At 33.7% G+C, this 123,223-nt stretch overlaps 17 protein-coding genes, 1 long non-coding RNA gene, 2 other non-coding genes and 1 pseudogene across 28 annotated transcripts; 13 read left to right on the top strand and 8 right to left on the bottom strand.

Moving 5' to 3' along the window:
* Positions 1–2,450: 2,450 nt before the first annotated feature.
* LOC105633640 (DCL-like protein) lies at positions 2,451–5,565 on the bottom strand. The gene is made up of 3 exons (XM_012216265.4): positions 5,048–5,565; positions 4,170–4,284; positions 2,451–2,779 (listed from the first exon to the last, which is right to left on the bottom strand). The coding sequence occupies exons 1-3, from the start codon at positions 5,389–5,391 to the stop codon at positions 2,606–2,608; spliced, it is 633 nt and encodes a 210-aa protein (XP_012071655.1). The 5' UTR covers positions 5,392–5,565; the 3' UTR covers positions 2,451–2,605.
* An 838-nt stretch (positions 5,566–6,403) lies between these two features.
* LOC105633641 (Protein kinase family protein) lies at positions 6,404–13,112 on the top strand. The gene is made up of 12 exons (XM_012216266.4): positions 6,404–7,263; positions 7,570–7,744; positions 8,010–8,093; positions 8,758–8,999; positions 9,322–9,550; positions 9,781–9,945; positions 10,038–10,169; positions 10,472–10,585; positions 10,690–10,737; positions 11,796–11,874; positions 12,138–12,194; positions 12,642–13,112. The coding sequence occupies exons 1-12, from the start codon at positions 7,076–7,078 to the stop codon at positions 12,698–12,700; spliced, it is 1,572 nt and encodes a 523-aa protein (XP_012071656.1). The 5' UTR covers positions 6,404–7,075; the 3' UTR covers positions 12,701–13,112.
* A 135-nt stretch (positions 13,113–13,247) lies between these two features.
* On the top strand, positions 13,248–17,308 carry COR27 (cold regulated protein 27). Its single transcript, XM_012216267.4, has 4 exons — positions 13,248–14,235; positions 15,714–15,911; positions 16,046–16,322; positions 16,638–17,308. Exons 1-4 carry the CDS (start codon positions 14,152–14,154, stop codon positions 16,784–16,786), a joined length of 708 nt encoding a protein of 235 aa, XP_012071657.1. The 5' UTR covers positions 13,248–14,151; the 3' UTR covers positions 16,787–17,308.
* Positions 17,309–17,891: 583 nt separating this feature from the next.
* Positions 17,892–22,373, top strand: LOC105633643 (Polyketide cyclase / dehydrase and lipid transport protein). Its single transcript, XM_012216269.4, has 4 exons — positions 17,892–18,556; positions 18,662–18,857; positions 19,391–19,522; positions 21,800–22,373. The coding sequence occupies exons 1-4, from the start codon at positions 18,249–18,251 to the stop codon at positions 21,920–21,922; spliced, it is 759 nt and encodes a 252-aa protein (XP_012071659.1). The 5' UTR covers positions 17,892–18,248; the 3' UTR covers positions 21,923–22,373.
* Positions 22,374–33,719: 11,346 nt separating this feature from the next.
* LOC105633644 (abscisic acid 8'-hydroxylase CYP707A1) lies at positions 33,720–36,730 on the top strand. The gene is made up of 9 exons (XM_012216270.4): positions 33,720–34,016; positions 34,174–34,495; positions 34,620–34,769; positions 34,846–35,094; positions 35,230–35,319; positions 35,603–35,681; positions 35,946–36,052; positions 36,150–36,268; positions 36,444–36,730. The coding sequence occupies exons 1-9, from the start codon at positions 33,820–33,822 to the stop codon at positions 36,547–36,549; spliced, it is 1,419 nt and encodes a 472-aa protein (XP_012071660.1). The 5' UTR covers positions 33,720–33,819; the 3' UTR covers positions 36,550–36,730.
* Positions 36,731–37,731: 1,001 nt separating this feature from the next.
* Positions 37,732–39,151, bottom strand: LOC105633645 (Thioredoxin superfamily protein). 2 transcript variants are annotated; one of them, XM_012216271.3, is made up of 4 exons: positions 39,014–39,151; positions 38,173–38,783; positions 38,028–38,081; positions 37,732–37,951 (listed from the first exon to the last, which is right to left on the bottom strand). In XM_012216271.3, the coding sequence occupies exons 2-4, from the start codon at positions 38,638–38,640 to the stop codon at positions 37,844–37,846; spliced, it is 630 nt and encodes a 209-aa protein (XP_012071661.1). In that variant the 5' UTR covers positions 38,641–38,783; positions 39,014–39,151; the 3' UTR covers positions 37,732–37,843. The 2 variants fall into 2 exon arrangements, with proteins under 2 accessions (XP_012071661.1, XP_037491926.1); XM_037635998.2 differs by having other exon boundaries at positions 38,173–38,405; positions 39,014–39,140.
* Positions 39,152–43,467: 4,316 nt separating this feature from the next.
* SCP2 (sterol carrier protein 2) lies at positions 43,468–45,263 on the top strand. Its single transcript, XM_012216273.4, has 4 exons — positions 43,468–43,893; positions 43,990–44,050; positions 44,772–44,874; positions 44,975–45,263. Exons 1-4 carry the CDS (start codon positions 43,771–43,773, stop codon positions 45,054–45,056), a joined length of 369 nt encoding a protein of 122 aa, XP_012071663.1. The 5' UTR covers positions 43,468–43,770; the 3' UTR covers positions 45,057–45,263.
* Positions 45,264–47,088: 1,825 nt separating this feature from the next.
* On the top strand, positions 47,089–49,271 carry LOC105633892 (alpha-amylase). Its single transcript, XM_037635812.2, has 4 exons — positions 47,089–47,467; positions 47,560–47,692; positions 47,876–48,681; positions 48,834–49,271. Exons 1-4 carry the CDS (start codon positions 47,333–47,335, stop codon positions 49,086–49,088), a joined length of 1,329 nt encoding a protein of 442 aa, XP_037491740.2. The 5' UTR covers positions 47,089–47,332; the 3' UTR covers positions 49,089–49,271.
* Positions 49,272–49,402: 131 nt separating this feature from the next.
* Positions 49,403–51,947, top strand: LOC149493442 (Tetratricopeptide repeat (TPR)-like superfamily protein). The gene is made up of 2 exons (XM_089725969.1): positions 49,403–51,784; positions 51,861–51,947. The coding sequence occupies exon 1, from the start codon at positions 49,543–49,545 to the stop codon at positions 51,727–51,729; it is 2,187 nt and encodes a 728-aa protein (XP_089582095.1). The 5' UTR covers positions 49,403–49,542; the 3' UTR covers positions 51,730–51,784; positions 51,861–51,947.
* Positions 51,760–53,514, top strand: LOC149493441 (Vacuolar import/degradation, Vid27-related protein). The gene is given in 7 exon segments (XM_089725916.1): positions 51,760–51,784; positions 51,898–51,925; positions 52,046–52,347; positions 52,350–52,400; positions 52,403–52,516; positions 52,519–52,681; positions 52,683–53,514. Coding segments are annotated over 7 exon segments (756 nt in total). The 3' UTR covers positions 52,756–53,514.
* A 46-nt stretch (positions 53,515–53,560) lies between these two features.
* LHCA5 (photosystem I light harvesting complex protein 5) lies at positions 53,561–55,113 on the top strand. Its single transcript, XM_012216274.4, has 6 exons — positions 53,561–53,934; positions 54,015–54,147; positions 54,248–54,360; positions 54,471–54,575; positions 54,656–54,744; positions 54,835–55,113. The coding sequence occupies exons 1-6, from the start codon at positions 53,714–53,716 to the stop codon at positions 54,966–54,968; spliced, it is 795 nt and encodes a 264-aa protein (XP_012071664.1). The 5' UTR covers positions 53,561–53,713; the 3' UTR covers positions 54,969–55,113.
* A 362-nt stretch (positions 55,114–55,475) lies between these two features.
* TRNAY-GUA (transfer RNA tyrosine (anticodon GUA)) lies at positions 55,476–55,561 on the bottom strand. Its single transcript is given in 2 exon segments — positions 55,476–55,511; positions 55,525–55,561. It is a non-coding gene; the product is annotated as a tRNA-Tyr (tRNA).
* A 239-nt stretch (positions 55,562–55,800) lies between these two features.
* On the bottom strand, positions 55,801–61,472 carry LOC105633648 (protein WEAK CHLOROPLAST MOVEMENT UNDER BLUE LIGHT 1). Of its 3 annotated transcripts, none has more exons than XM_012216275.4 (3): positions 61,314–61,472; positions 59,248–60,115; positions 55,801–58,027 (listed from the first exon to the last, which is right to left on the bottom strand). In XM_012216275.4, exons 2-3 carry the CDS (start codon positions 60,082–60,084, stop codon positions 56,156–56,158), a joined length of 2,709 nt encoding a protein of 902 aa, XP_012071665.1. In that variant the 5' UTR covers positions 60,085–60,115; positions 61,314–61,472; the 3' UTR covers positions 55,801–56,155. The 3 variants fall into 3 exon arrangements, with proteins under 3 accessions (XP_012071665.1, XP_012071666.1, XP_020534850.1); XM_012216276.4 differs by lacking the exon at positions 61,314–61,472 and adding an exon at positions 61,137–61,307; XM_020679191.3 differs by lacking the exon at positions 61,314–61,472 and adding an exon at positions 60,213–60,275.
* A 6,978-nt stretch (positions 61,473–68,450) lies between these two features.
* Positions 68,451–71,469, bottom strand: PGSIP3 (plant glycogenin-like starch initiation protein 3). Of its 2 annotated transcripts, none has more exons than XM_012216597.4 (3): positions 71,028–71,469; positions 70,281–70,914; positions 68,451–69,564 (listed from the first exon to the last, which is right to left on the bottom strand). In XM_012216597.4, exons 1-3 carry the CDS (start codon positions 71,223–71,225, stop codon positions 68,621–68,623), a joined length of 1,776 nt encoding a protein of 591 aa, XP_012071987.1. In that variant the 5' UTR covers positions 71,226–71,469; the 3' UTR covers positions 68,451–68,620. The 2 variants fall into 2 exon arrangements, with proteins under 2 accessions (XP_012071987.1, XP_020534769.1); XM_020679110.3 differs by having other exon boundaries at positions 71,023–71,178.
* TRNAR-CCU (transfer RNA arginine (anticodon CCU)) lies at positions 70,133–70,205 on the top strand. Its single transcript has one exon. It is a non-coding gene; the product is annotated as a tRNA-Arg (tRNA).
* Positions 71,470–73,331: 1,862 nt separating the features above from the next.
* TIC22-IV (Tic22-like family protein) lies at positions 73,332–76,897 on the bottom strand. Of its 2 annotated transcripts, none has more exons than XM_012216277.4 (9): positions 76,395–76,897; positions 76,215–76,277; positions 75,529–75,603; positions 75,234–75,284; positions 74,411–74,470; positions 74,224–74,295; positions 73,911–73,946; positions 73,660–73,825; positions 73,332–73,551 (listed from the first exon to the last, which is right to left on the bottom strand). In XM_012216277.4, exons 1-8 carry the CDS (start codon positions 76,767–76,769, stop codon positions 73,733–73,735), a joined length of 825 nt encoding a protein of 274 aa, XP_012071667.1. In that variant the 5' UTR covers positions 76,770–76,897; the 3' UTR covers positions 73,332–73,551; positions 73,660–73,732. The 2 variants fall into 2 exon arrangements, with proteins under 2 accessions (XP_012071667.1, XP_020534879.1); XM_020679220.3 differs by having other exon boundaries at positions 73,640–73,825; positions 76,395–76,807.
* Positions 76,898–78,847: 1,950 nt separating this feature from the next.
* LOC149493440 (uncharacterized) lies at positions 78,848–82,831 on the top strand (annotated as a pseudogene).
* A 10,766-nt stretch (positions 82,832–93,597) lies between these two features.
* LOC110009417 (uncharacterized) lies at positions 93,598–95,089 on the top strand. Its single transcript, XR_002284321.3, has 2 exons — positions 93,598–93,799; positions 94,734–95,089. It is a non-coding gene; the product is annotated as an uncharacterized LOC110009417 (long non-coding RNA).
* LOC105633651 (uncharacterized) lies at positions 93,932–98,038 on the bottom strand. 3 transcript variants are annotated; one of them, XM_089725967.1, is made up of 3 exons: positions 97,800–98,038; positions 94,672–97,670; positions 93,932–94,313 (listed from the first exon to the last, which is right to left on the bottom strand). In XM_089725967.1, exons 1-2 carry the CDS (start codon positions 97,810–97,812, stop codon positions 94,678–94,680), a joined length of 3,006 nt encoding a protein of 1,001 aa, XP_089582093.1. In that variant the 5' UTR covers positions 97,813–98,038; the 3' UTR covers positions 93,932–94,313; positions 94,672–94,677. The 3 variants fall into 3 exon arrangements, with proteins under 3 accessions (XP_089582093.1, XP_089582094.1, XP_020534858.3); XM_089725968.1 differs by having other exon boundaries at positions 93,932–94,310; XM_020679199.3 differs by having other exon boundaries at positions 93,932–94,344; positions 97,800–98,036.
* Positions 98,039–98,253: 215 nt separating this feature from the next.
* Positions 98,254–103,405, bottom strand: LOC105633895 (disease resistance protein RPM1). Of its 2 annotated transcripts, XR_016322565.1 has the most exons (3): positions 100,184–103,405; positions 99,929–100,045; positions 98,254–98,745 (listed from the first exon to the last, which is right to left on the bottom strand). XR_016322565.1 is itself a non-coding variant. In XM_089725966.1 (2 exons), the coding sequence occupies exons 1-2, from the start codon at positions 103,229–103,231 to the stop codon at positions 100,019–100,021; spliced, it is 3,075 nt and encodes a 1,024-aa protein (XP_089582092.1). In that variant the 5' UTR covers positions 103,232–103,405; the 3' UTR covers positions 99,791–100,018. The 2 variants fall into 2 exon arrangements, 1 of the variants encoding a protein (XP_089582092.1); XM_089725966.1 differs by lacking the exon at positions 98,254–98,745 and having other exon boundaries at positions 99,791–100,045.
* Positions 103,406–118,953: 15,548 nt separating this feature from the next.
* LOC110009414 (uncharacterized) lies at positions 118,954–120,724 on the top strand. Its single transcript, XM_089725707.1, has one exon. The coding sequence runs from the start codon at positions 119,026–119,028 to the stop codon at positions 120,538–120,540; it is 1,515 nt and encodes a 504-aa protein (XP_089581833.1). The 5' UTR covers positions 118,954–119,025; the 3' UTR covers positions 120,541–120,724.
* Positions 120,725–123,223: the final 2,499 nt, after the last annotated feature.

Raw genomic sequence — 123,223 nt, 5'->3', positions numbered from 1 at the left:
TTTTGAAAATATTTTACCTTTTTTAGCAAATAATAAAAATTTTCAGTTTCTAATTAATGAAATTATTCTGTATTTTCATTTTATTTTTAAATTTTTGATTGTTTTATAATTTTTTCTTTTAATTTAAACAGTAATGGAGCTAAAATAATATAATTTACGATATTAATAACATTTTTTAATTTTAATTAATTAATTGGTTAATAATATCAATGATATTCTTTCATGCTAATGAAATGTTTAGATTTTTTATGTAATTAATTAAACTAATAACCAAGAGCTATATATTTCAGTTTATTAGATCTAAAATTTATTTATTTCAGATAATAAGAAATAAATATGTTTATTTGAACTAATAAATTATTCAACAATTTGTTCTCGATATCAATCTTAATCATTTAGATAAAAAACATAATAGATTCAAATTTCAACATTTAAAATTGACTGAATACATAATTTAAATCATGAAGTTTTTTTAAAAAAAAATCTATGGCATCCTGAATTTTAAAATTGACATTTTGTGGCACCCTAAAATTTATTTTTTATAATAATCTCTCATTCAATTATGCTAGAAATACCAAATTTTAAAGGTTTTTGACTTCATATTTAAATTATTGATTTGATACGTGGTAAATATAACTTTTGATAATTTTAACATTTTTCAATTATCCAATAAATATTTAATCGATTCAATTTTATAAATTGAAGTGTTTAATAAATCAATTAAAATGTATAACATATATAATTTTATAAATTAAAATATTTAATAAGTCAAATTAAAAATTGAAGATGATATAAAGTTTTTTTTATAAAAAAATAAAAAGATAAATTTATATATATTGAGTCATTTAAAATTAAACCCAAACAAAGGATGTTAAGCCTTATAAAGAGAAAAAGTCTTGTGTAAATTTGTTACTTTATAAGAGCTGAGTCGTTTTCACGTACTAAAGTCCAAAAAAGGAAAAAGGTCACAGGCCACTGACCATTTTGTGGAATTTTAGAAATATGTGACGTGGGGCATTGCACTTGGCCTAACGTCCATCTATACGAAAAGACAACAAATAATAACTATTCATCTCCGCGTGAGAACACAATTCCACTATATATCTCCTAAGTGAAGTGAAAAAAAAAAGAAGGCCCACGAGAGGCCATGTTTAAGGTGAAAAAAAGCAACATCTGTTTTGCAATTATTGAACCAGTATTTATGGCCATAGCACTCTGAGATTGGAAGCAAAGAAAGAGCGACACATGTCCTCCTCCCAAGTTAACTGAAATAGACTATAAAGTCTTCAATATTATATTATTATTATTAATATAAAAATTGAGAAAAGGAAAAAGAGCGTGTAAGATGCGACAATGGAATGGAGCTGCAGGCCCTTTTTGTATATAATGAATGCTTTAGAGGCAGCAATGGCCATGGGCACCAATCGCTTTTGTATGCTTTTTCATGGAATATTAATCTTATAGTTATGATCGGATATTTTTGGATTGAAAGTAAACAGGATAAGTTGGGTTTCAATTTTTTAACATGAGCATGATTACAGTGAAAACAATATCTTTATTTCAAGTATTAATTTCCGCTTTTCTTAATAATTCTTTTTGAGAAAGAGAGTTTTAGATTCCAACTTGACATCCACTACTAAATAACTTCAATTTTACTACTAAAACTAAAGCAACGACTTGTTTTTTTACAATCCTCAAGTACTTATTATACTGTTAGATAAATTAAATTTAAGTTCTTTTTTATTAGTGGTGAGAGATGTAAGGAATATGAGCAAACGTGTCAAGCAGTAAATGGATAAAAGGTTAAAAACCACGGAATCCAGGGTTTAGTGTTGGCAGCACCATATCCATCAAAAAGCCCAATAGCAATAGCCAAAACATTTTGGACACTTGTTGATAAATCGAGACACGTGGACTGAAAATATGCATGCTCCAACAATAACATCCAAGTTGATTGCGATTCATCTGGTTCCCTACAAGAAAAGAAACACATTAATGCACAACATAAAAATTACAAGATCTCATCACACGTGTCTCCGCCGTGTGAATCTCCGTCTCAAATCCCACGACTCAAAACGACCAAAAGTCGCCGTATGACATTTTTTTAACGGGCTTTTATTGAATTAGTTCAAAACAGGCCCAGGAACATTTGGATCTATGTTCAGATCTCAATCGAACTATACCAAGTTCATTATGATATGCATAAACTCTGCTGCTATGTTGCACGGACGGACGGAATCGGAAAGGAGGAAACGTGAAAATGCGGAAACCATAAGGGAAAACAGATACGCAGATACTCAAAAACGTCCATGGGCTAGGAGTTTCCGTACGTCATAGCTCCACTGCTATGAGCCTAATCATAACTTTAGTTCCGAAGAGCTCTCAATTGTACAGTAAGGTTGCTAATTGCAAATCTGTTCATAGAAACCACATACAAGAATCGCCAAATATTGCATTTTGAAGATACCAATCTTTGCTTCTAATTACTGCGAATGTTATTTTGGAACATACAAATTGAAGATATTTTAGAAACTACGAACAAAACAGAAAATTCCTCGTGATACAATTATATATATGGTTAATTAATTAAGTGTGCTACCTTCCATCAAATCTGGCTACGTCGGCGGAAATGTCTGAGAATAAAGCTGTCTGCATATAGTGGATAGTTCTTCCTGATAAGACCCTTTATGCATTTCCAATAAGAGAAGTCAACCAATTCTCCATCTTTTCGAACTATAAACAAACATCGCGACCTTTCAAAATCAGGATGATTCCGAACCTAAGTGGTAGAGACAAAAGACTCACGTCAGGCATAAACTTTAGAAAGAGAAAGCTAGAATCACAATTAACAACTTATTAAAGATAAATATGAATTTCTACAGCTTGAAAAAGTACAGCAGAAGTGTCCCTAAACATCAGCAGAAATCACAGATAATGATTTGATTTGGAGCCAATGGCTTGATAGAAAAAAATTAATCACAAATTTCAGGGACAAGAACTCAGCCATGAATAAAAGAAAAGGTATGGCATTGTAAGTCATGCAGCATCCACAAGCATCAGATCCCTGTCCTTGTGTCTCTTTAGCTCCATGGCATTGATCAATAAGTGAGAACGCCCTTCAAAAATGAATATGCTATGCACACGAAAATCAAGTGTGGTACTTGGAAATAAATGAGGTACCACCCTTGAGGACATAGCATTACTCCGTTATCACAGGATGGAGATTAAATTCCACTAAAGCTCTTTGAGATCATAATCCAAACGACGTTCTCTCATAGCAGCATGTCTTTGTTTCATGTGAGGCATCGTGATAACCAAGAAAGAATCAAGGAAAGGAAGTAAAGAAAAGTAACAGATCTTCAATAAAAAAATGAGGGAAGAATGACTAGGATGGTTTCACCATGTGGTTCCTAGACCTTTATGTGTCCTAATTCGGAAGTGTGATACTTTGGAGGTAGGGAGTGTTAAATGGGAAAGAGGCATATACCTAAGAACTTTTGAGATTAATGGGGATCTAACCTTTGAACAGAGCATAATAGAGACGAAAGATTCATATAGCAGATCCCAATTGATCTAGGATTAAGGCTCCTTTGCTACGATCACCTGTGCTTATTTATTTATTTATTCTTATGTATTATTTATATAAAATTTTTATGTTTTACCTTTTCTTGCTATTATATACTTGAGTGGATATAATGACAATGTATTCCTATAGCCGACACCAACTAAATGGAGATTAAAGCTTTATTGCTGCTGTTCTTTTCAATAAAAAATAAAAATAACAAAGAGGCAGAAAATCTGTCACTAAGACAAAATTTTCGCTGGCCACCAGGCAGGCTGTGACAATCCAAGATGTTGGCTAAATGGTTAAGCAGAATTTATATGCACACTCTTCGTAACACCCAGACCCTAAATTTAAAGTCTTATCAAAGGTTCATCTCATATAATAGACCACACTCCCTTTTTATATACACAAACACACATGTCGATGCACACATGCACATTGTACTTTGGCTGTTGAGGATAAGACTGATCCAAATGTCATTAACTGAAATCAGCAGGTAAGCAGAACGTATTAAAGAAATTATAGAACCGAGGGATACCACTGACAATGTCCCCCAAAAAACATCCTATCATGCAAATTGGAGAAGATAGCAAAAGAAGCTTACTGTAATATAATCAATTCCACATCCAATCTTCTTTTCATACTCCGGATGATAAGGAAGCAACTTCTCAACAATGGTTCTCTCATGCCCTGGGCTTAATCTATCCCCATTTTCATATCTGCAATGAGAAATCCTACGTGGATAAGTTGATAACTAGCAAGTGGAAAAAAAAAAAAAAAATAAACGGCAAAACATATCCACAAACACATATATACACTAAAAATATGACTGCTAATTTCTTCATGACTGGTCTTCATGGAAGACAAGCATAAATAGCTTCAACAACCCCAGCTTTTACAATGGCAAAACAGACTGTAATGCCACAAGGACAAAAATGCCAGCATTTGGAGTTGGCAATTAAATCTAAACCATGAAAATTCAGATAGAAACTACAACCATCAAATCCAGGGAAATTGAAAATAGAGGTTGATTGAACAAAAAGCTACCAGAAGATTAGCAAAAGAAAAAAGAGAGAGAAAGAGAGATTGCAATCTCATCCATACTTGCAGAACTCAACAACCATGCTATTTCTACAGCCATTCGAAATTTACAGGAAGTATCTCCCAAAAACAATATTGCGGTGATCAGCCATTGTAGCAAAGATATCAGAATGGGATAAAACTAATATTTACAGCAACAGCACTAATTAATGAAAGTTAGTAGACATTATACTAATATGTTCACAAATAAAAAAAGACCAGAGCTACATGGCAAAGTATTGAGCATTCAATTGAATTCCAGATAAACTGGAAATTGCAGTAAAAAAAAAAAATTTAAAAAGCAACAAAAATTGGCTGCACAGGTACGAAAGACTAGAGAATCATTTCGTTGAAATATCCAGCACAAATTTTCACCAAACTATTCAATGTGAAATTACTTACTTGCCAGAGTGAAGAATCATTCTAACAAAGCCGACAAGAGGAACAGTATCCTGCAAAATCTGGTCCTCCCAATCGACCCATTCCTCATCATCCTCTTCTTTATAATCTCTCTCCTCATCACTATCCTCTTCGTCTTCAGAAATTCCACCTAACTCCTTCCCTGTAGGAACAATCGGTTTCCTCAGCCCGTCGGATCCAGTCTTTAGCGCACGTATGGGCTGACTAAGCGATGTCGTTTGATGAAATCGGAAAGATAAGATCATGGGAAAGGAGTAGATAGAAATAGGGTTCGAGCGGCTCTGCAGGCATGGTGGATATGGTTCAGGTAACGATGCCATTGTCATGCCCTATCTCTCTGCTGTTAGTTGCTAGTTTATTGGCGCTATGCTTTCGCTGCTCAACTTTTCAGTTTTCAGGTCTCATTTGGGTATGGACTGTGTAGAAGAAAAATTGAAGCAGTTAACGGTCTTGCTACTTATCATCACTCCATCGGTCACCAGTGGAGTGCTGTGCAAGTGGAGATCATGACGGATAAAAAGCTAAATAGTTTAAGGTTGGGCTTTATTATTTCTATTTTTGGGTTAAGAATCTGGCCTCAACCACTTTCATCTTGGGCCACAGCCACTCAGCCAGCCTTTTAATTACTTCCGGTTCAATAAGGTTGCTATGTTTTCCATGCTGTCGTTCCACCACGGCCGCCTGGAGTTAAGAAACGACAGAATTTATCCTGTCCCGACCTTGTGTAACTCAAAAACGACACCGTAGAATATCGTTTTTCAATTGGGTTTGCATTTTCGTCTTCCGTTATGAGTGATGCATTTTCGCCTTATGTTATTTCAGTGATTTTAATTATGTTATTTAATTTATAAGTTTGCAATATTTATCGGTAACAAACAATTGAAGATAGTAATTAATAAAATATAAATAAAATTATAAAAACGATTAATAGTTAGATAAACAATTTGATTTTTGTACTCATGTTATTTTCTACACAATTTAAATAAAAATATTCATAAATTAAGAATTAAAAACTTCAGAATAATTTATAAAATTTATTTTTATTATAAAAAAATATTCACTCAACAGTGAAAATAATAAATATATTTATTTTAATGAACAGTGTCGGTCACGTACCGTGTCGTACCACGGGTCAAGTTCAACGCAGACCCAGGCCAGGCCCAGCCAAGAGGACCAGGTTTTCATGGACCGGGATTCCAGTCGTGAACCACACGTTTGAAATTCACGTCACAAAGGACCAGGCATATTTCATGAGACCATCCGTAATCAATTAAAGCTGCTTAGTTCCCAGTGAGTTCAGACCAGCACGCACCACCATGAGACTCGCATAATTCCGTCCTTGAAATCACTGTACCCTCTCTCATCCTTCAACACGTAGTTTACACCTTGAGATCGCGAGCACTTTAGCGTCACTCCATATCCGTACCTATAAAATCCCGTGCATCACACGCACTCATAAGATGTCGGATATGATTTCGTTCTTTCTATAGATCTCCGCCGACAGAAAAGAGGGTCGCCAAAAGGCAGGCCCAGAAGCCCCTCTGTCTCGCTATCTTTCTACACGTTTTTTCTTTTAAAAGTCAGAAATGATTAAAAAATGCTTAGAGATTCCAGTTCATGCGAGCAAAAGGATGGCGTTGATCGCACTCCATTCCCAAGAAACCCCCCAAAAAGAGCAATTTTTTTCTTTTTTAAAAATAAATCCAATCAAATAACTGAACGGGAACAAACAAAAAATATCGTAGATAAGACAGCCTTTTCGAGCCATATATATATATATATATGTACATTTGCCAGTTCATTTCCTTCAGACTTCTCTTTCCTGTCTAATATCGGTCATTTTCCCATACACTGACAACCACAGCTTTCACCCAACCTCCTTAGATCTCTCCTCGATAATTTAACTCTGAAGCTTCGAAATCAATTCTTGGAATGACTCTCTGATTGAGTTTTCTGTGCTTTTTAGTTCTGTTATTTATTGTTTTGAGTTGGATCTGATTTTGTATCAAAATGGACGGTGGTGATGGTACGCTGAAACTGGGGGCTCTGAACTTGAAGTCGGATCGGAGCGGCTTTGATTCGGGCCCTGATGTTTCTGTTTCATCGCCAGTGACCAGACAGAAAGCTGCTGCGGCGAAACAGTTCATAGAGAATCACTATAAGAATCACTTGCAAGGATTACAAGATCGTAGAGATAGGTGCGGAATTTGATCCTTCGATCTTTATTTCCTTTCTATTTCAGATTTGCTTCAATTCCGATATCTTATTCTTGCGTTAAGTGAAGTCAATTGTTAGTCAATGTTTAATGCATATGGTCCTAAAATAAAACTCTATGCATATAACTTTTTATTGTGCTTTTATTTATTTCAGTTATATTTTATTAGATTTGGAAATTGGTCCGCTACTACTATAACTTTCAGTTTTCAGCATTTATAGCTTACTGGTTTGTTAATTGATTAAAGATAATCAGTAACCTAAATGAAAACATTTTAACTTTGTTTCAGACGTCGAGCACTTCAAAGGAGAGCAGAAGAGGCTCGGGTATCAAATGAAGAACAAGAGGAGATGATGAGGAATTTGGAACGCAGAGAAACTGAGTATATGAGGCTGCAACGACGTAAAATTGGAATAGATGACTTTGAACAGTTAACTGTGATCGGTAAAGGTGCATTTGGTGAGGTAAACGAGACTATCACATCAACAATTTTCACCATTCTTTTGTATTGCTTTTATAGGGATGGGTAAAGTGTAGATTCCGAAGTATCGCACTTTCAATGAATCATAAGAATTTTAGCCATTTGTGAAAAAATTCAGGGTTTTTTGCCTAATTGGAGCCTATGTACTTTTTTCCATACTACTTTTATCATGGTTAAACATGAACAGACATTATCTTTGACTGGTAAACAGTGTGGCGTTTATCTAGTAATATGTTTAACAAATGCAGGTCAGGTTATGCCGAGCCAAAAGCACTGGAGAGATATTTGCCATGAAAAAACTGAAGAAGTCTGAGATGCTTAGCCGTGGGCAGGTAAGGCCACAAAAGTAAAGTTTCACTAGGGATCAAACTAAGATCTTTTTATTTTTATTTTTTTTGGACAATTCCGTTGGGAAGTGATAGACCATTTAAGCAATTTATTTGATTCAGCAGAATGCATCTCCTGATGCTTAATGAATGATGACAATTAAAGCAATGCTAACTTTGGTATAGCTGTAGGGAAAGCAATTCTGAATCAATATATTAGAAGCAGCCAGTTGCCTACATTGTTTATGTGCCTAGTATTCTATCAACATTTCTTTAGCTATCTGTCAAGGTTCTGAATTTGGAAAATACCTCGTTCTCCACAGAAGACTAGTGTATTACCTTTGCTAATTTTAGTTGATTGATTCAATTGATAATTATGTATTTTAGCCAAAGATTTGTAGCATCATGCCAATCATCTGCACCTATCATCAGTATGTAAAACTTCTAGAGGATAACTAAAATGGAATACATCCTTCAGAATCATCATAAATAAATAAAATGATGAATTCATAGCCAAAAGATAAATTCAGTTCAGTAACAATCTGACCAAACTAATACTTGACAGAGCCCTTTCAAGTTTTCTGAATCTTGAAATCAATCTGCATGTTTTATTTTGTACATCATAATGTATAATAATTATTTTTCTTTCCTTTTCTCTCTCTATTTTAAGGTTGAGCATGTCCGATCTGAGAGGAACTTACTTGCAGAGGTTGATAGTCGATGCATTGTAAAACTTTTCTATTCTTTTCAAGATTCTGATTTCTTATACCTTATCATGGAGTATTTACCTGGTGGAGACATAATGACACTATTGATGAGAGAAGATATTCTTTCTGAAGAGGTTGCACGCTTTTATATAGCTGAGAGCATTCTAGCTATCCACTCAATTCACCAGCACAATTATGTTCATAGGTATGACAGTTATATGAATTAGTAGTTTATTTTACAAGTTTATCATTTTTCCCTGTGGCTGTGGCCATGAGCTGCAAAAGTCTTTGGACATCAATTGAGTTTATCAATAGTATATCCACATTAGAGGGGCAATTTTGTGGATGAGCTTCATGCCTTCAGTTCATGCTAGGCCTAAGTTTTTAGTTCGCATCCATTTCCTGTTCTAGGGAGTAAAATGGTTCTAATTTGTGGAAGTATAATAATTTTTCTAACCTTCTGTTTTGATGGGACGACAAGACTACAGTTCTTAGTTTCTCTTTTCTTTACTTTGAGAATCTTGCAGGGACATAAAGCCAGATAATTTGATACTGGACAAAAATGGCCATTTGAAGCTTTCAGATTTTGGCTTGTGCAAGCCCCTGGATGATAAGTATTCAACAATTTTACTGGAAAATGGAGATATTTCTACTCAAGAAACAAATGAAGTTGGAGTACATTCTGGCAGCGATAGAGTTCCGTGGCCAATGCCAAAAGAAAAATTACAACAATGGAAACGTAATCGCCGTGCATTGGTATTAGCTTTATACATTTCTTCTTAAAAAGCCTTATTTTTGGCATTTAGTGAATTAAGCAAATATATCTTATCAAAATAAAAGGAGATTAAGCCATGTATTTTTCCTAGATGCAATTTGCTAGCATATGAAGTCATGACTTTACTTTCTACAAAGATTGGGCAATTGTTATTCTTCTTGAGAAGTGATTTTTATGTTGCAACTTACTAATTTACATCAATTCTCCTTAGGCCTATTCAACTGTTGGAACTCTTGATTATATGGCACCTGAAGTGTTGCTAAAGAAGGGATATGGAATGGAGTGCGATTGGTGGTCGCTGGGTGCAATCATGTTCGAGATGCTTTTAGGCTATCCTCCATTTTGTTCTGATGATCCCAGGATCACATGCCGCAAGGTAGTATGGCTAGTAACTATATGCGGCTTTAAGTTACTTGCTTAGAATTCTTTCTATTTGCTGAAAAGTAGAGAACTTCCATCTTCTATTAGATAATCAATTGGAAAACATGCCTGAAATTCCCTGATGAACCAAAGATATCAAATGAGGCCAAAGACCTTATTTGCCACTTGCTCTGTGATGTTGAAACAAGACTGGGGACCAGAGGAGTTGATGAATTAAAGGTAATTGCTTTTCCAAGAATAATTATATTCTGCGTTGCCATTATCATAAGACTTCAGTGGTTTTATGTATTTATTATATTGTCCACTCGTAAGTAGTATCGACACTGGTTCAGTGAAAATGATGACTCTGCTAACTTGTAATGGTCCAGGTGTAAAGATGCTCACAGCATGGTTGATCTTAATATTTTAAAATTGGTTCATGCCATTGCTGGATGGTTTTTGCCACTTTTTGATATTCTAATCCATACCTTAATATCGTGTGCTTTGAGGTGGTTAGTCTTCTAAGTTCTTCAATTTTTCAGGCACATCCATGGTTCAGGGGCATTCAGTGGGATATGCTGTATGAAATGCAAGCTGCGTATAAGCCTATAGTCAATGGAGATCTAGACACTCAAAATTTTGAGAAGTTTCCGGATGTGAGTTCTTATTTTTCATTTCAAGTATTACATTTTCGTTTTTTATCTTGTTTTTCTTCTTCTATATGAAAAAGAATCCTGGCTAAGTCTTTGTTTCTTGGCAGTTGGAGGGCCCACCATCCACGATACCAAGAGTGGGACCATGGAGGAAGGTAATGCCATTGCGTGATTGAGCTTTAATGAAGGTTCTGAGAAAACTAAGTTAATCTCTATTCTACAACTAGTATAAAAGAAAAAATTAAAAGTTATGACAACTGTTGACTGCCAATTGCTTCTAGCGTTTCTTTTGATATTCCTTTACCTCTTGACAATTTGTTCTTTGGCTTCTGTTGTCTCTCTCTCTCTCTCTCTCTGTGTGTGTTCTTTGGTGTCTATAATTATTTCTAAATGTTAGAAAATTAAGATTTATTGTCAAAAAGTGGGAAAAGAACATCGAGATTTTCTTTTTATTTTTGCAAATAAAGAACATCAAGTTGGGTTACTTGTGCTAGCTTTTGCTCATTTGTATGTATAATTTGGATTCTGTAACCGCCATGTACTTCTATATACCTGTTTTTTGGAGCTACATTGGGAAAATATTTTTCTCATATGAATTTATTTTAAGTTTGTCTCAAGATATATTCTATGCAATAATTAAATTAAATTATTAAAGCTTCTGTGGAAAAACTTGTGGTAACAAGCATATTTTTCGATATGGTTTATTACCATCCCCCTACACCTATCAGTATGATGGTTTTAATGTGCATTTAGATATTCAGTCTATGGTTCATCGGGTTTATTTGTACTTTTATAATTCTAATGCTCATTTCAATAGGCTAGGCAATTGCCTTCAGAATTACCAGTTAAAATGCATTGCATATATGCCATTTTTGGGAATTCTGGCTTCTAAAATATCTATTTAGAGTTTTAAACCTCCTTTCTTCGGTGTTTTCCATTTGTTCAGTTTCAATATTTCCCTCTCCATTTGGAAGGACATTCTATTATTTCTTTTTTTTTTGTCAAAGATTTGTCATATATGATTACCATATTATTGGAGTTGGGGAACCCCTTGCTCTATATATTATCTACGTTGGTTGGTTCTCAATTTTGCAATATGAGTGCATTATTTTCTTTCTGAAATACATGTGCCTATTTTCAGCTGTGGGCCTGTAGTTTTATATGATTTTGGTGCTAATTTTTTCCAGTATGTACTGTATGTTCCATAATGCAGATGTTGACATCAAAAGATACCAATTTCATTGGATTCACTTTTAGGAAATCAGACATCCTTAACTCACTGGAAAGTTCAGGTAACTTTGAAGCTTGATTATTTTCCTTTGGTAACGATGAGCTCTTAATGTTATTTTGTGAGACTATGATTTTGATGCTTATAATATATATATGCACTTTGTATCCGTTAGGTGCGTGCCTAGCTGTACACCTTGCACTTCAGGCTCCAAAACGCTTTGTGCCTTAAACTGCATTGGGCATTTAACAACATTGATCAATGCCATATTGCATGCCTTGCATCGCTAATAGAGCTAATCTGATTGATTTTCCATTCTTATTTCAGGTGCAGATGTGAACTCAAATGTATCTTTTAAGGCGCCATCTTTAATCTCCTTGTTAGGTATGAAACACCCCTCACCTGACAACAAAATAAGTTCACTCGGTAGTTGAGTAGAGTTGTCTTACCATTGCATTTGTGGCAGTAGAATATTGATGAATGATAAATCTAGTTCTCAAAAGAGAGGAACCAGTCCTTAATTTGGTAGTTGACTTGCAGCTCTGTTTGATTTCCTAAGGAGTAAATTTTCTATTTCAGCACTATGACCTTGTCAGGGATTTGATTTCCTTTACTTGATCACATAAGCGCAGTTTTTGTGAATCTGTACAGAAGGATTCTTTGTTGTATAATAGCAATTTTTTTTGTTGTTTTTATTTACATGTTGGATCTTCAGCATGGTCACAAACATACATAGAGTTAAACATTACTAGCCAGTTTTTGATTTTAAACATGCAGAGGCTGGTATTAGTTGGATAATTTCTTATATTGTTTCTTTTTTCAAATGTGCAGGTCGGATTGACCTACAAGAGAATGTGTTATCAGAAGAGGAGCAAACTCACGAAACTTAATTTCCAAAATCACGCCTTGCCTTGATTGAAATTGTTATTCCAAGTTTCTTCACAAGATAATCCTCAGGGAGGAATTATACAATACAGGACCTAGCAAGAGCTTATTGTGCAGGCATGAATAAAGACATCAACTTTCGAGCTGATGTGATCTTGATCTTGATTCTGTTCAATTTTTTTTCTTGCACCCAAAATGATTTGATACTGTAAATCCGGTAAATAGTCCAATTCAACTCCAATATAATTTTTTTTTTCTTCAAGCGCTTATTTATTTTCCTTTATCCCTGTCAAGATCGGGCATTGTCTATACAATTTTGTATTTGTTTTAATTGTTCTTAAACATGCCCTAGTTGTATATTAAAATACATGTTTTTGTGCTTTTCGTTCTCGTATTGAAAGCTTCATAATTCGTCCATGGTTTTTGAGATCACTTGCCTTCACACTTCACAGTTGAAATTTCAGTGATTGTAAGTTTGTAACTACCCGAAGCTGCACTTGGAATACATGCGAATCTGTTCTCTAGGCTAGTGGACTTTCATATTTTATGATTTGTCTTGTCAGTGCCTCTAGGATTATATTATTGTTTCCTGGAACTATGTGAATAATGGTTTCTTCAGACAATAATATACCGTCCATTAGTTCCCATTTCCTTATCTAGGCATCACTATTCATTCCAAGTTGGATTCCTTTTTCATTATCCTAGACTTGTTGTGATTCGATGGCGTACGGTCATACTGTACTGCTTCAAGAGGTAGCACCTCGTTTTCATCAATTAGCCCCACATTATTATTATCTACCAGCTATGGTTTATAATTATGTACTTCAACTATTATATTTTCTACTTCTTTTATCAGGGAATAAAATATTGCCTCCATCATCAATTTTTAATTCTATTTTTATTTACTTTTCATGCTATCCAATGTCCATTGCAGAGTTTTCCGAATACGTTAATTTAATTCAATTAAATTTAAACAAAATTCAGTAAATCAATTCGATTGGATTGAAGTTGAGAAGATTTTCTCAAAAGGGTATTCATGACTTTTCGTTTTTTCTATTCTGTGCAAGGAATGAATAGGACCCAAAAACAGCACCGAAGTTGAAGGAGCGCGGGAAGCGGAGTTGAAAAGCTAACAGTGGCGGACAATGAAAACTAAAAAGTGCACCGCCACGTAATCTTCACTCTCAAGTCAAGAGAAGAGATATTTTCGATGCGCGAAAAAAAAATATCTGCTTCTCCTTGGTGATAGTCGGCTTGTTTACCTGACGTGGCAACTGACACGTGTAAAAGCGGTGACAACTGTAACTTTCTTTTGTCCTCAAAGGCCAAACCCACCTCCATTTCATCACATATTCTACTTCCTCTCTCTTCCGTTGCGTCCTATCTTCTCCCTCTATGTCTGTATATCTGCCTCTAAATCTGCCCTCTAATCCTTTAATTTAGTGAAGATATAGACATGGAAGGTTGCAGAAGTGAAATTCGGGCGCGTTCACAATCTTCTGAATCAACGGGCGGCGATTCAGGCGATTTTGATCCACAGGTAAGACACTTGATGTATGCTAAGTTTGAATTATAGATAACTAAACCAGACTAACTGGGGAAAATACAATTTTTTGGACGAGAATCAGATTTTTTTATCTTTTTTAATTATGAAATATGCTAATAACTGGAGAAAAATTTTTCCTGGACTTTCAGAAATATAAATTAAGCAAATTAAAATAAAATTTTCGTGCTATAATTTCTTTTTTTTTTTTTTTTTTTAAATTTATATTTTGAGATAAAACGTGCTTGAATTCATTTTGCTTGCTTTCCTTTAAAAAGATCTGTTCTTTTGCTTCACCTATTGACTTGTCGTTTGGGAGTTATCGCAACATCTGCCGTTTTGTGACGAAAAACAAGCATTTTTTGCTGATTAAAACGACACGTCCCTTTGCTCTATTAAATTACTGGCCATTCGCCTATTAAACCACATGTCGGCCCTTCTTGGTTGAACTGTCGCACAACGTTTCGTCTTTCTATCTGAAGAGACGCTTTCTGGTAAAGGACAAGCGTCAATGTCACTTTCTCAATCAACAGCCTGTAGTTTCTTTAGACATTACACTTAGCTAAACTTAATTATTTTTAATATTTTCTGCTCGTTCAATACGCTGCCGTTCTCTTCTTATCCTCTCGGACGACTTGCCGTGTGAACGACTACTTGTAAATTGGATATTCAATCAAAGAATCTGGTGAATCCTAAGACTTCTGATATTTCTGGTCCCAGGAAATATTTTCATTTTTTTTAGGTGAAATCTGCAAAATACAATTCTTGTTTGAACAATAAACATCTTATTCCGCGGCTGTTGAAAATTCTGGTTATATATAGTAAAGGGAGAATGGGAAATATATCTCTTGCGCTTGGGATTCACAGTGTAATCAGATGATTTTCATGCACTTGAAATAGTTCTTGCTAGTCAAAATAATTGAACTGTGATATGACCAGAAGTCAGCAGATTACTCTTAGATACTATCTCAGGATAAATAACTCCTTTTCACAAGCCCAAAGTTCACAAATCAACCAATTAACCATAAGCTGGGTAACTGTTATTTACTTGAATTCATGGAGTTATGTGATTGAACTGGAAGAGTTGATCTTAAGTCTGGTAGAATTGGTCTTCTCATTAGAATTGATACATTATTTTCTTGTCTTATTGATCAAATGCACAAGAAGAAGTTGATCAACTGGAAGCAGTAATTTATATATCCTACTTGTAAGAATTTTTCTCTGTGCCAAAAGAATATAGAGAAAAATGCAAAAAGATATCCTGTGGTTTCATACTTTTTGTCAAAGCCTGAAGTGAAAAATGTTAAACCACAATACTACATTATCTAGTTGAAGCTTTATACATGCATAGAAATAATTGAGAAGCTGGACCGGTTGTGGGTTGTGACTGTTGGTCCTTTATCAGATTTTACTGTTTTTTTATCAGGCCATGATATTAATGATATATTTTTTTTCTTTTTAAACTTTAATATCAGGGATTGCAGATGACAGAAACTATGTCTATAGAGTGGACAAACGAGAAGCATAGCCTTTACCTTAAATCCATGGAATCATCATTTGTAAACCAATTATATAACTCCATGGATCTTCTTGGTAGGCAATTGCAGAAGGAGATGTCAGATCCCGAATCATCACAGCAAGAACATAGTAACACTCGTGCTCCGTCTGGCCAGGTTGGAAACTGATCTCTTAGGTTTGCTTAAGCGACTTCCATTGTGTATAAACCCATGTTCTTCATGCAAAAATGTGTTTTTTATTGATGGAAACGCCTTTTTATGTTTTCTATCTTATTTCAACTTTCCTTCAGTTTAAGGTTCTTCGGGGTGGTTGCTGGCAGAAAATCAACTTTCAAAGGCCTGATTCACAAGCGAACATCACAAATGAACCCAATGGCGAACTGATAAGTCCATGGATCCAGCACTTTAGGCCTAGAAGAAAGCCTCAAGAAAGTGCTGCATCCCATAGACAAGCAACCAGCTCAAGCAGGAATGAGGTGACTTCCAGTGGAAAAGCAAATTGTTCAAAACATTCTCCTCTATGCCACTGCTATTCACGCAATCATGGCCTTCTTGACAGCAATACAGGTAATTTCAGTTAATTATATTTTGTTATATCTCTTAATAGATTCTCCTTCGGTTGTGTCAGCATTGGTTTTTCTGTCATGTATTACTTTTCAACTTCATAGTGTTGTCATCCCCTTTGTTTCATTATTGACCTTTTGAGGGGTTAGAAACATAAGTAAATCAGTGAAACTGAAGACCAAAAGTATGAGAACTGAATTTCTGGACATTGTAAGAGTATGTCTCTGGAGAATAATTCAAGTGTTAATACTATAATTACATGCATACTTAAAGCAACATCTTGATGTCAAAATATCTATACTGCTCTTGTTCTTACAGAGGTGTCCGATCAAAATTTTGTGGATGAAGTTTTTAAAAGTGAAAGAGGAAGCAGCACATGCAGCTCAAAAAGGATGAAAACTCAGACGATGGGTACTTCAATTAATGACCAGGAGCACACTAGCTCACATAAAAATGAACTGTTGTAGTCCCACATTATCCATGTCTAGTTACTTTCACAGGTTGTTCCATTTGGAAAACCATCTGTGACAGAAGATACTGCTGAGAAGTGAGAAGTGTATTTCTGCAACTAGATAAATGATCTGCACCATTGACTGGCAATTAATGGACCTGGCTGGTTTGGTTCGGACGGCTGTTCTCTAGACCTGTGAAGAGATTGAAGGAACTCTGTTAACTTTACATTCTTGTAGCAATTCCGGATGGGTAGGTGGGTGCCAGTTCGAGGGATTTTTGAATAGCGGATTTGTCCATATGGTTACAATTGGCACTAGTTTTACGCTGCTGTGAGGAATCCTCTGTCACAGTGGTCTATGAATTTTTTTTTTTTTTTTTTTTTTTTTGTTCTCTGTATCTTTGCGGTGTGTTGGTAGTAGATATTTTATATTCAGTAATGAAGGTGTGTATTTAAGCTACGATTATCATTTCAGAGTACCATTCCTTGTACATAATGGAGAACCTTGCCATTGATTCAGCTAACTTTTCTTTTTCCACTGGAAAGTTTACAGTTACAAGGCTTTGCATATTTGTTTGGATAAAATATTTTCATATTGTTTTTTTTTTATGAGAACCATGTAATCCACATACGAGAAAAGGGCATAACCTTTGTGCTTACAAGAAACAATCTCTTCATGTAAATGGGCTGTCTTGCATTTCTAGCGCATGGGGACTGACGGACACACGGCGGTAAGGATGGCCTTTTTTCACGTAGCACGTACTCCATCCGTCCCGTGTATATATTATATAGCATATATCCCATGTATATATTAAAAAGTATATAGGTTTTCTTTTTTTAATTTGTCCTCATTTTTTATTTCGAAAAATCATTTATTGTGTATTTTTTAATATAATATACATTTATATTTCCAATTATATATATATTCTTTAATATTAGCATAGGGATATTTTAGAAAAAAAACTATACAAAAAATACAATTTAATTATATTAATTAGTTTGCTTTAATTCATTTGAAAGACGAATTAAGCCTGTATATATAAGATAGAGGGAGTTACATTTAGTTTTTTTGACTACCTTTATTGTTTATAGTATTCGGCTATATTAAGCCACGTGGTTCGTTTTCCAAAAGAAAGGAAGCCCTTCGCTTCTTTGTTTCAATTTAATGTCAGTTTTCAGGAAAGGAACGTAGAGTTGAAATTTCCTGACCCAAAAACGTCTTCGACTTGGAAACAAAATGCTTCAGCCCTAATTTATAACGACCCGCACATCCTTAGGTTTCGTTCTCTGTCCAAATTCGCGCCTTATCATCCAATTCATCAATAAGGTTTGCGCTTCCCTGTCTTTGATTGTTTCTTTCTTAGGGTTTCAAATTTCAAATCCTCTCTTCAATCGTGTAATCCCCTGAAATATTCAAGTTTTGGTTCTTTTCATTTCTTTTGATTCTTCAAAATTGGGGTCAATTGGCTCTATTTACAATGCCACCATTCATGTCGTCCTCCAAGGCAGTGCGGTCCTTGATAACGAGTAAAAATGTTGCCGAATATTTGATCAGGTCAGCGAAAAATAATTCTAGATTTGATCGGATTCGATGTTATAGTAGCATTGTTGGCATCTCAGCCCCTTCGGTCGGTGAAGTAATTGATAGGAAGAAGAATTTTAGTTTCACATTGGGAAGCTTATATAATAACGCCAGTGCTGCTCAGAAAAGACAGTTCCTTGGTTGCGGTGATGGAGAGGAAGGCGGTGTTTTATCCAAAGTTTATGAAGAAAGGCGCGTTCTAGGGTAATTTTAGCTTAAAGGGATTGCTTTTGTAATTACTGCTTTTTTTTTTTTTATTGTTGAATGAAATGGTTATATCTTTTGATCTGATATGAATGTTGATTTTAGGTATTCTCCGGAGCAGTTATTTGATGTGGTTGCAGCTGTTGACTTGTATCATGGATTTGTCCCTTGGTGTCAGCGGTCTGAGATACTGAAATACTACCCAGATGGATCATTTGATGCAGAACTGGAGATTGGTTTTAAATTTCTGGTGGAGAGTTATATTTCTCATGTGGAGTTAAACAGACCTAAGTTCATAAAGGTAAATCAGTTGTCTTTTCGTGTTAAAGATTCCGTGATACATGAACTATCTTCTACATTGTAATTGTTATGGACGTAAAACTCATATCATCTGATGTGAGGACACATTTTTAACTGAAGATCTGCGACCTATTCACTCTTGACCTGTTCAATGTCTCAAATGAGCATTTGGTATAAGAAGTACTAATTTTTAATTCAATGTAATTGAGATCAAGACGAGCATGAAGTTCAGAGTTTGCCAGCCGCACAGTGTTGTAATGAATCTGCTTGAGTTGACCAGGGCCTTAAGCGCATATATCCTGAAAATGCTAGTAACTTTGTTTGGTAATAAGTTGATGCCAGCTTGATAATGCTTCTTTATATCTCATGGTCTATATCTAAATCAGTTTAAAGTGTGATTGCTTCTATGGATTTTTCTTACATTTTGTGAACCTAAATATGTTATTAACACATTGTTATTAAAGTTTTTATTTCATTAAAATTCCTTTGGTGTATGGTTATTGACAATTATTTTTCATTCTGCTTTACTTCCAGACAACTGTGTCAGATAGTACAATTTTTGATCATTTGATAAACATTTGGGAATTCAACCCGGGACCAGTTCCAGGAACTTGTGACCTTCACTTTTTTGTGGATTTTAAGTTCCAGTCTCCACTTTACAGACAGGTACATTCAGATCCTCTGTTTTTAATTGGTTTTAGGTTTTATAAAGCACCAATATACAGCAATATTCCTGAAAAACTTTGAGAATATGTGTTCTATCTCAAAATTACAAAAGAATGAAGTAATCTGTTGATAGGTTGAGATATTTTGTATTCAGGTGTGCATTATATGATATATGCACATATATGATTTAGAAAATTGCTCTGGTGTCTAATTAGTTCTAACCAAAAATGGTTCTATACACCCAGAATGCAATTTACACTTACCATATGTGTGCTGAGCATAGTTGTCAAATCGAGAATCGAAATCCCTATTTTTTGAATTGAGAATCGAATCGTATCATAAGATTCGATCGTTCAATTAAAAATTATTAATTTTATTCAAAAAATATTAAAAATCAAAAAGCAAATCATAAAATAAAATTGAATTGAATGACATATAATATGTCAATACCTGATTGTAATTGCAGAGAATATAATAGTAATTGTGTGAATTAGTTTGGACTTTAATTGTAAATATTTTGTTTCCTCGTGACGTGACATTGATTAAAGTGCACTAGAAATAGTCTACTATGTGTACATGGAAAAATTAGTCGTTTCTCCTCTAGTAATATATGTTCAATTCTCTCTGTTTAATTATTTTTATGGCTTTATTAGACAATGCATGGAGCAGTTTTCTCTTTTATTTTGCTTTTTTCCAATTGATTTCTGAAGCATGTGAATCGACCGATTCATTGCGATGCAACCGATTCATCACTGATTCAGGCTTATTTCCGATTCTACACTAAGATCCGTATCATTTTCCATTAGATTCGATACGAATCGTACTATTCTAACAACACTAGTGCTGAGCACTTTGTTTGTCTGCTCCAATAATTATTGTTGCTTTTAGCCTGGAAGTTAAATTCGGACTGCAGAAATCAATCTATCATAAAAACCAATATCATAAAAAGCTTCCAATATGAAGTGGGAGGTATCCTCACTCAATGACAACATTCAAGTTCAAAAAGAAAAATTTCTGAAGAAGTCTGTGTATGCTGCGCACATGCTAAACAAGCAAATAATTATACACCTATCCCCAAAAACTAATATCATCAACATAAAACGTGAATGATGTTGGATTATATGAAATTTTAGTTGGCATATCAGGTACTTTTTCTGAGGGTATGCCACTTACTAAGTAAAACCCTAAAGTACATAATAAGGCAGGAGGCTTTTATATCTCACTTTCCAGAATAAATAGAAATGTAGTTTTGATAAAGAAATAATGTTTTTACTCGTAGAAATTTTTTCCTCAGCTGCTTATGTTAATCTATATGGAACTTGAAAAGATGTGAATGACATTACACATGCATCTTTGTAAAATGTTGGCATATGGAAATTGTAGAACTAAGAACATTCATATCAACAGACACATCTAAAAACTTGTTGAAACCAAATTGCATGTAGTTATACAATGAAAAAGAAGAAAAATTCTAACATTGCACTAAAAAGTTGTTGAAACCAAGATTGTATTACCATTTTGTAATAATCTCAAGAGTAGATTGCTTGCACGCTTTCAAATTGTATCTGGTAGTTGTACAATGGAAAAAAAAGCCTAATATTGCCAATGTGCAAAATCACTATTGAAAATGTTTTGAGACTCATGAGAACATCATTTTCTAACAAAAATTGTGAAGCACTAGTCCTTGGAATTTCCTAAAGCACTAGCTTTCGAAGAGTCATGAAAATTGGATTTTGGAAATAGAAACTGCACAATTGACTATGTAGTTACTACAGACTCATTTTCATAATTTGGATAATATTGGATTACACAATGAATGTCCAATCAGAAAAACCCTGACTTTCCCCGCACTTATAAGGAGTTCTGTTGTACAAAAAAAAAAAAAAAAAAAAAAAAGGAAGATGGAATTGTATAACCAATTGTTACTTTCCTATAAAGATCTAATTCTTTAATAGATCAAATGTGTTAATGAACAATGATCTATTTGTGGATGAATGATGCCTTCTTTTCTGCTTTCTTTCATCCTACTAATAATTGGTTCAACGGTTTTATTATGTTAGTATAGATTAGAATTATAGGTTGCTGAAGAAAGATGTGAGAATCATGGTCAATGTCTCATGCTTCAACAGCGATCCATGTATTTAGAAATGGGATGCTTCACAATATGTTGGCACCATTCACATTCCAAATAGGTTCCTAAAAATATGTGGTGAATTTCAGTTCAAGGGATATTTAAGAAATTGAGGATCCTGATTTGGTGATGGCTATGTTTGACAGGTGGCATCCATGTTTTTCAAGGAAGTGGTCTCCCGTCTGGTTGGTTCATTCAGTGAGCGTTGCCGTTTGATATATGGACCAGGAGTTCCAGTACTTGAGAAATCATATGAGCAAAAAGCATAAAGCGTCTTATCACTCTCATTGCAGAAAGCCCTTCTGAGGGTCTTTGAAAACCATATGGGATCAGATGAACACTTTTACCATTCATTTTGCCATGTGGGTGGTTTTTGTTTTGTTCACTGCGCAGCTAATTGGTGCTCTACTGATTGTAATTCAGGGTTTTAATGCCTGCCTTTGCCAGTTACCCAGCAAGGAGGGAAAACGAAATATCACATTACCATTTTAGACGTGCTTTTCTTTTTCACTCGATTCATTGAGTTGTCTACTTGATTCGATCATCTTGAATGTATACTCTGCTTATGATTGGATTATTTATGCATGTACTCTTAGATAAAAAAGAGAGTAATGCAGCAATTGTGATAGTTTGTCAAAATGAACTGACTAAAATACAAGCAAAAGTTCCTAGATTCTTGGAGATATAGAAGAGCATATAAGTTATCATGCTTGCACGTCCCGATTTGAGTCTCCAACAATTATTTCAATAATTACATATGGACGAATATGCAAGCATATGTTTCAATAATTACATATGTTTCATGCTTGCATAATTTAAGTCTCAAACAATTATTCCAATAATTATATATATGATTTGACTTATGGAAGAATGTGCAAGCATACATTTAATGCTTGTTTGAGTAATAGCAATGAGATTCCCCGCTATGCTCAAAAAGCTAGGATTTCCAGAAGAAGATGCCATTCATGGATTTGGCCACCAGTCAATCAAATTCACTGGATTTGGCAATTCATTAGTATGAATGAATGTTATCAAACTATTAATGACCATGATATACGAGCTTCTTTTTTAATTTTTGATATATCTTCTAAATGTAAAGACTTAATTGCTGGAAATCTTTCAACAAAGATGTACAAATAAAACCAGGAGGGACAAGACAGGCCACTCGACGAACAAAGACAATTGAGAAATACCCTCGTTTTTCCTTGAGCCTAGGGACAATTATTTGTCTTTAACGCCGTCGTTTCAAGCTATTAGCGGATTTGAAAAGGATCAATAAGACTTATAACCCAAATATAGCCCAACCCAATTGAACTTTTAGGTAATATAAAGTTATCGTTGTCGTCCAATAACGTACATTTGAGTGAGTCGTTATAGATTTCTTTTTGTAGAATTTTGATTCTTTGCATTTATATTTTCAAATATTAAAAGGTACGAGTCCATGTGATTAGCTAAGTCAGAATCAACATTGAATATTCACTTTTCGGTTACGTTTGCAATCATGCAGTTTGAGATGAATTGATTAAAGCTTTCGGTGACGTAATAAATTCAATAATTGTGTGTAATTGATTCCCCTTCATTCTGGCTATACAAGTGGGGAGCAGATATTTTCTTTTCTTTTTTTTTTTTTTTTGGAAAATAATACAATTTGCTTCAAACATCGATATCGTAGTTTACAGCATTCTGAAATCAGCCACTCGTATGAAAGTAGAATATTTTGTGTTACATTTCAATTTTGTTTTAAATTCTATGTTAACCCAAGAAAAAAAAAAAAAAAAAGAGAGAAGAATTTAGGTAATGGATGACAGGCTATAAAAACATGAAAATGACAAATCTAGATCCACGAAGCATTATGCAATAGGAAAATAAAGGATTATGGCCAAATCTTTTGACGATGTTCAAAACTTTTTGGAGTTCATTTGTCCCCCAAATGTTGCCATCACCCAAGGCTTTATCATCACCTTTGCAAGCTCAAGCTCAAAAACTGCGTCTAAACCTAATATTCAAAAATGATATTGGCTTTCTTAATTACCCTTTTCTTAAAAAAATTTTATTTAGCTAGTATAAGTAGAAATGATAATACAAGTATTTCTTAAGCAGTAGGTAAAGTATTCGAGACCAAACCTGATCCGCTCTCATTCCTAAATGTGAGACTTAATGCCAAATGATATCAATTCAAATAACCGCGATTGAAATACGATAAATATCATTGTAATTGACTAAGAAGAACATAACAAGCGAGATTAAATTATTAGATGCGAGCTAATAAAAGGTGGAGGATAAAAATAGAGAGTTAATTGAATGATGATAAGGCTACTTTAACCATGCATAAGGAACTGATGATGGGAAGTTTAAATATTAGTGGAAACCGTAAGAGCTGTCATGATCTTGACCTTGTTAGCAAGATTCCATTTACCTATGGACACAATATCAATAATTCATTCACTTTAATAGATACTCCAGCTGGAAAATTGCGATGTGGCATTTTGAGATTTCATTTTACAGGATCTTGTTTGTTGCAGTGCAGATGATTAGATACTGATACTAATCCATCTTCTATTCTCAACCATAATTTTTACCTATTCATTCATATTATGATGAACAGCTAGCTAGCTATTAGAATATCTCCTTTTTTACTCTCTTTCTGCCGTATGTTACAAAATTGAAGCAATCATCAATCAGCAATCAACAAAGCCACCCTTTAGTTTTGCTTTTTATTTCTTTCTCTTATCTCTTTTTTCCTTTTCCTTCTCTTTCCTCTTTCGTTTTCATTTCTTCATTTTTATGTTCTTTTGTTAAACACTGTTTCAATTAGACAAATCTTTAACATGCTACTGATATCACGTCAGGAGTTCTAGTTTTTGTGATCTATTTTGTTTTGAATGTCAAAACTTTGTATAGTGGGAAGACAAGAACGTACAATTAATATTGCAAGTTGCAAAATCTGTTGATCAGATTTGCAGAAGATATATGCAAATGGGTTGTGAAAAGAGAGGAAGAAGATAATGAAGATAGAGTTGCCGACTTCAGATTGAACAGAAGAATACTGGATAAAGCATATTTGAGATGGGCATAAGTTTTACTCTGCACTGCTGGTTTGACTACTATCTAATTTAGGCTCAATCTTTTATTAACAATAGAAAAATATTAAAGAGTTTTAAATGCTAAAATTTTGGAGCTTTAATTCTTACTTTAAATTAAAATAAATGCGGGTATTAAAATTTTAAATGATCAGTGTTTTAAAAAAAATTCTAAAATGAGTATGAATATGAAATTTTTAGACGGATTTAACTATAAAAAATGTAAATTTTTCTCATCATCGATTTGATTGAGAGATGACAACAATTTTAGTGTTGGAAAAATTGGATCAGACATTCTCATTGTAAAGGATATTACCAAGAAAAAAAAAAAAAAAGGAATAATAAAGGTAAATATTTTTGCAATGGTCAAAAGGAATAATTGAAAATTTGATCTCTTTTGTTACTTTAATTGTGTTGTATCTTTTTGATGACTTGGCTTCAAAAAAAAAAAAAAATCAAAATCCAATAAACTGTGGTAGGGTAACCATTGGGCCTGCCCCCAGTTAAAAGTAGTGATAGTAGAAAGCTTGCGCAGACAGGACCCAACCCTACCTCCCTAATCCAACGTTTTTTCTATTTATTTATTTTTCCTGTTATGGATAATTTTTGAAATTTTGTTGTTTTTTTTGGCCATCATGCGAGACATGAAGTAGATAATATAATCTTAAAACCAAGGTACTCCTTTGGACCAAATGCTTCTTAATTAGGGATAACTTTGACATATCACAACTATTCAATAAAAAGAACTTACAGTTCAATGCCACGTATCATAATATAATTTTGAAAATGGTCAAATGCATTAATTCACCGATGTATTTATACAAAAAAAAAAAACCTTTCTATGGCACTTTCAACTTGCAAAAATTTTCTATTGAAAATTTTAACTTTTAAAATTATATCGATTAATCACATTTATTGGTAGTAACGGACCCAATCCAAATAGTTGGGGGCCAAAAAATAATTTTATTAACTAATTATAGGTGGCAGAACTAAAATATTTAGTTTTTCAAAATTTTTTTAAATCAAAATTTGATTTTTTTTTATTATTTTATGGTACCTTGTGTCCGCCCCTAAAACAAAATTTTTAAAATTTAGGTCAAATTTATGCATTGGACCTCCTAAAAACTAGGATCCTTAGTAATGCAATTGGCCAAATTAACCCTAAGGGTTTAAATAATAATTACTCTAATATTAACTAGTTTATATTTATTTAATTTATAATTTGGTGAATTATAATAAAATGTTCTTTTCACACATATGCTTACTTTAGATAAGAGCTTTTGCCCCTTAAGCAAACAAATCGAATCTCCACATAAATACATATATATATATATATATATATATATATTTTTTGGAATAAACCTCGTAATCTCTTATAATATACCAAATTTGGGAAACCTGCAATTGTATCTGAAAAGGATACTCACCAGTACCTTGTTAACGTTTCCCATATATATATATATATATATATATATATACATATGTTCAATGTATCCGTGACATTATTATGTTTTCTTTTTCTGGAGTTCTTTCAAAGAGTCATGAGAAATATTAACAGTATATGAACATGTACATGCACTGTACAGCAGACGCAAGATTAACGGTGGATGTGATAATGCTCTTTTCACCTCAAACAAATACTTATGTTCTTTATGTCTTTTTTCAACATCTATATATACAAAATCTTTATAGACTCTAACTTTGGCTGACAAATAGCTTGTTTTTATGCCTGCATTCAATTATTTCAGTTTCAAATAAGACTGCCTCTGACTCTAGGGGAAAAAAATCTCTCAAGTAGATTGTGTATTCGGTTGCCAGTTAATTATATAAAATTTTATTTCTTGGTACTAATATTTTGAATAAGCTATTTCACGAGAATCATAAATCAAGAATCCTCAAATAAGTTCGTGTAAAGCCTGCTAGCTAGTTAACATATAAATTAATTAAATTTTAATGTGATTGCAACAAATTTATGATTTTATCGTATAATTTAACTTTATGAAAAATGGTAGGAAGTTTGAATATTCCAATCAAGGTTGACGAAAAGATAAATATGCTAACCCAGACATTGGACAAGACTAAAAGGTTGAAGGTTCCCCCGAATCAACTGCACCGCCAAAAAATTGTCGCGTTGTAGAAGAAGATTGTAATAATCTCTAGCCCTAGCTAAACTGAGACCTTCCAAAATAGCCCAAAGTTGAGCATCTAAAACACAGGTCCAAACAGAATAAAACCACTCTTCCAAAGACACCGATCATCACGAGAAAGACCATGAGAGGTAAGAGATCCATCAGCATAAGTAAGTAAATATGAAAATTAAACTCTCTTACTTTTTTGTTTTATTATTATTATTATTATTATTATTACTAATATTTAGGGAAAAACTTAAAAATATGGTCGATATGCAATATCTAACCAATAGGAGTAAAACTAAAATAATATGATATACTTACCTAAACCAAATTCATAATCTCATGCATTGAATATACCAATGAAAATATGAATTTTTTAAAAGTTGTTCCTATTTCATCTTTTTGTTTTTTGTTTGTTAGTATGTAATAGAGAGATTATTCATTAACTATCCTTATCTCACTTCACGTTTACTTAACAATGACCAAATTTAGGATAGGAGATAGGGTGTGTGTATAGGGAGATTTGATGGCTTGCGTTTAAGTTTTTATGCTGTTAAGTTTTTTCTGAACAAAATTAATAAAATACATTTAATTTATTGATAAAAAAAACTATCTTATCCCGCATTATTTGGTAATAGTTAAATTGGAATAACAGTATATATATAATCGTATTTATCAACTTGTGAAATCATGCAAAAGAGTATTCTTTTTTTTATGACCTCCACCGTATGATTATTTTTCTTAGTTTTCCCTGATTATAATTAATTATTAATAAAATTCTTCAATTTTCTCATAATAAAATTATTATTTTTCCTTCTTATTGCAATTACCCTTAAAATTTAGCTTAAAACTTCTAAAATTATGACAATGGTTCCTCAAAACTTCTTATCTTATAAGTTAAATCCTTATATTTTACACTAGTATTCACTTGTAAATTTCTGTTATTTGAACTCTAACCCTTTCAATTCAACATTGTAGTTGCAGTCCTAATTTACCCATTCAAAGTTACAATTATTAATCTATACAAATATCAAACAGAAATCAATATTCTTGAGGAAATTTGCCAGAATTTAAACAAGAAAGTTTCGAAAAAAGAAAAAAGAAAAAGAAACAACTCGATTAGATATGTTGGAGAAACACAAGGCAAAAGAATGATAAAATACACTCTCAAATACACTGGTAGAGTGGAGTAAAGGCTTGCGTTGAATGGGTTCCTGACACGTACTTTCTCGACCATAGTGCATATTTCAGGTAAGAGTAACATCACAGTGCATATTTACGAAAATCAGACACATAGCACCATATCACTGCATTTTAGTCAGTGGCAATGTTAGTGGAAGTGGAATAACACAATAGCTATATACGTATAGTTTGTATGTCTCGATGACTTTTTACATTTAAAGAAAATTTTAAAACGACATACATAATGGTACGTAATTAGAGCATCCCTACCAACTCTACAACACTCAAAAATTGTTTCATTTAGGGTAACCGTATGCCTTAGAGCAAGTACGAACATGACACATGTCCTGTAGTATCTCAAAGAGATTTTCCCTGTCATGTAGACAAGGTGAAAGTCCGATTGGTGTCAATCCATCACACTCACTTCAAAAGAAAGAGTTGCATTTCAAGTCGACACGGGCTGATGGCTTCTGCTCTATTTTCAGCTCATGCATGATTATCTACGTTGAAGTCAATACCACAGTATCCATTTAAGCTGTACCGAGAAAAAGCATATGCCTTAAAGGCCAAACCAAATCTTAAGGATTGGTGAGATCTTGTAGAATCGTTACTAGTTGTGTTTAGGTTTTCGACAATGCCCAAGTATTATCTTGACAAACAACAACGTAAGATATGCGATTCTCGACGTTTTATAACAAGGGACGTTAATGTTGCTTCCTAACTCGTTCTAGTGCAATAGATAGCATTTTCGTTCTTTCCTTTTCCTAGTGGTTAGGACGATCCCCTTCTAGGTGAGTATCATGTGTTTATAGAAGAGATTAATATGCATGCATGTCTCGATCTACAATATGCTCGTTCCGTTGATTGATTTTGTCGGGCACTTCAAACGTTAGAAAGTTCGAAAAATATGTGGTAAATTATTTTTCGAAAAAGAAAGAGAGTCTAAAGAATCTCCAATCTCGGTTTTGAAGTTCTAGGATAGGAAATGCAATGTGGTAAACACAATGGTACAAATGATTGTGAAATGTTCTGACATCTCTCGTGCCATTAGTACTTTTCCATCAGGAATCTGTCTCTGACGAGTAAGAATATATAGCCTCCTTCAATCAAAAAAAAAAAAAAAAAATCATACGCATGCCCCATCACAGTGCAATGGATGATAGAACCCACCCACGATATATTGGATAACTTTTCAATTTGTTTTTTCCTGTCTCAACCACTTCTATTGGTCTTTCAATAATGATAGTCTCACACCTTTTAAAACCAATGAAAACTAGGTGTTGAACAAGCAACTTGACACGTTAGATTTAGTAGTCTAATGCTCTAAAAGTTGAAAATATTTATAATATATATTACCACCTAAATATTAATTATTCTATAACTACTAACTATATATTATATAAATAGGACTAAAATAATGTACTTCATTTATTTTCTATTAATTTTATTTAATATATAGTGCTAGAGTCGTACTCAAAATTAATTGTTACATCGCAATCAAACTTTAATAAATAGGGAGAAAAGGAACGTGGGCAGTTAGTACGGTAAATAACTAAACATATTCCATTGAGAGTTGGGATCCTTAAATTAAATCCTATGGACGGAAGGCAATGCATGTGATGTGCACATGTGCTATTGATTGATTTGGCTCTCCAACTTTATTGGATCTCTCTTTCTCCTCTACATAAGCAATGAAATGTCAATTCTATATGTGTATATATATAAATGCTTTTTCTCTGCTGCTTCTTCTAATTCCCCCTTCCCAAGTTAGAACAACGCGAGAAACTGCCTGGCTTAGTAATGTCTGAATAATAACTTTTAAGGCATGCTCATCTTAAGAGACAAATATTTATAATACTCAACTAATTTCCTTCAAAGGTATTAACAGTCATGGAATGTCTTGCTTAGATCAGATTAAATTGAATATTGCGAATTCGAATAAGTATGTTTGCTATTAATTAGAGATATGTTTTTACATTTTCTTCTTAAACCCCTTATAATATAATAATTCTAACTTGTTTCGAAACTTTTTATCTTATGTACTTCTTGGGCTTAATTTAAAATCAATGACTTATTATAAGTAAATTACTCGATTTAACGATTGGCAATTGGTTATGTCGATCTAAGTGTATATGAAACTCTATCAATTATCAAATGAGTAAATATTATTCCCTCTATCCCATATATAGATTTACTCTTCTTTTTATTCATTCCAAAATATAATCTTTTTTTTTATACCCTTAATTTTAGAAATATGTTTTAATACTCTAATATTCTGTGAAAGTGTAATAATAATAATAATAAATACACAGATACGCAGAACAACAACGGCAACCGCAAGTAAAACGAGAGGCCTACACCGTAGACACACGTGTGACAAAGAAAAGAAGTATGCTATTCGAAGTTTCTCGAAATAGAGCAGTAGGATTCCGACAAGTGTCAAAATCCAGCCAGCGTTGAGCTGACAAAAAATAATGAGTATATGGGATTGGTTGAACACAAAACGATTGGGTCCCAGGGTCGAGAGACTTCCACGTCGGCGTTTCCGTACAATCTGACAAGAACGGGACCCACAATAAAAGGGTTGGGACCAGAGGCAGAGAGGGATGCATCCTATGTGGAAGGTCGGAGATCTTAAAAATTTCCGACACTTGAGCTGTATGCCACTTCTTTAGGGTCCACCCGCCCCAGTCAGTAGCATTCTTTCTCCCATATTTTTCCAAATTTTCGTCTAACCTTTTCATTTTTCACCGATAATGACCCCATTAAGTACTAATCAACCATGGTTTATTACACCAATTAAAAGTTAATCATCTCCTCGTGTAAAGCGGGGTGTAGCTGACTAGGACACATCGAATCTTTGCAATTTATGTAGGGATGGGATAGGATAGGACAGTATATTCATTATTCGTATATCAAAGTCTTTAAACAATATATATAATTTTCTCATACATAAAAAGAAAAACACTTATTTCTATTTATTATTATTATTATTATTATAAAGATGTTAACGATGTAACCAATATTACAAACTCATGAGAGGCTTACACAAAGCCAATTTTATAGAAACAAACTAATCAAAGAGTTTGAGTTGGAAGAGATTACCGCCAACAATCGTGAATGAGTAGCATAGTTAGAAAAGATTAAAGCACCAGTTTTCAGCTGCATGCACCTTTCACTTCCAATGAATCCTTAAGGGATGAACTCAGATAAACTTAATGCTGAATCTTGCAAGTCAAGACTTTTATCAAGTTGGAGGAAACCATAACTGATGTTGCAAGCAAAAGTTTACTAGCATCCTGCATTAGAAATTATAAGAAGAAAAATAAATGACATTTTTGTATTTTTAATAAACCCAAGTTGCTTCTATGGTCAGATTTAACACCCCATAAAGAGTATAACTCACAATCCACAAATTTGTAATGGGATAGAGAAAATACCAAAACAAACACAGAGCAAGGAAGTTTTTCTTGAATTTAAATAAACAAATATGTAATACCCAAGAAAAAAAAGAAAGAACATATATATATATAAAAGAAGCTCGACGCCTAGTGAGAGATTTACTTGAATATGACCAGTCCTTTTAGTTGTTTCTGTTTAGACAATTGTGAAATGGATATTCTGCTCCTCTCCTATATAAAGATCATAAGAATTTACGAATGTATCGTTAAGACTATGGTTAGTGAATCTAACTAAAATGGATATTCTGCCCCTCCATGAGATTCCTCTTGATTTGTCGTCTTGATATATTAACTAGTCTTATAGGAAATTTTTCTTTCTTGCTTTCTTTTTAATGTCAATCGATCAAGATACCAACTAGAAATATTTACTATGCCTTTCACCGCTACACTTTGACGTTATATCTTGAAAGTCTTTAACACATTGTCATATTTTTCTTTTTAAAAATTTTTATTCAAATTGATTTTTATAATAATTTATATTCTTGTAAGATAAACAGTGTAATAAAATTGTTGAGACATGGTTGCACTACAACTGTGTTCGACAACAACTTTTTAAATAACTTTTAGTTAAACACTAATTTTTTATAATGTTCGGTAACATAATGTTTAAATTAACTTTTAGAGGTTAATGTAGCATTTTTATAGAAAGTTAACTTATATAACTTTACCTTTTAGCATTTTATGAAACGTTACTCAAACAGTTAATTGCTAAACACTACTAAAACAGCTAACAGCTATCAAAAAATTAATTTTACTAAACAAACCCTAAGTTTGGATAGAAATTACATAGAGGGAGTCGAACCTAGCACTATTAAGCTCAAAATATCAGTCTTTTATTAATTGTGCCAAAATGGAGAGGATATATTTTAATTTTCTATGGTTGTAGCCCAAAATTGAATTGTAATAAACACTTCCTCTGTGCTATATATATATAGGTCTAATTTGATTTTTGTTACAAATTAAGAAAAATTAATTAATATAATTAAACTGTATTTTTTTTGTATACCATATTAAATGATGTGTATACAATTTGAAATATTAATGTATATTAAATAAAGATATATTAAGAAATTAAATAATAAATGATGTTTTAAAAAGGAAAGAGTAATACATTTTTATACAAACGAAGAAGAAAAGTGAAGGATAGATACAATACGAAGTTATGAAGAGGAACAATTAAGAAAAATAGCACGTGTATGATTATAGTTTGACATGTGGAAGAAGCAATTCGAAGTCAAGAAGAAAATGCTAGTTATTTCTTTGCAATTTAGTATAGATTATATGGATATGGATTGGACGGTGGGCAATATATAATTGATATTAATTGCATGTCGTCCGACTACCCCTAAAGAAAATAAAATTAAATTAAAATAGTGCTCCAAATCTTTTTTTTTTTTTTTCTAAATTCCTACCTTAATGACAAACACAGAGGAAACATTTTAAAATTTGCCGAATAAATTATAAAAAATTTCTAGACATTTTCTTCCATTTTCTAGTAAATTCAAGAAAAGGTGCAAAATAGTATCCTTACATTAAAAACAAATATTGAATTTTAATAAGCTAGCCTAAAATAGTATGAGAACAAAATATGTATATTGCATGTTGAATAATCACTTTTAATTTTTAGTTAACCTTTTAAGTAATTGGGTGAAATAATAAATTATTTGTTTATTTTTTTAAATATGATAAAAAATTATCAGGTTTCATAAATTGATATATATAAAAAAATAAGTTACTATATATATATATATATACATATATATAGTTTGACAGAGGATATTTGGTTTAATTAAGTGGCGGTCGTTGGTCTCACATATAGCTAAGCTGGACTATTCGTTTGTAAAAAGAAAGAAAAGTTTTCGAATTTGGTTTTTCTGCCATTTTAGGATTCTGTCATTAATTAGAATTTAAGTAAAAAATCCCAAAATAAATGAGAAAATAGAAAATATTGCAAATCCAGGTTAGAACACAGATTATATATGGGATTTGAAGTTAATGTTTTAAATTTTAAGCTTTGGATGTGAAAATTCCGTGTAAAAATAATGTTCCTATGTTGTGGTTGGAGTTGTACGAATATCAATTGCCATATATATTCTCAAAAAAAAAAAGAAAATTACCAAATACAACATCAAACTTTTTTTTATTATAAAAATATTGTTGTTATCTACTTTGCCTTTTATCCTTGGGCACCTATAAATTGACATCACCGGCTCTCACTCTCTCTCAACAACGACAAACATCAGTAGAGCAAATCCTCTGGATTTTACTACAAATACTCTAGTTAACACATTCTCAAATAACCTACACTAAAATGGTGTGTGGGATTCTTGTTTATTTTATCATTTTTCTTCTTAGTTTATTCTCATATATAACGAAAAGAAGATGCAAACAAGAACGCCATAAAGGAATTAAGCTCCCTCCGGGTTCAATGGGTTGGCCTTACATTGGAGAAACTCTTCAACTCTACTCCCAAGACCCAAATGTATTCTTTGCAGACAAACAGAAAAGGTTTTCAGTTCTTTCGCGATTCTTTTTTTTTAGTTATCCAGATTTACCGACTCCTCCTTTTTTTTTTTTTTTTTTTTTTTTGTGTGTGTGTGTGTTTTGAATTTTCTGTGCATGAAATTGAATGTGAATAAATTTCTGTATGTGTTGATTGATACAGATATGGAGAAATATTCAAGACCCATATTCTTGGATGCCCATGTGTGATGCTGGCTAGTTCTGAAGCAGCTCGGTTTGTGTTAGTGACAGAGGCTAACTTGTTCAAACCAACGTATCCTAAAAGCAAAGAACATCTAATAGGCCCATCAGCTCTCTTTTTTCACCAAGGAGATTACCATATGCGTTTAAGAAAGCTAGTTCAAAGTTCTTTGTCTCTCGATGCACTTCGAAACTTGGTTGCTGATATTTCAGCCATAGCTAACTACACCTTAAACTCATGGGATGCTGGCCATGTCATTGATACCTTTCAAGAACTGAAAAAGGTTGGTTGAATATACTATTAACCTTCTTAAAACTTGTAGCTTTTTACATATAAAAATATTTTCTATAAACTGTAGATGGCACACGCCTTCTCATAATTACTGGGTCTTTGGCTTTTGATTTCAGTTTTCTTTTGAAGTTGGTATTCTAGTAATTTTTGGGCAATTGGAGTCCCATTACAGAGAAGAATTGAAAAAGAACTACAGGATAGTAGATAAAGGCTACAATTCTTTTCCAACAGTCCTGCCCGGAACTGCCTACAAAAAGGCACTTACGGTAAGCTATAATTTAATTTAAGATATAAATAATTAACGTCATAATTTATAGTAATTGACTGATTGTCTGATTACAGGCAAGAAAGAGGCTGAACAAGATTTTGAGTGACATTATCAGCGAAAGAAAGGAAAAAAAATTACTTGAAAAAGATCTGTTGGGTTGTTTATTGAATTCAAAAGATGATAAAGGACAAGTACTAACCGATGATCAAATCGCCGATAACATTATCGGAGTTCTTTTTGCTGCTCAAGATACGACGGCCAGTTCCCTGACTTGGGTTGTTAAGTACCTCCATGATAATCCGAAGCTTCTAGAGGTTGTCAAGGTACGATCTATATGGAAACCCAATTAAATCATCGACAAGGTCTTTGTTTCTTGTCTCTATCGTCTTTGATATACTGTTGAGAAGATGGTGATGGTACTAATTCTTACTAATTAATGGTGATTCTTTCTTTTTCAGGCTGAACAGAAGGCAATTTACGAAATGAATGGTGAAGGTAGTCAACCATTAAGTTGGAGTCAAACTAGAAGCATGCCCTTTACTCAAAAGGTCAATAATTTTTCTAGATTTTAATTATTTATCATACGTGAGATTATAAATTTTATTGGTACAAAAACATTTAGGCGGGTTATATCAATCTTGGAATGAAATTATTCTCACACTTAAAAAGGATATAAAAATACTTAAGAGAAAACAAATATAATTATGTATATACTCTCTATTTCATCAACGGCAGTGGTGGATTATGAATTTTTTGTCTGCTAAATATAAAATAGAAAAATATGGAAACACGGTAGTTGTCCTAAAATTTTTATATTTTATGGACTTTCAGGTTGTGTTAGAGAGCTTAAGAATGGCAAGTATTATATCTTTTACCTTCAGAGAAGCAGTGGCAGATGTGGAATACAAGGGTAAGAAGAATACCTCTGATTGAGGTTTTTTTTTTTTTTTTTTTTGTTTTTTTTTGAGTGTTAACTCTTAAAATATTTAGTATAAATATAAAAGAATACCATTAAGATGGTCAAATGGAAAAGTATATAACCTAAGTATTCCTATGGGAGAAACAAGGTCAAATTGAATTCTATTGGACCATGCTAATTGCCATGATTATTTAACCATTTATCATAGAAATTGACATTTAGGGAAAATGACTTGTATGTAATGAAATGTGACAGGGTGCCTGATTCCCAAAGGGTGGAAGGTGATGCCTTTGTTCAGGAACATTCATCATAATCCAGAATATTTTAGTGATCCTCATAAATTTGATCCTTCAAGATTTGAGGTAAAAAAAATCAAGTAATTCATATTTTCTTCTTTCTTCTTAGCCAATCAGATATCTATGTACTGAATTCCTATTTTTAATGTTGAATTTTGTGCAGGTTGCACCAAAACCCAATACATTTATGCCATTCGGTAGTGGGGTTCATGCTTGCCCAGGAAATGAGCTTGCCAAGCTGGAGATGCTTATCATTACCCACCATTTGGTCACCAAGTTCAGGTATTGTTGATTGACAAAAAATCATAACTATTTTGACCATTTTAATTGGTGAAATCAATATTAGATAACCTAATTTAAAGCAAATGTAAAGGAAAAAGGAAATTATTGGTTGCGATTCTTTGATTTTTTTAGTGATTGGTAATGTTCAGTAACTTTTTGCAATTCTTGATTGCAGGTGGGAACTGGTGGGATCTGAAAATGGGATTCAGTATGGCCCATTTCCTGTGCCTATTCATGGTCTTCCAGCAAGATTTTGGAAAGAATCCACTACCAAGCTTTGATGCTCTCAGGATAAATAACCTGACGTGCCAATTGCCATCACCTCCTTTTTTAACAATATAATTTGTATTTTTTTTTTTTTTTTTGGCTAAGCATTTCTTATTTTTACTCTTTTAGATTCCAGCAATGTATCCCCAATCAAAAAAAAAAAAAAAAAAAAAATCAATTATTTTGGGATAGTAAGATTTTTTTTTACACTTCAATTTTATCTTATCCCATTCAACCCTTTCTGTATTTTGCATCTTCTAAATTGATTATATGAAATATAATATATGATATTTCCAAAGGGTCCTGATGGAGCAAACCAATTAATCTAATCTAATATCTTTACTTTGACATAAAGGAGACTTGTATTTTTGCATCCTCGCCATTTTTTTTTTTTTTTGTACTTTTTTTGGATGGAGAGCGTCTCGCAAAATGAATTAAGGACATGACTTTTTTTGGTTAAAGCCAAGTGTCAATATGAGGAGAGAATATGCATACCCACCCCTTGGGACTGTCACAGGCTATGAGAAAGCCATTTGTTGGATTCTGATTGGCCCCGGGTTTTGTTTGTCTCTCATCTTTGGCTGAAGAGCGTCCTTCCAAACAACACCAATATTACTGCTGGACCCTACTGAAGATGTGGCTACTAGAGGCGGATAGCTTAAGCGCAAGGATTTCTTTTTTTTTTTTTCTTTTTTTTTTCTTTTTTTTTGGGAATTTTGGAAGGAGCTGAGCTGAGCTGAGCCCCAGTAATCCTTCTCTGCCTACACAAGGTTTTCTCCTGCTGATAGTGCCCGTTGTGTCTTGGCTCAAGCAGTCATATTCATGGTTTGCTATATGTTTTTCATTGTTTTTCTCATTTCTCATTCAAATCCTGCACTCTTAATACAGATGCTAAGAAATATTTGGCCTTGTCCACAAGAAACAAATACCATCATCCATCGACTTTATCTCGAGTATTTATGTGAATTAAGGGGTTTATTTGTACAGAAATAAGATAGGAGCTCAGAGTAATGATTTTGCAAAATGGCATCCTGTCACGGTCAAATTACCCACATTGTACTTTCCTGGAACAAACAGCATTGGTTTCATATCTGATTGTGCTTTAGAAAATTATCTACATCATCATATTACATAGATAACCCATGTATAGCAGAAGATAAAATACCATGTAATGTTAAAAAAATTGAAAATGAAGATGGAGAATTTTACTCTTCATTCAAAGACTAAATATCTTTTGTTACAGATGAATATTTCATAGCATTTAACCATAGTTACATACATCTCTGTTTTGCATTATTTTGCATTAGTTCATGTGGATGTGTATTTAAGAATTGCTGCAGTAATCCTTTCTTTGTCTCTGGTAGGAAATGCTTCCAATAAGACTCCATTTTTGTAGAAGTGGAAGAGGGGCACTGTCTGCATTAGTTCAGGTTCGTCAAAAGTCAATACAATCAAACACAATTAATAACCATATATGAATCTTCCATATTACCTTGATTCTAAGCCTCTCAGCAACCTCGGATTGCTCATCGTACTCGTCGATTACCTATAGTAAATAGCATTAAGCATTCAGTTACCCTGACTTCTTGAGAGTTCATCTATGTCCTCTTCATATGTAGGTAAAAAAGAACACTCACATTATGCTTTAAGAAAATGACTGCAGCCTCTTCATCACCAGCTCCCCTGCATAATTTTGCAAACCCCTGCTCTATATACTTGCAGCTTCCACAAGAAGTACGATAAAAATCTACCACAACTAAAGAACCAGTTTCTTTGGCTTTTTCAATAATTTTTAAGAATTCTTCATCTGTTTTAAATTCTCTAACACAATCCGCAGGACAAAGATCTTCATCTTCATCAGATAATTCACCTGGATTGCCATCAGCCACACCTTTGATTCTTCCAGGTTGAAAAGTGTCACTTTTCTTTAGAAAATCCAAGCCTACTGTTTTAGAGATCGGTATAATTTTGGTCCAAACAAGACACGATTTGGTGTTACATCGCATTCTTGGAACTACATGAGGAATTCTAGAACCACATTTTCTATCTGGGTTGCTTCCCAAACCGAAAGAGGCATTGGAATATAGAATATTCTGCTTTTGCATCACAACATATAGTAACCCTCCAAAATAGCACAATCTATATATTCTGTATAATTTGAACAACTCAGGAAATAAATATCAAAAAGAAAGACCACAGGCCATTGATGTCCCAAAAATATTCTTTCTTTATCTCATTCCATCATCAACTGGAACAATTACAAACGACGAAACCAGAAAGTGAAAATCATTACTAAGTTGGAAGATCCTAACACATTGCATGCGGAATCAATAAAAATGTGGACATTCATATTATTTTCATACAATATATTAAAACTATATTGAAAATGGAAATCGGTCCAATATGGTGTTTTGATATGAATTTAGCAGCAGGAAGAAAATAATAGAATTTCAATTAATGTGTCGATTTGAGTAGTACCTGTTAAAATTGGAGACGAGATGTTTGCGCTTTTGCCATATCTGAAGCGATCCTTCGAAACTTCGAATGAGAAGATGACACGATACTCCATATCCAGTTTGTTCTGCCCGTTCATTTTCTATCCACACGAGTCTTACTTTTTCTATTTTTCTATTATTTTGTTTTTCTTAGGTGGGTTGGGCTAAGCTAAATATTTTTAGGTTGGGCCTATTATTTTGTATTTGGGTAAGCAAATAAAAATCTAGCCATACCAACTTTCAGGTTGGGCCTAAGGCCTTTTTTATATATATTTATGTCGGTCAAAATGGACTTTCTATTTTTACCATGCTGTCGCTCGAGGACCACCTGTGTTTCGGAAACGACACCGCACAATCATAATTTTCAGCCGCTTTTGATTTTCCATCTGAAGGATGGATTAGCAAACCGGCTTATTGAATCAGCTCTTTTTGAGTTGAATCTGGAGCGGTTTACCAGTGATTTGATTCATTTGATATTCAATTTTTTTTCCCTCGTTTTTATTTTTTAAAATTATCTTTTTATACTTAAATGAAGTTTCTCGAAAATAAGACAATTGATAAATAAATTTATAAAATCTAGAAGAGCAATTATAGAAAATTCAAGAAATAAAATCAAAATGAAAAAAAAAATAGAATATATATACAAAATGAAATGGATTGTTAATTACATATTTACCAACTAGAATATCAATTTAGTAATAAAAAATCTTCCATAAATATTCAATAATCATGTTATCTCAATCTTTAATTTTTGTCCATTTGACACTAAGTACAAGTAAAATAAATAATGAAAGTAAAAATTATGAGAAGAAATTTCTAAATTATTTTAAAAAAATTTACTTAATAGATAAAATTTAGAAATTTAAATATATATAAAATATTTTTATAAGATTTAATAATTTTATAATGAAAAAGGTGAAATAATAAAGACTTATAAAAACTTAAAAAATTAAATAAACAAAATATAATATATTTAAGAGTTTAAGATGTTTTCATCCAATAACAATTACAAAAGTTTTTATTATATTATTTAAAGCAATATTATATGAATCTATAAAACAAATTTGATATTAATAAGATAGGCATTAACAAAAAAAGAATTATATTCATTTTCAGCAAGTAAATAGATATAATAGGAAGCTTGCAACAAAATGCCGTCGTAGCTTTGTATATACCTAATAAAAAATCCACCCGAGTCTGAGTTGGTTTTTGTGCTTTTATGATTTCTCCATAATAAAGAAGTTACTTTTTCGGGTTCTTCGTTTTTCCTTTTTTTTCTCCTACATGCTGTTTATCGAGTCCGGTTGGATTGAAGTCGGAATGGCAGAGGATTAGGCATATGCTTAAAATGCATATCCGATACTAAATTAGATATTCCAATTTGTCATGAATTCGATTACAATTATCGGTTTAAATACATAAATCAGTTTAACTACTCATTAATATTAAAAATTAAATAAAAATAAGTAAAAAATTATAAAATTATATTGACTTTATAAAAATTATAATATCAATATTAAAATAATTATAGCGGTAATTAATAAATAAAATTATTTTTACATATTATAATGTATACTGTTTTTAAAATTTAAGGTGAATATTTTCTATTTTGTATTATATAAATAAAAATATTAATTAAGTTTTAAAGATTATATTTAAAAAACTATTACTTTTAAACAACTATAAAATATTAATTTTTAAAAAATAATTTTATCAATAATTATTTTTATGATATTAATGAAGTCCTAATATAAATAAAAATCAATCATCAATTAATACGAAAAAGTTTCAAAACATAATTGATAGCATCCACCGTTGATTAGGATTTCTATTGACTATCAGTTTACTGAACATTTTCGATCTAATTGTTAGAAAAAATAGGCTAACCCTCTCTGCATTTGACATTAAATATTTTGGTTTCCACCCACCAACCAAGTACTTATTGCTCCTTTTATTTATAATATTTATTGATTTATTAAAGGCTTGTTTAGTTTAATTATTCATAGCAATCGTTGTTGATAACTAAAAGGTGTTGATCGATAGTAATTAGCATGTGAATATTTAAATTTGGTAAAATTTTGTTAATGGATATTGTTAAAATATAGAATAATCGTCAAAATTTATTTCATGAAAATTACAACTTTTAAATAATTATAAATAAAAGGACTATAAAAAAATATTGATTTGAAAAAAATAATTTTGTTAATAATTATTTTTATGAGATTAATGAAGTTCTAATATAATATAAATGAAAAATCAACTATCAAACTAAAAAAAAAAAAAAAAATTCAAATAATAGATATATAATCAACCACTCATTGAGATTTTTACTAAATGCTTATAATCTAATTGTTGGAAAAATAGTCGAACCCCACTCTACATTTTACATTAAATATTTTGGTATCCTACCCACCAACCAGCTACTACTCGTTACTTTTATTTATAATATTTGTCAGTTAGGTACAAGTTTTGAAATATTTTAATTTTTTTCATTAATTAATATGTGAAAAATATTTATTTTACTTCTAATAATTATGTAAATAGATAATCACAAGGTTGCATATGTCTAAATGATATATATAAATTGGATTCCACAAATATTATATAAGATCATATATATACATAGACACCAGGATTTGATAGGCCATTTTATAAAATATTCTATATATTTATAAATATAAGTCATTTTAGAGTAATTTTTTTATTTATAAATATAAATTATCTTGAGAATATTAAAGAATAATTAATGATTTTTTTCAATTTTATCCTTCTATATATTAAGCACATTTATCTATTTATATAAATATATAAAAAATGAATCTTTAAAGCTGGCATAACACAAAACTAGAGTTTTGAAATGCTGGTTTTTTCTTTCTTTTTATATTTTTAATTTATTGTTTTATTATATAACTATTAACTGTTATCATTTATCAATACAAAGTGGAGAATTTATATTTGTAACGGCCTCTGTTTTGTATTTTTGGCAATTAGTTTACCATGGTTTTTGCCTTAAATGTGAATAAGGAGAGCATGCAAAAATCATATAATATAAAGATTGGCTATAAAAATAAATAATTTCTTGATTTTATCTCTCTCTTTCCCCTTTTGAGAGAGGAACCATCGGAAACCAATAACAACACTGTAGAGAAAAATTAATAAAGACTTCTATAACAATTTATAATTGAAGTTTTCTAACACGCCACACTATTTATATTTACACGACATTTGGTGAACTTATTGGTTTACAAATGTTATCAAAGTGAACGAAAGAAATTCAGTAATAAAGCTTTTTGCTTTTTTTTTTTATATTATTAATTATATAACATTTGTAAATTTGTTGCTTTCTATTAATTTCTCTTCAACCTTATTTTTTTACAAATAATGAAAGATCTTTCAAGATTATTGGTTTAATTTTTATTTGATTAGTTTTGAGTTTTTATCTATTTTATTTACTATGTTTGTGTATGAATTGACCTTTGATATGATTAAATTTGGGTTGTCAACCTTTTTTTGTTTTTATTTAGTTTTATTCTAAAATTTAGATATTCAACCGTTAGTGAAATGATGTACTAGTTTTTTTTATCACCGTTTGTCTCATTTAATAGAATCAATGCCTTGATATATTGATTCACATATGTGCACTCAGATTTAGACTCAAAGAACAAATAATTAGCAAGTATTCCTTTTCTTTTATTATGAGGAGTGCTAGATCTATAGTTACAAATAAATATGAAATTTTTTTTTCTGAATTCAAGACAAAAAAATAATGAAATTTAGACGACTTTATTTCTCTCTCTTTTTTTTTTTAATAATTACTTAAGTGAGTATTGGAGAATAATAGAAATATATAAAAATATTATAATTTGCGAATTGCGCGAGCACATAACTAGGTAATTATTAATGGCATGGAATAAGAGTAATTTAATCAAATTAATAATTTTTTTGTTATAATTTTAAAAATTAATTATTTTCCTAATTATTATGTAAAATATTACAAGATGTATATTTATAAACAGAGCAAATGCTAAATTTAATAGTTTATTTAAATTAAAGACGGTCAATGAAGGAAAAAAATTTTCAAAAAATCTATACTTAAAATTTTTTTTATTAAGAATCAAATTATAGCAATAAAATAATCAAGCGGACATTAATACCCATCCTTACACAACCGATACTGATATGAATATAAATGTAAACTTAAATTACAGGCAATAAAATTCACTAATCAAATGAAATTTTAAAATATTTAAAAACTAAAATATCTTGAATATAAAAATCAAAATTCGCAAAAGAAAAAAAATTTATTTATAGATCAATTACTAAAAACAAACCTCCACAAATTGCAATTACCAAACATTGTTGAGGAGATTTTAAAATTTAATTACAATAACTGAATTTAAAATAATAAAATGAAGAAAAAGCTGATGAAATATTCTGTATTCTACAGTTTCCTAACTCCCTACGCAGTCGGTGTCCGATTACGGGTAAGTTCTTTTCCCCGGAAGAAGGAAAGCTATAAGCTTTAATGCGAAAACGTAAATGCAAAACGTCATCCACCAATTTCCAACCAAAATAAACGTTGAACATAGGGGTGCGTGCGTTTTCAGCCCATCACCTAATCTACTTGCCTGCAATTAATTTTCATCACCGGAACCCCCAATCTAGACTCAACTGCCTTCTTTAAAATCCCCAACTGGTTGCTTCTAATTTCAAATCAAAGCCTCTCCTAAACAATTCACAATGGGTACAGAGCTCAAGTCGCAAGCTGTTTTTGATCTCTTGGAGAGATTTCTTGAGACCGATGAGGGTATTGAACTTCGGAAGAAGCTCAACCTCGTCTATCAGCTCAATATCGCCCCCAAAGTAACCTGCTTCTTCTTTTATACATTTATTGTGTTTAATTGCTTCTGGTATTTGGATCTTACTCTTCATAATTTATGTTGTTTCGATGAATTGCAGAAAATTGGGGTCGATGAGGTCATTTTCATTCTTGATTTCAAGAAAGGAGTGGTTACTAAAGGTTAGGTTTTTATTTGGTTTAGTAATTTCACTAATTTGTGTATTTTCATTATTTTTTTTGATTTATTTTCCGTAAATTTTATAGGTATTGGTAAATATTCTTTAGATTGCCAATTAGAAAAAGTGGGGATGGTGGATCTGTTAAGTTCAATGCTAAAAGTTGAAGTCTTTTCTTTCATATGTTACTTTGTTCACACAGCATTCGTGTCCCCACGTTTGATACTCTTTGGTAGAGCATATACAATGCTTTGGCCTAAAGACTAAGGTTCCTATTTTTTTTGGCCATTTTGGTCCCCCACACATCTCAAATTTTTTGGCCAAAACATCAGGTGAAGGTAGATGGGAGTGTCAGGTGTGTGACATCACTTCATTTCGAACACCCTGATGAATACAGTATGCTAATGAAAACAGACTTACAAACCAGCTAAAAAGAAAGGAAGAAAGTCTCTGTTTTCAATCCCATACATTGAAAGAATTGTTTATAGTAGTCTTGTCTATTTTTGCAGTTTGGAGGTATATACGAACAGTATAGACTCGAGAATACCTGCTTTTTTTTTTTGGCTTATGTTTACTAAGCCTTAATGGGATGGGATGTGTTAAATGCATTTTTAGCATGAACATTACATATGAAATGCATTTGATGACATTACATTATGCTTACCGAAAGTATTCTTTGGTTGCCTTTAACCAAGTAACTGATTATATAATATCACTGGTTCTAGGGCCTTACGAAGGAGGTAAGCCTGATGCCATTGTTTCTTTAAAGGATGAAGATTTTGTCAAGCTTTCTGAGGGGAAGCTGAATCCCCAGATTGCTTTCATGAGGTGCAATCTTTGTCTCTTTACCAACTAGACTCTTGTTCTATTTGTTTCTCATTTTGATTTACAAACTTTGTTCTGATTTCTTATATTTGATGGATATTAGGGGCAATTTGAAGATCAAGGGCAGTCTCAGTGCAGCACAAAAACTCACTCCTGATATCTTCCCAAAGCCTTCAAAGCTCTGAACTTAGCTGTGTTAGACAATTCCATTTTGTTCGACATGGCAGTTTGAATTTGAAATTTCGAATTTATATTATTAGTATAGGAGGAATCATTTTTAGCTGTTCATCAACATCTACATAAACTTACATATCTGTAATATGGTACTGAATTGTAGGCTCTTGTACCAAGAATAATCTAGAATTATTAAGCTGCACAATTTCCTTTATTAATCAGTATGAATGTCAAACAATGAGCTTGTCATGTAGGATGTACAAGTAGATGTTCATTCTGGGTTGTCAATTGTCATGGTTGCTAATTGATGACGACGTCCTAAAACAATTTGCTGTTTTGTAGTCGTGATGGTGCTTGTATTAGCATCCTTCTTAATTGATCACGAGTTCATGGGTAAGCCCCTAAACCTAATATGGTCCTGCAGCATTTAAATCCTTCCCAGATTCCGGAAGTCAATTATAGCAGTAATGTCAAACCCGACATTTATAGGGATGGTGGGGTCTAACTCAGTTGATTGCATCTCTTGGTTAGCCCTACAAATTGATGAAAGGCATTGCAAATTTGCAGGCTATTCTTCCCTCGTCGCTAATTTACTAGTTACTTTTTCTATCACCTACTCCTCTACGCTGTAAACTTGCTTTCTAAAATCTACAGTCTTGCAAGAACTGTATGCGGAAAACAAAAACTCAGATTAATGGATTTTTTTTATATTCTTTCTTAAAAGAAATTAAATGATCAATGTGAAAATAACTATAAGATACAGACAGGTACATGAAAAAAATAAAAATTTAAAGGTTCCCCTTCTGCACTTTGCTCCTAATTAAGCCAAGTGAAGCAGCTTGGCTGCTGATAATAAAACGAGCTAAGTTATTTTCCAAAAAATAAATAACATATTCAGTTTTCTATTTGTAAAATTATATAAAAAACAGATTTAAAAGTCAGAAGTGAAAAAAAATATTAAAAAAAATGAAGAAATTAAATACAATTTGTTTCTATTCTAGTTTTACTTCTCCATATCTTTGACAATGTGATTGAATTTTTTTCTGCTTTTAGTTTTCCTGCTTAAATATTTATGTATTTTTTGTTATTTTGAAAGTCAAAACTTTAATATTTTATTGTTTTTGCCTAAAAAAAAAATAATCATAAACTTAAAAATTTTATCTTCAATTAATCTAGAAGCTAACTTTAAATCAAATTATATATCTAGTAAAATTCAAAAATCAAATTGCATTTTTATCCTTTAAACACCATTGAATTGAATGAAGTCTATGAAAGAGAACAGCAAAGTCCACCATGCTCCGACATAAGGAAGCTCAACTTTACCTGTTTCACCCGATATTTGACCCGATTTAAATCGAGCAGGTAAAATCTAATCCGTTTTAAGATGGATTGGACACGGGTGTGTATTACTACGGTCCGAACCTATCCGAGCTAATCCGATTAACTTTTGCTGTTCCTTTAAAAGTAAGTTTTTTCTTAAAGTTAATTTTATTTATATATTAATTCGATCCAAATCAGATTCGAATATAAATTCGAACTTGATCAATTCGAATAATACATTTGACCAGAATTTACTCCTTCAAGCCTACTCCCGCAAAAACTAAAACTAATGAATTTCCTCCCTTCATTCTCTATTTTGTATATATATATATATATATTTATGAATCACTAATAAATAATAAATAATAAAGAACTATGTGAAATTTTTTTTATTTATTTGAGGAATGGAGGGCCTCGAGTTCAAGTCCTCTCTCGATCATTAATTATTTTCTACTAATTTGATGAGTCAAGAGAAGAGCTACTCTTATTGTATAGCCCATAATTTATTTCGGTCCATAAAGATCTCAAATAAATTAAAAAAAAAAAAATCATCTGGAAACAGAAGGTCTTAAACAGTTAAATTCGGTTTCTCTTTATTCCCATACAATGATTTTCACTAATAAAGGAATGGTTTCTTGATGGATAATAAAGGCAAACAGAGGGACTTTCTTGCAAAAGTTGTTTATGTGCAAATTGTTGTTCTTATCCCCTGCTTATCCAAAAGCACGAATCAAACGAGTCGATTTGGCTTGCACGCCGTGTTTTCTCCAAATTCTCCAAAATCATTTCGGCTTTGACTTTCTCTTTATCTTTACTCTTCAATCTTCTATAACTTGAGACTTAGCAGCCACGACCCGATTCTGGTAAATCAATAGCAAGTTATCTGCTCCGGATCCGGTTATTGATTACTTATTAATTACAACGTCACCGTGATTTTATGAAGTTTTTCAAAGTCAATTTGTGAAAAATGCTTATAAAAATGCTCCACACGCCAGCCCCAGAACTCAAAACAGCTAACAGAAGAAAAATAATGAACTTTCTCGTTTGCTTCCACTTCCTCTCATTCTTCCCTTTGTTCACATCTGCAGAACTATTATTTCAGGTATGGGATACATCTCACAGGCACAAACAGATATCTAAATGTTTGCATTATGCATTTGAGTATATTTATTAAAGATTTTGATTTTATTACAGGGGTTTAATTGGGAATCATGTAACAAGGAAGGAGGATTGTACAATTCACTCAAGAATTCAATTCCTGAACTGGTTGGTGCAGGAATTACTCATATTTGGCTTCCTCCACCTTCTCAGTCAGTTGCACCTCAAGGTATTTATTTTCCAGTAAATTTTTCAAGTTGTTACTTCCCAATTGTTTTTAACTAAAAGTGGTAGTGTCTTGAAGCCAAGAAACCTTGACGAGAAGCGGTCCTTTTGTTTTTTTCTGTAAGTTTTGAAGAGTTTCTGTTCATAAAACAAAGCGCCTAAAACTATTTGGTTAAATGTCTGTTAGGATATATGCCGGGTAGACTGTATGATCTCAATGCTTCAAAATATGGAAACCAGAATGAATTAAAATCATTAGTCAATGCTTTTCATGGGCAAGGAATAAAATGCTTGGCTGATATAGTAATAAATCACAGAACTGCTGAGAGGAAAGATGAGAGAGGAATATGGTGCATTTTTGAAGGCGGAACAGCTGATGATCGCCTTGACTGGGGTCCATCCTTCATTTGCAGTGATGACACTGCCTATTCTAATGGCAAAGGAAATCCTGATACGGGTGAGGATTTTCCACCTGCTCCTGATATTGACCATCTCAACTTAAGAGTTCAAAAAGAGTTATCAGATTGGATGAATTGGTTGAAAAATGAAATTGGATTTGATGGATGGAGATTTGATTTCGTAAAGGGATATGCTCCTACCATTACTAAAATTTGTATGGCACAAACTTCTCCAAATTTTGCTGTTGGTGAAAAATGGGATTCTCTTGCTTATGGTCAGGATGGAAAGCCTGAAGCTAACCAAGATGCTCACCGCGGCGCATTAAGGGACTGGGTTGAAGCTGCAGGTGGTGTTGTCACAGCATTTGATTTCACTACCAAAGGAATACTTCAAGCTGCTGTGCAAGGAGAGTTATGGAGATTAAAGGATTCAAATGGAAACCCACCAGGATTGATTGGAATATTGCCTCAAAATGCAGTAACTTTTATAGACAATCATGATACTGGCTCTACTCAAAAACTTTGGCCATTTCCATCGGATAAAGTCATGCAGGGATATGCTTATATACTCACCCATCCTGGAATCCCATCCATAGTAAGATTTTGCTCAATCTTTTGATTTTTTACAGTTTCATTTGCAGTGTTTACTTGTAAAATAGTTAGGCTTCTTCTCTTTTTCTTTTTTCTTTTTTTCTTTTTTTTTTTTTTTTTTTTTTTTTTTTTTTTTTTAATTTTTGTGTTTTGCAGTTTTATGATCACTTCTTTGAGTGGGGACTAAAGGATCAAATTACCAAATTGGCGTCAATCAGGAAGGCTTGCAGGATTCATAATAGAAGCACAGTGAAAATTTTGGCTGCTGAATCTGATCTTTACATGGCAGCAATTAATGATAATGTAATTATGAAGATTGGACCAAAGATGGATCTTGGTAACCTTCTTCCACCAAATGTCCAGCTTGCTACATCTGGAGAAAGCTATGCTGTCTGGATAAAGAAGACTTGAAATATAATAATACGTATGTGAAATCTTAGATACACAGTGTAAAAACTAAAAACTGAAATACATTAATCAAAGTGTATCTGCTCCTGTTTCTGTATTTTGGAACTTCTTCTATACGATGATGTCTTGAGAGATAAAGATGACGTGTAATGATGATAAGCATAATTAAATATATCATTTGGGCTATTTACAGGAGTAGAGAAGAATTTTCTTCTTAACAATAGATGATTTGAAAATCTTAACTATTTTAAAATAGCAGGGTGGAATTCTGGTAGACAAACGCCTCAAAAAAACATGCTGGAGAAATATTTTTCATCTTTTTATATTGGGAAGGGGAGTTTTCCTCGCAACAGGAAAGTTTTCTTTTAACTACTGGGAAAAGTTCCCCCGACCACTTTTTCAAAAAAAAAGTGGATGATCGTTCTAGGAATAAATTCGCGCCAAGAAGTCTTATAGCATGAACTTGGCCTCCTCATCAGTTCGGCCTTCAAAACCAAATCTCTCTCTTTTTCACTCTCTGCTCAAATCTTACATTGAATCCAGAAACCAAAAATCATCGGTGCTTCTTTTTCGCCAATTATTACGTTCCAATGTAAACCCAAATGACCTCACGTTCTCTTTACTTCTTAAATCCTCTGTTGCTTCGTCACTATCAGTTTCAAATCCACTAAATGCAAAATCAGAAGCCATTCAAATCCAAACCCACTTGATAAAATTGGGACTTGACCAATTTGTCTATGTAAATACTTCTCTTCTTGATTTGTGCATGAAATTGGGCTGTGTAAATGACGCTCGTAATGTATTTGATTATATGCGTGATAGAGACACCGTATCTTGGAATGCTTTGATTTGTGGGTATTCGCGAAATGGATATGATTTTGAGGCATTTCGGCTTTTTATTCGGATGCTTCGAGAGGGTTTCTGCCCTCGTCAAACCACATTAGTTGCTTTGGCTCCATCTTGTGGACAGCGTGAGTTGGTGTTTCAAGGGAAGTCCATCCATGGGTTTGGGATCAAGTCTGGACTTGATTTGGATTCTCAAGTGAAAAATGCACTTACTTCGATGTATGCTAAATGTGGAGATTTGGAAGGTGCAGAACTACTGTTTCAGGAAATGGGGGATAAAAATGTGGTTTCTTGGAACACAATGATAGGTGCTTATGGCCAAAATGGTTTCTTTGATGAGGCAATGCTTGTATTCAAGCAAATGATTGAGGCAGGTGTGGAAATCAATCCTGTTACCATTATGAGTCTTCTCTCAGCAAATGCTAACCCAGAATCTGCACATTGTTATGCCATCAAAACGGGTCTTATCAATGATGCATCAGTAATTACGTCATTGGTTTGTATATATGCAAGATGTGGAAGTACAGAATCTGCAGAACTGCTTTATTGGTCTTTGCCACAAAAAAATTTGGTTTGCTTAACTGCAATCATTTGCAGCTATGCTGAGACAGGAAATTTGGGTTTGGTTGTTGAATGGTTTGCTCGAATGCAGCAGTTAGACATGAAACTAGATTCAGTCGCTATGGTTAGTATCCTTCATGGGATTGCTGATCCTGCTCACATGAGCATTGGGCATGCTTTTCATGGTTACGCATTAAAGGGTGGACTGGACACCCATAATTTGGTTGCAAATGGACTAATTAGCATGTATTCTAAGTTCAAAGACGTAGAAGCTCTATTCTCTTTGTTTTCTGAAATGCATGAAAAACCATTGATCAGTTGGAATTCAATGATATCTGGTTGTGTTCAAGCTGGAAGAGCAAGTGAGGCCATGGAATTGTTCTGTCAAATGAAGATGTATGGACATAATCCAGATGCCATTACCGTTGCTAGTTTACTGTCTAGTTGTTCTCAACTTGGGTACTTGCGATTTGGTCAGAGACTTCACAACTACATCCTCAGGAACAAACTAGAAGTTGAAGATTTTGTTGGAACTGCTCTTATAGACATGTATACCAAGTGTGGAAGCATAGTCCAAGCAGAAAGAGTATTCAAGGACATCGATGATCCATGTCTAGCTACGTGGAACACAATGATCTCAGGCTATAGTTGGTATGGCTTTGAAAATAAGGCTCTAACTTGTTACTCTGAAATGCAGGGGCAACAGGTAATACCTGATAACATCACGTTTTTAGGAGTTTTAGCTGCTTGCTCCCATGGAGGTTTTGTTAGTGAAGGGAGACGGTACTTCCGGATGATGACAGAAGAATTTGGTATGTTGCCAACTTTGCAACACTGCGCATGCATGGTTGGTCTCCTTGCTCGTGCAGGTTTATTTGAGGAAGCATTGTCATTTATCAAGAATATGAAGACTAAGCCTGATTCTGCTGTGTGGGGTGCTTTGCTCAGCGCTTGTTGTATCCACCAAGAGGTCAAGCTTGGGGAATCCTTGGCCAAGAAATTATATTTGTTGGATTACAGAAACAGTGGCCTTTACATTTTGATGTCAAATCTTTATGCGGTTACTGGGAGGTGGGATGATGTAGCAAGGGTAAGGGAGATGATGAGAGGTGCAGGAGGGGATGGCATCTCAGGAGTTAGCCAAATTGAGGTGGCTTCATTGGAAGAAATGAGTACTAACTTATACGATGATGCATTTATTGCTAACACAAATTCTTTGCAGCTTATGTTTTTATAATGACTCCTTGAACCTCTGCCCATATCGCTTATGTCAACAGTAAACCTCATTTCAGGTAATATCTCATATACTTTATTTTTAGGATATATATATATATGGACCACTCTTATTTGTACACATTTGTCAAACAGGAATCTCATAGTTTTGAACTATTCATCTCTTTTGAAGACTCTACTCAATTCTATGTCCTTTCGAAGTTAGATTGAGTCAAGGAAATGGTTAGTTCTATAAGAGATTCACAAATTTAGGTCTTCATAAATTACACAAGCCTTTTCATTTCCCATATATTTCTTAATGTTGATAATTTTATTAACAGCCTGAAGAGCTCTTATCGGATTCTCAATTCTGACATGAAGTACCAAGAAAAAACTGAAGACAAAAGCTTTGAAACACTGGAGAAATCATCCTCTGGGCACATACCTAAAACCCCTCTCTCGATGATGTTGAGGTCAACCTCAAGGCCCCAAGCGAAAATGCCCATCTGCAGCAACCTCGCCACTCGAAAACCTCAATTGGAAAATGCTGTCAAGCTCTACTCCCACATTGTCGGGAATACTCCCAAGGCCAAATGGGTCACATTGGAGAAGCTCACTTCTCTTTCCTTCTTTAAGACATTCAAATCAGCAGCCACAAAGATGAATATTTGGAGTCAGAATTGGTGTCTGAAGAGGAATCTGGTGGGTATTGAAGATTAGTAATGAAGTTAAAGAGTTAAAAATTGCTGCTGATATGCAATTGAAGACTTTTAAGGAACAATATCGCGTTGAATTTGTTGCTCAAGGAGTTTGGGTATGAAATTCTTTAGTGCTGAGATTTATGGGATTTTGGTTAATAAGTATCAGGATTGTTTGTTCGAGAATACTTATGGGTTTAAGTCCAATGAAGCCAATAAGATTAAGGTTTACGGGAAAGATTTTAGTGGATGGCTTAACCTTGAAAAGGCTGATGATTCTGTGGGAAGATTCAGAAGATAGTTTCTTAAGAAGATTGGATGATAGTTTCTTGGTAGGTGATTTGGGGATTTAGGTTGTTAAGAACCATAGGAGTGGTTTAAATCTGGCACATTTGGCTCCTAAGAGGTGACTTCTTATTTGTGATGAAACTAACATGTTACTTATGGTCCAATTGCCGAAGGGAAACATATTGCAGGTTTGCAGCAGCTTCACATTGGAACTAAGTAACTTAAGAAGGTTGTCACACAGTGGAGATTTGAGAAGGATGGAACTGATATTAATACGAGGGACATTGTAAATGATAGCAAGGGGGCTCAGTTGGATCCTTTAGGATCTTCACTTTTGGGATTAGACAATAATAGGCTTTGTAGGTGGGATATGCGTGATTGAAATGGGATACTTCAGAATCTTGCAACTGCTAGTACCCTGTCCTAAATTGGACACAAGTGCTACCATAATCAAGAGCGCCTGAAGAGATGCTGTTGCTATAAGATAGTCTCGAAGGATGATTCCACTATTGACGGCCGTTTCCTGCAAGACAAGTTTGCAACTTTGTATCACTGATTCTCCTGAGGCCCCTCCGGTGATTGCTACGTCTATGAGAGTCATATCCAGTAGGCGATGACATGATATGAAGATGCCCTCGACCCTTCTCTGCGTCATTCGGGATGGGATTCAAATGATCTGTGTTAAACTTTCTGATTGTAATTTACATTGTTGTTTAACCAAGATAAGCTTCTTATCGTAAGGGAAGGACGATGACCATCTGTATTAAGTTGCATAAGACTTCTACGTAATTGCTAGTTATTTGATGACTGCATTTTTTATTTTTTATTATTTCTCAAAGAAGCAATTAGTTTAATTTGTTAATACACCTCAGAGCCAATTGGGATCTGGTGGGGCCATCTTATAGTGTTATGTAGCATATATTTCATGTAAAAGATAAGTTCCAACTTTGGCTGGTAGTTGAATACGTGTTCTTTGTGCAGGCCTTGAGTTAGGGATTTGCTGATAGATTAAGAAAAAAGAAAATGGCCCTTGCAATGGGAAGAGCATTGCTTGCGCAGCCTTGTTCTTCATCTTCTTTGTGCTTCACCTCAAAGAATATATCCAAGTCGTCATTAGGAGCCGTGCATACATTTTGGCCCCCTAAAACAGGAAGCAGTCCATCTTATAGACGAGCTGTGGTTCGTGCCCAGCAACGACCCACTTGGCTTCCAGGGCTTGACCCTCCTCCATATCTTGATGGAACGTGAGCCCCATTACTCTCTCTATCTCCAGATATATAAAACTTTGTTTTGTCTTATTTATAAATGGTTTTCTGGAATTAAGTTTGCCCGGAGACTACGGGTTTGACCCACTTGGGCTTGGAGAGGATCCAGAAAGCTTGAAGTGGTATGTACAGGCAGAGCTGGTTCATGCTCGCTTTGCAATGCTTGGAGTTGCTGGAATTCTTTTCACTGACGTAACCTTTCTTCTTCTTCTTCTTCCATGGCGCTGCAATTTGGATCTAAATTTGCTAATTTGAAGAATTAATAATAGTTTACTACTATACTATGCTGCAGCTTCTACGTGTAACTGGAATACGCCAATTGCCAGTTTGGTATGAAGCAGGTGCAGTAAAATTCGAATTTGCAAGCACACGAACATTGCTCTTTGTTCAACTGCTCTTAATGGGGTAAATTTGATTTTTTTTTTTTCTCCTTCTTCTATTGTTGATTAAGTATAGTACAAGAACAAAAACTCTGGTCTTTTTTCTTTTTTCTTTTTTCCTCCTCCTTGGTGCAGATATGCTGAGACAAGAAGGTACATGGATTTTGTTAGCCCTGGATCTCAGGCCAAAGAGGGATCCTTCTTTGGAATGGAAGCTGCACTACAAGGCTTGGAACCTGGGTAGCAATTCTATCACTTCAGAGTTATATTTATATGGAATATGGACTTTTTATTAACAATTTATACAACAAAATAAACAGCTATCCGGGAGGTCCACTACTAAACCCTCTTGGCCTGGCTAAGGACATCAAAAAAGCTCATAACTGGAAGCTTAAAGAGATAAAAAATGGTAATTTTTTTTTTTTGGATTTTTTTTTTTTGGGCTCAAGTCTCTCTTTCAAATGTTCATTTCATTAACAAAATGGTCCGTTGCATCCAGGACGGCTTGCAATGGTAGCAATGCTGGGAATCTTTGTGCAAGCAGCTGTTACTCATGCAGGTCCCATTGATAACCTTGTTAAGCACCTCTCGAGTCCCTGGCACAATACCATCGTTCAGACACTCGCTAACTAACTGAGCTTCTTAAATATTATATATGAAATGTAATTATTTATGCAGTTATCAATTATAACAAGATTCTAGGCACTGTTCCTGGATTGTAGTTGAACTTTCTTACTTCCAATTTTCATCTGAATCTGCGAAATCAACTATTACCTTACGTGCATCTCGTGTTTATTTTAATCTTTTAAGAATTTAAAGAAAACAGGTTTAAGATTTCAGAAATGTTGAAATGTAAATTTAATTACAGCTTCATTGGCTTTCTTTCTTTTTCTATAATTGTGCATTTGATATCTGCTACTTGAGCTGTCGTAGGGAAAGAGCATCTTGTCGAAAAGTTCGTTTTTAAGGTGAATTCTTTTATATGTAAGCCGTAAAAGTTACAAAATATTTAAACAGCAATCCAAAACTTTTTGCTTTCTATAATATCATTTACAACATTCAATTTTTTATTGAAAAAAAAGAAAAAAGAACTTCAATAAATTTACTATTCCAAAGGGAAAAGAAAAAGAAAAAGAACAATCCGACCTGCCGGATTCGAACCAGCGACCTAAGGATTTCAGCTGTCATACTACAGTCCTCCGCTCTACCAACTGAGCTAAGGTCGGTTTTGGTCATTGATCTCAATATTCTGATTATGTAATGTGGAAATTCTTATATTAAACATATGGATGCGTGCCACTCTGCTAGACATGAAAAATTCTGAACTTCTCGAGTGCCGGGCTTCATTCAATTACGCTGCAAAGTGCTCACAAATAGCAGGTTTAAATTTTAAAGCCTTAGCCTTTCAACCATGTCCAGAGACACAAAATATGAGGAAAATCATACATGGTACTATGCAAACAAATGGGGAAAAGAAAACCAAAATCTTTCATTAAACCAATCTCAAACCTTTACAATGAGTCGACCTGATGTTTGAATGTCACAAACCTATACAATACAGAAATAACTTATTATGTTCTTTCCCAGCCAAACACTAAAAAATATCAAATATCCCACCAAACCTAATCGACCACTTCTTATCTGTGAGAAAAAAATATATAATGCAACCAACTTATCATACACAAATTAATTAACATTTACATTCGAGGAAAAACTTTGTATGATCATATCCACCTTTTATGGTCAATGTGAACAAAAATGCCCAATAGAGGCAGAAACAGCTACTAAAGCAGCGCCTTCTGTTCTGGTTCAATGAATTCCTACCCTGTCTTGGATGCATGATGTGTCTTTTTCCTTCCCAAAAACATCCAAAACCGCGGGAAAAATGATTTCTTTTTCTTCTTATGGCTCTTCCCTTCTGGGGATGATTCAGTTTCAGTGCTAGTTTCCGTTACATGCGCTTTTGGAATCGATACATGCTCACCTGAGGCATCCGGAATTTTGTTGAGGTTAGCTTCTTTGTCTTTTTCAAAGCTCGCCCTTGGGCTTTTAACAGGGTTAGCAACTCCTTCCCCAGGTTCACCACTCTTTCGTTTTAGCTCATGTTCAGCTCTCCACCTCCTCAACTCCTGTTCTACACCCAACTTACCTTCCTTGGCCTTCTCAGCCTTGTCCAGTGCAATTTTTAGTGCCTCCCTTCTTGCAGCCATCTCTTGATTCACTTCTTCCAACTTCTTTGCAGTTTCCAATTCAGATTCTTTAGCTAACTCAATTTGAGATATTGCAGCTGCCACTCTTGTGTTGGCCTGTTCCTCTGCATCATGAGCTTGTTTGCTTAACTCGTAGTACTCCTCTAAAGAAAGCGTTATACCAGCCGGTGAGTCTGTCTCCTTGTTGCTTTGAGCTGATTCACTCTCTTGCAATGCTTTAATAGCTGCTAAAGCCAATTTTTCAGAAGCCTTAGCAGCCTCTATTTCTTTTTGAGCTGCAATCAATCTGCTCTCCATTGTACTTGCTCCAGCCTTTGCTTGTTCTGCTTCTTCCCTTGCCTTGCGCAGCTCTTCACGAGCCAATTGAGCTTGTTGCTTGGCCTCATCAGCTGCTTGTGCTGCTTGCTGCAGTTGCTTGGGCAACTCCATCATCTTCTCTTTTGCTTCTTTCTCTTTCATCTGAACAAAAGCTATTTCCGACCTAGTATTATCCAGCTCAGCTTCAATTGAAGAAACTGCTATAGATGCCATTCCTTCTCTTTGCCTCATTGTAGCAAGAGACGCTTTTTCTTTCTCGAGTTCCACTTGCAGTGATGTGGCAGCCACCTTCAAGCAGTTCACTTCATCATTTGCTTTCTCTATATTTAACTTCACCTCTTCAAGTTCCTTCTTTGCTGAAGCCACTGCTGCCTGTATCTCAGTGTGAGTTCTTCTCTCAGGTGCCTCTTGCTTATCTTTTGTGTTTCCTTCACCAGTTTCCTCCTTTAATTGAGATTCCATATAAGCTGCTAACTCAGCTTTCAGATCAAGTAGCAAAGCTGAAGCAGCGTCTAGTTTTGATTTCATATCCTTTGATAAAAGGATTTGTTGGTTAAGTCTCTGTAGCTCCTCTTCTGCCTGCTTCAGTTCCTTTTCCCAATAGAGGGAATCCTGCTCTCTGGCCATGGCTGCTCCTATTCTTTGCTCTTCTGCCTCCAAATGCGCAGCATGTGCAGACTCTAAAGATTCTTTAGTAGCAATGAGCTCAATTGTCAGTTCCTCCACTGTCTTCTCAACTTCCTTCGCTGCAGAAACAGCCTCTTCAGCTTTCTTCACAGCTTCATCTTTCTCAGCAATCAAAGAAGCATATTCTTTCCGCATTGTTGCCAACTCAGCATTAACAGCTTGAAGCTCTGAAAGTGCAGCTGCATGCCTGGCTTTAGCAACCTCAAGCTGAGCCTTGGCAGCAACACTAGCTTCATCAGCAATCCCCTGCTCTAGTTCTTCTACCCTGAGCTTAGCAAGTTCGGAATCCTGTTTTGCCTGATGCTCTTCTGTTTGAGCCCTCTCCAGGTTGAGTTTTAGCTCTTCGATAAGTCTTTTAGTACTGTCCAACTCCTTAAGAACTTGGAGTTTTGCCAGTTCAGCATCCTCTGACCGTTGCCTAAACTCGGGCATTTCTTCCTGTACCTTCTCTAGCTCTTGTTCCACTAGCTTGCGTCTCTATGGAGTCAGCAAAGAAATGTATTAGTTAGTATATGATATTGGCACAAACAAAAAAAGAAAAAAAGCAATGAGCGGAAGCAGATGAATGACTAAAATCCTGGTTCTGCACAAATTCCCAGGAAAGAAAGCCTTCTGCTTTCCAGGCACTCTAGCAATACTTTGAAAGAAGTACTTAATGAAAAAATTCAATTGCACATAAACCATTGTTCTGAACAAGTAAAGAGTGACATAATCTTGAAAACAAGCACGTAAAGGAACATTTCAGAGTCATTAGGTCAAGAATAATTTTAGAAAAGAAATCAAAATATTTGTTCTGGTGAAGAAGTGAACTGTTTTCCTTCAAAAGGATGTCTTTGCTTTTCCTGATATAGATGCTATAAATATCTCACCAGTGCACAATACTGGCAACAAGATTAATTTCAGGAACAGATGTCAAAAAGATTTGCTTTCTTCAAAGTGGTTAATATTTTTTCTTTCAAAAGTATATGTAATGGACTTTCCTTATATACTATCATCACATCAGTGAACAACAGTTTCTATCACAAATAACTTCAAACCACTGTAGCCACTATCCAAACAACTAACAAGCTTCTCCACCCCAGCTGAAATTAAGGCATTCCACACGTTGCAAGCTTAAAATTCCACTTGATTATCTTAATTGATCATAGACAATATAGAATTACTTTCCTTCTATTGGTACATCAAGCTCATATCTCAGATGCTCTGCCCCCTCGCCAAAGCCTATTTCATGTATCCACATTCCAGTTATTAAAAAAGCCCTTTTCAACAATCCTTTGTTATTAACGTGATTCCTGTTTATTATTTTTAACGACTCTTCTCAGTACATATATTTTCCAACCCATTTATGGAAAAGTCAAAACTCAGCAGAGGATTGACTACGGGACAAATTTCTTTGGGCTCCTACTTCTAGCGGCGCCTATAAGCTACCATCAAATAACATTCATTTCTTCCCCAAAACCACCACTAACCACAATCATTAATACTGTTAGAAATAAATTCACAATTAAATATCTATCTGACACACTAAGACTTCCTGCTTTGCATAAAAAGCAAGAAAGGTATGGAAGCAAAAATATATCTTCCTGCTTATTACCAAAACCATTGACGAGTATTTGGTGAAATTGTGCCTATAAAAGGTATTATTGTGAAGAAATGTAACAACGTTGATATTAACAATAACAGCATATCATATGTACCTCAACAGTTTGGATTTTGTGGGCTTTCCAATCTACAATTCCCCCAAACTTGGAAACAGCTTCTTTAACCGATTCAATAGGTGGTCTTGTATCAATAAGACCTCTACTTATGTCTCCCTGCTTCACATCTTTAGGTAATGTGGACGATGATGATGCTTTCACAATAGGAGCTGCAACTTTTCCATAGGGAGTGGCAGATACTTCTGTCTGCACTTTGACATTTACGTGAGGCAAATCAAGCTCATGAGATTGCAAGCCTGTATCAGGCGAGTAAGCAACAGGTATCACGTCATCTATATGAATGAGGGGACTATCAACACAATTATCTTCAGATTGCTGTATGTCGGAGGAATTTTGCATGGGTTCACTTTTTTCATGACATTTCAGTTCATTAGCAGAAGCTTGAATGGGTAAAGTTTTCTCTTGGTATTGCCCATTTGAAGATACCTGAATCATGTCAACTTTTTCTTGAGATTCTTGTGCCTTAGAGATATCTTGTGTCACTTCACTTTTTGAACCTTCCTTGACTAAACCTTCAACGTTTGTCTCTATCATATCAACTGATGAAGTTGACGCCATATCTTCTATTGGAAGAAGTTGGTTTTGACCTGAATTTTCTGCTGCGAGAGGCTGAGCTTGGCCTAGAACAGCGCTATCTAAAACACCTTTGACAGGTGCAGAATTAGAATTCTCCATTATTGATAACGTACTGTCGGGCTCCACCTTTCCATTAGTAATTGAGCTTATTGAGCCTTGAGTATGAGAATGATTATTATCTTGAGAGGATGACGAAGGCTCTGGTGGAGGCATAACTTCAGCAACTTTTACATCCTCCATCAGATAAAAGATTTAGTTAGGGGTCCCACTCCTGTTAGAAAACCATAAGAAACAAAATCTTAATTAGAAAAAAGATGAGCCAATAATCTCACAAAGAAGTTCAGCAGCATCAATTTAGGAAGTCATACCAAAACTATGTAAAATGCAAAATTGGAATGTGCAACCAAATATTGAAGCTGGCATCACTAATCATTTTATTTAATTTCCATCAAGCTCCTGTTAAGGAAAGATTGGATCCAAATACAAGAAACCTCAATCGGATATTTCACTAATGAGCCAAATTAAGTCTCCCAACAGAAAATAAGGATCATCAAGGTTGATACGGGTGACGAATTAGATGAAAACAAAGGAGTTAATGATTACAATGCAATGTACAATTCTAGTATCATCTATTAAAAACTGGGCTATGTGCATTCTCTTTGTTCACACATTTGGAACATCTTACAGCAAGAAACTAAATTGTCTAATTATGATTTGCAATAAATAAGACCAGAAATAACTTTAAAAACACGAGCATACATCTTTCTACCATCCCTCACCCAATTCCCAGCCAAATCACACGAAAGCAAAGATTTTTGGTTGTAAATTAGTCAATTAAGAAATAATAACCTCAAAGATAAGCAAAATAATGATTCAGAATTCCATTAATCCTACATTTGATCGCTTAAAATTGTTAGTAAAAATAATACAAATATCAAAACTGAAATAGCCACCATAGATGCCTGTTGATTAATAATTTGCTCACGAGCATAATGCGAAATCACCTGTAACTGAATTTAACCAATAAATCTAAATCACTGAACTAAAGCTTCATTTATGAATTCCCAAAAAACTGTTGGCCAGTTTTAAGAAATGAAAGTCAACGTAGAGATTTCAAATTCCCAGAATTCATGTCCAGTATCTTCAAAACACAACAAAAACGAGAATCAAAGTGCATATAATTGAATTCCAAACCTAAGCAAATGAAGCTGTTTCTACCTCAATCAACACATTAAAAAAGAGAAAAAAAAAGAAAAAAGGAGAAGGAGAGACAGAGAGAGAAACATACATACCAGGATTATCCAGAAAGAAAAAAAGGAGGAGAGAAAAAAGAACGAAATTAAGGATCTATGTTGAAATTAGGAGAAAATATATTGTGAAGAAATAGAAAATTAGTAAGGAGCTAAAAATAGGAACAGGAAGAGCGAAAAACGGAGAGAAAGAAAACACGTGCGTGGGCTGGAGCCTACCTCGTTTCAGTCTCACAGACTAGATCCATGTGTAAGCTTTCTCTTTCTCTTCTTCAAGATTAGATTTTTCCTTCTCTTTTTTTATTTTTTTAAATATAAATTTTCTGCTTCTTACTTTCTTTGTTCTTTTGTACTTATTTTTTATGGCCGAAGAATTGATTGAGGGTGGAAATTAGCAGTGGCAGAATAGTACTGGTGGTGGTTTTTTATGGAAAAATAAAAAATCATTATTTTTTATTAAAAATAAAAAGGAAAAAAGACCACCAACCAATGGCGTCGCAGGCAGCTAATCTTACCTCACCTAGTCTTTTGTTCTTTGTCGACCTTTTCTCCTTTTTTATTCTTTATTTTTTATTTTTTATTTCCTGTTCTAAACCTCAACTCGGATGGTCGGAAAACAAAAAAATAGGAACCTTGGGTTTATCCAGTTTGTCATTGCCAACGATGAGCGAGTGTAAATAAGAACTAGACTTTGTGGATAGTTATTAATTAGATGGCATTTTTTTGGATGATTCATAAAAGCTTACACTCTATTTTGAAGATTTAAGAGAATGAAATGAAGAACAGATGGATATAAATTAAAATAGATGACCAAAATTTAGAATTAAGGGTGCAAACTGTTAAGACTGAAAATTTCATGTATTTTTTTTTCAAAGGGCCTTCTTCACTAGGTAGCTTCACTACTTCAATATTTGAAAATTAATTAATATAAATACTTAAATCTATTAACTTTTATTTATATTATAACAAAAAAATTATAAAACACTAAAGGAGGTTGGGGTGAATACTGATCACTGCACCGTTCACTTTTGTGCCCCTCTAGCCAGGCGGATTCATGCAGCTGTGTTTTCACATTTTTGTTCTGAGTTGGTTGGCGGGCTGTGATTGTAGATGCGATACGTGGGTTTGAGCTTGGATGGTGTGATTTTTGTGTTTTTTTTGTTTTTTCTTTCGTTTACTTTCTTTTTCTTTTCTGTCTCTTTTCTGTGTTTTCTTTGTTCTTTGCTCAGCGAGGCAGCTGAGTTTTGTTTCTTTTTTATTTCCTTTTTTGTTTCTTCCTTGTATTATTTTTTTTCTGTCTGTATTTTCTTTGGTCGATTTCTTCTTTTCTTATTTCTTTCTTGTTTTCTTTTTCGTTTTTCTCTTCTTTCCTACTATTGCTTTCTTCTTTGCTCAGCGAGGTAGGTTTGTTTCCTTTCTTCTTTTTCGTTTTTCTTTCTTCTTTCTATTCCTTTTTTTTTTTTTTTTTGTCTGTGTTTTCTACTAGATAAAGGTGCTTAAAAATCATAATTTTTTGTTCAAAATGAACACTTAATAAAGGGTGTTGCATAAAATTCTAACACTTTTTATATGTCTTACCATAAATGATTTCGTACAGAATATTACCATTTTTGCATATCATTTATAAATAAGTATGTCTTGTTGTATATCTTTTGATTTTGAAATTTTGAAAAAAAAAAAAATGGTTTAACAAATATGCAACACCCAAACTTGGAGAATATTAGAGTTATTGAAATGAATTTTGATTTAATTAGCAAAATATTCAGGTATGTGTTTGTATTTCAATTGTTAAAGTTATAAACGAAACAAAATGATTAATCTCTATTTCACATTCCTCCATTTAATCTTCTAGAATAAATTTCTAACAATTACTCAAGTTAGAACATACCGCAAGCCAAGTCAATGCAAAATTTTTGGTTTTCCAACAATTTAAAATATTTATTTTACTTCTTCCAAGATTAATCTCAATTTCAATATTTCATATTTTGCCTTTTAAATTTCCAGATTGCATTCTAGTTATTAAGAAATATGCAATGAGTCGATATAAAATTTTCAAATTTTCAAGCACCTGAAAATGCTCAATACTTCATGGGACTTAAATAACTCACAGACACAGAAAAAAAAAAATATAAATATTAAAATAGGTAAAGATTTAATTAATAACCTTATATTCTTCGGTTTGAAGACGTTGAATAATAGAATTGAATATAAAAATAATAAAAGTACTTTTTCACGTAGAAATTGTTGTTTTACACATATAAAAGATAGAATTATTTTTTAAAATGAAACATTAGTTTATGTATATTAAATTAGTTCTTAACGAAAAGGAAAAACAAAGCTTTCAATTTCTCAAACTACCATAAAAAACCTATTTTACTGTATTTCTAAACAATCTCTAAACTGATAAACCATTTTCTTTTTTTCTTTTTCTTTTTTGGTAGAACTCAACTGATAAACAATTTTCATTGGAAGAAGAATGTAATAATGCAGTCGTTTAGCATGGGGCGCGACACTGATGTGATTGTAATAAATATCAATTGTTGTGTTCTTAATAAAAAAATTAATGAAAAGAGTTTTGTAATAATTAATGGAATTATTTATTTATTTATTTCCTCAAAAAGCAAAGCATCTTCTGAAAAGTTATAGCCTACAAAAATCATCCACGGCATAAAGAACCTCCACCCAATTTCATAACAATAAAATAAGTAAACTGAATGTCCCCACCGTTGATATAAATCCCAAAGAAACGAAAAGCTTTCTCAAAAGACTAAAATACCCATGCCATATCATTTCCTTGTGTGGCCAATTTGGTAAATGAAAGGTCTGCACCGGACAAACGGTAAAGTCAAGGCCGAAAAAGACAGACGGCGTGAAATGACGGAAGTAGCCTTGACACGTTCACAGTTCCGTTACAACTAAAAGGATTCAGAATCTGACGTCATGTTGGAATTTGTGCTCCAAACTTGTCTGAAAGAAAGGAAATTGAAGTAGCAGTGTGATTGTGAAGTGTGAACCTTATTGGAGTGCCAATAGAAGATTTTGGAAATAATTGCAGAAAGTCAGACGTGGAAGGCCATTATTGCCTTACCTCTAAATTTGGACCAGTTTTGTTTCTTATAGGCAACCATATTCGAGTTTCTATTTTTTTTTTACCTCTATTTCAAATTAGGTACAAAAACCAAATGATGCTTAACCAAACCCATTTACCGGGACAGAAAATTTTTCACCATTTAACTTGTAATTTCTATTTCAACTCTTTATGAATCTCACTGTCTTTTAATAAATCTAGGATGTAATTTGTAATCATAATTGTATAAAAAATTATAGTATTTACAATCTAATATAGTTTGATCTAATGGTTGAAATATATTAAATATTACTCCAGTGATTACAGGATTGAATTCTAAAATCGGAATCTAAGATGATTAATCGCTCGTCTAACTGTTAAATAAAAGATGGGATAATGCCATACTATATATATATATATATATATCTTTGGCAGAAAAAAGAAAGTGCAAAAGGAAAAGGGATCAGTACATAACAGAGGTGAGTTTGGATGATGTCCATTTTGCAGCTCGTACCTTGGTGCAAAGTACAGTCCTCTTAAAAAGTCCATACAGCCCATTTTTAAAGCCTGTACTCAATTGGATTTGGGCTGACTATGGATAAAGATAATGTCACTTCGGGTCTTTGGTAATAACTTTTTAAACGATTTTTGGCGTTTTGATTCTATGATTTTTATAAAAAGTTAACTGATATAAGTTTAATTTTTTTATGAAAACCATCAATATCCGGACTCTATTATTAGGACTGTTTAATCCAGCTTAGGATCTAGTTACAGTTAAAGCTCCTCATCCCCTCTTTGTAAGTGTATTTAGTGTGGATCGAATCCGAGAGCTTTTTCTCCATGTCCAGCTTGCGCTGACAACTGAGCCACAACCCATAGATATGAAAGTTTAGCTTTTTAGTATTTTATGAAAAATTACTTAAATACTTAACAGCTACAAGTTATTAAAATAGCTAAGAGCTATAAAAAATAACTAATTTTACTCTAACAAATCCGAAATTAAAACTTGATTTGATTTCTTTTTATTACAAGCACAAGAAATTGAGATTGCCTTTTGTTTCCAAAAGGGAGGTTTTTCATTTTGAAAAAAAAAAAAAAAAAGAATGATATGAAATATTCAATACTAGAGAGAAGTACTCCATAGTAGGCACGGCCACCGGTTCTGTTTTAATCGGAATCGAATCGTACTGTAGATGAACTGAAATCGGACTGAATGTTAAAATACATGTGAATGTTAAAAAATGAACCTGAACCGGCCCGAAATCGGTTCGGTTCGAACCGGATGCACAAACAAAATTTTTTGTAGCTTAAAATTTTTTATAAAAAAATTTATATCACTTTATTTGATTGTAATTTATTTGATTTATAGTAAAGAGAAATACACAATAGTACATAATTTATAAAAAGCAGTGAAAAAAAGTACACATAATTTGACTTAATTTGTAAAAAAATGGTACATGAATAGTTGATTTGTAAAAAAAAAAAACTTTCATGTGTACAAAAAAAATGGTACAAACAGCTAGTTGATAGGTGACTTTTAATTTTTTTTTATTTTTGGTAAATAAATTGAATTATTTTTTATCATTTATTTATTTATTATAATTCACTAAATTATCCAAAAATATAGTTGTTGTTTTTCTGTTATAAGGGACAATTTGGAAAACTAATAAATGAAAAATATGTATAAATATAATGAGTTGATGATTTTTTTTTTTCACAACCAATTATATCCTAACTCAACTCTTATTCTCAATCAAAATTCTCTCAAATTTTCATAGTTTATTATTTTTTCTATTGCTTTATTTTCCTTAATATTGAACTTATCTATTGTTTATTTTTTTATTTTCATACATCCAATTCTAAATTCCTTCTAATCTCAATTTTTCCATTTATAAATTTACTTCATTTGATGTTTTTTTAATTTTCTTAGCATTTGAAAATAATAATTTTCAATTCATTTTAAAATTATTATTTATTTATGAATTTGGAATCAAAATTTTGTTATTTTTTTAAAAATTTGTGTAATACGAGAACTTAATCGGAATCTTAATTCGAACTGTCGGTTCATCGGAATCGTGTCAGAACCGTGCCGGACCCGGAGGCTCAAGGGTCGGTTCCGGTTTAAAATTTTAAACATCTTAAACCGGCGGTTCAATGAATCGGAACCGGCGATTCATTGAACCGGCATGCCTACTCGATAGTATGAAGTGTATGTATGCCTGTTTTTAAAATTTTAGAACTTTAATTACATGCAGAATATTTCTTTTTCTTTCTTGTTTTAAAAAAAGCAATTCTTTGTGTCACTTCTGGTTATAAAAGGATTCTTGAAATTCAAATTCATACTGATTTCTTCACCTTCACCTACTAAATACCATCTTTACCTACTGCTGATCATCACCTAAACATCATGTTCCTCATCTATACCTGCCCATAAACCTCCTTGCCATGCCCTTAATTGTGATTTGTGACTTAACCATTCTTCACTTCACTAAGCTTTGTTGCTTAATAATTAAAATGCCTTCAAATGAAAACCAAATAGAACAAAAAGATATAATCGTTGTGATAATAGCTTTTTATATTCGTGCAAAAACACAGTAATTTCAACTAGAAAATGGCAGCTAATGGCAAATTGAATATGACATTATTAAGAAATTAATTAAACATAGATAATTCTAATTATCCATTAAGTATCCACTACTTAATTTAATCAATTTCTATTTTCTCTACCTACTCCCATAAGATTACTAAACCTAATGGTTGTTGAGTTATATATATGTCGACTGTTACATGAATTAGTATCTGCATTTTAATTAATTTTCATGCGATAATTAAATTCCATATCAAATATATTTGTATATGGTCTAGTTGGTATACCTAAATAGATTTTTCCAACCAAACTTACCCTCTACCTTTCTTTTTCTATTATCTACAATTATTATAGCCTTGTAAGCCATCGTTTTCTTGTTCTTGCCTCTGTCTATAGCTTCTATATACAGTGATTTGATATATTAAAAAAAATTTTCTATATTGGTGTTGTCAGCTTGTTTGATGAATTTTTGTTAACTATTTTCTTGTACTAAACTCGAAAAGAGAAAGTAAAATTAGTTAATTAGGCTGAGGCATAAACTTCAAGTTATGTACAAAAATTGTAATGTAAGCGATTGATTTTACTTTCGTATTGATTAATCCCCTTTTAATCTAAATAGTTCAGTAGCTTAACTTCAAAGTTGTAATAGATCTTATGATATTCTTAGTTAGTTCCTAGCTTGATTTTGTTGCCAACCAAAATAACAGATTGTTTTCCCAAAACACTAATTCATTTGACTGATGGTATAGCTTTTAATTAGAAAATTAATTTATCACTCGTAAATATCAATTTGATTCTTTATAAGTCCCCGCAATCACTAGATTAGTTCATACTGATTCAGGAGCGTTAAAATTGAAAATGAGAATAAAACATTGATCAAACACTCAGGTATCTCGGCTGCTTACCACTAAAATCGACAATTCATGACATAATGATAATATATTTTACCTGTCCGATTTCAAATTTTCAACCTCATACAAGACTAAAAAGATACATTTTCTTGAACCTAATGTAATTAATAGGCTTAATGTCTTCTTCCTAAATCAAACAGTTGACTAAACTATGGGGTATTGGCATAGTTTTCTCCGAAATCTTTAGTCGTTAGCTCTTGTATGGCCTTAATCAAGGTGTTTATTTTAATTAATTTCTTTCTCATAAGTGATGGAAAAAAGTCTATTCTTCGTTTACAATAATAGGGGAAAATTTTTTAATTTCAATAAAGAAAAGTATCCTATATCGTCACCAAAAATCGTCCTATGTGTTTACCTAATGCGTGGTTTCCCATGACCAATTCTTTGGGTCAATGGATAATAAATTAATTAATTAATTTTCATCTCAAATTTTAATTGACAAAAAGCAATGCACATCAAGATAACCTGATAATAGATCTAGGTTCGAATCATTTTTTTAATATTAAAAAAAAAAAAAATACAAAAAGAAGCCGTCCATGAATAACATAAAGGACATCAAATTGTTTATCAATTGCTCTTTGGATAAGAAAGAGAGAAGGTTTAGGGTGAAAGGTTCTTTTGACAAGTGCATACTAAGTGTTCGACGAAATGGATAAACTATGACCTATGGGGGTTGTATTCCATGAATTTAGCAAGGTACGGATATCATACAAGTAAAGAATTGCTAAAGCATTGGCACCATGGCAAGACACAACTGGTAGATATGAGCTTAATTTGAAGAAGAAATGTAATTAGCTAGAGAAAGTACTCCATATCATATATATCTACTGAAACCTATTCACATATAACTTACATGGAGAAACATTCCATATATAGTAATAATAGCTCTCTATACAAATACAAAATTAGGTAAAAAGTTAAAAATAGTAAAAGAACAATAAAAAATCTTGTTACAATTTATCTACACGATCAAATGTTTACGTCGAGAATCTGTAATGTTTATTTTCCAATGCTCATCGCTGAATCCCATTTTTCTAGCCATCTTTCTATCCCAGTCCAACTCTATTCTTCTCTGCTTCGTTAACCCACAAAATTTCTGCAACTTCTCGTCCATTCCATCGTGAAATTTCCACCATCTTTTATGCGCAACATCACTTGCATAAACCCTTTGATCTCCAATATTCCAATTACAATCATAATCTCTGTAACAATTCCATGGCTTTAACCCTAAATAATGTATTGAATAAACTTTTGGTGGGTCTGCTCCAAATAGCTCATTTTTTACACTTGCTTCCAGCGTAGTATTAGCCCAGAAATTCTTTAAAAAATTTACTCTTCTTGGTAATCTATGCCACCAAACAAAAACTTCATTAAGAAACCCTTGATCACCTCCGTTATATGAAATAATATCTTTACGTCTGTCCATTAATAATTTAAATGTGCAATTTGATGGCTCTATAACCATAATCCCAGAATTAAAGATCCAAATATCGTTGCCTGTAGCGGACATTTGAGGAAAGTGAAAGAGAATGTCGAGATTACGTAAAACTATAATGTCTGCATCTATGAAAATGATTTTGTCGTAATCTGTTAGCTGCCATAACCTGAACTTGCTATAGTTGTATTCGTTGTAAGAGTGTTTTTCAGCTCGCGGGTTTCGGATTCTTTTAATGATTCGGATCTTCCACCCGGCTGCAGCAAGAGCCTCGCGCTTGGGCACGGAGATTGATTTATCCAAGAGAAGGATAAGGTCGCGCTTGGTGCCGGATTGGCGGAGGCTTTGAGCAAGGGCTATGGCGCCACAGACGTAGGATTCGGAGGAATGGAGGACTGTAGCGTAGGCCTCTCTTTTGGGTTTTATTGTCGTGCTTTTGATCTTTGAGAGGTCATAGACTTTGTCAATACCTGTAAATCAATTAATGCTTGTTGTTATGCTGTTTTAAATTTGTTACAAATAATATGAAAATAAAATAATTCTTCCTTTTAAACTATATATATAAATGCATCGAACATTTTCACTAATTAGTTCATTTTTTTATTGAAATATATTTGCATGCAAGAAATGAAATTGACGTGAAGACCACTTTTTGTATGATGATGAAGAATGAAAGTATTCTTACCCTCACAATATGATCTAATATGGAGTTCAACTTTCAATGTTTCTTTCTATTATCTATTAATTGATTGTTATTTGTTAATTCCCTAATAATAACTAAAAGAAATCCAAGAAATCATGATGTTTAGTGGTACCTATACATTTAAAATAATAATAAAAAGACAACTAAAGCACAACTACCAGCATCATTATAATAGGTTTATTATTAAGCAAGCAAAAATTTATCCTGTAGTTGTTGATTAGTCCACATAGATAAATCTTTTACCATCACAGGTTAGTTGCTTTGTCTCTGTCTGTGCCTGTCACTGATTATGTCTATTTGATTTGTAATTTGATTGGCATTAAAATTAATATATAGCGCCTGTAGCTCAGTGGATAGAGCGTCTGTTTCCTAAGCAGAAAGTCGTAGGTTCGACCCCTACCTGGCGCGTTAATTGTTTTTTTGATAATTTTTCCTTCACAATTTAATGAAAATGTACTGTATTTTAGAAGAAGAATTACATACCTTGAGCCCACAAAGGCATAGCCAGCTTGCAAGACCCAACAGGCAATGAAACCTTCTGCTCAAGCTTTGACATCTCTGGCTCATAGAACCACCAATCACCTTCTTGTCTCACCAAGTCATTACATCGGAACAGCTCCAACATTGGCCGGCATTTACTCCAAAACACCACTTTTGTCTTCCTATTCCAACCCCTTCTCCCGTTTTTCACTGCCAAATTTGCTGCGACAAGATGTACTTGAAGCCTCAGCACCTCTCTATTCCACAATTCTTGAGGATACTTGCATGGCAATTTTGCAACTATTACGTCCATATCACTAAAAGCTTTAAAATCTGGCATTGGTATCTCTGGACATGATGTTCCTTCAAGTTCTTCTTCTTCATCTATCCATTCAGGAAACAAATCTTCCCATTTAAAATATTCGGATACTTTTTCAAATTGGATAGTTATAGTCTCTCCGTGTATTTTCCAATCACTAACATCATTTTCATCAAAATTTACCATTCCAATTTTCATTCCTCTTCCCATTTTATTCATAAAGCTTGGCACCTCAATCCTTGTCATATTTCCTTTTGGCTTTGGTGTATCAGTTTGTGCCTTTTCCAGAACTGCTTTCATTTTGACACCATTTTCCACCTACAAAATCCAAGATCATGTCTATAATAAGTTCTAACATTCCAGCCAAGTGAAATTACATATTAGTTTGGAAAAAAATAATTAAAAAAAAAAAATGATAAGGCTCACCTTACCTTGGGATGATGGCATTCGCGCAATGAGCACCTAACGAGTGAAGCTGCATTATCAAAATAGACCGAAGAAGAAGGACGGAGAAGAAGAGCAGCATAAATAACAAGAAAGAAAGCAAGAAAAATCAAGTTGATTCTAATAACCAGAGCTTTTGAAGGAGTGGTTTTCACCATCTTTTGAATGCTGAGTCCCTCGGCCATCTTTATCCGTAGCTAAAAATAAAGTGTTAGACCTCAAAAGGGGACTTTGCTTAGCACATATATATCTTAACCACCTTCTCCAGTTTTAAGTTTATTTACAGTAATTAATCATGAAGATTAATTAGCAGTTTTTAAAGTAATTTTCAGGGCGTAGTAGTTGGAGGATTAAGAGTGCGTGTAAAACTCTAAGGAGGTGGAGACCATTTGGAGAGCTCCAAGTGGCGTTTATATAGTGCATTTCATTTCGTTGCCTTGCAGACAAAAAAGGCCGGATAAAATAAAGCTTTACTTCTTTCCAACACTGTTCGTGCCAAATAATTCTAGGTTTATCTTTTCCAAATTCCTAATATGCCCTTCATTTGGCTCAAACAATTACATTGGACCACTAATGTTGTTCGATTTTTGGTTGATCTAAAAATATATTTCCCACCAATAAACATATGGTTCCTAGCATTTGACTTCTCAACTTTAAACCTAAAAAGGTTGCTGTCTATAGAAAATAATAATTAATAATAAATAACAATAAGGTCGCTCTCTTAATCATCAACATTTTAAAAAAATAGAATTTAAAAAAAATAAAAATAAAAGGTAAGCGGTAGCAGGGTTAGGAATGTAATTACAGAATCTTCCAAGAGGCAAGCTTAGAGGCCAAGCAGGCCCCGCCAACAACTACTTGGTTGGGCCGTCAACCTCCTACATGCAATGATATGTCGCTGTTGTCCGTTAGGAATTTCATTTGTTTGTTTTTAAATTTTTTTATATCACAATAATAATGTTTTTTTTTTTTATCTTTTATGATGTCCAGAATCTTAATTAATGATAATAGAAAAAGGTTTTGGTAAGATATCAGTATTCAACAACTCATCAAAATGATTTGGGATCATGTTTTACACGACTAAAACTCAAAGAGTATGGTGAACTATCAAAAAATTTCGACATGTCGTTTTATTTGATAATTACACTGAATATAATAAGGCAGATTGGCTAATTAATTGATTAATTATATCATGATTATTATAATGAGAAATAATGATGGGGCTGAATGCGTGGTGGTTGGGTTGTTAATTTTTTTAACCCGTTCATCTTGAGACAGGATAATAACTTACTGCATAATAAATCAAGATAATACTCTCTTACCATAACCATACTGGGTATCCAAAGATGTTTCAAAATGGATATTTACTTTTCATTTTAAATTAATAGTAAATTTTATCTTACCAAATTTTGGTTAGTTCATGATCTTTGCAGAGTATACTAAACTAGCCTCTGTTTGGTTTTTATATTGTTTTGAACTCTACTCCCCTTTGAATCGAATAAGTATACATATACATATACATTATGGTAGAGACGTACGAAGCCACAACTCACAAGTACTTGGAAATCTCAGTGATGCCACAACTTACTATATGGTAACAAATCTTCCACACCACTAATGAACAGCTTTTGTTTTATGAATACAAGTTCCCACTTCCCCTAAAATCATACTTAAACCAACGACTGCTGAAGGAAAATCAATTTTCTTGTCTCTTCTCCACTCCATCTCATATTTATTTAATTGGGAATATTGGCCGGCTCTCTATATCTGCATCATTTTTTTCCTTCCCTCTTGGGAAGGTGGTCAAGAATTTCGTTGTTTCTAGGTTTATATTTTTACAGTTACTACTAGCAACCACGAAAAAAAAAAAAAAAAAACTCAAAGGGAAGGAAAAAAGGAGCACGGCATAAAAGCATTTTAGCACTTGCCATAACTATTGTTCTCACCAACATCGGTAATAATTACTAATAAGTTTGATGCAGCGATTGAGGTCTTCAAAATTACAGTCTCTACCAACAGTAGCTAACTGAACCCACAATAATAATGGCAATGGAAGGATTACAGCAGAATGATGGTCAAAAGTGATTCCAATAATGCCATGAAAAGGTTACTCCTTGATACCCACCAAATCAATTATCAATTTAGCAACATTGCCGGTACGAGGTTGACAAGCCAGAGAATCATGAAAAATGTGCACCGTCATATAGCTTTTTTTTAGGGCATTATATGCCTCCACAGATATGTCAACAAAACTTCAACTAGAAACATGTCATCTAAAATACAAATAGAAGTGAAAGAAACATTTGGAAAGAATTGCCATTCCATAAGTGATGAAATCATGACAATCTCTTGATAATATTTCAAAGCAGCAGCATTTTGATACTGTACAGACAGTAAATTAAGTTTACACTGACCTCTTTTACTGAATTGAATGTTAGTCCATTTTCTTATTCCTTTTTCAAAGTGACATCGTATCTCTTCTTTATACCTCAAGGCTACTCCAGACCACATCTGTTAGAGGAGTTATAAACTGTGTGAGACCTTATATCTAGGTGCATGCCACAGAGACAAGAAAAAGGTTGGAGAAAAGAGGTAATACACTTAGATATGATGGCCAACCTGCTTAAACCATGTTCGCCGCTTTTTGATTACTTTCATATGGTCTGCTGGAGTAACACATGCAAGCAATTCATCATACCTTAACTACCTCTTGAAGGTGTTGAGAGTGACTTTTACCAGGTGGGATGAAAATCAGATCTTCCCAGCCTGAGTTCTTCTCACTCATCTACATCAGACCAAAGGGGTACAAATTCAACATGCAATTTGCTTTTTAAGAGATGTACAATTGATTTTATAATCAGATCCATTACCTCCATTTTTCTCAGAACGTCCTCCAAACTTCCCACCTGATCAAACAAATTGAATGAAATAGAGAGATATATGCAAGCTTAAATACTCTTCAATGAGAATCTTAGGGTTGAAAGCATTGATTATAAAACAATGGGCTTTACCATCAACCTAGTTGATTTCTTCAGCTTTATCAAATAATTCTCATTTAAGTAGTTACAGTGCAGGCATGTATTTGTATGTCTAGGCACTGACAAATTCATTGTACTAATCTTGTGAAATCACACTTTGTAAATGAGAAAATTGAGGGAAAGGGGATTGTTCTGTGTTTTGTACCATAATATGCTGAGAAAGACCCAGTCCTCTTGGTGCCCTTGAAACCTTTGACAGTTCTTTTTCTATATCTTCCTGCACCAGCAGAAAGAAGATAGCCAGATATCAATGCAGCCATAACTACATCCTACAGGATGAGTGCTAAGAAAATGCAATAGCATCCATGGGGAGCTCAACGAGTAAAACATACCTTCTGGAAATATATTGGGCAATAACGCTTGTTTTTCTTCTTGACAACAAGAAGTTCTGACTGCAGATAGAGATAGTTCAAGAGACAAGAATAAACTGTCATAAAATGATACATTCACACACAAAAAAAAAAAAAGATATATCCACAGAGTATAAACAAATAGAGGCGTAAATGAGTCAAATTATTGGAACATGGTTGCAAAGGATTCAAATTTGACTATATTTTAATCAAGTCAAACTAATTGGAGTATTACAATGCTCGATCTCAACTGTCTTGTGTGCTTAAATAAACAATATACTATATGAGCTTGAACTGAAGACTTCTCAAGCTATGGGAAATTTCAACTCAAGAGTAGTAAATAAGTTGAGCTAAATTTTCAAAAGTATTAAAATTCAAGTATGAAAAACGAAACTTAATTGCACTTCACAGAGAACTTAAAACCATGAATTTTGTAATAGAGGCAAGTTCCAATTGTTAACTGCAGTGACTCTACTTGGATTGACCCCAACCACCCAAACCCCACCCCCCAAAAGCAAACACCACACACAAACACAAAAGAAAAAGCATAAAAAAAAATAATAATAAAGAAAGAAACTAGTTGGAATCCTAGCACATGCAACCTAGATGGCCACTGTACCTGAAGAACATACATGTCAAACCAAGCCCCAGTATGTCCTCATACATATGTGCATGTGTCAACTGTATTCGTCATGCATTATGGAATTAGTGGTATTTGCTTCACAGATCAAACAAATGAGCTACGACATGCTTCTATTTTCAGTTTCAGGGATGGCCTATATGTGCAATAAGTTTCACAGCATACCTGGAAAACAGGAACTCCATCAAAACCGCTCTTGATGCCAGCAGCTTTCAGCTGATAAATAAAAAAGGTTATTATAAGTATTACTGTAATGTAGTTCAGCTGGTTGGAAGGAATATAAATATGAATGTTGCAAACATAATATTATATGTGAATTGTTACGATGACACCGTTTTATAAATTCTAACAGAACCACGGAGGAATCTTTTGGTCAAATCATCCCTCCCCCCACAACCAAAATGACAAATAAACCCAATGAGTTTTATCTTGTTTCCACATAATAACTGTAAGAACTGACCTCTAATGCGTTCTTTATTTGAACTGGATCGGGCAAAAACCGAAATGCAATTCCCTCAACTTTCAACATGTATACCTATAACATTCAAGAAAGAAGATTAAATGCATAGTTAAAATAGGAGAAAGCAAACAATTTATGACTACCTGCAAAGGAATTGAATAATTTGCATGAATATGAATAACAAAATTGATGGTAACGAAAGCATACACTATACAGTAAGTTAAAGCCATTCATTTAGCCACTGAATTTGGTTATCAACTGTAGTCTCTAAAGAAATTTGCATAGCCTAGTACAGTATTCCTATAAATAACCTGCGGAGATGGCTTTGAGAGAAAGACGTATTGCATTAAGCAACGCTAAGTCTAGCAAGGAACAGATTGCACTGTGTTGAACAGAATGCAAGAAGACTTGTCAACACCTGAACTAACTAATTGATTACTTTCAGAGATAAGATAACCTTTCAAATGACTAACAATCATTCTCAGAGCAACAGAGCAAGTGTATGTAACTTATCCATTGAATTGGTATTATCCAAGGTATTATACGTCCCAAATCACCAGAATTCTTGGTCCAGTATGCAGAGACTCGGCCTATATCACCATTTAAATTTTCAAAATGTACAATGCACTTAGATACGCCTATTACCTATACACAGAAAAAACCAATGTAAAAACAGAAATAGCTACCTGATCAAGAGTAATAGGCACAACCTTGGCCTCACTTCGCAATTCTCTTCTCCGCAACCGAACCTTAACAAATTTATGCGAAAAAGAAAATGTCAGCACAAAAAAATGCAGACCATCAGAATTTACTCGTTTACATAGACGCACGCATTTCTAAATACGTATGTTTATACAGCTACTAACCTGAGCGAGAAAGGCTTCGGCGTCTTCCTGGCGAAAGCAAAGCAAGCTAATTGACTTGGCTCCATCAGGATCAGAGATAAGCACGAACTCATTGTTAGAATTGCTCACTGTGTAAACGGCCGTGCCGGCAAGGGTTTTAGCCACGTGGTCTGAGCTCAAAGTGGCTGCAGCTGCAGAGTGCTTTGGCTGCGATACAGAGGCGAATAGCGGCGCCGGACAGAGTAGCCTGTTAGTAGGCCGCCGCTGGAGGTTGCAGGCTAGGGCTCGAGTTGTTTCACCAAACCGAGTGGCGAGCTCCGCGCCTATCCGGAGGCAGTTCTGGTGGATGAATGTAGAGAACGATAAGAGAGGGTTCGAGGGTGTAGAGGGTTCCATTGTTAACGGCAAGGGAATAGAAGCAGACCGGACGGTGAGTTCGATTTATGCCTGAGCATTCAGGGAATGCAAAAGGCACAGCTATACAGGAATGATATATAGCACAGTCCAACAAATAGGAAGGTGCTGTGGACATGATTTTGAAGCGCATATGTTCCTGATATTTAATTTTAACTGGGCTGGGCCTTGTCCATTTCGACCTCTAGATTAACTGGGCTGGGCCTTTTCTTTCGTTATCTTTGCTTCTACTTTTTGCCTTAAAGGGATATATATAGCCAGTGTCACAGACATGATTCAGATGGCCGCCTCTGCTGCTGCTTCTTTCTCACAAACAAGACAAATTCGCAAATTGGTCAAGGTTAATATATTTTTCCCTTAAATATTAAACCGCATTTTAATATATAAATGAATATATATTTTATATTAATTTGTTTTAGATACACTAAAGAATAAATTAATTCTTATACACACAAGAACGATAAATGTAGAATTACAAATGAATAAAGCAAGCCAAAAATAAAAAATGTGAAATAAATATTACAAATGAGTTTCCAACTACTTGCCTCAAATGATGCTGGCTCAAATATAAAGAAAGACTAAGCTACAATACATTTTATATATAATATCTATAGATAAAGAAAAATACAAATTTATATGCCTATAATTACAAAAATATTATTAAAGAATTGCTTGTTAGTTGTTTCATTTCATCAAATGACATTAGACTCCTAAAAAATAATAAAGAAAGACTTGGCTATATTAAATTCAATCTCCTTTGACTATAGGCATATAATATTAAAAAATTACAAATATGACATGGACTTTATTTATAGTGGGAAAGTATTATTTCCAGATCTCCTCCAGCATGTGAAAAGCAATTTTCATTAATTCAAATCATATTATATAATGTACTAATATAGCCACATTAATTCATCAGGGATAATTGAGGTAGAGAGAAGAAAAAATGGAGCAACCCTTCATTGTAGCAATAATAGATCATTCAAGCAGTAGGATATCTCATGAATTAGCGAAATCCCTTCAATGTCCTCTTATTATTGAAAGCGATATCACCCAAACCCTTCAAAAGCTATCCCTTCCAACCTCCTCTAATGAGCTTGCAGACGATTTACCGTTTGAAATTATTTCTCAATTGGCTTTAACCCAACTCGACTTGAAGCTCAGCGTAATCATCAACCTGTTGCTATTTAATGATGCCCGACTCCATAAATGGGTAGAAGTTGAGCGTTCTGGGAAGGCGCGTTTGATCATCATTCAAGGTGAAACTAATAATCATCACAATGATTATGATCGAGGATACATTTTGAATGTAAGCATCAATGGAAAGTCATTTGATGTGAATGAAGTTGTCTACAAAATTAGGTCAAAATTACTTCCTCAGCCCAAAAAAGATGATGATGGTGTAAGAAAAAACCCAGAGGGGCACGACAAACTTAGCAAACCACCAAAAAAATGACCATTGACATGTACCAATCTCATCTGAAGAACCAAGAATGAATGGTGTCCAATACAAAAGTTGCTCGAAATTTGTTTCTGGCCCCTCTTATAAATGTGTAGAGTGTGATGAATTCACCTTTCATAAATTATGTGCTGAGTCATCTCCAAATATAGAGATTTGTCCTCCTTGTTTTAGGGAAACAAACCCTAAGCAATATGACTATCAACAGTCATATAAATGTAACGATTGTGAAGAATTTTCAGATGATTGTCATGATTGCCTCTTCCAAACCAACCTTAACCGTGGTTTTTTGCCTCCTATTGTTCCTCGTCAAATGCATCAACACTTAATTTCATTATCATGGCCGTGAAGTACAATTATCAATATAAATGTCGTATTTGCATTAAACCGGGCAGCTCGGTTGGCTACAAATGTATGATTGCAATTATAATGTTAATTGATATTGTGGAATCTGTATGGTTTCATTGGTTTCTCCATTGACGCTAAATCATGGTCTCGTGAAGTTGCGTTGGAGAAGCATAATTGCCATACATGCCATAGAAAAATAGAACCAAATTACCAACCGTTTTATTGGAGTAAGGTGTGTCATTTAGCTATTCACATGGAGTGCATGAGACCAGACCTCAGGAAAGTTGGTGTCTTTTTCTCTATCTCTTTTGAGAATAACAATTCTATTAGTTTTAAAACATCGATTTTTGTCAGATGTTGTTCTGCTTGACTAATCAATTTTATGCTGTTGTAGCAAGTACCCATTGCTATAGGGACTTGGGGTGGTCAGGGAGGAAGTTGGTGGGACGACGGAGTGTTCTGCACGGTCACAAAGTTGGTGATAACTCATGGAAATATTATTGAAGCTATCCACATTGAGTATGAAAGAGAAGGAGCCTTAATTTGGTCAGAGAAACGTGGTTGAGTTTTACAAACCCATGAAACCAAGGTTAGTCACTTTTTAGTATTTTTTTTCTTGGAATCAGCTAAAGAGCTTGATTTATTTACTTTCTTGCTTGCTGCCATTTTTTTTGGCAGGCGGAGCTTGATTACCCAGATGAGTACCTTACTTCAATCCATGGACACTATGGTAGCTATGCTGTAATGGGAGCAGACAATTGTGTTCGTTCACTTAGTTTCGAAAGCAACAGAAGAACATATGGACCATTTGGTCAGGAGGAAGGAACGTACTTTTCTGTTCCCATGACTGAAGGCATGATCGTTGGGTTCTATGGCAGGAGTAGCCATATTATTGATGCAATTGGTATTTATTTAAAGCCTGTCCATTAACATAGGAGCTCCAAAGGGCTTGTCCAAGCCTGAGTTTTGGCAATGCCGGGGAAATATTGGCTACTTTGTGATACGAGGAACGATAGGCAACAGTTAAAGGAGGCAGGATAATTTTTCATGTCAAAGATAGAATGTTGGATGATAAAAATAGTAATATTTAAGTTCGTATTATTTTTCTCATTATTTAATTTATAATTTTTTTATCATGAATGATGTTCATCGCGATTCAAACTAATAGCTTTAATTTATAAATGGATAATGAAATTAAATATAACAAGTCAACTTTAAGGAAATGATAAATACACTATAGAAAAACTACTTAATTGCCTCAAATCATGCAATATATAATAAATGGATGGGTCTTATACTTCAATTATTAAGCCTCATGGAAATAATATTGAAATTGAAAATTCAAGAAAGTAGCGGAAAATACAAACTTTTATGCATATAACTCCTAAAATCTTGATAAAGAATTAGCTATGGCCAACAACTTGTTAGTGGTTTCATCCAATGACTTTAGGCTCTTCAAAAATATATTAAAAATACACAAATATATGACATGGACTTTATAGTGGGAAAGTATTATTTCCTGATTTCCTCCAGCAAATTTTCATCAAGTCAAATGTTTGCCGAGAGAAGATTCCTAACTGCAATATATGCCTAGACTTTGTCTTGCATTTCCTCATCTTCTCATTCTTCCCTGTACCAGATTTTGAAGAAGATATAAAATATATAATTAATCATGTAATAATGTAATTATTGTAAATTTACGAGATGTATTTTCATTCATTTTATTAATTTTGTCCACAAGCAAGATTATAAACAATATCTCTACAAGTAAGATTATAATCTAGATTATAAGCCCAAGTTTTAGTTTGGAACAAGATTTTCGAAATTTGGCAGTATGATTCTAGCAGGTAGGAAGTTAAATTTTCCACTTGTGTGTTTCTTCATTAATCTTTTATTTCCACTATGGGTTTGTGAATTTTCTTCCTACAATTGTCTTTTTGACAGATCTAGATCTAGCTTATGACTTACTGCTTGAGCTAATTAATCCTTGCGGGTTCTTTATTAATTTTTTTAAATGCAATAATTTATTTCTTTTGCTCAATCTAATTCAGAATTATAATTTGTATAAATATCAAGCTGATTAACTTTTCTAACAAGCTAGCTATGCTTAATTTTCAGTTGTTAGCGGCTTGATTTACATAAAGGCAAGAAGAAACATGGAAATATTTGCTTCATCAATCAGGAAAGCATGGAAGGAGTGGGAGCTGCGCGTTCAGGTTCTAATCAGCCTCATTTTGCATATTACTTTTTTATGGAAATCGCGGGAAATATTCAAAGAAAACATGGACCCAAGTTGTGTTATGGTGTGCCTACTTGATGGCCGATTGGGTAGCAACAGTTGCCCTTGGAGTGCTCTTGAATGACCTGGGAGATGTGTATGAGGAGAAAAACGGTAATAAATTCAATTTAGACGCAAATACAGAGCTTAATGCATTTTGGGCGCCATTTCTTCTGCTGCACTTGGGCGGCCCTGATACTATCACTGCATTTTCTTTAGAAGTTAATGAATTGTGGTTAAGGCACTTCCTTGGATTTGGAGTACAAACAGGAGTGGCACTGTATATATTCCTTCTGGCCTGGACAAGTTCTCTGTCATTCTAACCATGCCAATGTTCTTGGCAGGAATTATAAATTATGGAGAGAGTACATGGTCGCTTAGGTCAGCAAAGCAATGAGGAACTAAGAGATTCCATGATTACTGCTCCAGATTACTCCACGTTAGTGGAGGAATTCACTTTAAACCAATGGGAAGGTTCTATGTAGTAGCAGATGAAGTAGTTGAGGGGCAAGTGACAGTGGATGTTTCTCCAATGGAAGACAAGTCCATTGAAGGTGAAATTGCATTGCTTAAAGCTCATTACTTGTTCAAAACTTTCAAGCGTCTTTCTTTGTTGATCTCATCCTCAGTTTTCAAGATCGGGACATTAGCCAATCCCTGTGCAGTCAAATATCCTGCGAAGAAGCTTACGAAGTTATCGAGATTGAACTGGGATTCGTGTATGATTTGCTCTATAATAAAGGAACAATAATTTTCACACGTAACGGCTGTTGGCTTCGGTTCGTCACTCTCGGCACCACCTGCATTGTACTGGTCTTTTTACTTTATCCAACAAGCAAAATTGCTCTGAGATTGATGTAGCCATAACCTTCCTGTTGCTGGTCATAGCTGTTGTTCTTGAGCTATTTGCATTGCTTTTGCTAGTCTCCACAGATTGGACTGATCTTTATCTGCCTAAGCAGAAAAGAGTTATCCGCCAAGCCATCTCTCATGTACGCCTGCGTAGACGTAGAAGATGGTCAAACTCTTTGGCATTGACTGAGCTATTGCTTCACAGGTAAGCCTGTAACAAAGAGCAAAATCCACAAGTTCTTCGGCATTGACAAAATACTACAACACCAGCACATGACTTGTGAGCCAGTTACACCTGAGTTGAAAGATTCCATATTCACATATCTCAAGGAGAAATTCGACAAACTCATCGAGACTAAATCAATCATAGATGCATCCACTTACCAGAAAGAGCTTAAAAATCAATATACGTGTCGGGGGGCTCATGCCCTTCGTAATTTTCCTACATCTCTTCGGAGTGTGGATGTAGAGTTCGACCGAAGCATTATTATATGGCACATAGCTAGAATTCTCAACTACCACGCTGATAGGCAGGAGAAAAATGAAGAAATAAGCAGGAAGTTATCGCAGTATATGTTGTATCTGTTGGTTATGCGTTCGTCCATGTTGCCACTGGCCATGGGAATCGGGAAGATCAGATATCAAGACACTTGTGCTGAAGCCACCACATTTTTTCAAGAGCCTGAATCCGTAGCATCAGGTATTAAAAAGTACAAAGATACTTCCTCCTGGGCAATCAGTCTTTTCAAATACACAGATTTCAATCTATATGAAAAGAAAGCCTGCAAGGTGTTACTTAATAATGACAATATTGGAGATCCACCAGTTAAAGTAAAAGGAGAAAGAACCATGTCTGTGTTATTTGATGCATGCAGGCTAGCATCGGATCTGCAAAACATACCGAAAATGTGGGAGGTGGTGACTGATGTGTGGATGGAAATGTTGGCTTATGCTGCTAGCCACTGTAGAGGAACCAATCATGCTCAGCAGTTGGGACGGGGTGGAGAACTTCTTACTCATGTTTGGCTCCTGATGGCTCATTTTGGTTTAACTGAACAGTTCCAGATATCACATGCCGATGCAAGAGTCGAGCTTAGTGTGAAATAATAAGCTAACAGATAATAATTTTACAACAGAATAAAGAGTTGCCTGAGTTAATTTGTTCTTCTTTAACTTGTGGTTGTTTTGTAACAATTGATCTTTCTTTCATTCATTCTACCTTGAAGCAAAACTCAGCCTAGTAATAAAATCAATGCATGCCTTAGTCTAGCAGAAAAGGTAAAACTACTGGGAATTAAGTTTGAATCTCTGAATTAAAAGAAAGTCTGAATTAATAACCAATCTTCCCCGTTCTATTGATCTGAACTTCTTCCAAAGCAATCACATAGTCAACACCATCTAATGGATCAGTATCCAGATCCATCTCCATACTCTCGACAACTTTATCCCTAAAAGAACCATTGAGGTCTGGCTGAATATCTACACTGCTTCAGTAGACTCCGTCATACTGTTGGACAAGCAGAAAGGTTGTTTGGATCTGGTGAGGTCGAGAGAGACATGTGTTCCTTCTTTGGTGCCTTAGCTTAGTAACAAGGTGAGATCGGTTGGGAGTTCCTTTCTTGAGCCATATTTAACTGATGATAGATACGAGTACTGAGTAGGCCAGTCCAAAGAAGTGGAGGACATGCTTTTCATTCAAATTTGGGCTCACGACTTTCTCGCTTGTTTCGTTTAGAATTCTTAATTTAATTGATTTCGTACATAAATGAGGCCGTATAACTGATCTAGGCAAATATTTTCTAGAGTTAGCAAAATAAAAGAAGTAAAAAACTGAAAATTGTCTCTGATGTCAAAAAAAAAAAAAAAAAAAAAAAAAGAAAGACTTGGATACCGTACTCTTAAGCTAACACGAGATATTGATAAGCTTTGCATAAAAAATTAAAGCTTCTCACCTTAGTCCTCCATACGTAAGAGGTGTGGCAGCGGCCCCATTGGTGATAATTAAGTCATCTACAAGATCAGTGTTCGCTACTCGTGAAAAACAACGATGAGAATCTATACTATTCTATTCGTGCTAGTGAAGCATTTCCTTGATCATTTTACAAATTTCTTTACACATTAATCTGAAGGAAGCACATCATAACACGGCAACCATAAATGACAAGAAATGCATATTAAATGCACATTATAAGAGAATCAAAATTTGTCCCCTCAGTCAAGTCAAGCTGGATGAGGAAGATCAACCTTTAACTACATATCAATCTATATATAAGTTCTTGGGCTTTGGCTAGGCTTCGAGTCATTCACCACAACACAAAGCAACTAGCTAGCTATACATTTTATATGTGATAAATGTTAAAAAGACCGAGTCCTGTTATACCCTTAACTGAAGAACAAGTAAGAGGCATGCTTTGGCTCGCTGACCGCAATAGAGATGGCATTCTCAGCTGGCAAGAGCTATTAGAAGCCTTCAAGTCGTTAGGTGCTCGATTTCCACCAGTACAAGCTTGGCTAGCGTTGATTTATGCAGATAAGAACCGAGATGGACGCATCGACAAGAGGGAGGCTGAAGAGCTTGTCAAATACGCTTATAGTCTAGGCTACACCATTAAGTAGGTAGTAGAGCTATGAATCAAGAGGGCTTTTTATGTGTGACTCATTTTCAATTTTATATTTAATTAGTTTCCATGGCAGTAGTGGAATCGTAGTCTGTGTCTTATGAAAGGAGAAACTACACGAGAGGTTTCCGGCGTAAGATATTTTGTAGGTAACTTGTTCGATCAAAATATAGCAGAGTGCCCTTCGCTTCATTTTTTCTCGTCTCTTTATTAAAGCTGGAGTAGAAGTTGGCACACAAGAAATTTTTTTAATTTAAATTATAGAAACACACGTATGTTTCTATTTTCGAGCAGGGTGTCCAAATACTATATAATTTTTGGATTACCCCAAAAATTAACTCAAAAATTCAATAAAACATTGAAAAAATAAATGCTCTGTTCGGATTTGGTTGACTCAACTGCAGTCTCACTCAGGAGTTCAAGATATTTTGCAATCTCTAAATATTTATGATATTTCAAAGATTCAAAGAGGTTGTTTGGATTCATGGAATTTAAACATTTAATGGATTTATTAAATTTCTTTGTTTGATTAAAAAAAATTTGTCAAAATCTATGGAATTAATAAATTCCATCATCATGGCTTCAATTTCAACATTTTAAAAGAAAAAGAAATCTCACTTCATTGGTAGAATTTTCTCAGGATGAAATTTAAGCCACTTAATTTCATTTGAAATTTTTTTTTTTTAAGTTCATGAATTTTATTTTTTAATCAAACAATTGAATGTCAAATTCCATAGATTTCACAAATTCATAATTTGATATTTTACGAATTTTGTAAAATTCATGGATTTCACATTTTAAGATCCGAAACCAACATATTAATTGAATAATTTCTTTATATAAGATATCGGACAATGGATTGGATTACATTCCCAATGATACTCACCTACCTTTGGAACTCCTCATCTAAAACACATTGAATTTGATCTCTCCACAAATTAACTGCTTCGGCTCCAAATTATTCACAATTTATTATTGAAAAGGTACGGGATGCATAGAATTTGAATAACGAAATTTAAATATTTTTCAATTCTAACATTTTTTTTTTTATAAATGATAAGTTTAAACCACTTAATTTTATTTCAATAATATTATCATTAAATCTAATTTAACCATATGCCATTCCGAACAAAATTTCTCCAACATTAACCTAATAAGGTACCTTCTTCATATTTTTTTTTTTCAAAAACTGAAAATAAAAGTTTAACTATTTAACCAAATAAAAGTCATAAAAAAAAAGTAAACTCATAAAATTATCTTTCAACCTAATGGTGTAATATAAAATTTTAAAATTTATATATCCTGTGAAATTCATATATTTTGATATTTCATCAATTTAATACCTTAAATATAAAAATAAGTACACCACGGCTGCGTAAAATATTAAATCTCAAGTCTATCCGATTCAAAACTGAAAAACTTAATTATTAAAAACACATATACGTTCGATTTGTCTGGATGGAATAGAAGATAAAAATATTTCACAACTAAAAAGGTGCAGGATTTGTGAGCATTTAAATAGTTTAATCATCTAGGATCAATTATGCTAATCTTGTTCATCATTTCCATATCTTTTTCCCAAGAAGCAAAACAAAGAATCTTTCGCCATTAGATAATATTCTTCCAATCACAGTACTACAAATCCACAGTCACAGAATTCCGGTGATGTTGGAATTTCCAGTCTTTAGCAGTAATCTTTAGACTGTGCTTTATTACCAGAGATTCGCATCAATCTTTATCTTCTCTTTTTATCCATTTCTTAGCTTTAATCTAAACTTATCTCTGTATTTTTATTTCTATTTTTTGAAGCGTATTGCATCAGTATACATACGCAACGTGTTTCGCCTCAATTGATGTCATATATATATATATATATATATATCTTTGCTCTTCCAATTAGCAAATCAAGACAGAAAAAAAAAGGAAAAAGGAATACATAATTAATAATGCATATACGTCTCTATATAAAATCTGTTCTACAGACTTTGATTCACCAACAGCAACCAGACGCCTAAGTAAAATTAAGCTCTCATAAGCAATTAATCCAAGTTTTTCCTTCCAAAAGAAGACATGGCTCCATTTTTTACTTTCCACACCAACTGTAAATGCTGTCCTCCGCCTCCCCTTACTGAACCCTATCTGAAAGAAATTTTTAGGCGCTTTGATAGTGACAGAGACGGCCTTCTTAGCCGCCAAGAGGTTGCAAAAGCCTTCGAGTACTTGGGTTCTCGGCTGCCGGGCTGGCGAGCTCAGCGAGCTCTCTATCATGCTGATAAGAATAGAGATGGCTACGTGAATGAAGCCGAGTTGGTTGAGGTTGTTAAATATGCACTTTCATGTAATTATAAGATGCCAATTGGTAAATGGTAATGGATGTCTGCTTTCTTACGAGAAGAGAAACTGAAGGTGTTATAGTATTCATATATGTTTCCTGCGTAAGAAGTTGCAGAGAACTTGTGTATTATACTAGTGTTTTCTTTTTCATTTTCTTTTTGCCCTTTCTGAAGGATATGTACTAGTGTTTTCAATCAATATAAATTCTTTTTTTTATATATTTTTTATTTCTACAAAAATGTTGCTGAATAACGGATAATTGATTTTGTTATAAGTGCGATGAAAACTTATATGATTCAATTAACATGCAAACTTGCCAATCTATTTTTTAAAAACAAAATATATTCAATAAAAGTAATCATATCATATCAATAAAAACAAATTAATAAAATAAGCATATCAATAAAAATCACCATATAAAAGAAACAAGGTATATATACAGAAGCTAGCGACAATATATTCTCTCTTTTTTTTCTAATATATAAATTAAAATTCCACATATATATATATATTCCGAGATGGAATTTGCAGATTCTCGCAACTAATTTTTGCTTTGAATCAACAAACACATGTGGTTTCAAGTGGCATAGTTGCTTCAATAATTAAGGCTTTGTTTCGGAAGGAGGAGAAAAATAATGAAGGAAGGAAAATTATAGAGGAAAAAATAGGGAATTGTCATAAAAAATTATTACTAAATATGTTTACAATAATGAAAATAATCACAAAAAAATTGATAAAACAAAGCAAAATACAATAGAAAACCTTCTTGAAAAGCTTTCATGGTGCAAGCTACTATGGAATCATCAAAGAAAGTAAATTGTTTCCATTATTATATAATTTCAAGACCACAATGGAATCGATTCTTTCGTTATTATTCAGGGACGAAGTAATAGGTAGGGATGAGAGGATTTGAACCCATGACATTTTGTACCCAAAATAAATGCTCTACCAAGCTGCACTACATTCCTTTCGATTAGTTTACAATGTTATTCTAAAGAATATCGGTTTTGTTTTCTACATACTTATTTCATTTTCTCCCGTGTACGTATGTAATGAACAAAATCCTTATTAAATTTGGAGGTTATAACCAAGAAGCACATAGATCTCCCTTAAAACTCACTAGGATAAGCGATATTATTGAACCAGACAAAGCAACAAGCATCACTGTTCCCATCGCTATTACAGAACCATACATGAGATTCTCACCTCAAATAGATTTTCTCGTTATATTTTCTGCTACTCCACAATTTCATAAAGGATTCTACCTGGTTTAACGACAACTACCCAATATTCGGGAGATCCTTTCCTAAACCCAGGTCTCCAAAAACTCGTGCAAAGTTTCCTCCAGTGATATGAGTTACCACCCCTTGATCACTTACACTAACCCAATTTTTTTTTTTTTTTTTTGAAAATGAGTTAATATTGTTAATTCTATTTTCCACTTGGATATAAATAAACAAAGAAAATAAATTATATTTTCCTTTATATGGAAAGTGCAAAATTTTGAAGGAAAGGAAATTCTATTTATTATAAATTGAGAAATATACTTTTATTTAAAATTTGAAAATTGATAAATATTTGAAATTTGTTAGTACTTGAATAATTTGCATAAAAATAGTAGAATTTCATATTTTTAACTGATTTTTTTTCAAATTAGAGAAATTTTAAATATGTGAACCTGTGTGGAAAATAAGTTAAAGTTCACTCCTTTCATTAATTATTTTCCTCCCCATTCCCAAATAAAAGAAAATTTCTTTTTTGGGAGATTAACATATTTGTCTACACTTAGCCGTCTATGCACGATGCAAATTAATTAAAATATAAATTTTTTTACAAATTTTCCCGCTATATGTTTCTTTTTCCTAATGAATAGGCAGAAATACTCTCATTTTTTAAATAAATAAATAAATATATATATATATATATATATATATATATATATATATATATATATATATATATATATATATATATATATATATATATATATATATATATATATATATTAGTTTAGCCAGAATAAGTCTATAAATTGAATCTAAACAAATCAATGTTTATAGTTATTCTTTTCCTTAAAAAAAAAAAAAAAACCCGTATCCAAACAAAGGCTTAATTACGGGAGATATAATTGGGTTTGGGTCAAGATTCTTACCAAACTATATATTAATTATAATAGGAATCATTTCACTTTTGTTCAAAAATTCAGTGTTTATAGTAAGCCTTAAGCCTTACCGATACTATCTTGCGGTCAAGTTATTCGAAACATGTGGTCTAGTTTATCCTCACTTGACTATACCTTTGTCTTTTTGCTTTATTTCTCCGCTTTGTAACCAAAAAATAAACAAATAAAATTCAGTCACTGTGATTAACATTATTATAAATTGTTCCTGAAAAAACGTTACTAAAGTGAGAAAAAAAAAAAAAGAATATGTTTGACCAGATAACGTGGCAGGATGATTTTTTTTTTTTTTTTTTGCCTTTTTTTTGGTACAAAAAGAAGAAGACATAAAGAACTGATTACTACTTCTCTTAGAGAAAGTTATAATAGTTCTATTATGATATCATTAGTAAAATTTCACTTTATTTGGGAAGGAGAGGAAAGAAAATAATAGAAAAAAATAATGAAGGATTGAAATTATTTTCTTTTCTTAGTTATTTTTTACTCTTTGTTTGGACGAAGAGGAGGAAACAAAATTATTATAGTTAATTTATAAATTTGCCCTTATTATAAGACAAATATCACTATTTCTTATGGAAAGCATGGCCCAGGAAAAATTTAATTAAAATTTTTAATTTCTTCCTCTCAGACTTTATTCAAGGTTCCTAAACATGAGTATTTTCCTTCCTCTCAGAAAATCCTCCCTTCCCAAACAGAGTGTTAGAAAACGAACAGAAGCAGGAAGTAAAGCTTCACCAGTAAGTTAGCAGATTATCACTTTGCACATAAACTTTAGAGAAAACCTTTTTATCGTAAACAAAAAGCAATTTGTTTTTTTTTTTTTTTTCTTTTCAACTGCCTATATAAGAACCTAATACCCACATTTGAAGAACACACAAAAAGCAGTTTCTCAACCGTAAAAACAGAAAAGAAAACATGACTTGCCAAAAGAATATAGACAGAAGGTGCCTAAAGCCTGTGCCTATTTTCATGCCAGTAGGGCCAAGTGAAGAGCAAATAGAAAGTTGCTTCCGGCGTTTTGACACCAACGGAGATGGCTATCTTAGCATTCAAGAGCTCAAGAACGCCTACAAAGCCCTAGGCAGGTCTTTCCCGCTCTGTCGAGCTTTGCGTGCGCTCTACATTGCTGATGAAAATCGAGACGGATACATTAGCAAGAAAGAGTTTCACAGATTATTCAGAACTGCTTATATATAAATAACAGAGGTTGCCGTGGCAACTAGAAGTGTTTGTAGTTTCTCTTTTTCTTTTTTAGCGAAAATGAAATCCATCTATGATTATTGTTCAAGTAATCAGCACCAGTGTGTTTGTAAATTGGATCTCCTGACACCGTTTTAGCGTGTATGTATGATCCTGCAATTAGAGTGGATATAAACTCAGATTATGTATAAATAAAGATAGGTTTATATGTACTTTATATCGTAGTTTTGGTGTCTTTTTTTTTTTTTTTTTTTTTTTTTTTTGGTATACCGTTTTGGTGTCTTTTAATTTTACATGTTAAGGGCCAAGTAATCCTTTGAGGCATTATATATTTCTGTGTAAAATGGCAAATTTAAGCTTGATGTATAAATTAAATTCATTTATCACATTTGTTAATGCTTTTTCTTGCTTTTCATTATCTTACATTTGGAGTATGGAATTAATCATACACCAAACATAGGATATCTATGCATATAATCCACTGCAATAATTTTTTTTATATTTACGATTTAATTAAAACAAAAATTAAAAATAATTGTCACAGATATTTATATGATATACTTTTATTTATTTATATACAAGTAAATCTATTCATGATTGAATTTTGGATTTGGTAAATTTTATAAAAGATTTTTTGAGAAGAGTAAATTTTATAAATAATTAAGGCTTGATTTCATTTGTAAAATCAGAGTTTCTTTTTGAATTTAATTTAATCTTATTCTTAATTATAGATTTGGGATTTTGGATAGATATTTAAAAAGTGCAATCTTGATATGCATCCTCTTTTGTGTTTTTTATTTTTTTTTAATAATTTTTGTGGGCTCAACTTTGCGACAAGAATTATATTCTTGCTAAACAAAATTGCTTGTTTAATGTCATTATTACATATAAATCTGTGAAAATGATTGAAATCTTAGAAGATGGGTATCATCTGTATCAGTCAAAATAAGCAATTTTGACCATCAGTCCCACTACGAATATTGAGAGTTACTTTTAGGATAAAAAGTTCATTAAGTGGGTTATATTTGTGTACTTCGATTCTAAAGAAGTGACTAATGCCTATTTTGTAATGGCTTTAACAAAAGGAAGAACAAATTCTATGAGCAGACAAGAAACTTTTAATATTTTTCCTATAACATGGCTATCTTGTTCCCTTTGCCATATATATATCATTTATTTTAAGATTAGCTTTTTAATTAACTTTCATTATTCAAAGAACCATAAGTAAAAGCCACAAAAGATCAATCAATAATGCCATAAAGTTTGAGAGATACGCAATTGTAACTAACTCCAAGGTTGGCCCTCGAGATTCTCCAAACTATATTTACTTCGACGGATATTTTCATTTTCGGAAATGATATTCGAATAAAATTCCATTAATATTAGCGAATTTATGTTTTAATTTAATTCCCTAAACTTACAAATAACTTAGTAACATTTTTTTGTAAAGTATGATAAAAAATGTTTTACAAAAAATGTGTTTTGCAATAGTTAATGTTATTTTTTTTATAGTATTCGGTAATATAATATTTAAATTAATAATGTTTTATAAAAAGTTAACACATGTAACACTTTAGTTTTTAGTATTTAACAATTTAGTTTTTAGTATTTTATAAAAAATTGTTCAAATTAAACAGCTAATAGTTAAAACTATTGAAACAGCTAACTGTTGAGAATTTGGGCCAATTAATCAAATCAAATTCAATTATATATTTAATATTGGACTTATAATGAATTGGACTTACATTTAACGCAAAATGGTCTAAGCCTTTTGACTAGTTCACCCTTTACATTATATGTCATTTTAGTTAGTTGTATTTATCCGATGTGGGATTACCCACATACTCCAACACTAACACCTACCAAAACAACTAATTCTACCGAACAAATCCAAAGTATTAAAAACCCCCCCACTTCCTTTGTCCTTTTATGATAAGTTGGAATCTGTTACAGATTGGGTGTTAGATAAAGATGTGCTCTATAAATACGACAGTACTAATTACAAACAAGGCAAACCGAAAAACACCAAAAGAAACAAAACAAGTCTACTATATTAGACATATATATGGATTTCTTATCCCATAGAGGAATAGATAAAAATTGCCCTAGGACTTGCGTGAACAAGAAAGGTGTGGGCGGTGTTGTTCATTACTCAGAAGAACAATTGATGAACATGTTTAAAAGCTATGACACCGATCATGACCGCCGGCTTAGCAAGCAAGAGCTCAAGAACTTGTTCAATAAGTTGGGTTCTCGTTTTGCTGGCTGGAGAGTTTGGCGAGCTCTTCATCATGCAGATGCTAATAAAGATGGGTATATAAGCGAGGAAGAATTTTCCGATCTTGTTAAGTATATTTTAAAATGTGATTACAGGATTTAGTAGCCATGTTTTCTGCATCAAGACAAGTGAATACGTTTTTACCTTCTTTTTTTAAGCAAAACCCTTCTTCTTTTTTTTTTTTTTTTTTTTTTTTTGGCAGTTGGTGTGGTCTTCATGTACAGTTTCATTTTCCTAATTCTAGATGTAATCATGTAGAGTGCTTTTGTGTAATGAAAACTAGAGGAAAATAATTCCTGTAGCCTTTTTTTTTCCCCTCCCCCTTCTTTTCCCTCTTGATGTTTGGATAATGTTTGGATAATGGAAGCGAAAGGAAAACGATTTTGTGGATAGTAAAATTATAAGTTTAATTTTTTTTTTTTTTTTTTTGAAAAAAAAGTGCAATGAACGAGGGTAAAAGTGTAATTTCATTATTTTCCTAAAAAATTGGAGGAAAAAATCACATATGCCGATCCTATAATATATTTTTCCTCTCATATTTTCTTCATTCCTAAACGAATCATGGAGGAAGGAAAATCTTTTGTATTATCTTCCTTTTCAGTTTTCTTGCCCCCGTATTTTCCATCAATCCAAATATAATATGAAGGAATTGGATGCTCCATAAATTAACAAAGACATGCACAAACTTATGTGGTAGTAGTTATTCCATATAAGGCATGAATAATAATTTTATAAGAATCTATTATTTATTCGCACATGAAAATATTTCCTAGTTTACACTTAAAATAAGTTATTAGCAATACTAATGTTTTACTAGCTTAATTCTTCTGGAATTTTTAATTATCAAATCAAAAAATAAAAAAACAAAAAGTGATTTTTTTAAATATTGGGGATGGAAATTCGAACATGGTAATTAATAATTTATTTTAAATAGATATTTGTTCTCTGAATAAAAAATCAGTGCGTTAAATTTTTATTAGAAAAATACTTAATTATTTTACTTTCATTGTATCCTTTAAATATGATTAATGCTATTTCTTTCTAATACAAAATATACATCCAACAATTGATTCCTTATGCTAATAAATTATGTTTAATAAATAAAAAAAATAAGCAACTAACACCAAATATATATCACATTACTACAAACACAGCAAAAAAAACAAAACTACTGAATGGAAAAAAAAAAAAAAAATGGAAATCAACTATAAAAATATAAAAATCATGTTCCCCCCCCCCCCCCCCCCCCCCCCCCCCCCCCCACCCCCCACATTATTGAATTTATTTCAAGGAATCCAATTTATAGACTAGAGCCAAGAAAAGAAACTCTCGAAATTGAAGGAGCTTCCAACTTTGGCAAAGAATCCGCATGAGGGTAGATCCTCCGTATTGCTTCGTGTTTCTCTAACGGGATCACTTACCATGTGGTAACTGGTAGCTGTAATGCGGTTGTTCTTCCTTCAAAGGTTGTTTCTGAGAGTATGTTTTCTTATTGCCTATAAGGTGTTTGTATAATTGCCTAGCTGGAGTGGAGTGTCTGTTATGTTTTATAACTTTATATTCTCTCTTCTTACAAGAAAAATAAAAGAGAATGGTGGTAAATCGAGAAAATATTCAAAGCTACTTCATTTTTAGCTGTTGATCGTAACAAGTTAACAGAAAAGCTAAAGAATAAATACATCAAGAACTAAAATTCCTTTCAATTTGCAATGAGACTGTCCTTTTTGAAGCAAAATCAAAATTTTTTTGTACGGAGGACATCGCAAGCTTCAGAAAATCTTGCACAAATATATTAAGGCTGCTCTGTGCTTTTGCTTGCAACGATAGCAAAGGATCTGCTTTCTAAAGGCAGTTCAAAGTCTTCATTAGGCGTCTACAGGATAAATCCCCGTCCCACAAATATAAGTGTATCTTCAATTACCATTGGATGTCTCCTTGAGGGCTGATGTAGGATGTCCCCTTTGTTATTCCTTCTTTCTTCTTCAATAAAATCTACAGGTTAATTGTTTATCTGGGTGCAAAACAAAGGAATGAAGATATATAGCTACGAAAATTCATGTGTTGGCTTATGTAGTTAGTATCTGGCAGAATATAGTAAAAATCTAATACTAATCATCATTCGAACAAAAAAAGATATATGTATATGTGTGTGTGTGTGTGTGTGTGTGTGTGTGTGTTACGTAACAATGATACATCAAAAATCAAAATATTCTAATAGATTATAATAATTAATTGAAATTATGTAGAATGAATCGAAGGTGTATGCAAACACAAGGAAAAGGGAAGAAAAAAGGGAATAAAACTCAAACAACTCTTTATTCTGTTGTATTAGTATTACCTGTTATTATTTCACACTAAGTTTGGCTCTTGCATGACCATGTGATATTTGGAACTGTTCAGTTAACCCAAAATGTGCCATCAGGAGCCACACATGAGTGAGAAGTTCTCCGCCCCGTCCCAACTGCTGAGCATGATTGGTTCCTCTACAGTGGCTGGCAGCATAAGCCAGCATTTCCACCCACACATTACTCAGCACCTCCCACCTGTTTGGTTTTGGTATGTTTTGCAGATCTGATGCTAGCCTGCATGCATCAAATAACACAGACTTGCTTCTGTCTCCTTTTACTTTAACTGGAGGAACTACAGTGTTCACGTTAAGTAACGCACTGCAGGCTTTAATTTCATATGGATCGAATGTTCCCTTTTTGAAAAGATTGATTGCCCAAGAACTAATATTATTATACTTTTGGATACCAGATGCTGTGGATTTGTGCTCTTGAAAAAATTTTGTTGCTTCAGTGCAAGTGTCTTGGTATCTGATCTTCCCGATCCCCATTGGCAACATGGAAGGACGCATAACCAGGAGATACAACATATACTGCGACAATGATTTGCTTATTTTTTTAAAGTCCTTGCCATTATTCTGTTCATTTTTCCCACTTAGCACTCCATTTTTGGGCTGATTTTGCTCACTAGACACTTCATTTTTATGGTCACTTTGCACACTTTCCACTTTAGGTTTTTGCTCATTTTGCCCACTCAACACTTCATTTTGTTGCTCATTTTGCCCACTCGACACTTCATTTTGTTGCTCATTTTGCACACTCCACACTTCAGTTTTTTGCTCATTTTGCACACTCCACACTTCAGTTTTTTGCTCATTTTGCACACTTGACACTTCATTTTTCTGCTCAATTTGCCCACTTGACACCTCATTTTTTTCCTCATTCTGTACACTCGCCACTTCAGTTTTTTGCTCATTTTGCACACTTGACACTTCATTTTTCTGCTCAATTTGCCCACTTGACACCTCATTTTTTTCCTCATTCTGTACACTCGCCACGTCAGTTTTTTGCTCATTTTGCACACTTGACATTTCATTTTTATGCTCACTTTGCACACTCAACACTTCAGTTTTTTTCTCACTTTGCACACTCGCCACCTCAGTTTTTTGCTCACTTTGCACACTTGACACTTCATTTTTATGCTCAGTTTGCACACTTGGCACTTCATTTTTATGCTCACTTTGCAGACTCGACACTTCAGTTTTTTGCTCACTTTGCACACTCGACACTTCAGTTTTTTGCTCACGCTCACTTTCCATACTTAGCACTTCATTTTTTTGCTCTTTTTGCCCAATGGACTCTTCATTTTTTTGCTCATTTTGCCCACTCGACACTTCATTTTGTTGCTCCCCTTGCCTACCTTGATCATCAACTTTGATTGTTAGCTTATTCTCTTCATTTTGTTGCTCCCCCTGCCTATTTTCCTTAGATTGCATTAGAATTGTAGCAATGTGCCAAATAAGAATGCTTTGGTCAAACTCTACCTCCACACTCCAAAGCAATTGATTAAACTCGCGGAGGGCGTGACTCCCCCTATACATGCAGATATCTTTAAGCTCTTTCTGGTACTTCTGTTCTTCTGTGCTTGATTTAGTCTGCATGAGATTGTCGAATTTCTTCTTGAGATGTTGAAATATGGAATCTTTCAACTCATCAGTGACTTCTTCCCAAGTCACATGCTGGTATTCTAGTATTTTGTCAATGCCAAAGAGCTTGTGGATTTTGCTGTCGATCATCATGGGCTGACATGTGAGGCAATAGCTCAATAAACTATATTGCGGCAGGGAGTTTGACCATCTCTGACGTCTACGCAGCTGTAGAGGAGTGATTACTTGGCGAATAACTCCTTTGTGCTTAGACAGATAAAGATCTGTCCAATCTGATGAGACTTGTAAAAGCATTGCATATAGCTCAAGAAGAACAGCTATAACCAGCAACAAGAAGGTTATGGCTATATCAATCTTGGAGCATTTATGCTTGCTGGATAAAGAGAAAAAGACTAGTACAATGCAGGTGGTGGCGAGAGTGATGAACCGAAGCCAACAGCCCTTGCGTGTGTAAATTATTGTTCCTTTAGTGTAGAGCAAATCATACATGAATCCGAGTTCAATCTCGACAATTTTGAAAGCATCTTGGCAGGATATTTGACCAAACAAAGACTGGCTATTGTCTCGATCCTGAAAACTGAGGATGAGATCAACAAAGAGACGCTTGAAAGTCTTGAATAAGTAATGAGCTTTAAGCAATTCGGTTGCACCTTCAAAGGAAATATCCCCCATGGAAGAAACATCCACTGTGACTTGCCCCTCAACTACTTCATCTGCTACTACATAGAACCCTTCACATTGCTTTAAAGTGAATTCCTCCATGAACTTGGAGTAATTCGGACCGGGATCTGGAGCTGTAATCATGGAATCTCTCAATTGCTCGTTGCTTGCTGTTCGAAGCGACCATGTCCTCTCTCCATATTTGATAATTCCTGCCAAGAACATTGGCATGGTAAGAATGGAGAAGCGAGAACTTGACCAGGCCAGAAGAAATATATACAGTGCGACTCCTGTTTGTACTCCAATCCCAAGAAAGTGTCTCAACCACAGTTCATTGTCCTCCAAAGAATATGCAGTGATAGTATCAGGGCCACCCAAGTGCAGCAGAAGAAATGGCGCCCAAAATGCAGTAAGCTGTGTGTCTGCGTCTAACTTTGGTTTTTTACTCTTATTGTCCTCGTACAGATCTCCCATGTTGTTCAAGAGCACTCCAAGAGCAACTGTAGCTACCCAATCGGCCATCAAGTAGGCACACCATAACAGCACTCGAACCCAGGTTCTCCTCGAATATTTCCTACGATTTCCAAAAAAGATTAATAGTATCTGCAAGACAAGGCTGAGTAGAACCAGAACACGAAGCTCCCATTCCTTCCACAATTTCCTCACTGCTGGAGAAAAAATTTCCATGTCTATTCTTGCCTTTACGTAAATTAAGCCGCTAACAACTGAAAATCGAGCGCAGGGTGTTAGAAACTTACATATATAAATTAACTCTGAATTACATTAAATTGAGTAAAAGAAACAAAATAGTACATTTTTAAAATAATAATAGAAGTGGAGAAATAATTACGTACCAGCTGGGATCATACTGCCAAAGTTGAAAACCTTGTTTCAAGCTAAAATTTGGGCTTAAAATGTAATTTCCATTCTTGGGTCTTGTTGGGTTGGCTGAAATGAACAACACGAGTGCCTTACAAATAGAATGGAGCCATTTTAAATACATAGGCTTATCCACGTGTCACACGTTGGAATATTTGAAACTCTTCTGATACGCAATCGATCAGTTACTCTGAGATCTGTAAGGATGAATGAATCTACCAAACAAGTCCAATTTTATATGTCCCAGTCGCCAAAATTTAACACATGAATACAGTCTTATCCTTTAAATAGTAGTTGTAATTACTAATTGAATAATTAGCCTGCTGTGCTGTATCTATTATCAGCAATTACAATTAAAGAAATTTCAGTAGAAAAATTAAAATTATATTAAACATTGCTTGGAAACAATTTATATTAATTAGGGAATTAATGAAAAGAAACAAGAAAAATTAAAAATATATTAGTTAGGAAGAATTTTTCATTAATTTAGGAATGACAGAATAATATTAATATAGAATAATACTTTCGAGTTTGTCTGTGATTTCAATTGCCCAACACCTATCCACAGGGTTAAATGTAAGTTGAACATACAGCCTGTGAGGAAAAAAGGAACACAAGGAGAAAAGAAAAAAAAAAAAAAAAAAGGAAAAAGCAAAAGAATAAAAGGAAAATAAAGAACTCTCATTCTTAACGTACATAATAAGAAAATGAAAAGGAAACTAATTAGAATTTAAAGCTACGCTAATGAGTGAACGGGCTTTGTTGAGGAAAGTAATTCGAGTATAGGTTCTTTAGTTGTACTTTTCTTGAACTAAGAATCACGCCATTGGCTTGGCTTCGGTCTCCCATCTCTGAGATATCTCAGTTCGCAGGCTGATTAAGAGGACGTATTAATTGTTCGTACCATATAAGTAATTGTTTCTGTATAGAATATGAAATTCATATCATTTAGTTGTTGAAATTTTGGAAGGAAGAATAGAAATGCACGTGATGATTAAAAATGTTTAACATTTCATTGAATTAATAAAAGGATATGCCTATTTATAGGCTTATAAGTGAATCAAATAAGACCTAAAAATACTCCTAAAAATCACTAATCCTAATAACAAAAACATCAAATTCTATGCAGAAAATCTGCACTAAATAAAATTGAAATTTCAAAATATTTTTAATAATATTATTTTGAATTAATCCTAACATTCTGTGTTAATTCAAACATAATATTTTTTATTACAATAATTAACAATTAAAAATTTTTAATCTAGAATTTGAAGCACTTCTCTTCCATTAACTTTGTTGAAGCGCCTCTTTCCAACTCATTATTTTGATACACTTCTCACCAAAATTTTGATGCATTTCTCATCAAACTAGCAATTTTTTTTAACTTTTTGAAGCACTTCTCTTCAAATATTGATACACTTCTCATCACTTTTCTTTTATTTTGGAGCACATCTCTTCAATGTTCTCTTAGAATATATCTCTCCAATACTCAAAAAGAGTTTCTTCCTTTGATACCAAGGTATGACCCAACACGGGAACTTCCCTTATGGTTCGGATCCAAGGAAGGCTCTGATATCATGTTGAAATTTTGGAAGGAAGAATGGAAATGCACAAGATGATTAACAATGTTTAGCACTTCATTTAATTAATAAAAGGATATGTCTATTTATAGGCTTACAAGTGAATCAAATAAGATCTAAAAATATTCCTAAAAATCATTAATCCTAATAATAAAAATATCCAATTCTATGCAGAAAATCTGTACTAAATAAAATTGAAATTTCAAAATATTTTTAATATTATTATTTTGAATTAATCCTAACATCAGTTAGGATTAATCTTTGTATTTTTGTCGACCAAACGAAGGAATTTGACAAATCCAAGAAATATTTAAATTTTTCCGAGTAAGGTTATGAACTATGCTAGAAAAATAGATAAATTGGAGGGCTCAAGGGAATAATTTCAAAGCAAACACATTTATATTACAACAGAAACACACTTTTATAATTACAACAACTGGAAGACAGAATAATTAGAAAAATACAATCACAAATGGAGCAATAAAAAACAAGCAATTAGAAATTGTCCATCATTTTAAATTTACCAGTTGAGAAAGAAATCCCCATTTCTCTTATTTAACATTAATTTCCAATTATAAGCACACTTCCATTTGGCTGTCTTATCACTTTTGCATTTAAGATTGTCCTTCTGACAGATAGCTCTGCATCAAAATATATGTTACAGCAGAATTTTTTAGAAAGCATTTAAGGAGCAAATTGTTCTTAAGACAAGAAGAAATGAAATGACTTAACATTTATAAGGGGGAAAATGTAATTAAAGAGAAATAACAAAAACTTACTGGCAGAGGATCGAACTTCCAATTGTTTTTTGTAATCTTCACATTCCTCTCCTTCATGGTGCTTTCCATTTCTGCTACAAAATCTTCAGACATATTCGTGAGAATCAATTCCTTCAAGGAGTTCAGCTGCTGCCAACCACTAGTTTCCTTCAGTTTATCGCAGCGTCTAATTTCTAGTTCTCTAAGGCGAAGCATGGAACCTTCCTGCACAATCCACTTCTCCAATTCCTCTAGCATCCACAGTTTCAAGACTCGGAGTTCTGGAAACCCTTTAGCTTTACAAGTCATCTCCTTCCCTATGTAGGAGCGAGCAAAAAGTCTCAGGATTTTCAGTTGAGGTAGTTCCCCTAGAGTTTGCATTGGATCCTCGGTTAAATTTGACACGGATAGAGTAACCATCTTGAGATTTTTGGGAAGCTGAAGGTGTTCAATTTTCTGTGATAATTTTCCAAGCAGATACAATTCTGAAAGACGATCATGTTTGTTCATGCTCTCCAACTTGAGTTCTGAAGGCCTGCTAAATTCATCTATAGACCTTAGCTTCAAAGATCTAAGTTCTTTACACTTAGAAATCCAAGGACTTATCTGCTCAAGTGATTTGAAATGGAATGTGAGTCCGAGTTTCATTAGACGAACCAAACTATTCAACCAGTCTTCTCCAGGGCTTTTTTTGCCTATTATTAACCCCCACAAAGTCAATAGGTTGCCCAAGGAACCACTACCTAATGGCTTTTGGAAGGACACATTTAAATATATTTCGTTCATATAAAGATGTCGAAGCTTCTTTGAGTTCCAAATAGAAATAGGCAAGGAGTTTATGTTTGTGTGCTTCACATCCAGTATTTCCAAATTAGGAAGATCACCAACAGAATTTGGGATTGAATCTAGAAAAGTCCATCTTAAGCCTAGGTAAGTCAAATGTACGAGTTTTCCTATTGCTTGATCAGATAAAACTGGTTTATAGACATTTTCTAGATCAAGTACTGTAAGCAATGAAAAGCCTCGTTTTCTAATCATCATGGTTAGAAACTTATCAACTTCATCTGCAGGTGTATCGCCTTTTCGGGTGTTAAAAGATATATAAGAACGTAAATTATCAATGTCTAATGGAGAGCTACTGATGTCTACATATGCGGCAACTCTCCTTATACTATAGGTTTGCTGATATTTTGAGCTACGAATAACATCATAAAATCCACTGTCTGTCGCATTTGGGAACACATTATCATATAGGATACCTGGCACACGACATGTTCTGGGACTTCCATCCAATCTCCATCTTGCAACTTCTATCATGTTCCTTGTGATCAGTGCATTCAAATAACGCTCAACCAATTCTTCAGGGGTTTTACCTTTTACTGATGCATCCTCCAATTCTTCAGGGGTTTTGCCTTCTAATGATTCATTGACCAGTCCTTCAGCAGCCCACAAATGGAACAACCTCCGTACGGGGATCACATATTCTTTCGGGAAAATGCCTAAATAAAGTAGACATAGCTTTAGGGCTGATGGAAGTTCCTGGTAGGCCAAAGCTAATATAGCTTTGGAGGGGTCATCACCAAAACTTAAACGCTCAACTCTATCCTTCCAACTCCCTGTATCTTTGGTAGATAAAAGACCTCCCAGCACAACAATTGCAAGAGGCAAACCACTGCATTTTTGCCATATTAGCTCCTTTAATGATGCATCAACTAAGCTTTCTTCAGTTTTTGGTACTTTCTTCAAGAACAATTTCCAGCTTTGATCAATGTCTAAATTGGGTAGCTCAATAGGAGTGGATCCTTGATCGTTCATCAATTCTGCTATTTTTTTGTCGCGAGTGATGAAAATCAGCCTGCTGCCATTTAATGAGTTTGGAAATGTTCGTTTGAGGTTCTCCCACATAACATCAGTCTTGACATCATCTAAGACTATTAGGTACCTCTTGCGAAAAAAGAAATCACGGGCCTTCTCTTCCAATTTATCAGGTTGCAACTTCTCCTCATCTTTGATTGTTGTAACTAGCTTCAATATGTCAATTATAAGATTTTTCATTTTCTGCTCAACAGCATCAGAAGCAACTGATTCTGGGAACTCTTCAGACAAATTAACCCAAGCACGTAGTTGAAAATGCTGCACAACATTGGCTTTGTTATAAATATTCCTCACAAATGATGTCTTGCCAGATCCAGCAGCACCCACCACCGAAATAAGAAAACGCAATTTACGGCGGTTAAGTATAGCTTGTTCTAACTTTTCTGCTTCGCTTTCTCGCCCAACGAACTCTGATTCGTCATCTGAACGATCTGCAATTGTGCCCAATTGCTGGGGTGGTGCTCGTCTTTCTTTTGAAATTGCTCCAGCTTCAGCTGAATCGGTTGGTGTTTTATTTTGCATGCTTTCTTTGTCTGCTGCAATCTCTTTTTGATCAACATCATTGCTTTCTTGTGCTGCTTTTGAAATTATTCCAGCTTCAGCTGAATCAGTTAGTGTTTCATTTTGCATGCTTTCTTTGTCTGCTGCAACCTCTTTTTGATCAACATCATTGCTTTCTTGTGCTGCTTTTGAAATTATTCCAGCTTCTGCTGAATCAGTTGGTGTTTCATTTTGCATGCTTTCTTTCTCTCCTGCAACACCTTTTTGATCATCAGTATTGCTTTCTTGTGCACCCTCATCTTTATTTTCTACAGATTGTCTTTCTTTATATTCGATAATGCGTTTGTCAATCTCCTCTGTCAGTGACCGCATTCTTCGAACTAGAATTTGGCTCTGCACGGGCATGAATTGGCTGAAAACACGTACTTTACCAGAAATTTTTTGTTTCTGCAATGTCGTTTTTACAAAGAAGGTATCAATCGTGTCCTCTAGTGAGTAAATCTCCTTCAGAGGGTTCCTCTCCAAATTTTCATCACTGATATTTTTCTGGCTGTTTGTCAGCAACTTCTGAACACTTCCCAATGTCTCCTTGGTATTCTCTATTTGGCACTTCAATCTTGGATTATTAACTTCTTTATCTTTGAGAGCTTCTAGTTTTTGCAAAATAAGGTACACTGCTAGTGCTGTAGACATGACCGCAGATTGCTTGCCTCTGCTTCTTCTTTCTCAGAAATAACACAATTCACGACTTGGTCAGACTTTTTGAGTGATTGGCGTTATGTTTTTGGAGAATTGTTAGACAACAAAGAATAGAATAGGAAATGTAAGACTGATACTGCTAATAACTTGGCCAAGTTAAGCTTTTGATGGCTTATTTATTTATTTATTGGTTTAGCAAGTTTAAAATCTCATTTTCAATAGAGAGAGAGAGAGAGAGAGAGCTACAGTATTATTATACTTTACTTTTCTTATGACTATTTAAAATTGAGGATTCTTTCTTTTTAATTATCCAATGGATAACTTGTCTTGTATTTTTTAATTTTGAATTTAGAATAAAAAATATATAAGATACCTTAAATGAGATAGAATTCAACTGCCTAACATTCACGAAAAAGGATAAAATAAAAATAATTTTTTAAAAAATTCTTATTTTCATTAGTTTGGTACATAGATGAAACTGATCTAGAGAAGTATTTTCAAAAGGGAATAATTGATCAAACCCTAGTTAGTTTTGATCCTTTACCTCTCGGTCTTTCACGCACAATAAAAAAAACAAAGCAAAAGCTCAAATTTTGCCTTGGTTTTACAGGCAGGTACAAGATGCTTTACCCTTGCGTTATTAAGACATGCTACTTATTTTCTTAATCAAGTCTTTTTGTCAATTCCGTGAACGTAGGTTCCACTTGTCGGTCCTACAAAATGGAGAATTATACAAGGTGTTAGTGCACATCTACATTTATCAATTTCAAATTCTTTCAACAGGGTAAATTATACTTTCCTAGATAATTGAGAGAGAAAAATAAAAGTGCAAAAAGAATGGAAGAACTCAAGCCTCAGGTACCATTCATAGTAGCAATAAAAGATCATCCAGGATCTATAGGCAGCAGGAAAATATCACATGAATTAGCAGAGTTCGTACGATGTCCTCTTATTAATGAAAATGATATCACCCAAACCCTTGAAAAAATATCCATTCCAACCCCCTCAAGTTCAACCATAACTCAAACTTCTAATGAGCTTTCAGACAATTTACCTTTTGAGATTGTTTCTCAAATTGCCTTAACCCAACTCAACTTGAAGTTCAATGTTATCATCAACATATTGCTATTCAATGATACCCGTCTCAATAAATTGATTGAATTGGAGCATTCTGGGAAGGCGCGCTTGATCATTATTCAAGGCGAAAGCAATAATCATCAAGATTATTATGACAGTGGTCATATCTTGAAGGTAAGCATCGACGAAGAGTCATTTAATGTGAATGAAGTTGTCACCAAAATGTATAATTTACTAGATGGTATGAGAGAAAATGCAAAGAGTCACAACAAACTTATCAGACAACCTATAAATGACCATTTGCATGAATTAGTTTTATCCAAAGAGCCAAGAACAAACAAAATCCTATGCAGAAGTTGCTCAAAACTTATTTCTGGTCTCTCTTATGAATGTGCAGAGTGCAATGAGTTCACCTTTCATAAATTATGTGCAGAGTCGTCCCCAGATGTAAAGAATTGTCCTCGTTGGTTAAGGAAAATGAAGCCAAAGCAATATGACTTCCAAAAGACATATAAATGTAATAACTGTGCAGAATTTTCAGAAGATTGTTATGATTGTCTCTTCCAAACCAACGTCAAACATGGATTTTTGCCGACTATTCTTCATCAGCAAAGACATCAACACTTTCTTAATTTCATTATCATGCCCTTCCAGTATAATTATCAATATAAATGCTGTATTTGTGATAAACTGGGCAGCTCAGTTAGCTACAAATGTTATGATTGCAACTATGATGTTCATGTCAAGTGCATATTACCAAGCACTACTTGGATGCGTGGGAATGATTATTCCCTTGTCTCTGCGTCGTCGTATCATCAAGATGAGTTGGAAAAGTATAATTGTGATATCTGCCATGAAAAAATAGAAGCGAGCCAACTATTATATTGGTGTGAAGAACAAGATTTTATTCATGCGGGTAAAATTAAATATTTTACTGATCAAAACAAAAATTTACCCATTCATGTGAAGTGCATGCCTAGTGTTATTGAAGAAGAGAGTATTGATCGGGAAGCTATTGAATTCATCAAGATGGAGCATAAGAATTTTGAGTTATCGAAATGGAAAACCTTTAAGTTGCATTAATTAATTATTATCAGGGTTTGGTATATGTCAGTTAACCAGAGATTGCTACTGATTGTTAACACAGCTATTTACTTATTTGTGGGTTTGGTCTGGTTTGTATTCCTGCAGCAGGTTAAAATCATTCATTTTTATATTATTTGTCACATTTGAAGTAAAATGATTTAATAATATTGTGTTTTTCTTTTTTTTTTTTTTTTTTTTTTTTTTTTGTTCTTTTCATATAGTAGCTAAGCTTAATTAACTACTCCCTACAAGTATTGTAATTTGATTGCAGAGAAACTTCCAATTTGTAATTGTAATGTTCTTATGAACCGTGTAGGTCATACATGGACTTACAAGTTGTAATTTATCACACAATTAGCAAGCTAAATAGAGTTATTTATTTATCATTCCTAGATCTTTGAAAAACAGTAGAAAGAAAAATATGTGCAAAAAATAAAAACAGCAGGTAAACTACACAAATTACTATTAGAGGGTGAAAAGTGCAATTGAATACAGTTAACAAATCAAAATTATAAGAAAAAGACAATTTTTTTTGGTAATTCTACAAAATACATCATAAAAAAGATATCAGAATATATAAAGTTGAGAATACAATCGGAAAAGAGAGGAACCCTTCCAATCCAGAAAAGTAGAACAGAAAATGCAAGGGGTTGAATCAAATATATTCTAGGAGATAAGTAGGAATAATAATGTATAAGCAACTGTAGGGACATAACAAAGAGTTCTACGTACGTAAACTCTATATAAACCCACATTTCCTGAATTGAAAAATCAGAAAGCAAGGGAGCCATTGTTGCTATTAGCCAAGAACTAGTAGCAAGTTATTTGGGTTCTGAGAGTATGCCTCGTCAACCTTATATTGCTTATAAAGGAAACGTTCCTCAGCCTATTTTAAGTGAAGAGCTTATAAAGGAAATTATTAAGAGATGTGACATCAATCATGATAATATTATCAGCGAGGAAGAGCTAATCAAAGCTTTTGATGAACTTGGTTCGAGGTTCCCTTGGTTTAGAGCCCAGAAGGCCATGGCTTGTGCTGATTCCAATAAAAATGGACAAATCGACTCCGATGAGTTGGATCAAGTCGTCAAATACGCTAGCAAGCAAGGATACCAATTCAAGAAGTCACAAAAAGCTTATTTGAATTGATGTAATTAGTAATATCCATGTAAGGTGTTGCTTAATAATAATTAGCAACTTTTCAACTTGCTGTTAATTAATATTGGAGTTACTTTTGGGTGTAAGGTTGTAAGTTTAAATTTTCCCGAAATCTAATTTTAGAAAAAAAAATTTAGCTTTTCTTTTTCTCCTTTGATAACACTGTGAAAAAACATCCATTCATTGTGCATGTATAAGACAGAATCTATTCGGTTTTTTTTTTTAAAGATAGTATAAAGTTGGGAATAATATAAAGGGTGCAAGGACCAATAAAGAGAGGCCTATATAAGCGCAAGCTTCCACTCCAACAAACTCATATTGCAATAGCTTTAAGCTCCGTTTATGGCTACCCATTTGGTTCAAGATAATAAATGTATGAATAGTAAAGCCGTGCCTCTAACCGAACAACAGATACGAGAAATTATCATCAGCTGCGATTCCAATCATGACAATCTTCTCGACATGGATGATCTAGAGAAAGCCTTTCGTCAACTGGGTTCAAAGCTCCCTGGTTTTAGAGCCACCCGTGTTATGAGGTACGCCGATGCCAACAGAGATGGACTCATCGACTTGAATGAACTTAACGATGTCGTTAAATATGCTAGACGACAAGGCTACTCCTTTAAGTGAAAGGTTTTTCCAGTTCAATACGATGTCGTTAAAGCTCTGGAAAATAAAATAAATGTGTCGTTAAAGCTTTATTTGCTGTCGTATATGTATCCAATAAAGAGCGGATAGATAAAGATAACCCTCTGCTTCGTGACATTTATTACTTCTATGAACCAGTACTTAAGTCATTTACTTTTTTTTCATGAGAAATAGAGGTTAATTAAACAAAATCTGGAAAAACAATCATTAATGAGACTTTTTTTTTGGTTAATTGTGTGACTATTGTTTAAACCTATGTCTTCTTAATTTAAAAATCATCTGTCACTGTTTAGAACTTGTTTTGTCTAAAATTATCAGCAATTTTAATAAAATTAATTTTTTTTTAATTTTACTCTTATTTCTATTAACTACAATAGTTATGTTCTATAATTTTCTAAAATTTATTTTATCACATCCCTTTTATCTCTTTTACTTTTAGTGGTAGATAATTAAATGGAGAGATAATTATTAATAAGCAAGAAGTCATGAACTCAGTCTAGATAAATTTTTCTCATCAGAGCATTTAAATGAGATAAATGGTAGTTTAGTCAAATTTAGGCTAATTTGTTTTTGTTTAAGTGATTTAATTAGATTACACTTTTATATTCACTAGAGTAATTATTGTTGGCTACATAATAGATATAGCTTTCTCCTTGTCTCATTAAATTGGTGAGAACTTAATCGAGATTCTTCATATTAATGAAAAGACTAATTATCAAACTATATCTGATTAGTGAATTGATGACTTTTTAATTATTATGCAAAAAACTTAAATGACGGAGAAAATAAAAATGAACAGACGATTAGACATGATTTAACTACAAATAATTGTCTGTAAACTAGCATTATCTCTAAATCCTGCATCATGATTATTACGTAAGGCATCTGATGTTTCTTGATGGTTTAATGCCTAATTATCATGTTATTCTCTGTGGTTTAAACGATTCCTCCTAATTAAAGGGAGAACCAAATATTCGTACAACTGCTTGGTATGAATTGGATGATGAAAAAAGCAAACCATTTTGTGAAGGAAATACATGCAAAAGGAATCTTAAGTCCTTTGATGACAAAAGAATAAGAATCAGTCAAAGCAGAAAGGAACTGTTTCTTTGGTACTATCTGGAGATAAAGATGCCTGTTAAGTAAAGATAAAAACGAATCCCTTGTTGCATATTTAAGTCTCTTTATCTCAATGATAAAGAGATGCTTATTAAATATCTAGACTACTATTTCATGCTTCATGTTTACTGCTACTCAGTATATCGTTCCATAATAACTGAATTATACTAAAACTTTTTTATATATAAGAGGATCTTAGGCCTCTGTTTCACTAATTGCCGTAGTTCTTTTTTTTTTCGCTGTAATTTTCTTTCTAGCAGTAATAATACTTTTGTGTCTGTGGGTGTTCAAACTATCAAATATTGTTCTTTTGTAATATATATAACCAACCATAATAAAAAGTTTGTACGTGAATTGCTTACAACCTACAAATGTTCTGGATATTATTAGAATAATAACACAGTAATAATATATATATATCTCAAAAGATTATGGGTTTAAACCTCATATATAATATGCCAACCAAAGAGAGAAAATTGATTGGACTTTGCCGCTGCATGTTTCACATAATATGAAGATTTTTTTTAAAAAAAAAGTTACAAGAAAGAATCAACATATATCTCCTGAAGATAACTCAGAGTAATGTGGATAATATAAGGTGTCAGTATACAACAATTATCTTCTATATAAACCCTAAACTGCTTCTAAATTCACATTCAGAGCCCAGAAATATCTTAGTCATACTAGAAAATCAAGGGAAAGGATGCCCAGCGGCCAAACCTTGAGTGAAGAGCGGATAAGGGAAATTTTCTTGCAATTTACTGCAGACAAGAACAATGTTCTAAGCAGAAAAGAGCTAAAGAATGCATTCAAATACCTGGGTGCAATGTTTCCTACTTTTAGAGCATTACTCGGGATCTACCGTGCTGATGCGAATGGGAATGGAAAAATTGATTCCGACGAATTGGATGATCTCGTCAAGTATGCTAATTCACTTGGTTACACTGTTAAGGGTTAAGTAGAAATTAAATCACCAAACTAGGATATTAATCTGAGTTCTATGATAATTTCCCTTGTATGGCGACCGTGTAATGTGATTTTCTTTTTTTCTTTTTGTTTTTTAGGGTATAATGAAGTGAGATTGTGCAATCCTTGTAATTTTATCGATATATTAATTAAAATTAGAGAATGTTTGAATAATAAGTAATACATTCTCCTTTCATTATTATTTACATAACACTTGCATTTTTTTTTTTTTTAAGAACTAAAGGAGGAGAATTCAAAGATAAATGTATTGTCAAATCATATATATGGTAAATGGTGTAAATTTCAAAGACAAATTTATGCATTAAGTCAATTAAAAATGGAAATTCATAGATTCATAGAGGCTAGCCCATTTAAGGAAAATAAAATCGGTTGGAAAATGCTAAAATTGGAACTAATCGATTTTAAGCTGTTTTTAGTTTCAATTGTTGAATGTCTTGAACTGCCGATTCAGTTCAGTGAATCAAAATTGTCTTTTAGTTAAACATTCAAACTAGCAATAAAAAATTTTAAAAAAAATCAATTAATGTAAAGAAGAAAATCATCAACATAAATTAATTATAAGCTTTTGCTTCTTTCGAAAAAAAAACATAAAATAATTAATGATTTTAATTTTCAAAGATGAAAATAGAAAACATAGTTGTTAGAATCTCAAATACCAAACCAAGATATGGTTAATAAATTGACAGTGATTTCAACTGCGGTGTTATGTTGGATTTTACCTTACTCATTTTATCATTGAATTTTAATAATTGAACTCTTCCGATTATATCCTTTTCAAATGAGAATTAATCAAATAAAATTGAATTGAAGTTTTGAAGTTTCAACCAAACTCATGGAGTACTAATTGTACTGTTTACTGAGGTGTTGATTTTGAACAATATATATATATATATATATATATATATACAAGACAAGAAAGCAAAAGAAAGAAGAGAAGATGCCAAATCTGTAGACATGCAAGTGCCATATGTAAGGTTCGGTGTGCGTGTATATTTGATTAGATGAAATTCAAAATAACATGAAATTCAAAATCAAATTAGTAGATGATTTTCAATTAAACAAATCGAATCCTAACTATAACTAGAGTAGAATATAAAGTAGCAAGCGCACGTGAAACTCAAAAGACACCATATATTCCAGTCCAAAAGGTTCTTCCATGACTATACAGATTTCAGATTTTGGTTCTGGTCCGATCCTTCACATGCAAGACAATACTTTTTGAAGAAGATAATTGGAATATAATAATGCAGGCCTAACTATATAAACCCCTCATCGTCATAAAACCATATTATACCGAAAAGGATCTTGTTTCTTATACACCTGTTTTAGAAGAACACCATTCCTCGTGTGATCATTAATCATCATTATCATAAAACTAAAGGTGTTCCTAAAATTTTAACTGAAAATGAGCTGAAGAGGATCTTCATGCAATTCGATGTGAATCGCGACAGTGTTCTTAGCAAAGAAGAGATAAAGAAAGCATTTGAGTATCTTGTGTTGGATATCAGCTCAGTGATAGACTCTAAGATTGATTAATAATTTATAACACTAAAAATAATAACGGGAAAGACAACCAAAATAATACAAACACAAAACACCAAATAAAATTGTATTAATAAGAAGCAAACGTTCACAAAGTTTAAGGAAATGATTACTTACTTGGTTTTTGCTTGGTGCTTGCTTGGTTATAAATGAGAGGAGGGGTGGTATTTATCGACATTTCTACCTCCTCAATGTACGGCTAAGATTTATTTACAAAAATGGACAGTCTAGATTACAAAGAACTTTTTAGAGTTAGGTAAAATATTTTCATTACATCTCATTTATGGAGAATTGTGGAGTATTCTAGAATGTGGGCTTAGACCTTCAACTTTGGGCTGGAGGCTTCCCAAGTCTTGGTCCATTATGGCAGCCCAATTTAGGTTGTGACTTTTCTAAATTAATCGGTGATATTTTAATACCCTCCCTCAACGATTAATTTCTCTTTCTTCATCATTCCCAACTGTTGGCGAAAATCTTCATATTTGTTTGCGTTTAAACTCTTTGTAAAGATATCGGCTGGTTGATCCTCTGTCTTGATATATTTCATTTTAATCTCTCCTTGTAGAACCTTCTCTCTGATAAAGTGATAGTGAACCTCCACGTGTTTTGTTCTCACATGAAACACCGGATTCTCAGCCATTTGTATAGCCGAACGATTATCACAATTTAACGGAATTGGATAGTCGATGGGTTGATGCAGATCGTTCATAAGCTGTGATAACCAAACGCTTTCTTGAGCTGATGTTGCTGCTGCCTGATACTCAGCTTCTGTTATGGAAAGTGACACTGTAGGTTGTCTCTTGCTACACCAAGAGATTACTCCTGAACCAAGACTAAATGCATAGCCTGTTGTCGAGCGCCGAGTGTCTTGATCTCCTACATAATCAGCATTGCAATATCCTTCCAACTTGATAATTTCACATCTCTTGTAAAAGATCCCATAATCGATGTACTTTTGACATATCTCAATATTCTTCGAACTGCTTCCAAGTGAGGTTTCTTAGGCTTCTGCACAAATCGGCTAACTACTCCAACTGTAAAGGAAATGTCCGGCCGCGTCATAGTGAAATAGATTAAGCTTCCCACTAGTTGTCTATACATAGTAGCATCTTCGAGATCATTTCCTTCATGAGCACACAACTTGACATTGGCATCCATTGGAGTAGATATTGGCTTGCATTCCATCATTCCAAACCTCTTCAGTAGATCTCTTGCATACTTCTGTTGTCCGAGGTACAAACTGACAACGTTTTTCGCAAGTGTACGAAATCGCAACAAGTAGTATAGAGAAGAAAGTATCGTATCCACATGGATTGTTTATCAATTACCAAAATTATGTTAACCTATTATTATTTAGACGACGATAAAGGAGATTCGCTGTAAGGTAAATAATATTTAAAGCAAAAATAGAAGAGATCAAACACAAAATTCAAGTGAAAAGAAATCAGGGGATTTAGTTACTAGGGAATTTGATTTCACTTAATTCTATCCAGTTTATTTTATTAGTTCATTAATCAACTTTAATTGTTCAAGTAGGAGAAACAACCCTAAAGCTGCTAACAAGCTCTCCCGATTTATTGTTAGCTATTCTAATCCAGCTTAATTACTTAACTTTTAATAGTGAAATTAAACATAAATCAGATCATTAGGTTTTATGGTTGTTTTGTGAGTCCACAACTTAACAATTTATTAACTTATGAAAACCTCCCTTGAGTCAAACCATATAGCTTCCGCATCAAGTTATTATTCTCAAGTAAATTATTATCTTTTTCATATCAATAACCCTTCTCCCGAATATAGTTATTGAAATAACTCAATCCAGGGGAAATTTTCTGCCTGGAAGCATTAAGCACAATAATAATTTATAACGAGAACAAGGAAAAACAAATCTAATATTATAAACTGGAATTAAATTAAGTTACATCAAATCCCTAGTACAAGAGTTTAGCTGGACATAGTAATTAAATTAAACTCAATCATGCTTGGAACATTCATCATATTTAAAGACAATAATAAAAGAAAGAAACAAGATGAAGAGTTTAGAATAAAAACTGTATCACAACTATGTTGATGGCTTCCTTGAATCTTGGCACAATTGTTTGATGCTTGGAACATTCATCATATTTAAAGACAATAATAAAAGAAAGAAACAAGATGAAGAGTTTAGAATAAAAACTGTATCACAACTATGTTGATGGCTTCCTTGAATCTTGGCACAATTGTTTGATGCTTGAAATCTTTGAGAGAGAGAAAGAATTATGTAAAGAAATTGCCTAAAAAAAACGAGATACTTTGTTAGGAGAAGTTCCTCTCTTTATATAGAGTTCTTGAAGGCTAGTTTGACTCCTTTTAGGAAATAGAATCCTTATTTAGTGCAAAATCCTTTATAGGAGATCATGACTGTTTAGGTTCTTGATTTCTTCTTGATTAGGACTCCTTTTTCCCCAAGAATAGGTCCAGGTCTTGTTTAGTGTGTTTAGGAAACTCCCTGAGGTCGGCCCGTGTGAGAAAAAGCTTGATTTGCGCATTAAATTCTCGCTGGTTCCGCCTGTGCAGCACGGGCGTGTTTCCTGGCACGGGCTGGGTGTGCTTTAGTCTGGAAGTCTGGCCAGTGAAGCACGGGGCGTGCTAGGTAGCACGGGCTAGTGAAGCACTGAGGCACGGGCGTGCCACTTAGCACGGGAAGGGCGTGCTTCTCTCTGGATGTTTGCCTAGAATTGTCATGGGCATGCTATGCTTGACACGCCCTGGTCCCATTGTAGCACGGCCGTGCCTTTTGGCACACCCTGGCCGTGCTCTCTTCTGTCTCTCCTTTGGTTTCCTTGGCTTCTAGCACGGTTGTGCTTTTTAGCACGGCCTGGGCGTGCTAGAGGCCAAGTGCCTTGTATTATAAAGTTCTTTTCTGCGCCAAATTTTTGCAATTTTCTCTTAGATCAAGCGGATTAAAGATTAAGGAAGCTTTTGAACATAATTATACTAAAAGTGATTTAAAATCAAATTAAAGCAATCAAAACTTACTAAAATTCAAATAAAAACTATATTAAAACACTATAGAATTAACACCTATCACAAACCTTCCTTGTTTTCTTCTATCTCCAATCCAAGGAAATGCCTGAGCTTTTCTAGCTCTTTTATCTTGAAACGAGTAGCCAAATTCTCTCGGATGAGTTGAATCTCTTCGATGTTGTCGCCAGTGATTATTAAATCATCAATATATACTAGCACTATAGCTAGTCTTCCTTCCCGATCTTTCACAAATAAACTGGAGTCTGCTAGTGTCATATCATATCCATTCTTGACAAGGAACTCTGCAATCTTGCCATACCAAGCCCTCGGTGCTTGTTTTAGACCATAGAGAGCTTTCCTTAGCTTGCACACATAGTTAGGATTTTCACGACTTCTAAACCCTGGTGGTTGCTCCATGTAGATTTCACGATCAACTTCACCATGTAAGAATGCATTCTTCACATCCATCTGCCACAAAGGCCATGACTTACTAGTTGCTAAAGCTAGTAATACACGCACTGTAGTGATCTTGGCAACTGGACTAAATGTCTCATCATAGTCCAAGCCATACTGTTGAGAAAATCCATGAGCAACCAGTCTTGCTTTGTATCGCTCAATTGATCCATCCGGGCGAGTTTTGATTTTGTAGACCCATTTGCAAGAGATAGGTTTCACATCTTTTGGTTTTAATAATTCCCATGTTTGATTTTCCTCCAAAGCAGCAATTTCTTCTTCCATTGCAGTACTCCACTCCATCTTCTTTGATGCTTCTTCATAAGTTGTTGGCTCCTTTATCTCTGCTATAGCAACATTTGCATATTTTGGATTAGGCCTTCTTTCTCGACCCGATCGCCGAAGTAGAGGATAATCTGGATCTTATTCTTCTTGACTTGGCTGCTCTTATTCGTATGCACCTATCTTCCATGGGTTCTTCGATTTCTCTTGAACTCTGGATGGCTCTGCTTGACCTTTCTCTGGGATGAACTCTCCCCTCCTATCTTCTTTTCAACTTTTTCTTGAATTTCTTTTGAGTCTAGTAGCAGGGTTGCTTGAGATGACCACCAAGATGATACCTCATCAAAGACCACATTTCGTGAAATATGGCACTTATTAGTTATAGGATCACAACATCTCCAGCCTTTTCTTTACTCATCATAACCAATGAATATGCAGCGAAGTGTCTTTTTGTCAAACTTGCTTCGAAGTTCATCCAGAACGAAGACATAACACACGCATCCAAAAATGCGAAAATGACGTACAGTTGGTTTAATGTTCCACAGTTTCTAGAATGGGGATGTAAACTCCAGTCTTGCTTGAGGTAGTCTGTTGGTGACATACACAACTGTCTTCATGCACTCTGCCCAAAATCTAGCAAACTCCTACAAATCTCCACCAGGTGTCGATTCTTTCTTTCAGTAACTCCATTCTGCTGTAGTGTTCTTGGACATGTGAATTGCCTTCGAATGCCTTGCTCTTGGCAATATTTAGTGAATTCGTCAGACGTGTATTCTCCGCCATTGTCGGTGCGAAGACATCTAATTTTATTCTCAACTTCTTTTTCAACTTTCTTCTTGAAAGCTTTGAATTTTTCAAAAGCTTTCGACTTCTCTACCATGAATCTTACCCAAACATATCTCGAGTAGTTGTCGATGAAAGTAATCATGTACCTCATATTACTATTTGTAGGCTGCTTGATCCGTCCAAGAACATCTGAATGTATGAACTCCAATGGCACCTTGGCTCTATGTTTGGACTCTTCAAAGGGAAGTTGGTGAGCCTTTCCATATTGGCATCCAGCACATATAGTATCTTCTCGGCATTCGAACTGAGGAAGACCTTTAAGCATGGACTGATTCATCATCACCTTAAGCTTGTGATAACTAACATGTCCCAGACGAGCGTGCCACAAGTCAGCTGTCTCGTTCTTCCTTGTTCTGTCAATATAGGCTTCTTGTGCTGACATGACGTAGATTGATTCTACTCGCCGTCCTTCTATGACTGGATCTCCGATTAATTTAAGGTTACGATAAACCTTCACATTATCAGGACCGAACACCACATAATTACCTGCACTTGCTATTTGTGATACAGAGAGTAAGTTTTTCTTCATCTTTGGCACATAGTAAACCATCTGTAACTCCATTTTCTCCTTACTGGAGGGAGAAACAATGGTTGTCTTTCCAATATGAGCTATTGGCAATCTCATGTTATTTGTTGTGACTACAACACGACTTCCATCATAATCGGATACATCCGATAATTTCTCCTTGTTTCCTGTCATGTGATTAGAACTTCTAGAATCAACTATCCAATCATCATTATAGTTGATTCTATCACTTACAAATATTAATGACGACTCCTGCTCGGGTCCTTTCATCATCATCTCTACTAGCTTCTGTGGCGAATTTTCTTCCTCCTGAACAAAGAAATTGTGAATATCTCATTCCTCTTCACTTTGTTGCTCGTTCTGGGTTGATGCTGTGTTTCCTTCTACTTATCTGCTTTGACATTCTCGGGCGAAATGTCCTCTTTTGTTGCACTTGTAGCAACGATCACTTTCTTGCCAGTCGTCTTTCCTTTGTCCTGGCCTTGCTCTCCCTTGCTGTGATGGTCTCCACTTTTGCTTTCTCCATCCTTGTTGATTGCTCCTTTCTTATCCACCATCTACTCTCATAACGTTTCGAAATTCCCTCTTTTTAGAAAGAGAGCTTTCTCATCATCCTTCAAAGCTACTTTAGACATTTTTTCGTCCAAAGTCTCTTCATTGGATAAGATATTTTCTAACTCGTCTAAGGTTGGTTGTGTAGCCCTACCACGAGTAGCAGTCACAAGACCCTTAAATTCAGGTCTTAGACCATGGATAATGATCCTCTTCATCCTTGTCTCGTTGATCTCGTTGTCTGGATCTAATTTCAAAATCTCCTCACATAAAGATTTTACTTTAGAAAAGTATTGACTTATAGTGAGGTTCTGTTGCGAGATTAAGAACAACTCATTTTCGAGCCGTTGCAATTTTGCTTCGTTCTTCTAAGCGAAAGTAGACTTGAGAATGTCTCATGCTTCCTTTGGTGTTTTAGCTGACTTGATCCGTTGCATCTGCTCATCTTCTACTGCAACTGTTAGCACATACATCTCCTTCCCGCATTTTGTCTCCCACTCTTTCAGAGCTTTCGCATCCCCAACTGGTGGTGTAGTATTATCTCCTCCGACGATATCCCATAAGTCTTGACCTATGAGATAATATCTCATACGGGTACTCCAGTTCCCGTAATTGTTGCTATTTAGCTTCTCGATACTATTAGCAACTCCAGAAAAATCCGCCATAAGGTACTGGTGTTCCTGACATTAACCAATGCACAACGGTTCTTGACCAATCAAGATCACAATCCTTGCTTGTGAATCTTGCTTCAACAATAGTCCCTAACTATTAATTCCAGCAGAGTAATGATACTCTACACTTGTAAATGAACACCACAAAGTATCACGGCTACAACAACTACCACCACAACCAAGTTCTGATACCACTTGTTGGGATTAAGGCTCTGATACCACTTGTTGGATATCAGCTCAGTGATAAACTCCAAGATTGATTAATAATTTATAACACCAAAAATAATAAAGGGAAAGGCAGCCAAAATAATACTAACATAAAACACCAAATAAAATTGTACTAATAAAAAGCAAACATTCACAAAGCTTAAGGAAATGATTACTTACTTGATTTTTGCTTGGTGCTTGCTTGGTTACAAATGAGAGGAGGGGTGGTATTTATAGGCATTTCCACCTTCTCAATGTACGGCTAAGATTTGTTTACAAAAATGGACGGTCTAGATTACAAGGAACATTCTAGAGTTAGGTAAGATATTTTCATTACATCTCATTTATGGAGAATTGTGAAGTATTCTGGAATGTGGGCTTGAACCTCCAACTTTGGGCTGCAGGCTTCCCAAGTCTCGGTCCATTATGGCAGCCCAATTTAGATTGTGACTTTTCTAAATTAATCGGTGATATTTTAATATCTTGATGCTTTCTTTCCGGGCTTCAGAGCCAACCGAGGAATTAGGTATGCTGATGCCAATGGAGATGGACAAGTTGACTTGACTGAGCTGGATGATCTGGTAAATTATGCTGTTAGACTTGGCTACTCTATTAACTAGAAACAGCTTGTGAGATGGAAATTAAACAAGCAAGCTCCCTCTTAAAATAAAAGTATTTTAGTTTCTGGTGGCTGCCCTGCCATGCACTTATGAATTAAATGTGTTTGCTTCTTTAATTTCTATTAGATATATGTAAGAATATATGAATGAACCAACCAAGAGTCAAGAGAGGATATAAATACGATCCTCCTGTGCTTCTCTTTTATGTATGGATTTTCAATTCTAGCTAATGGGAAAACTTTGTTTTCTTATTAATATTCTTTTTTTTCACTATATATATATATATAAAATTAATAATTCAGGTTAAAAATTTGTATAAATATAATATAAGCCTTTTCACAATAGTTTAACATAAACTTTAATTTAATAATCTACAATTTTTCTAAGGACATATATTTATCTTAAAAATATATGTATTATTATACTTTACTTTTCTTGTGACTAATTAAAATTGGGAATTCTTTCTTTTTATATATCCAATGGATAACTTGTCTTGTACATTTTAATTTTGAACTTAGAATAAAAAAAATATAAGTTCTCTTAAATGAGATGGAATTCACTTGTTTAACATTCCGGAAAAAGGATAAAATAAAATAATTTTTTAAAAAACTCTTATTTTCATTAGTTTGGTGCATAAATGGAACTGATGTAAATAAGTATTTTTCAAAAACGAATAATTCATCAAACCCTAGCTAATTTGGATCCTTTACCTCTCCGTCTTTCGCACGAAATCAAAAAAAACAAGCAAAAGCGCGCTCAAATTTTGCCTTGGTTTTACAGGCAGGTACAAGATGCTTTACCTTTGCGTTATTAAGACATGCTACTTATTTTCTTAAGCAAGTCTTTTTGTCGATTCCATGAACGTAGGTTCCACTTGTGGGTCCTACAAATTGGAGAAATTATATAAGGTTTTAGTGCACAGCTACATTTACCATTTTCAAATTCTTTCAATAGGGTAAATTATACTTTCCTAGATAATCGAGAGAGAAAAATAAAAGTGCAAAAAGAATGGAAGAACTACAGCTAGAGGTACCATTCATAGTAGCAATAAAAGATCATCCAGGAACTATAGGCAGCAGGAAAATATCACATGAATTAGCAGAGTTCCTACGATGTCCTCTTATTAATGAAAATGATATCACCCAAACCCTCGAAAAAATATCCATTCCAACCCCCTCAAGTTCAACCATAACTCAAACTTCTAATGAGCTTTCAGACAATTTACCTTTTGAGATTATTTCTCAAATTGCCTTAACCCAACTCAGCTTGAAGTTCAATGTTATCATCAACATGTTGCTGTTCAATGATGTCCGTCTCAATAAATTGATAGAACTGGAGCATTCTGGGAAGGCGCGCTTGATCATTATTCAAGGCGAAAGCAATAATCATCAAGATTATTATGACAGTGGTCATATCTTGAAGGTAAGCATCGAAAAAGAGTCATTTAATGTGAATGAAGTTGTCACCAAAATGTATAATTTACTAGATGGTATGAGAGACAATGCAAAGAGCCACAACAAACTTACCAGACAACCTATAAATGACCATTTGCATGAATTAGTTTTATCTAAAGAGCCAAGAACGAACAAAATCCTATGCAGAAGTTGCTCAAAACTTGTTTCTGGTCTCTCTTATGAATGTGCAGAGTGCAATGAGTTCACCTTTCATAAATCATGTGCAGAGTCATCCCCAGATGTAAAGAATTGTCCTCGTTGGTTAAGGGAAATGAAGCCAAAGCAATATGACTTCCAAAAGACATATAAATGTAATAACTGTGAAGAATTTTCAGAAGATTGTTATGATTGTCTCTTCCAAACCAACGTTAAACATGGATTTTTGCCGACTATTCTTCATCATCAAAGACATCAACACTTTCTTAATTTCATAATCATGCCCTTCCAGTATAATTATCAATATAAATGCTGTATATGTGATAAACTGGGCAGCTCAGTTAGCTACAAATGTTATGACTGCAACTATGACGTTCATGTCAAGTGCATATTACCAAGCACCATTAGGATGCGTGGGAATGATTATTCCCTTGTCTCTGCGTCGTCGTATCATCAAGATGAGTTGGAAAAGTATAATTGTGATATCTGCCGTGAAAGAATAGAATCGAGCCAACTATTATATTGGTGTGAAGAACAAGATTTTATTCATGCGGGTAAAATTAAATATTTTACTGATCAAAACAAAAATTCACCCATTCATGTGAAGTGCATGCCTAGTGTTACTGCACAGCCGTTGGAGGAAACAGCAGCTGCATATTTTGACCATATGCAGCCGTATTCTTTCATAATTAGGAAGCCTGAGAATGGTGATTTCCTCATCTCTGCGCCGTCGTATCCCCGATATGAGTTGGAAAAGCATAAATGTGATCAAAACAAAAATTTACCCAATCATGTGAAGTGCATGCCTAGTGTTAAAGAAGAGAGTATTGATGGGAAAGCTGCTGAATTCATCGAGATGAAGCAGAGGAAATTTGATTTAAGGAAATGGAAAACCTTTAAGTTGCATAATTAATTATTATCAGGGTTTGGTATATGTCAGTTAACCAGAGATTGCTACTAATTATTAACACAGCTATTTACTTATTTGTGGGTTTTGGGTCTGGCTTGTATTCCTGCAGCAGATTAAAATCATTCATTTTTATATTATTTGTCATTTAAAAGTGAAATGATTTAATAACATTGTATTTTTCTTTTTCTTTTTTCTTTTTTTTTTTTTGTTCTATTCATATAGTAGCTAAGCTTAATTAACTACTCACTACAAGAATTGTAATTTGATTGCAGAGAAACTTCCAATTTGTAATTATAATGTTCTTATGGAACGTTTAGGTCATACATGGACTTGCAAGTTGTAATTTATCACACAATTAGCAAGCTAAATAGACTTATTTATTTATCATTCCTAGATCTTTAAAAAACAGTAGAAAGAAAAAATATGTGCAAAAAATAAAAACAGCAGGTAAACTAAACAAATTACTATTAGAGGGTGAAAATTGCAATTGAATAAAGTTAACAAATCAAAATTATAAATATTGATTAGAGAAAAAGACTTTTTTTTTTTTGGCAATTCTACAAAATACATAATACAAAAGATATGTAAAGTTGAGAATACAATCAGAAAAGAGAGGAACCCTTCCAATCCAGAAAAGTGGAACAGAAAATGCAAGGGGTTGAATCAAATATATTCTAGGAGATAAGTAGGAAAAATAATGTATAAGCAACTGTAGGGACATAACAAAGAGTTCTACGTACGTAAACTCTATATAAACCCACATTTCCTGAATTGAAATATCAGAAAGCAAGGGAGCCATTGTTGCTATTAGCCAAGAACTAGTAGCAAGTTATTTGGGTTCTGAGAGTATGCCTCGTCAACCTTATATTGCTTATAAAGGAAACGTTCCTCAGCCTATTTTAAGTGAAGAGCTTATAAAGGAAATTATCAACAGATGTGACATCAATCATGATAATATTATCAGCGAGGAAGAGCTAATCAAAGCTTTTGATGAACTTGGTTCGAGGTTCCCTTGGTTTAGAGCCCAGAAGGCCATGGCTTGTGCTGATTCCAACAAAAATGGAAAAATCGACTCCGATGAGTTGGATCAAGTCGTCAAATACGCTAGCAAGCAAGGATACCAATTCAAGAAGTCACAAAAAGCTTATTTGAATTGATGTAATTAGTAATATCCATGTAAGGTGTTGCTTAATAATAATTAGCAAGTTTTTAACTTGCTGTTAATTAATATTGGAGTTACTTTTGGGTGTAAGGTTATAAGTTTAAATTTTCCCGAAATCTAATTTTTTTTTAAAAAAAAAAATTTTAGCTTTTCTTTTTCTCCTTTGATAACACTGAGAAAAAACATCCATTCATTGTGTATGTATAAGACAGAATCTATTCGGTTTTTTTTTTAAAAGATGGTATAAAGTTGGGAATAATATAAAGGGTGCAAGGACCAATAAAGAGAGGCCTATATAAGCACAAGCTTCCACTCCAACAAACTCATATTGCAATAGCTTTAAGCTTCGTTTATGGCTACCCATTTGGTTCAAGATAATAAATGTATGAATAGTAAAGCCGTGCCTCTAACCGAAAAACAGATACGAGAAATTATCAGCAGCTGCGATTCCAATCATGACAATCTTCTCGACATGGATGATCTAGAGAAAGCGTTTCGTCAACTGGGTTCAAAGCTCCCTGGTTTTAGAGCCACCCGTGTTATGAGGTACGCCGATGCCAACAGAGATGGACCATCGACTTGAATGAACTTAACGATGTCGTTAAATATGCTAGACGACAAGGGTGCTCCTTTAAGTGAAAGGTTTTTCCAGTTCAATACGATGTCGTTAAAGCTCTGGAAAATAAAATAAATGTGTCGTTAGAGCTTTATTTGCTGTCGTATATGTATCCAATAAAGAGGGGATAGATAAAGATAACCCTCTGCTTCGTGACATTTATTAATTCTATTAACCAGTACTTAAGTCATTTACTTTTTTTCAAGAGAAGCGGAGGTTAATGAAACATAATCTGGAAAAACAATCATTAATGAGACTTTTTTTTTTGGTTAATTGTGTGACTATTGTTTAAACCTATGTCTTCTTAATTTAAAAATCATATGTCACTGTTTAGAAGTTGTTTTGTCTAAAATTATCAGAAATTTTAATAAAATTAATTTTTTTTAATTTTACTCTTATTTCTATTAACTACAATAATTATGTTCTATAATTTTCTAAAATTTATTTTATCTCATCCCTTTTATCTCTTTTACTTTTAGTGGTAGATAATTAAATGGAGAGATAATTATTGAATAAGCGATGGGTCATGAACTCAGTCTAGATAAGTTTTTTTCATCAGAGCATTTAGATGAGATAAATGGTAGTTTAGTCAAATTTAGGCTAATTTGTTTTTGTTTAAGTGATTTAATTAGATTACACTTTTATATTCACTAGAGGAATAATATTGTGGGCTACATAACAGATATAACTACATTTGATTAGTGAATTGATGAATTTTTTAATTATTGTGCAAAAAACTTAAATGACGGAGAAAATAAAAATGAACAGACGATTAGACATGATTTAACTACGAATAATTGTCTGTAAACTAGCATTATCTCTAAATCCTGCATCATGATTATTACGTAAGGCATCTGATGTTTCTTGATGGTTTAATGCCTAATTATCATGTTATTCTCTGTGGTTTA

This window comes from Jatropha curcas, chromosome 9 (assembly GCF_041381405.1).
Source record: "Jatropha curcas cultivar XTBG-Jc1 chromosome 9, XTBG_Jcur_1.0, whole genome shotgun sequence".
In the NCBI taxonomy this organism is placed as follows: Eukaryota; Viridiplantae; Streptophyta; class Magnoliopsida; order Malpighiales; family Euphorbiaceae; genus Jatropha; species Jatropha curcas.
Note: the sequence above shows the minus strand (reverse complement) of the source record. Positions and strands in the feature narration are given on the sequence as shown.

Coding starts and splice junctions, on each gene's coding strand:
- LOC105633640 (XM_012216265.4), bottom strand. CDS start 5,391: ATGACAATGGCATCGTTACCTGAACCATATCCACCATGCCTGCAGAGC. Junction 4,285..5,047: donor ATGATTCTTCACTCTGGCAA/GTAAGTAATTTC, acceptor TTCTCATTGCAG/ATATGAAAATGGGGATAGAT. Junction 2,780..4,169: donor GTGGAATTGATTATATTACA/GTAAGCTTCTTT, acceptor TCTACCACTTAG/GTTCGGAATCATCCTGATTT.
- LOC105633641 (XM_012216266.4), top strand. CDS start 7,076: ATGGACGGTGGTGATGGTACGCTGAAACTGGGGGCTCTGAACTTGAAG. Junction 9,946..10,037: donor CCAGGATCACATGCCGCAAG/GTAGTATGGCTA, acceptor ATCTTCTATTAG/ATAATCAATTGGAAAACATG. Junction 12,195..12,641: donor ATCTTTAATCTCCTTGTTAG/GTATGAAACACC, acceptor TCAAATGTGCAG/GTCGGATTGACCTACAAGAG.
- COR27 (XM_012216267.4), top strand. CDS start 14,152: ATGGAAGGTTGCAGAAGTGAAATTCGGGCGCGTTCACAATCTTCTGAA. Junction 15,912..16,045: donor CTCGTGCTCCGTCTGGCCAG/GTTGGAAACTGA, acceptor ACTTTCCTTCAG/TTTAAGGTTCTTCGGGGTGG. Junction 16,323..16,637: donor CCTTCTTGACAGCAATACAG/GTAATTTCAGTT, acceptor TTGTTCTTACAG/AGGTGTCCGATCAAAATTTT.
- LOC105633643 (XM_012216269.4), top strand. CDS start 18,249: ATGCCACCATTCATGTCGTCCTCCAAGGCAGTGCGGTCCTTGATAACG. Junction 18,557..18,661: donor GAAGAAAGGCGCGTTCTAGG/GTAATTTTAGCT, acceptor TGTTGATTTTAG/GTATTCTCCGGAGCAGTTAT. Junction 18,858..19,390: donor ACAGACCTAAGTTCATAAAG/GTAAATCAGTTG, acceptor CTTTACTTCCAG/ACAACTGTGTCAGATAGTAC.
- LOC105633644 (XM_012216270.4), top strand. CDS start 33,820: ATGGTGTGTGGGATTCTTGTTTATTTTATCATTTTTCTTCTTAGTTTA. Junction 35,320..35,602: donor GCATGCCCTTTACTCAAAAG/GTCAATAATTTT, acceptor ATGGACTTTCAG/GTTGTGTTAGAGAGCTTAAG. Junction 35,682..35,945: donor GGCAGATGTGGAATACAAGG/GTAAGAAGAATA, acceptor GAAATGTGACAG/GGTGCCTGATTCCCAAAGGG.
- LOC105633645 (XM_012216271.3), bottom strand. CDS start 38,640: ATGCAAAAGCAGAATATTCTATATTCCAATGCCTCTTTCGGTTTGGGA. Junction 38,082..38,172: donor TCATTTTCTTAAAGCATAAT/GTGAGTGTTCTT, acceptor TATTTACTATAG/GTAATCGACGAGTACGATGA. Junction 37,952..38,027: donor CTGAGAGGCTTAGAATCAAG/GTAATATGGAAG, acceptor GAACTAATGCAG/ACAGTGCCCCTCTTCCACTT.
- SCP2 (XM_012216273.4), top strand. CDS start 43,771: ATGGGTACAGAGCTCAAGTCGCAAGCTGTTTTTGATCTCTTGGAGAGA. Junction 43,894..43,989: donor AGCTCAATATCGCCCCCAAA/GTAACCTGCTTC, acceptor GATGAATTGCAG/AAAATTGGGGTCGATGAGGT. Junction 44,875..44,974: donor CCCCAGATTGCTTTCATGAG/GTGCAATCTTTG, acceptor GATGGATATTAG/GGGCAATTTGAAGATCAAGG.
- LOC105633892 (XM_037635812.2), top strand. CDS start 47,333: ATGCTTATAAAAATGCTCCACACGCCAGCCCCAGAACTCAAAACAGCT. Junction 47,468..47,559: donor CTGCAGAACTATTATTTCAG/GTATGGGATACA, acceptor ATTTTATTACAG/GGGTTTAATTGGGAATCATG. Junction 47,693..47,875: donor TCAGTCAGTTGCACCTCAAG/GTATTTATTTTC, acceptor AATGTCTGTTAG/GATATATGCCGGGTAGACTG.
- LOC149493442 (XM_089725969.1), top strand. CDS start 49,543: ATGAACTTGGCCTCCTCATCAGTTCGGCCTTCAAAACCAAATCTCTCT.
- LHCA5 (XM_012216274.4), top strand. CDS start 53,714: ATGGCCCTTGCAATGGGAAGAGCATTGCTTGCGCAGCCTTGTTCTTCA. Junction 53,935..54,014: donor CCTCCATATCTTGATGGAAC/GTGAGCCCCATT, acceptor TCTGGAATTAAG/TTTGCCCGGAGACTACGGGT. Junction 54,745..54,834: donor GCTTAAAGAGATAAAAAATG/GTAATTTTTTTT, acceptor CGTTGCATCCAG/GACGGCTTGCAATGGTAGCA.
- LOC105633648 (XM_012216275.4), bottom strand. CDS start 60,084: ATGGAGGATGTAAAAGTTGCTGAAGTTATGCCTCCACCAGAGCCTTCG. Junction 58,028..59,247: donor ACAAAATCCAAACTGTTGAG/GTACATATGATA, acceptor CTGACTCCATAG/AGACGCAAGCTAGTGGAACA.
- PGSIP3 (XM_012216597.4), bottom strand. CDS start 71,225: ATGGCCGAGGGACTCAGCATTCAAAAGATGGTGAAAACCACTCCTTCA. Junction 70,915..71,027: donor GCGAATGCCATCATCCCAAG/GTAAGGTGAGCC, acceptor TGGATTTTGTAG/GTGGAAAATGGTGTCAAAAT. Junction 69,565..70,280: donor TATGCCTTTGTGGGCTCAAG/GTATGTAATTCT, acceptor ATTGATTTACAG/GTATTGACAAAGTCTATGAC.
- TIC22-IV (XM_012216277.4), bottom strand. CDS start 76,769: ATGGAACCCTCTACACCCTCGAACCCTCTCTTATCGTTCTCTACATTC. Junction 74,296..74,410: donor GCCCAATATATTTCCAGAAG/GTATGTTTTACT, acceptor CTGCTGGTGCAG/GAAGATATAGAAAAAGAACT. Junction 73,826..73,910: donor ACGTTCTGAGAAAAATGGAG/GTAATGGATCTG, acceptor GGTCTGATGTAG/ATGAGTGAGAAGAACTCAGG.
- LOC105633895 (XM_089725966.1), bottom strand. CDS start 103,231: ATGTCTACAGCACTAGCAGTGTACCTTATTTTGCAAAAACTAGAAGCT. Junction 100,046..100,183: donor GGAAGTTCGATCCTCTGCCA/GTAAGTTTTTGT, acceptor ATTTTGATGCAG/AGCTATCTGTCAGAAGGACA.
- LOC110009414 (XM_089725707.1), top strand. CDS start 119,026: ATGGAAGAACTACAGCTAGAGGTACCATTCATAGTAGCAATAAAAGAT.